General features: G+C 39.3%; 1 protein-coding gene, 1 long non-coding RNA gene and 1 pseudogene across 3 annotated transcripts; 2 read left to right on the forward strand and 1 right to left on the reverse strand.

Annotated features, from left to right (window-relative positions):
- Positions 1-11,889: 11,889 nt before the first annotated feature.
- On the reverse strand, positions 11,890-13,482 carry LOC129521146 (uncharacterized). Its single transcript, XR_008666772.1, has 3 exons — positions 13,420-13,482; positions 12,996-13,179; positions 11,890-12,340 (listed from the first exon to the last, which is right to left on the reverse strand). It is a non-coding gene; the product is annotated as an uncharacterized LOC129521146 (long non-coding RNA).
- A 256-nt stretch (positions 13,483-13,738) lies between these two features.
- On the forward strand, positions 13,739-112,628 carry PAPSS1 (3'-phosphoadenosine 5'-phosphosulfate synthase 1). 2 transcript variants are annotated; one of them, XM_055342534.1, is made up of 13 exons: positions 13,739-13,892; positions 21,350-21,460; positions 26,883-26,997; positions 32,972-33,207; positions 40,153-40,291; positions 45,444-45,562; positions 62,889-63,002; positions 65,518-65,629; positions 67,318-67,523; positions 70,497-70,632; positions 83,588-83,856; positions 98,476-98,705; positions 111,909-112,628. In XM_055342534.1, the coding sequence occupies exons 1-13, from the start codon at positions 13,830-13,832 to the stop codon at positions 112,045-112,047; spliced, it is 1,989 nt and encodes a 662-aa protein (XP_055198509.1). In that variant the 5' UTR covers positions 13,739-13,829; the 3' UTR covers positions 112,048-112,628. The 2 variants fall into 2 exon arrangements, with proteins under 2 accessions (XP_055198509.1, XP_055198510.1); XM_055342535.1 differs by lacking the exon at positions 21,350-21,460.
- Positions 32,298-32,625, forward strand: LOC129521245 (cytochrome b-c1 complex subunit 7-like; annotated as a pseudogene).
- Positions 112,629-144,179: the final 31,551 nt, after the last annotated feature.

Below are 144,179 nucleotides of genomic sequence, written 5' to 3' on the forward strand. Positions count from 1 at the left end.
AATTTGTCTGATATTTTCCTCATGAAAAGGGTTTTTGGAGGAAGATTATGGGTTTTTGGAGGAAGACCACAGGGGCAAAGTGTCATTTTCATCACATCATACCAACACTACATACCATCACCATGATTTATTACTTACAATGTTGATCTTGCTTATTTGGCTGAGATGGTATTTGTCAAGCTTCGTCACTGTGAAGTTACCCTTTGCTTTCTGTTTCCATAATGTAGAGGAAGTGAGCACAGCCCATATTTAAGGAGTAGAAATTTATGTTCCCTCTCCTTGAGATTTGAGTATCTATATAAATTATTTGGAATTATTCTGCATGGGATATTTGGGATATTTGTCTCATCTCCCCATTTATTTATTCAGTCATTTATTTGCCAAAATGGACTCAAAAATATTTTATACTTGTGATAACCCTATACTACTTTATTTATTTTATTCCTCAAATTTGTCTATCTTTGGCCACCTGGAAGCTCTTTCATTTGGCTCCTTTGACAGACCTACATGAATGTGGTGTTTCATTGTTTTGTTGTTTTTGTTTTTTATTTTTTGTACTTCAAAAACACTCTCACACTTCAAAGCGTTCCAGGCTCACCTTGTATATTTCTATACTAGTCCTAGAATTAGCCATTTCTTGAAAAAAGTTCTTCCATTGGAAATGGTATTAGAAACCAAGATCTGGACTCACTGCTACTGGGATGCTGTTTCTTTAGAGCCTTCTCAGCTGACAGAACAAAGAAACAGGTATATCACTTATGGGTACATACACACATCTATAAATATTTCTATATGTAATCATCTGTATCTGTATTAAATTAAACATGAGTTCTTACTAATCCACTAGCAAATTTATGGCTTCCTCCCATCCAACCCCCTTGCTTATGTGACTCTCACTCCAAAGGTAAGAAACTTGGCTCTTACCTTGTGCCATCCACTTACTTGTTTAACATATGTACAGTTGCATCAGAATTGTTAACCTGTCTCCTTATGGAGAATGACTTTATCAATTAGTACAGTGGTTATATGCAGTTCCTTTTCCTTTAGTTTCAGACTCCATGTATTTCCAAATTTACTGTGTACCCTACTCCCCTTTAGAGGCACTATAAGGAAATGAAAAGGATGGAGGAGTAAGTTTAGAGATTAAAATCATTTTAAAGAGATGTCTGGGTGGCTCAGCTGCTTAAACATCTACCTTTAGCTCAGGTCATGATCTCACAGTCCTGGGATTGAGCCTCATATTGGGTTTTTTGCTCAGCGGGGAATCTGCTTCTCTCTCTCCCTCTGCCCCTTCCCACTGCTCATTCTCTCAAATAAATAAATAAAATCTTTAAAAATAAAATCATTTTAAAGACATGACACACTTTTTAAATTGTTAAGACTAAATTACACTAAGCATATATGTTAAATAGTGAAGCTAAAAAAAAGGCAAAGAAGTTATTACTATAAAAGTAACCACATAAAAAAGCAACTTCTACTTCTAGGAAGATAAAGTATCAGTGATTGGATCTGATCTCCCACCAGAAACAGCTAACAAAACCCACTAAAATAATATTTGAAAAAATGACTTTCAGACATTGGATACCAGGCAGGGCAGGACAGTGATCCCTGAGAGATTGGGAAATAATGAGATTAATCCTTACAGCTGCCTCAGCTTAATATCTGAGACAGAGTTTCCTGGCCACAGTGCAGGCAGAGTAATCCAGGCAGAAATCTGTGGTCCTGCTGATTTAGGAAGTTGATGCTGGGAGTCAGGAAGACAGGATATAGTACTTAAGAAGACAGAACTACCACAGAGAAAGCTCCAGAGATGGCAGAAAGTGCACTGGGGCAAAGGCAAGTGAGAAAAACTATTATCGGGCAGAGAAAAATACCATCCAAAAGGAGCAAAGGGGAATATGCCCTGAGCTCACAACCAACAGAAAATAGGCTGTGTTCCCACTAGCCAGAGTGGAAATCCTTGGCTTTGGGCAAAGTACTCAAAATGGTATTCTGAGTGGTGGGGCACAATTAGTCATAGGCTAAGGCCTTGAAAGGACCAAACTATTTCTAAGTAACCTAACCATGACCCAGAATAAAGCTGAAAAAAATGTACAGGGCTACAAAAACATGCAGCATGCTACAAGGTAAAATTCACAACATCAGGAGTCTGGTAAGGAGCAGGAAAGGGGCAGGGAAAGAGGAGAATATGACCTAGACTGAGAAAAATGAGTCAATATGATGAGGTATAAACACAGAAAACAGAATTAGTAGATAAGGATGTTAAAATGGTTATTTTACATATATTCAAACAAGTAGGGGAAGGATTGCTCATGTGGAATGGAGGCATGGAAGATACATTTTTAAAAAGAGACCCATGTTGGGGTGCCTGGGTGGCTTAGTTGGTTAAATGCCGGCTCTCTCAATTTCTGCTCAGGTCATCATCTCCAGGTCGTGAAATTGAGCCCCAAGCTGGGCTCTGTGCTGGACATGGAGCCTGCTTGGGATTCTTTCTCTCTCTTTCCCTCTGCCTCTCCCACTCTCACTTTCTCAAAAGAAAAATATAAAATAAAATGAGACCCATGTTGAACTTCTTGATATGAAGAATAAAATGTTTGAGATGGAATATATAAAGAATTTCCAAAACTCAGTAATAAGAGAACAAACAGTTCATTTTTTTAATTTTTTTTAAATTTATTTATGATAGTCACAGAGAGAGAGAGAGAGAGAGAGAGAGAGAGAGAGAGAGAGAGGCAGAGACATAGGCAGAGGGAGAAGCAGGCTCCATGCACCGGGAGCCTCATGTGGGATTCGATCCCGGGTCTCCAGGATCGCGCCCTGGGCCAAAGGCAGGCGCCAAACCGCTGCGCCACCCAGGGATCCCAAGAACAAACAGTTCAATTAGAAAATGGGCAAAAAGATCTGATCAGATCCTTAACTAAAGAAAATATACAGATAGCAAATAAGCACATGAAAAGATGTTTAACATCATTAGTGATTAGGGAAGTGCAATTAAAAAAAATATATTTTATTTATTTATTAATGAGAGACACAGAGAGAGAATAGAGACATAGGCAGAGGGGGAAGCAGGCTCCCTGTGGGGAGCCCGATGCAGGACTCGATCCTGAAACTCTAGGATATGACCTGAGCCAAAGGCAGATGCTTAACCACTGAGCCACCCAGGCTCCCAGAGAAGTGAAAATTAAAACTATAATGATATACTATTGCATACTATTACAGCAACTAAAATTAAAAAGACCAACCATACCAATCTATTGGCAAGAATGTGGAGCAACTATGATTCTCATACACTGCTAGCAGGAATGTAAACTTGTACCACCATTTACCAATGGTTTTGACTGTTTTTCAAAAAATTATATTTATGCCTACCATATGGCGTAGTCATTCCTCTAGTATTGATATGCCTAGGTTTCTTTCCCTGGGTGGGGGGGTAGGGGGAGAAAGTATCTGCTCACACAAAGACTTGCATATGAGTGTTCATGGCAATTTTATTTGCAAGAGCCTCAAATTGAAGTTACCCAAATATCCTTCAACAGATAATAAACAAATCACGGCATATCCACATATCCTGAGTTTAACTAAACTACTCCATGATATTGCTGCCTTGGCATCTATTTTGGCTTACCAAGGGACCTGCAGGGACCTTAAACTGACACTAGCCCTTCATACAAGCACATACACCCTAGATAACAGCCCACAGAGTCACAAGCACATGTAATGTCCTGATAAGACCTCCCCAACTGCCCTTGTGATCAACAGTCTAACTGGCCTTCCAGGACTTTCCCCTATGTGCCCCTGAGACCCCCCACAGGGGCACCTGGGTGGCTCAGTCAGTTAAGTATCTGTCTTCCACTCAGGTCCTGATCCCAGGGTCCTGGGATTGAGCCAGCTTCTCCCTCTCCCTCTGCTCCTCCCCATGCTTGTTCTCTCTCTCTCTCTCTCTCTCTCTCTCTCTCTCTCTCATGAATAAATAAAACCTTTGAAAAAAAAGAAAAAAAGATGAGGGGCATCTGGTGGCTCAGTCGGTAAGCATCTGCCTTCAGCTCAGGTCACGATCTCAGGGTCCTGGGATCCAGCCCTGTGTTGTCAGGCTCCTTGCCCAGTGGGGAGTGTGTTTCTCCCTCTCCTTCTGGCCCTCCTCCCTGCTCATAGTTTCTCTCTCTCTCTCAAATAAATAAATAAATAAATAAATAAAATCTTAAAAAAAAAAAAAGATCAGACCCCTGTAGAGCTTACCAGAAACTCTGCTCTCTTTGATTTGAATTAATCAATCTGGCCTTAGCCTGGGAACCCCAGAGCATTCCACCTTGGGATCCCAATGAAGGCATTTGCCCCAGGTCCTGTCTCTTTCTCTGCCTGCACCTGGCCTTGTGTGGTCTCTCAAAGTGTGCCATGTACTTCCTCAAGGACCTATGAGTAATAAAGGTCCTTGAGGTTTATTATGAGTAATAATGGTTCTTATTTCTTTTGTGTTCTATTGTTAAGCCAAAATTCACCATCTAGCACCTGTGCTCTACTTAACAAATGTTAATTTAACAAAATCTTAACACTGTACAATGGAATACTAGTCATCAACAAAATGGAATAAACTGTCAACACACACAACAACATGGATGTATTTCATCATAATTATGCTGAAAGAATCCAGGGAAAAGAATATATGCTGTGTTCGGTGTTGCTTCCCATTACTTATTACTCAGCTACTTTAACATACAGAAATTATTAACACAATGTTTTACACAGTAAGGTTCTTACAGATAATTTGTGGGTTTGATTGAATTCTTGTTTTCAGGTACAAGTGACACCTAAATTAAGAACCTAGAATAAGGGGCACCTGGGTGGTCAGTCAGTTAAACATCTGCCTTCAGCTCAGGTCATGATTTCAGGGTCTTGGGACCAAGTCTGGTTCTCTGCTCAGCACAGAGTCTGCTTCTCTCTCCCTCTTCCTCTCAAATAAATAAAATAAATCTTACAAAAAAAGAATCGAGAATAATTTTAGAACTGGAAAAATTCCTTGAGATGAATTTATCCAACTGATCCCCTGCTTCACCCCAGAAGTTACATGACTTACCCAAGGTTCCTAAGTTAGTAGAAAACCTAGAACTCTAGCAAGTTGTCTCTATTCACTGTGAAAAAGATCTCTTTTGAATTATGAACCATAATTCTAAAATATGACAATTTTTAGTAACCCATCTTATGAAATTCACTATTTGGGGGCTTTTTTCTAAGGTAAAAAATAGCAATAACCACCAGAAAATGCTTCAGATGAAATTGGTGATGTTTCAAGGATTTTTCAGCCCTATTTCTCTTGTTCTTTATTCAGTCAAATCCCCTTGCTGAAGATATGTCTTTAGATATCTTCATATATTTTCTCCATATATGCAAAATGTGAAGAAATGGAATGGCCTTGACCACAGGGGTGATTTTCTCTACAAACTGGCCTCCTGCAAGCCTAGAGACTTGAAGTGACTGGATGAAAGGGAATTTTTCAGAATCTCCAGTGATTCCTTCCAAATGGAAATAAAATATCCCTGCCTGCCTTCCAATCATCCCTTCCATTTCTCAGTTGGTTTAACTAATAATAGAGAGGGTGGGGGGATGAATGGGATGCTCATGCACATTACCTCTGGTTTGTGCAGCAACTTTTAAGTTCTATTCATCTCAGACCACCTTCTGAGACTGATGCTCTGCTACCACCTAGGTGAGTGACTTACAATATGATATTACCAAGCTCTTACATTACCGTTACCCTCTTCTTGAGAATACCTGTGCTCCTGAAAGGGTTAAGATACACTTTGCTCTGGGGTTTCTAATTTTTATAGCTCCTTGGTTTAGCTTAAAATATTTAATGTGCTCTTTACAGTTTTAATGACTGTTGGAATATACAATATGTTATAAGGGTAACTATCTCAGGTATCTAAGAATGCCCATCCATTATTTAGAGCAGTAGTTCTCAGATGATCCTCTCTCACTAATGGCTTTACCTCACATTTACATGAGAAAATAAAAACCCTCAGTGCAAAGTCTCTCATCATCCCACCTCCTATACCAATGGGCTGGCATCTTTGCCTGTCTTCTCTTTTTACTTTATTTATTTTATTTTATTTTTTATTTTTTTTTATTTATGATAGTCACACACACACACACACACACACACAGAGAGAGAGAGAGAGAGAGGCAGAGACACAGGCAGAGGGATAAGCAGGCTCCATGCACCGGGAGCCCGACGTGGGATTCGATCCCGGGTCTCCAGGATCGCGCCCTGGGCCAAAGGCAGGCGCCAAACCACTGCGCCACCCAGGGATCCCCTCTTTTTACTTTATTTTGCAGGTATTACCTACTCCTCATCAAAGGCCCACCTTCACTTGTGCCCTGGATTCCAACCCTCAAGGATCTCTATCCATCAGTTAATTACCTTTGCTCTTTGTTGGGGTCATTCTCATCAGCATATAATTTGCTCTAGTTTATCCTTTCTTTTAAAAATATCCTACTTTGGGACGCCTGGGTGGCTCAGCAGATAAGCGTTTGCCTTCGGCTCAGGGTGTGATCCTGAAGTCCCAGGATCAAGTCCCGCATTGGGCTCTCTGCATGGAGCCTGCTTCTCCCTCTGCTTATGTCTCTGCCTCTCTCTGTCTGTCTCATGAATAAATAAATAAAATCTTAAAAAAAAAAATCCTACCTTGATTCTGTATTGGTCTTCAGCTCTCTTTCATTTCTCTATTCCTTTTTTTAAGCCAAACATCTTAAGGGTTGTCTCCACATGCTCACTTCGTTTGACCTTAATTCAATATTTTAAAAAAGTTTTTTTGTACATTTTTGTCAAAATGATATATCCAAATAGTTTAGACTGAAATGATTCTATAAGGAATTTTAAGACAAAGAACAAATCCCTCATCATCTTCATCTCCTCTCCCAATTTTCCTTCCCTAGAGGCAACGACTCTTAAGTCTTTCAGGTAAATCTTTTGGTACATATTTCCATATCTTAAAATAATAGGTGTATTGCTACTTTTGGTCTTTAAGCTTTAGGCAATATCTATGGGTTTCTCACCTTGGAAAATGAAGATTTATTTCTCTTTCTTCTTCTGTCACCATCACACATGTGTGTATATTACTATGACCAAGTATGTGTGATTTAGAGCTGAGCCATGCCAACAAGCACATGAGAAAATGCTCCGCATCACTTGCCATCAGGGAAATACAAATCAAAACCATAATGAGATACCACCTCACACCAGTGAGAATGGGGAAAATTAACAAGGCAGGAAACCACAAATGTTGGAGAGGATGTGGAGAAAGGGAACCCTCCTGCACTGTTGTGGGAATGTGAACTGGTGCAGCCACTCTGGAAAACTGTGTGGAGGTTCCTCAAAGAGTTAAAAATAGATCTGCCCTACGACCCAGCAATTGCACTGCTGGGGATTTACCCCAAAGATACAGATGCAATGAAACACCAGGACACCTGTACCCCGATGTTTCTAGCAGCAATGTCCACAAAAGCCAAACTGTGGAAGGAGCCTCGGTGTCCATCGAAAGATGAATGGATAAAGAAGATGTGGTTTATGTATACAATGGAATATTCCTCAGCCATTAGAAATGACAAATGCCCACCATTTGCTTCAACGTGGATGGAACTGGAGGGTATTATGCTGAGTGAAATGTCAATTGGAGAAGGACAAACATTATATGGTCTCATTCATTTGGGGAATATAAAAAATAGTGACAGGGAATAAAGGGGAAAGGAGAAAAAAATGAGTGGGAAATATCAGAAAGGGAGACAGAACATGAGAGACTCCTAACTCTGGGAAACGAACTAGGGGTGGGAGAAGGGGAGGTGGGCGGGGGGAGGGGGTGACTGGGTGATGGGCACTGAGTGGGGGCACTTGATGGAATGAACACTGGGTGTTATTCTATATGTTGGCAAATTGAACACCAATAAAAAATTTTTTTTTTTTAAAAAGACCTGAGCCATGTAGGAAAACATCCTTCCTTTCCACCATGATAGTTTTACTCTGAAGATAGTTTCTTTTTTTTTCTTTCCTTTGTGTGTGTGTGTGTGTGTGTGTGTGTGTTTGTGTGTGGTTCTCTTTGTGGAGTTCTTTATTGTTCTCTTCTTAAAAATAAGTAACCTCTTATGTAAAAAAGAAGAGAGACATATATCCTTGCTTTTTTTTTTTTTTAAATAATACTCATAAGAGGTTATAGCAAACACTTCTGGTGCTGCATGCATATCCTTTCAGCCCGTACTATTGTGGAACATATCATCCTTTCACTTGTGAATATACCTCTATTTCTTCGCATGAAGGCTTTCTTTGGGACCAGTGCCCTCTCTACTTGTATGAATTGCAATCCAAAATTACCAGGGAAAGAACACTCCACTCCCTAGGAATAGTCCTTGAATAATGACTGAAAGGAGCGGTATAAATATCCCAGCTCTCTCCTCTCAGATAATATGTTTTGAAGCATATATTCAACACTTTCTCAGAGTTACTCAGTGGGATTAAGCTCCAGTTACTTACAATGGCTGCTTTATTGACTTCCTTCATGTTCCTGTATCATGTTCCCACTTTACTAATGGTGTTTCCTGGGCTCACCTCCCAAATAAATGACTTGTAATCATATTCTTTCCATGCCCTACTTCTTGAACAACACAAATTAGGACAATTAGTGCTGAGGATTTCTCATTATATCACATTTAAGGTATATGATATCCGGTATACCAGTTTTAGAAGATGCTAAAATCGCTAAGTGGGTACAGGTGGTATCAGCCTCATCCCTCCATTGTAAAATTCTCTTTCCTACCTCTATTAGAGTTTTCCAGAGAAACAGAACCATATATAGATGGAGATTTATTATAAGGAACTGGCTCACGTGATCATGGAGGCTGAGAAGTCTCAAGATCCGCAGTCAGCAAGCTGGAGAAGGGCTGATGGTAGTTTCACTCCAAGTTCCAAAGCCTGAGAGTCAGAAGAGCTGATGGCATAAGTTCCAGTCTGAAAGATAGCAGGCTTGAGATCAAAGAGCCAATGTTTCAGTTCAAGTCTGAAGGCAGGAAAAGACCAATGTCTCAGCTCAAAAAAGTAAGGCAGGAGTCCCCTCTTACTTGCAGAAGAGTCATCTTTTTGTTCTAATCATGCCTTTGAATGATTGGATGAGGCGTACCCACTTTAGAGAGTAATTTACTTAGTCTATTGATTCAAATGTTAATCTCATCCAGCAAAACTCTCACAGACTCACCCAGTATAATGTTTAACCAAATATCTGGGCTCTCTGTGAGCCATTCAGGTTGATACATAAAATTAACCATCACACTATCTTTCACCTAATACTTTCAGCAGACATTAATGATTATTGCCTATATTAATTACCTCATCAGGTGTTTAAAATAGTGATTTTTATTTATTCATTTTTTTAAAAGATTTGTTTTATTTATTCATGAGACACACAGAGGCAGAGACATAGGCAGAGGGAGAAGCAGGCTCTCTATGGGGAGCCTGATGTGGGATTTGATCCCAGGACCCTGGGATCATGACCTGAGCCAAAGGCAGATGCTCAACCACTGAGCCACCCAGATGCCCCTAAAATGGTGATTTTTCTTTCCTTTCCTTTCCTTTCCTTTCCTTTTCCTTCCTTCTTTCCTTTCTCTTTAATTTAAATTTTAGGTTAACATACAGTGCAATATTGGTTTCTGGAGTAGAATTCATGATTCATCACTTACCTGCAATAGCCAGGGCTCATCAAAACAAGTGCCTTCCTTGCTACCCATCAAAAATGGTAATTTTTAAGTTCCAACAATCCTTCTGCATTTATTAGTTAAAATTTTATCAGTATGAACTATTCTTCATCAACTATTTGATTACCCGGAGATATAGTTTGTTTGGAAAGGGTGTGATAAATGTGTCCTTTTTGATGACTTACTTTTCTAAATAGTTATGACTAATATAACCTCAAACTCCGTTTCAGTTGCCTGAATCATTTTCAGTATGGTCATTTCTATCAGATGCTCTATTAATTTTGTCTTCCTAAACAAGGCTCTCCAAGGGCCTTCTGACTTCTTGGAGACCCTTCTGATTGAGTATCCTCCAGACCCAGTACATGGTAGTCATCCCTAGATCTTCCTTCACCATCAACCTGGGAATTCCTTTTCATCTGTCTCCTCTGTGGAAACTCCTGTTTTCTAAATGCCATGTCTTCCTTTTTCCATTTAAGTGGAGCATATCCTCCAATAATTTCTTGAGAAAGGGTGTATGTAACTCCAAATTTCAGGTTGGAAATTCTTTTGGAACTCTAAAGACATTGTTCTATTTCCCTTCTAGCTCTCAGTGTTTTTCTTGGTACCCTCAATTTATTTTCATTCCTGATTCTTTGCTTTTGAAATCTCCTCCTTGGAAGCTTGTAGGATTTCCAAACAACAGTGCTATGTTTTGTATGTTCAATTTTTATGTGCTGAGCTGGACATTTGGGGAGAGACTCAAGTCCTTCACTTCTAGGAAATTTTCTTGAATAATTTCCTTGGTTATTTCCTCCTGCGATTTTTCTCTTTTGGAATTCCTAATATTTGGATGTTGGGTTTCCTGGACTGTTTTTTCTTTAAAAATTCCACTTCTATTTTGGGGAATTTTTTGCTCTGCATTCTGGGAGATACCTTCACCTTTTCTTCCACTCCTGCTATCTTGCTTTTAATTTCCAAGAGCCTCATTTTAGTTCTGAATACTTATGGCATTGCCATTTCACTGACACATCTTTCAATATGTAGCTCTAATTTTAGAGCTATCTATGTTTAGAGCTATTATTACCAAAAAATTGTCAGCTTTTAATATCAAGAATCCAGGGACTCTTCAAAATCCTTGCTATATACATTAAAAATTCTCCATGTGAAAAAAAAATTCTCTATGCAAGTCAGTGGTTAAATTTCCATATATTTCAATTGTCGAATAGTTCTCTTAAGTTTTCTTTTAATCTTTAGTTCTTCATTAGTTTTTTTTCCCCCTTTAATTGAATTATTTAAGAATCAGTTCACTATGATGTAGGCTTTTCCACAATTTGAATTTGGCTACTTGCATATATGGTGATTTTACATCTTCCCCTTTTCTCTGCATTAACTATAAGCTGGCAATTAGACCTGAAAGCTTGGTTAGAATCAGGTGATTGTGAGGGGCATTAATACTACAGGAGGCAGAAAATCATGAGGAGGCAAAAAAGTTCTGATGTTCTTTATTTCCATGATGTTAGCAGCCATGAGCATCATTGTCTTTATCCATTATTTCATTAGAAGGTAAAGATGGCGATATTATAATCTTTCCTTCTTTATTTATTAACTATATTTCTACAAGGAAAGCTTCTCATCGATTTTTAAAAAGATTTTATTTATTTGAGAGAGAGAGAGAGAGAGAGAGAGCAGAGCAAGAGGGAGGAATAGAGGGAGAAGCAGGCTCCCCACTGAGCAGAGAGCCTAATGCGGGGCTCCATCCCAGGACTCCAGATCATAACCTGAGCTGAAAACAAATGTTTTAACGACTGAGCCACCCAGGCACTCCCTTCTTATCCATTTTTTAAAAAAGATTTATTTATTTATTTGAGAGAGAGAGAGAGAGAAAATGAGAGCACAAGCAGGAGGGGCAGAGGGAGAGGGAGAGAGAATTTCAAGTGACTGTGCTCAGCACAGAGCCGGACATGGGGCTTGATCTCAAAACCCTGAGATCATGACCTGAGCTGAAAACTGTGCCACCCAAGGGCCCCCTCATCAATTTTTTCATTATCTGACTTACAGATAATGCAGAGAAAGCGGGGTAAATGTTTAATTCTTTCCTTTTATTTATATTTTCAAAATGAGTTGGTTCCTTAGCATCCTCCAAGGATGACAATGAGTTCTCTTTTAATCATCATCAATATCAACATCTACATTTAAACATATTTTAATACCTTATAGTTATTATCCCTTTAGAGCTCTAATCTAATTGTGCCATCTTTGACACGAGAAAACTTCTTGAAGTTGGCTTCTGAGTTCTTTCGACATAATCCTGTGGTTTTTGTTGTTCTTGTTTGTTTAATTATAGTCTTTTTTGGTAATTTCCTTGTTTTTGGTTGCTGATGCCTGGAATCATGATTTTGAACTGAAAGTATCAATGCAAACTCATGATGTATTTTGACCCTAAAAATGTCTTTCATTGGAAAAGCTCAGAAATGTGGACTGAGAAGCAATGAACACAACTAGAAGCCCAGATTGTGATTTCTTTATATCATTTCCCTCTGAATACCATTTCTGAGGACTTCTTGGAGAGACAGCTGATTCCAAATGTGGTGCTGTGTTCTCATTTGAACTTCCAAGTTCATTCCTGTCACTGGCAAAATTGAGAAGTATACTGAAATTCAGTACTACATGCAGACTTCAACTTAAACATTCCCTAGGAAAAGCTATAGGGAACTACTGGCATTCTACATGGTCAAGTAAACAAGGTCAGATTTCTATTTTAGTAATGGAGTGTATGACAGAGGTGTGGGCAGCAGTTGCACAGGTGGGAGGATGCCTAGTTAAGGGGATTGGTTGTGATTCATCTTGGATATGGGGAAGGCCTAATAAAAGACACTAACAGTAGGGGAAATAAATAGTTATTTATTGATTTGGTGATTTGCTAGTTATTAAAGAAAGCAATGGCTTTTAGGTCTTAGTGATTGAAGATGGTGTGCGTGTGGTGTGAGGTGGAAAAAACTGGGTTAAGGAGGAGCAGAGATTCAATCACCTATTTCTGAGCCACGGGTAAGCTGTGGAAAACCCTTCGCGTAATGGGAGGGGGGCGAGAACTCGTGGAGGATGCTCCCCCCCACCCCAGCCCATTTTCCTATGAACTAGCCCTGTGATAATTAGGTGGATTTGAGAATGTTCTGCATAGGTGGGCATTCTACCGTGTGGTGACCAGCAGCCCTCCCTAAGCCTAGATTTCAGTCCCCTAAGAATTTACGGAAAAGCTAATAACACGGGGGATCCTTTGAGCCTACCTGAGAGAATTACTGGACAGAATACCTCCGGGTATGAAGAGAGGTCTCCAGGGTGCAAGGCTCCTTGCAGATAGATAACCAACTCATCCCAGTCGAGACATTAATTACTGATGACTAAGGATGGGTCATTGGCTGTTTTTTGAAGTTGGGCGCTGAGCAGAATTTTAAAGCCACCAAACGGAACCTGTGGAGAATGAATTGTCTGGTACAACAGTTCTTCCCGTTTTGAATGTGGCCAGGGCGCCAGGGATACAGACTGGGCAGACAGCAGCCTGGGGGCCAGGCTCAGGGAGGAGAAGCCAGAGGGGCAGGAGGCCACCTCAACGCCTTCTCCCAGCCGGCGTGAGCGGCGGGGAGCCAAGCCCGCTGGGACCGGGAGCCGGGAGCCGGGAGCCGGGAGCCGGGAGCCAGGTACGGCCCTTACCCTGAGAGGCCTGCGGCGCCCGCAGGGGAGAAGCCAGGAGACTTCCACGACGACCTCTCTCGGCCCCGCCCCTTCCTCAGAATCCAGGGGGAGGAGCGTCGCGCGCGCTCGCCCGGACGCGAGCGCCAAGGCCCCGCCCCCCCACCCCGCCCTAAGGTTCGCGCCCGCCGCTTCGCCCCTCCTCACACGTACCTCTCGGCTCCAGCCCCATTGCGGAGGCGCCCGCGACGCGCCACGCAGGAGGAGGCACGAGCGCGAGCGCGTGCGTGCGTACGTCAGCGCGCGCCGACCCGAGCGCGGGGGAGGCCCCGCCCTCCAGCCCGGCCCCGCCCCCGCCCCCGCCGGCCTCTCCGCGAGCTAACTAACCTGTGGGCGCGGAGGCTCCCGGCCCCCGAGCGCGCTCTGCGGCTATGGAGGTCCCCGGGAGCCTGTGCAAGAAAGTCAAGCTGAGCAATAATAATGCGCAGAACTGGGTGAGTCGGGGTAGAGGAGCAGGAGCGGAGGAGGCTCGTCCGGGGCCACTGCTTTCCTCCCGCCTCCTCTGCATCCTCCCTGGGGCTCGGGGATGGTACCCGAGGCCGCGGCGCCTCCCAGCTGGGTTTGGGGGGGGGGGCGGGGGTGCCAGACTGGCTGGCGCGGCGGGGGTCTCGGGCTGGGTGCAGTGTGCGGTCCGACCCACCGTCAGGGGGAAGAAGGCACCCTTCCCCAGCGCCTCGGCTCAGAAGAGACCGGGAGGGAAATCTGGGGAGTGAGCTGGCGGCTGCCGAGGCGTGCAGCCCGGCCGGGGGATGCTGCGCGCATCCCCTGGATCGGCCTGAAGGTCTGCGGAGGAGGCGAAGGCGGGCGCGTTCGGCGCGTTCGGCGCGTTCTGGTTTCTCTTGGCTCTGCCAGTGCGGTTAGCCCAGGGTTGGATCCATCGCCACGTCTTTCCATTTATTTCTGAGTTTCAGTGTGAAGGGAGAGTACCCAACAATGTGGCCATTCATGAATCGAGACTGCTCTGCACTGAGGTTCTTTGTGACTCGGTATTAAATAGGAATGTCTAACAAATAACATGGAGTTTTAAAGGACTTGATTTCTGGAGACAGCAAGGTATGGAAAGAGCAGTGGGTTATAACGTCTAGCAAGGACCGCCCGTTGGATTTGATGGTCAAGTGCTGTGTCCTCAGAAGGTTGCTTCCTTCCTTAATTCTTTGATGAGAAACAGCCTTAAGATTTTGTAAGTATAGAGTAGATGGCAGTGGGGGAGGGGGACGGGAAGGCGGTGTCGGACTTGGGAGTCAGGAAAGGCACTGGTTTAGATAGTTTTTTATTTCACAATACAGTACGATGATGAGGTTTAATTTTAAAGGCAGCCTTGCAGGTCATCATTGCGCTCGATGAGTCAAAGAAAAAAAAAAAAAGCCATCTCAGGCAGATAATTCATTTGAAGTCGTGAATTTACCGTATCTTGTTACCAAGGATTTTCATCTGATTCCTTTCTCCTTTTAGTTATTCGACCTTATGTGATAAGGAGAAAAAGGAGATAAAAGGTGAATTCCAACATTGGAAAGAGCACTGGACTACTGGCCTGGTCTGTGGTCCCAGCTTTGCCATTTAGTAGCTGAGGGCTCTTGAGAAAAAATATTTCTTTGAACCGTAGCCCACTTAACAAGGGTGTAATAGTGTGCACTGCACTGGGCTGTTTTGAGGAGCAAAGATAATGAATTTGAAGATGCGCTGAAACCATTACCATGTTACTTAGTGTTGCTCCTGTACCTTGAAGTATTTTTTTAGTTAGGGAAATAAAGTTGGCTAAATTTAAGAGCATTTACAGGTAATTTCAGTTACACCATCCCTAATTTATTTATTAACTATTTGCCAAATAGGTATGTGCATGTGTGCTCTGTAGAGACCTGTGCTGCTCATGGAGAAGGTAAAAAGTTAGGGATTCCGTCCTTACCTTCCAATTGCTCATGGCCTGGTTGCGCTTGTTAGTGCCATTTGCCGGGTACTGAGTATATCAGACCACAGTGAGTGGTATAAGGCGTGTTTTATCATAAATTAGAGGAGAGATTAGTTTATTCTGGGTGTTTGGGGAGGTTTATGGAGAAATGTGCTTAAATTTGTGAGGCAGAGAGGCAATGAATGATTAAGGGTTGAGGATAAGAATTAATATTTTTTACTCCAGGGACAATAAAAAAATCTATTTATCTAATCTGGAGAATTAAAAAAAAAAGATTTTTATTTATTTATTTGAGAGAGAGCTCTAGAGAGCATGCAGGAGAAGTTTGGGAGGAGGGGCAGAGGGAGAGAATCTTCCAGCAGACTTCCTGATGAGCATAGAGCCTGCTGCAGGGCTGGATCTCAAGACCCATAAGATCATGACCTATGCAGAATCCAAGAGCTGAATGCTTAATTGACCAGAGCCACCCAGGTGCCCCTACTCTGGAGAATTTTTATTGAGGAGTGGAGATACGTTTGGGTAGGGTGGGACTAGATTGGGCAGTTGTTAATGTTTGGCTGCTGAATTAAGACTTAATTCCATGGGAGATTTTTATTTTTTATTTTTATTTTTTAAAAGATTTTATTTATTTATTTGAGAGAGACAGAGAGATGCTGAGACGTAGGCAGAAGGAGAGCATCCCTGCGGGGAGCCCGATGTGGCACTCCATCCCAGGACCTGGGATCACGACCTGAGCTGAAGGCAGATGCTCAACCACTGAGCCACCCAGGTGTCCCTCCATGGGAGATTTTTGAAGAGACTAGAATTTTTAATTTTATGGGCCTTCTAAGTCTTTTTTTCCCCAATAGAGAACATTCATCGTATTTCTTTTTCACATACTTAAGTCAGCTGGTGTAAAGAACCCATACACCTTTAAATTTTCCATCACATGACAAAATTGGATTTCCATGAAGACTGGTCTACTGAGAACATTAGATCTTGCTAGAGCCCAGATGTGGAAATCCTGGAGAAAAGACAGGGTTATAGTGAGGTTTAAATGAATTAGTAGATTTGAAGCATACATGAGCACTATTTAAGTTATTTTTGGTATTCACCTAGTGTGAGAGTACAAGGTTAGGCTAAAGTGGTATAAAGTGGGAATAGTGGAATAGGTACATTAAAAACATTCAAAGAAGAGTAAGAAGTAGCTGACTAAAATTAGGGGATAAAAGAGGGAGGCGGGTTAAAAGTTGATTCTGAGGTTTTAACCTGGGAAATGGAGAGAAAGGTGGGGACATGCTGAGAAATGTGGAAAAGTACGTTGGGGACTGGGAACGTGGTGATAATAGTTAAACACTGAAGGAGTTTACTGTGTGTCAGGTACAGGTTGAAATGTTTCACCTAAATTAACTTGGTTTTTGTGATATTTCTGAAGTAGATGTTATGAGAGATAGTCATTTAATGCTGCCTGTGCTCAGATCTGGGCTCCACTATTTACTAACCTTGTAATCTTTGGCTAGTCATTTAATTTCTCTGTGCTTGTTTGTTCCTATGTAAAATGGAAGTGCTAGTCTTACTGGGGTATTGGGAAGATTTAAAGAAGCTAACATATGAAAAATACGTAGAACAGTGTCTGGCATATGGTAAGTATTGTGTGGTTCTTATTTATTTATTCATTTATTTATTTTTACAGTTAATCTCTTTATTCCAATTAGTATTTCCCCATTATAGATGAAGAAACCGAGGCATAGAGAGGTCATAGATTTTGTTAGTGATGGATCCAGTTTTAAGTTTGCTGTGTGTGAGGGGCAGCTTTAGTAGATATGCTATCCAGTAGAAATATAATGTGAGCCACATATATAGTTTAAAATTTTCTAGAGGGCCCATTAAAGTAAAAAGAAACAGGTTGAAATAAATTTTAATAATTATTTTATTTACCCCAATATATCTAAAACAGACTTCAATAAAAATGTAACTGCAATACTACCATAATCAGTATAAAATTACAAAGATATTTTACTTGTGTATTTTACGTATATACCTCTCAGTTCAGACTAGCCTCTTTTCAAATACTTGGTAGGGGCATGTGGACAACACAATGATAGGGATTGATTTAGGTTAAAGTTGGAAATAAAGATTTGATGGTTGAATCTGAGTTAGAGAATATAGAGACAAATGAGAGTAAGTTCTAAACTTTGAGTAGTATCTCCTGTGAGGGAGCAGGTAAAAGAAATGTATTCATGAGAGATAGGCAAAGACATGGGAAAATGTAATGTCATAGCATTGGGGAATGTTATTTAGTATTACAGGAAGATGGCTCCATTAATTACCTTCCTTCTTAGCTCAGTCTGACAAAGCGTTGGATGTAATGAATAGCATTCTCCATCTGATAGAATCTTTCTCCAATGGGATCAGCTTTTATCTGCTCTTGGGAGTGTGTGAGCTGGGCTGAGGGAAATGTGGGTCTTTCAGTTCAGGCTCAGGTGTTATTCACCAGTTTGGTAGAATCATGTTGGGTTGAATTCCTTGCTTAGACTTGCCTTACAGTAGAAGTGGAGCCTACTGCCCGCAGAGTGATCTGACATTCAGAAGCATATACAGTCTCACTCTGGTTTGCCATTCCAGTCCCCTCTCTCCCACCACTCCCCAAATTTGCATAGCTCTGCATCTCTAGCCCCAACTTTCTTTCTGTACCTTCCACCCTCATGGTTTTGCACAAGCCTTCTGCCTGGGGTGCCTGTTAACCTTTCTCACTTGCTAAAATCTTCAGAGCTGTGGGCTGCTTTACCATATGGTATGGCCTTTCTGTGTGCACATGCTCTTGTACATTGCTGAGTTGTTTGTGCACCCCTGTATTGTGTTGCATGCTGCTATTATGTATTATGTAGTGATATTTCATTACAGATGCTTTGTGTCTACACTGAGCTCATACAACAATAGGGATAAGGAGTATGGTACACAGTAAGCTTGGATGCTTCAGATATTAAAAGCCTTAGATAACATTAATATCTCAGCACAGCTTAAGTTACCGAATAAGCTCCATATGTGGTAGCATTCAAATTACAGTTTTGAAGGCATCTGGGTCGTGCAGTTGGTTAAGCATCTGCCTTTAGCTCAGGTCATGATCTCAGGGTTCTGGGATTGAGTCTTGCATCGGCTCCCTGTTCAGGGGGGAGCCTGCTTCTCCCTCTTGCCTGGTGCTCCCTCTGCTGTGCTCTCTCTGTCAAATAAATAAAATCTTAAAAAAAAAAAATTACAGTTTTGTCCCTTATCATCTGTGTGATCTTGGGCACATTACCTAACACCTCCGTGCCTCATTCCTAAGAGGTAATAAATAATTTGGGCAATAAAATGTAATGGAGATAATAGTACATACCTCCTAGAGTCATAGTAAAGTTTAAATAAGTCAGTATATTTGAAGCACTATGGTGGTGCCTGGCACATGAACACTCTTTAAGGTGGTGTTCTTATTATTTATTAATAAAATATTTAACACCTAACTTTGTACAACCCTTTGTTCTATGTGCTGGGGGATGCAGTGGTAAAAAGAGTCCTACCTACTCTCATGGATATTGTGTTCTATCTGGGAAAGAGAACTAAAAGGCAAACACATGAATAAGATAATTTTCCCTTTACCAGTTCTACCTTTCTGAGCAATATGTCCCTAGATGCTTTTCATAGAAGGCCAGTAGCTCATTCTAGGTTTTGGGAAAGATTGAAGTGGAACAAAAGAGAAGTTTGCAGAGAGCTGATGAAAAGTTGAGGAAGTGGCCAGTATATTCATTCTTCAGAGTATTGGCCTGACTGTGGTCAGGGTCAGGTATTGATCTTCCTACCCTGGAAGCCAGGGAGATGCTGCTGGAAAAATTGCCTAAAAAAGAGGGAAAGTTGGACCTCTGCTAAGAATGTACTCTTAATGTTGATTAACAACAATAACGAGAAGAATGATAGCAAGGTCTGGATCTCTGTTGTCTAATCTGATAGTTAATAGCCACCTGTCGCAGCTTGAATTTAGTTAACGTTAAGTAAAATCAAAAATTCTTTTCCTTAGTTGCACTAGCCACATTTCCCATGCTAACACTGCCATATGTAGCTAGTGTCAATGTAGTGGACAGTGCAGTATAGAACATTTTCATGGTCTCAGAAAGTTGAATTGGACAGGACAGGTCTAGATAGTAACTTTGGGATGGCTGCCAACATTTTTTACTCTATGCATATTTATGTATTCATTTTTACTTTCTTTCAGGGCAAGGAAATTTCAAGAGATAGTAGCTGTTTAGAATCATCGTTCTGGGCAGTTTTGCGTCCCTGGCTTCTGGCAGGATACCAGCAGTGTTAGCCTTCCCTTCTCATAGTTGTGTCTCTAAATGTGAATTATTAAATAAGCTTTGCTTTGCTCTCTTACATTGAATTTCAAAGGGCTAGTTCTCTACTCCAGTGGTTCGCAACCAAATAGAATTTTGCCACTCCTAGGGGGGCGTTTGGCAGTGTCTGGAGACAGTTTTGATTGCATAACTGAAATGAAAAATTAGTAGTTTAAAGTAAAATCCAGTTGATAGTAACATTTTCTCATCCACCAGTTTGGAAGTTACCATCTTTTGCTCTGAGACAGATCAATTATTAATAGTATACTGATGACAAAACACTGAAACTCCAAACTTGAATTATTATTTTTAAAGATTTTATTTATTTATTCATAGAGACACACACACACACAGAGAGGCAGAAACACAGGCAGAGGGAGAAGCAGGTTCCATCCAGGGAGCTCGACGTGGGACTTGATCCCAGGTCTCCAGGATCACGCCCTGGGCTGCAGGCGGTGCTAAACCGCTGCGCCACCGGGGCTGCCCCCCTAAATTATTTTGAAAGCAAGTTCCTAAATAATTTAAGTGAAGATAATAACTTTTCATTTTTTGGTATTTGCCTAAGTGGTAATTATTTCTGTGAAATATCGTTTTTTAAGGATATCATTTTTTAAGGATATAGTTCTTTACCAAATGAGTTTTAACTGAATAAAAATAGTGGGAATATTAGACATTATCCAAAAATCTAATTTCTAATTTTAGATGAATGTAGTCATTCTGTCTCTTCTCTTTCTTCGATGCTTGCATCCTTTCCTTGTGTCATTCTCTCTCATACATTTAAGTGCACAGTTCGTTGTTTCTTAGTGTATTCATAGAGTTGTACAACCATCACCCATATTTAATTCTAGAACATTTTCATTGCCCCGAAAAGAAATCCCATGCCCATGAGCAGTCATTCTCTTTCCTACCCCTTCCTCCTCTGAGGCTCCTTACAACCAATAATCTACTGTCTCTGGATTTCCCTATTCCAACTTTTCTGTAAATGAAATCATATATAACCTATGTATCTAGCTTCTTTAGCCTAGCATAATGTTTTCTTTAAAAAAAAAAATTATGAGAGAGCACATGCGAGAATGTGGGAGAGAGCGTGCATGAGTAGGGGAGGGGCAGAGGGAGAAGGAGACTCCTTGCTGAGCAGGGACCCAGATGTGGGATTCCATCCCAGTCTCCCAGTACTACAGGATCATGACCTGAGCCAAAGGCAGATGCTTAACTGACTGAGCCACCCAGGCACCCCTAGCATAATGTTTTCAAGGTTCCTCCATGTTGTAGCATGTTATCAGACTTCATTCCTTTAGATAGTTGGATAATAGTCCATTTTATGGATATAGATCACATTGTGTTTATCCATCAGTTGATAGACATTTGAGTTGTTTCTGTTCTTTGGCTGTTATGCGTAGTGTTGCTGTGAACATTTGTGTACATGCTTTCGTGTATACTCTCGTATGATTTTAGTAGTTAATTTCAACTTCTGAGGTAGATACTAGTCTTTGCCCAGCTTCTGAACTCCTTCATATGTGTAGGGAGTGCCCCACTGTCACCCTGGTGGGAGGTGCAGGGATCTGACATGGTGTAATGATTTCTTTATCTGTTTATAGTTTGTTTCCTTCTCTGAAATGTTTTTGTTTTATTTTATCCCCAGTATCTCGAAGGGATCAATCATCAAATAGTCTTAGATTCGTTTCTGACTTCTAGGAATCTCTTAGAGCTGGGCTTTCCACCTGGAGGTCATCCAGGGGCCCTTCCATTAAAGGTATGGATATTTTAAAATCTCCATTAAATAATTAAATATTACTTGATCTTTAAAACAGACTCATTGGAAAGCCGTCATGTATACACAGAGCACATGCATGATAGTTGATGGCAATCAAATAAGCCTGCTGGTAACTTAGTTTTGATTCAGGAGGTTGGGATAGAGCCTGAGATTTACTTCCTGTCAAAAAACATCATTCCAGTGTTGCTGTGCAATGTGTTTTGCAGTAGCAGGGTTTTAAGTAGAGCATTTCCCAAGTTTTCTCAGCCTCCAGGAACGTATGATCTTCACTTTTGCTGTCTTTGGCTTGTTAGTGTTTAAAAAACTAACTTCAATTATCAGTACCTGAACTAAGTTATCAGTAACCCTGTGAAGTAAAAGGCTTCTTCTCATCGTATGTACTTGACCATTTCTTCAGTTTATTCACATGATACCCTACCATCTCTCCATAATATGTCTTGAGACATAAAAGAAACATGCCTCTTATAATTTCAGAGATTCTCTTTGAAAGAAAGACACTATTTAGCAGTCAGTTCATGTGATGGTGTGGGTGATGGATGTTAAGTCCAGAATTACGCTTGATATTTGGTACATGCTCTGTGTTCTTACAAATTTCACTTAAAAAGTCAGAGTTGTTCATTAAATCATAATAAACTCACAAGGCATAGAATTTTTTTCTAAATGACATCATAGAAGAAGTTAATTTGTCCCGTAGGGAAGTAGATAAAATAATGAAACCGCCATGTGGAAAGTAAGGTAGGTCAAAAAAGGCACACAGGGCCAGTTGGTGTGTTATGACAGAAGTTGTAGAATGTAGGAAATGTGCACCACAAATATCAAATATCAGAGGCTTCATAATGTTAGCATAGTAACAGGACTGATAGTTGGTTAGCCCCAAAGGTAGAAAATGAGTAAATTCTCTTGAAATGAATTTTTCCACTTCTGCTAGACTTAAGATTTCTGAATGTCAGTGATCACTTCATTTGGAAGTTATGCAGAGAAAACAAATGACTTTAAAATAAATGCCTTCTATTTAACTTTTACTGAGCACAAGAAAAGAGGTTGGGCACTGAGGAAAATAGAAAGAACTGTGACCCATGGGCTTGATCTGCCCTCCCAAGGAAGTCAGAACACATGCACAAACACCTGGAAGTGTAAAAACGGTCCCTAAGTAACAAATCTTATAGGCAGCAAATACTACAGGGACTGCCTTGGCGTACATACCAAGCCACATAAATATTTCTATAAGTCACCCAGGTTCTTTCTTAGGAAAGAAACAGTAAACCTGATTACTCCTTTCTGTGGAGAGAAGCTAGGGCATTGAGGACTGAGAGTAGGAATGTAGAGTCCGAAGGAAATAACTCACACTTGGCCCTTAGTGAGTCACTAATGACCTTTCTTTTGGGTGGAATTATAGGAAGGATTTTGCTGGCGTGGGTGGAACAGAAAGGAAGGGGAACTGAAAGAAGATTGCCTGTGGAAGTGGCCTTTAGATTCTCAGAAAATGTAGCATAATCCCACTACATTGCCATTCCAGTACTAAAAAATGCTCTTTGATTTACTCTGAGAAACTGGGAGGTGGGGGATTGTGGCAAATCTTTTTTTTTAAGATTGTTTTTTAATATGAAAAATATCGAAAATATGTAAATGATAAGCCTCCTTAGGCTGCCTGCCACATCTGCTGCCAGAATTTTCTTAAGGGTAGGATGCAAGGAACCCCCCAGGTAGCATTCTTTTCTAATGACTAAAACAGATGACCTCTGCTTATCTTTTATTTTCTCCAAACCACGTCCTCAGCCGTTTATAGCTTCTCAGATAATTTTGTACATTCTACTCAGTTTAAAAAGAAAATCAGGAGATACTGTACAGGGCCAGAATAAATTAAAATTCATTAGATACATGTTTCTTCTTGCCCCAAAGAGAAATAACTTAGAATAAACCCCAAAGCAAAATGACCTGAGCCAAACAGGTTCTGCAAGTGTAGGCAGCTAACTTTCATAGCACTCTCTTCCAAACCACTCCCTCAACCGTCCTTCTTTCAGACTCTGCTCCCTTCTCCCTGGCAGCAGGGAGTTGAGTTGACATTAGTGACCTCTGGGAAGAGGTGTCCCCGATTCCCAAGAGATGAGGATATCTGTGTGTGGAACTTTGTTTTTGTTGAAGATCTCAGAAATGTAGAGCTGTAAAGTAATGTTTGCTTCATTATTAGTTCATTGAAAAGAAATAGGTTGGGAGACCCATATTATAATTTTTCGTGTTTATTGAACACGGAGAGCATAATTTCACTGGAAATGCAGTTGTTAATGAGATGATTAGTAGGGGAGGGGTGCAGCTTGTGTGGTGTTGCCTATTAAAAGAATTGTCAGATTGTCCCTTTGTCCCAGAGGATTTTCTGCAGTGAGTGATAGTAGAACTTAGAAGGGCAGAGATGCTTTGTCATGTACATTAGGAGGATCATGGAGAGGGAGTTGGGAAAAGAGATCGGACACTCAGGCAGACCCTTTTTTAGAAAGGAATACCATCCAGAAGCTGAAGATCTGGATACAAATACATTCCTTTACAAAGTTCATATTTCTAAAACAAAACAAAACAAACCCCCAAACAAAGTTCATCCTTCTATACCTGCAAGGCTCTTTGTTCCCCATTTTGCAGACCACTTGGGCCAGGGGTGCCTGGCTGGCTCAGCGGTTGAACGTCTGTCTGCCTTTGGCTCAGTTCATGATCCCTGGGTCCTGGGATCCAGTTCCTCATCAAGCTTCCCAGAGGGAGCCTGCTTCTCCCTCTATGTCTCTGTCTCTCTCACATAAATAAATAAAATCTTAAAAAAAAAAAAAAAAAAAGACCTCTGTGCCAAATCACAGCCCTGGTTGGATCCATCCCAGTTGTTTCATGCTCCATTGTGTGTCCCTTATGTGGCTGTAGAAAACATGATCCTGGTGACTAGTTTTGCTTTGGATTTGATTGTTGGTTTCACATGAGTTGTTTGGACTGCCCAGCAACTATTCTAGATTTCCGTAGTCACTTTTTCAGTTTTCCTTGTGCTCGCTGTGCTCTATTTGGAGGTGCTCTCCCCAGAACTCATCACAGTGTCCCCTTTTTGGTGAAGCCTTGCCTGGCCACCCTGTCTGAACATCACTTCTCTGATATTTCTTCACAATTTTGCTTTATTTACTTTTTTCTTTTTGATACTTATTCCTGCCTAAATTATATAATTATTTATTCTCCCCCATTTCTCCCATAAGCCCATGCTTTCAAACTCCAGCTTGCATCATTATCAGTTGGAGGGATTTAAAATACAGATTGTTGGGCCCTGCCCCAGAATTTCCCATTCAATTGGCCTGGATTTCTTTTTCTGCTGCTTCATTATTGGCATATAGAAATGCAACAGATTTCTGCACATTGATGAGACTTCACTTTTTTAAAAAAAGTTGAACTTTCCTTTCCACAAACATAGCCTATTTCTCCATTCATTTAGGTCTTCTGAGTGTCCTTTTATAGTATTTCATAGTTTCTTTTATATTTCATTTTTCATATTCTCTCTTCCTCTGCCCCTACCCACCCCCCCGTAAATTAAAAAAAAAAAAAAAAAAGAACCTAAATTATGTTTTGTTTCCTAGGAAGAGAAAATAGAGACTCTGTAATTCATTTTTTTGTTTTGTATAAAATAGCTTTATTGAGATAAAATTTGCATACCATTCAATTTATCTGCTTAAAGCATATGTTTAAAAGGTTTTTAGTATATTTACAGAGTTGTACAGCTGTCGTCACAATTTTAGAGCATTTTTATCGTCCCCAAAAAGATTCCTATACCCATTAGCGGCTACTCCCCATTCCCCCAACCTCCCAGCCTCAGGCAAACACTAATCTGATTTCTGTCTCTGTAGATTTTCCTGTTTTGGACTGTTCAAATAAATGGAATTAACACTGTATATGGTCTGTATGACTGGCTTCCTTCACTTAATGTTTTTGAGGTTCATCTAAGTTTAACATGTTTGAGTACTTCATTCCTTTTTATTACCAGATTTGGATAGATATATAAATTTTAAAATATTTTATCTAATTATCAATTGATGGACAATTGACTTATTTCTACGTTTTGGACTTGAATGCTGCTGTGAACTTGGTTATTATGTTTTGCATGGACATGTTTTCATGTCTTGAGTATATATCTAGGACTTTTAATTGTTTGATCATATGACTGTATATTTAATATTTTGCAGAAGTGCTGTTTTCCAAAGTGGCTGTATTATTATTTTACATTTTCACCAGCCAATGTGAGGATTCTAAATTCTCAGTATTCTCACTAGCACTTGTCACTGTCTTTTTGATTATAGCCATCCTAGTGGGTTGTAGAGATAACCTCCTTGGGGTTTTGATTTGATGTGCCTTTTTCTGATGGCTAATGATACTGAATTTTTTTTTTTTTTTGAGAGGGAGAGAGAGGGGCAGGGGTGCACAGGAAGTGGGGGAGAGCATCCCAGGCAGACTCCACACCCAGTGTGGAGCCCAATGTGCAGCTCCAGTCTCATGACTGGAATCCTGACCTGAGCTGAAATCAAAAGTCAGATGCTCAACTGACTGAGCCACCCAGGCATCCCTGGACATCTTTTAATCTGCTTATTTTGTCATTTGTAGTTTTCCTTGGAGAAATGTCCATTCAGATTCTTTGAGACCTGTGTAAATTTATGCTGTTTTTGTTTAAGAAGAGAATTTGGAAGAAAAATTGCATTCCACTTTTTTTTTTTTTTTTTTTTTGTGGAATAACCATGAATAAGCAATGCAGTCCACTTTTTTCCATCATGTATTTTATGATGCCTACAGACATTCCTTCCACACTTCGTTCAGGAGTCTGCCCAGATGCCACCTTCTCAGAGGCTTTTCTTGATTATCCTGTCTAAAGAGGCAGTCATCCTTGATCCCTCTTCTCAGTCTTACCCTGTATGTTTTCAAGAATGCACTTGTCACTCTTTGATATTACAGTAGAGTTTTATTTCTTTGTCTCCGTCAGTGGAATATAAGTTCAGTGAGGGTAGGGGACCCTGTTTAGTTCACTTGGTATACTAGTAGGGCCTCAGTAAATACTGGTTGAGTGAATGATTGAATGGAAGACTGGGCTATGGAGTCCATCACTCCCTTGTTATGGGAACTTGGGCAAGTTGTTTAACTTTTCTCAGGTTTAACATCTTCATTTGTAAAACCATGGTAGTAAGAGTCCTTGTGTTCATGAGTGGCTCTGAGGGTTAAATTAATTGGCGTATGTAAAGTACCAGAGGTCATGATAGGTACTATAAAGGAAAGAAAGCTATTAGTTTTAATCTTTTTGTTTGCTTTTGGCATGTTATATAGAATAGTTGACAGTAAGGAATATGTATTTACTTTTTAAAGACTTGGGTGAATCCGAATTTTTGTTTCTCTTTTCCAGGGGATGCAGAGAGCAACTAATGTCACCTATCAAGCTCATCATGTCAGCAGGAACAAGAGAGGTCAGGTCGTTGGAACCAGAGGTGGTTTTCGTGGTTGTACAGTTTGGCTAACAGGTAAGGTCAAGGAGATAAACCAGTTAATTTCAAAAGCCGTGTTTATACACAGCCTTGAACCAGGATGAAGCATATTTATTTAAATTTTGAGCTGTTCTTGTATCTGAAACATCACTATATGTAACTAACAACATTGCTTAATTATATTTCCTTTTTGTAATTCCTTTTAGTCGTTACAGAATTGCTGTTGAAATAAAGGAGAAAACCAGAATGCATCTTAAAACTACTTTCTAGGGGCACCTGGGTGGTTCAGTTGGTTAAGTGTCCAACTCTTGCTCTCGGCGCAGGTCCTGATCAGTGTTGTGAGATTGAGCCCTGCATAGAGCTCCCTGCTCAGCATGGAGTCCGCTGGAGATTCTCTCCCTCTTCCGTCCCCTCTGCTCCTCCCCTCATTTCATGTGTGTGTACTTTCTCTCTAAAATGAATAAATAAAATCTTTTAAAACACACACACACACACACACACACACACACACACACAAAGTTACTTTTACATGCAAACAAGACCTGGTTTCTTCTTCAAGAAGCTAATAATGTAAACCATATAAAGAGAAAAAATGAGTGATAAAGAATTTCACATCCATTTCTTTTGCTTTGGCCTCTGATTGGTTCTTGCATTGGTTTTCCCAGAGTCTCCTTTTGGGCTCAGTCATAGTAGGCTGGAGAGAGGGTCAGTTAATCCAGACTTTGGAGGTGGTTTTAAGAATGATGGATTCTTTTATTTTTTTTTAAATTTTTTTTGATTTTTTATTTATTTATGATAGAGAGAGAGAGAGAGAGAGAGAGAGAGAGAGAGGCAGAGACACAGGCAGAGGGAGAAGCAGGCTCCATGCACCGGGAGCCCGACGTGGGATTCGATCCCGGGTCTCCAGGATCGTGCCCTGGGCCAAAGGCAGGCGCCAAACCGCTGCGCCACCCAGGGATCCCATGGATTCTTTTAGTTCTAGGATTCATATTTAAAATTTTGATGTATCTTGTCAAATTAATCACCAAAATTTTATACCTATTACTCTCCTATCAACAGTGTGGGAGAGGTTCCATTTTGTAGTATCCTCATCAACATGGATATTATCAATCCTTAAAATTTTTGCTGATTGGTAAAAAGCGGCATTCTTATTTTTTGTGTGTATTTTTTTTTTAAAGATTTTATTTATTCATGAGAGACAGAGAGAGAGAGGCAGAGACACAGGCAGAGGGAGAAGCAGGCTCCATGCAGGGAGCCCGAGGTGGGACTCGATCCCAGGTCTCCAGGATCACGCCCTGGGCTGAAGGCAGGCGCTAAACCTCTGAGCCACCCAGGGATCCCCTCTGTGTGTATTTTTTAAATTACATGCTCCAATTATAGATAAGTCTATTTGTTTCTATGTGAAGGAAGACAGCATCATCATAGTCTACTCATTCTTGTCTAGATTGTTGTTAAATTGTTAATTTTCCATTGTCCAGGTTCATAACACATTCCTAAGTTTTCATAATTGCTTGTTTAAGTTCTATAAGTAAATTGATTCCATATCAATCAACTTACCATCAGTTTTTTTTTTATTTTTTATTTTTTTATTTTTTTATGGCATGTCCACTCATGAGTTCTTAGTCTAGGTTTAGATTTAAGTGTTTATAGTTCATTGTTGTTGTTGTAAGATAGTGTTCACTGGATTTTGAATTCCCTGGGTTTTTATGTTTGAGAATGTCTGCCCATTTTTTATAGTGATTTGGTTGGGTAAAATTTATATTTTAGTTCATACTTTCTTTGTCTTGGAATTCTTAAAACATTATTCCATTGTCTTAAAACATTAATTCCACTGTCTTCTGGTATTAAATGATGTGAAGAAATTTGATTTTTTTTTTCTTTTTAGGAGCATTCCTTTTTTTCTTGATCCCTTAAAAATTGTTTCTTTTCCTATATTTTAGAAGTTTTACCTTTCTCATTTAGTCCCTTTATCTACCTGCAGTTGATTTTTGTGTGTATTTGAGGGAGGAATCTATTTTTTTTTTCCATGTGGATAATCCTTTTTCTCAAGAGCATATATTGATGAGGGCATCCTGTTTTTTTTATGCAAAGTCAGCTGTTACATGTCAGTTTTCTACTTATGCGTGGATTTATTTCTGGGCTCTCTGATCTATTCTACTGGTCTAATACTCTATTATTACCACATTGTCTTTACTGTTGTGTATTTCTAAGTCTTGAAATACCGTGAAGTAAGTCATCTTATTCTTTCATCAGAGACATCTTGACTTTTTTTCCTTTGGCTCCTCCACATTAAGGTATAAATTTTATAATTGGTTTAACCAGTTCCTCCAAAATCTAGTAGGGATTTAGTTTGGGATTACATTTTATGTCAAGGTCAATTTTTGGGGAAATTGATCTTTAGAATATTGAGTTAATCCTTTTCTTAAACATAGTATATTCCATTGATCTTACCACTAGTGATGCTTATAAATATTTTGGTGATTGCTTTATGATATAGTATATATTCAGTCTTTATAAATATAAAAATATATATATTCTTTTGAAAATATTTTTATTTATTTATTAGTGACACACACACATAGAGAGGCAGAGGCACAGGCAGAGGGAAGAAGCAGGCTCCATGCAGGGAGCCTGATATGGGACTTGATCCCAGGACTCCAGGATCACGCCCTGGGCCAAAGGTGGCGCAAAACCGCTGAGCCACCCGGGCTGCCCTATAAATATATATTTGAAAAGAATATCTATTCCCTTAGTGTGCAGTGTTCCATATATGTTCATTAGACCAAGCTTGTTAATTATGTTTTTCAATCTTCTATAGCCTATGTTGATTTTTTTTTTGACAAAAAAAAAATCATTTCATTGTTGGAAATGAAAGTAAAGATTTTTTTTCTTGCAATTCAGTGGTTTAACCAGGATCCATCAAGCTATTGAGTGGTTTGCCATTTCTCTGGAGTGTAGTTTGCTTTTTCTCAGATTTTATTTCAGATAAACTTTGTTTTATATATATATTTTTTGTTTGTTTTGTACTTTTATATTGGTTGGTATACTAGTTTCCCAAGGCCGCTGGAATAGATTATTTCAAGCAACAGGGTGGCTAAACAGTAGGAATTAATTCTCTCACAGTTCTGGAGGCTGGGAGTCTGAATGAAGGTTCTGGGGTTAGTTCCTTCTGGGAGAATCTGCCCTGGCCTCTCTCCTAGCTTTTGGAGGTTGTTGGCAATCTTTGGTGTTCCTTGGTTTGCAGATGTAGAGCTCCAATCCCTGCTTTCATCCTCATGGGCCTGGTACAGTGACACTATTCGCTGGATTTAGTGCCCGTGCTAGTACTGTATGACCTCATTTTAATTAATTACATCCACAAAGACCCTGTTTCCAACTAAAGCCACGTTCTGAGCTTCCAGGTGTATATGAATGGGGGAGGGGGGGCTAATTATTCTAGTACATTTGGTTTCTTCAGGTATGCTACTTTTCCTTATCAAAGTTTTGTATTATCTCTCCAGTAATTAAGTCTTTTCTACCTGCTTTAATTTCTTTGCCTTTTTGTCTCTGTTCACTGTAATCATCTCAATGAAGCTTCCTATGTCAGTAATTAGGTTTTTAGCAATTTCTCTTCTTACTTTGTTTCAAATTAAATATATACATAAAATGAATATATATACACACATGTATGTATAAATAGGTACTCTTTTTTTTCTGTTAAAGATTTTATTTATTTACTCATGAGAGACAGAGAGAGAGAGAGAGAAATGGGAGAGGCAGAGACATACCAGAGAGAGAAGCAGGCTCCATGCAGGGAGCCTGATGTGGTATTTGATTCCAGGACTCCAGGATCATGCCGTGGGCCAAAGGGAGGTGCTCAACTGCTGAGCCACCCAGGCATCCGTAAATAGATATTTTTATTATCAGGTTGTCATGTATAAAAAGTCTAAGAGTTCAGGTTTCAGAGTTTTTCTTCCCCTCATACTTAATGCTCAGCTGCTGGTTAAAAACAACAAAAAACAGAAACTTCTGCCTCCATATTTTTGTTCAGTTATTGTTGCTGTGTAACAAATTACCCAAAACCTAGTGGAATAAAGCAACTTTTTAAATCTACTTACCATTTTGTGCTTGAGGAATTCAGGACGGCTCAGCTGGGTTGATTTCCCTGATGTCTAGAGGCTCACCTGGCTGGTGTCAGTGATCATTAACTCACTTGATGCTATTTGTCAGCTGGGAGCTTAGTTGGCTGAACCACCTGCTCTTGATTCTGCTAGCATGGTAGCCTCAGGATATTTAAGAGCAGGCTTCTCTCAAATGGAGGGTCCAAGAGAAACTGCATAATAGCTTTTCCTGATCCTGCCTTGGAAGTCACACATTGTCATTTTCACTACATCCTTTTGGCAGTAGATGAATCATAAGTCCAGCCCAGATTCAAGGGTAGGGAGTTAGACTCTACCTCTTGATGTGACAATGGCGATGTCACATTTTCAAAGAGATTGCAGATGGGAAAATCTGTTGGAGCCGTCTTTGGAAAATACCATCTGCTATTGCACGTTTTTTGTTTTGTTTTGTTTTTTAGATTTATTTATTTGAGAGAGAGAGAGCACGAAAGGGAGGGGCAGAGGGAGAGAGAATCTCAAGCAGACTCCACACTGAGTGCAGAGCCCAATAGAGCTCGATCTCACCCCCATGAGATCATGATCTGAGCTGACACCAAGAGTCTCTCACTTAACCTACTGTGCCTTCCAGGCACCCCAAATACAAGTTTTTAATATATAAAGCAACTAATACTATTGATCCTCCTAACATAACATATTTTTTTTAAGTTAGCCTTCTATGCTGTCATGACTTCTTTCAAGGGAATCAGTACATGAGACCTCACTTTTTATCTCTTACCTGATCACTGTCTTAGCTGTGAATTCTGTACTTATATACTCATCAAGGTTGCAAGTATTAGTGCATAAATGTATGCTTTCCTTTTCCTTCTTGTTGTTTAGGAAGTAAACATCATTGGTAGAGGAAGTATTGAAGTTGAAATGAGGATATTCTTTCAAAGTTAATTATATTATAAATTGCACATCCAGATACTTTTATCATGGTAGTCTATGGGATGTGTTGATCCTGGGATATAGAGATGACTTTATAATATTTAGTTTTACTTTTGTCCTTTTTCTTACCTCACAGAAAATAATTGGGGCACGTCACTCTTTTTACTTTGGCATGTAGCTTTGGAATAGTAACAGGAACAAAGTGAATATATACCCTCTGAAACCATAATTTCTAGGATACCTTAGGGCATAAACAGGAATTATTAAAAATATAAATGCTTAAGTAGTCAACGCTGTAGTCAGGTCAAAATGGCGAACAGACCTGCTCTCATAGCATCACGCTGGTGGCTAGAGGGCATTCAGAAGTGGTATCCAGTGCTGCACAGTTCAATAAACTGGAGTTAATGTGAGATGATGCAGTATATGAGAATGATGATGTGAGGAGGCCATAAAGCTTCCTGACAACCTTTATAACCACAGGGTGATTGAACATTCAGAGAGCACTGGATCTGACCAGGAGGAAGCAGATCTTGCCTAAAGAATGGTGGACAAAACATAAGGAGAGTAATTTCTACCTTGAAGCCTATCTGAAAGAAGTTACTCAGTAAAAAAGAGAGAGGAATGGACAAAGAAGTAATCATAGAGTTGAAATCTATGGTTGCAACTCTCTCCTCAAATATTTTTAAGAGTTTGGGTAAACCTGAAATGTGCAATTGAGGACTATTTGAGCTGCAAATGTATTACTTTAAATAAATGTCTATTGTGATTTAAAAAGACCACAAAACCACAAATGCTTATTTTATTTGAACTACAGATGTTTTTCTAGCTAAGATGTAAATCTTATAGAGAAATGTGGGATAAGTATTATTGAGAAATTGCTATGAATAATGAATGTCATTACAGCTGTGATTTAAATTCTTTATTACTAAGTAGTTATCCATTTAACGTTGCATCTGAAATGTGCTTGGACTGTTGAATTTTAGGCTTATCTGGAGCAGGAAAGACCACAGTGAGCATGGCTTTAGAGGAGTACTTGGTTTGTCATGGTATCCCATGCTACACTTTGGATGGTGACAACATTCGTCAAGGTCTCAATAAAAATCTTGGCTTTAGTCCTGAAGACAGAGAAGAGAATGTTCGACGTATTGCAGAAGTTGCTAAGCTGTTTGCAGATGCCGGCTTAGTATGCATCACAAGTTTTATATCACCTTATACTCAGGTATGTGGCTTTTGTACTATTGCTGTTCTCGTATCATTGACTGAGAATATGCTGTCAGGCAGAACAGTTTAAACACTGACATGTGCTTTGAAACTAAATTCTTCCTTGGATCCCTGGGTGGCGCAGCTGTTTGGCGCCTGCCTTTGGCCCAGGGCGCGATCCTGGAGACCCGGGATCGAATCCCACGTTGGGCTCCCAGTGCATGGAGCCTGCTTCTCCCTCTGCCTATGTCTCTGCCTCTCTCTCTCTCTCTCTCTCTCTGTGTGTGTGTGACTATCATAAATAAATAAATAAATTAAAAAAATAAAACTTAAAAAAAAAAGATTTTGTTTATTCATTTGACAGGGGGAGAGAGAGCATAAGCAGGGAGAGCAGAGGGAGAGGGAGAAGCAGGTTTCCAGTGGAGCAGGAAGCCCGATGCTGGACTCAATCCCAGGACCTTAGGATCATGACCTGAGCCAGAGGCAGACACTTAACTGACTGAGCCACCCAGGTTCCCCAAAGCTAAATTCAAATTGAAATAATTAGCTTACAACATTTCTGTGCTGTGACTTTCTAAGTAAATTCAGTTTTGATAAAACCTGCTATGACCCCCGCCCCCTCCAGAAGTATAACTGAACTTTTTGACCTCAAGCCAGTGGCCAAATTATTTCAGGCTTGACTATTCAATAGACATACAGTAAACACCCAACATGTGTTAGACACCAGGGAAAGCCTTAAGTTTCTTCACATATGCCTGACCATGGCTTCTTTACTCCCAGGTCTTCAGTCTCCTCTTTCATCACACTGTCGCGGCCGGTGCGAGAAGGTCCGGATTCAGGGACCGAGGGCAAGGGGATGAGAAAGAAACAAGAGACTAAAAGTTCATGGGATAGGAGGTTCCATGCAGCTGATGGCCGCAATGGACAAGCTTTATTTTTGCATGTAGAGTTTATATAGCCTCTGTAAGCAGGCGGCTTATTTCTTTAAGGAGAAGTACATCTCGCGCACAAACATACATTGTTTTTAAGACTGACACCTGTTATTTGTTTAAGCAATAGAGCAGGAAGGCCACATATAGACTAAACAGTGAAGTTTGTTTATTAAGTAATGTCTGCCAAGGCGGTCATGTGTCAGGCCACCTTCTTGCTTGCTTTATGGGAACTTGTCTCGATAACATTTTAAAGGAGAAGCAAATATGTACATTTACTTCCATAAGGGGGAAGAGCTAGGTGCAGCCCCAGCAGGTTGGCCAGGTATGACAAGGAGCCTTTGCTCAACCCAAAACCCTGCCTCGCGCCGCAGGACTGCGGGTTGGCCAGGGACAACAGGGAGCTTTGGCTCAACTTGGAACCCTGCCTCGCGCCACAGGACTGCGGGTTGGCTAGGGACGACAAGGAGCTTTGGCTCAACTTGGAACCTTGCCTCGCACTGCGGGACCGCTCCCAACATCACACCCTCCCTCTTATTTTAGTACCATTTCACTTTTTTGTATTCCTCTTTTAAAAAATCATTGTATTTCTCACTGTGAGATTTTTGTCCCTGCCCAGAAGGCACTCTTCTCCTTGTATGTTGACTCCTATTCATGCTTTGAGATTCAGGTTCGGTATCTCCTCCTGAGTACCTTCCCTTTGTCCCTTGGTCTTTGTGGGGTATCTGTCTTTGGTGCCCTTATTTTTGTACCTTAATGCATTATTTTATTATGAATACCAGTTCATTGGTTGGTGGTGCTAATAATAGCAGCAATAATAGTAATAATAAAAATCATAGCAGCTAACATTTATTGAACAGCAACTATGTATATAAATTAACTCACTTAGTTCTCATCACCCAATGAAGAAGGCAGAGGTGGAGCACCTGGGTGGCTCAGTCTGTTAAGTGTCTGACTCTTGGTTTCATCTTAGCATCTTAGGTCATGGTTTCAAGGTCTTGAGATCAAGCCCCACTTGGGGCTCTGCACTTAGTGTGGCGTCTGCTAAAGATTCTTTTCCTCTCCCTCCCCCTCTGCTTCTACTCCCATTCACTCACTATCTCACAAATAAATAAAGTCTTTAAAAAAGGCAGAGGTTGGGGCGACAGGTATAAATTACTAAGGGTCTTATACTGTACATGGTAGAGCAAAGATATATACCCAGTGTCACTGGAATCCATGCTCTCACCCATCATGCTTTGTTACCTCTAAACTCCACTGGCTCCTCAAAGGCTGAAACTATGTCTTGTTTATCTTTGTAACCAAGTCCAGCTCCTGGAACACAGTAGATATTTAGTGTTTTTTAAATCACAGCATAACTCAGATATGAAAGAACAGGTAAATTACTAGGTGGTTAAAGTCAGGGGCTTTGGGGCCAGAAATAATGGGTTGGAATCCCAACCCTGCCAGTTACTGTTATGACCTTGGCCAGTTGACTTAACCTTCAGAAGCTCAGGAAATGCCTACGTCATAGGGTTTCTCTGAGGAAAATCATGCATTCAGAGCTCTTAGCACAGTGCCTGGTGTGATAAGTATTCAGCGAATATAATAAAAGCATGGTTGTAGTACTGTATATGAATTTGGATTGTTAGACTTTTTTAAAAGCAGCATTAAAGTACGAGCTGTAGGAGTTATAGGTAAGTATCACATGGAGTGTTATTATAAAGATTCGCTTAATTGAACCATGGCAGGAGTCCTAAAAGGTCCTGTGAGGCCTACTTTTTATTTTCCTGAAATACTGGGAAGAGTGTCAATATATCAGTTTAAAGTATACTAGATAATGAAGTGTATAAGAGAATAATAGTTGTTTTGAGTTCTTGAATCCTTGGATATGAACAGTTTTCATAGTAATATTGTAATTGATATTCTTGCACTTTCTGGGAATTTGTGCAACTTTGGAAGAGGAGAGAGTAACATGGGATTTGGAGAGCTGTCACCTGGGTCTCTAAAAGTATATGCTGATCTGTTTTTTGGTCCCCTTATTTCCATAGTATCGAGCAAAATTTGTTGATCTCATCTCTAAAAGCACGAAGAATGAGGTTTGGATTATGCTTAGGACATGTCAAAATCTGTCATATTTGCGTCAAACCACATAATATGGGATATGTATATTCTATGTCATCCCTGAACTTGGCATCTTTGTTCTAAAATAAACCCGATAGTTCCTAGCTAGTCTGGTGGGAATAGAGATGTGAACAGTTACAATATGTTGCAGCAGGTGATTAGGTAAATGTATATGAAAGGTGCTGTGGAAGAATCACAGAAGAGATGCTGCTTGAAATGAGTCCTAGAGAATGAATCAGAGCATACCAGTGAGACCAGAGGAAGAAAGCTGTTTCAACAGAGGAAACAGTACAGTGTTTGCAGCAGCATGGAAATGTGAGGGAGTTTGGTCTTTTGGGGAAACTGTTGGTAGTTTGTTACAACTGCCGTGTAGAATGAATTTGAGGGGAGATGAAGCTAGAGTAGTTGGCAGAGGTCTGATGATGAACCTTGGTTGCTCAGAACTTTGCCCCATAGAGGACTTAACAGTTTGAGATTGTATTACGGAATGCTGTCTCTGGGTTTGCATTTTAGTGAGGTTCTCTTTAAAGTCTGGAATAAGGGATCCCTGGGTGGCGCAGCGGTTTAGCGCCTGCCTTTGGCTCAGGGCGCGATCCTGGAGACCCGGGATCAAATCCCACGTCGGGCTCCCGGTGCATGGAGCCTGCTTCTCCCTCTGCCTGTGTCTCTGCCTCTCTCTCTCTCTCTCTCTCTCTCTCTCTCTCTCTCTGTGTGTGTGTGTGTGACTATCATAAATAAATAAAAATTTAAAAAAATATATATTTAAAAAAAATAAAGTCTGGAATAAGAGTGGTCTGGAGATAGGAGACTAGTGAGACTTTTGAATTCAAGCAGTAACAATGGGAATGGAAAAGATGGGGTGTATTTGAGGGCTCTTGAGCCTGTAGGATCAGTAGGACATGGTGGCTGATTGCTGAATTTGGGGTGAACATAAAGGATGGTGCTTTCTGAATAGAAGATGGACTGATTTAGGTAGAAAATACAACATGGGCAGGGAGGAGATGACTCTTTCATTTTAGGTAGATTAGGTTTGAAATCCTGGTAGCTATCTAAGTGGGTCATTGAACTCAAGAAAGCTGTGTAGAATTGAGATGGATTTCAGAATCATTAACTTTGTTAATTGAATCCTGGTTGAAGTTGAGCTTCATTTAAAAAGAACAGTTGGGGGACGCCTGGGTGGCTCAGCGGTTGAGCACCTCCCTTTAGCCCAGGGCGTGATCCTGGAGACCCGGGATTGAGTCCCACATTGGGCTCCCTGCATGGAGCCTGCTTCTCCCTCTGCCTATGTCTCTGCCTTCCTCTCTGTGTTCCTCATGAATAAATAAATAAAATCTTAAAAAATAAATAAAAAGGACAGTCAGAATCCATTAAGGATTAATCCACAACTTAATCATTCTGCTACATGCTATGGTTGTAAAGCTAATGAAAAGATATCACTATATCAGAATAAGAACTATAACAAGTATACAGTGGGTTCTCTGGAAAGCCAGAGGAAGGAGGGCCCTCCATCAGCCTGGGCATGCAGGCTGAGCTTCCTGGAGGACTTCACAGAGTCGTGCTGTGAGCAGCACATTGCTTTAGAGTAGCCTCCGCCGCCGGCCCCCCAGGTGCCCGGGCTGCCAGGGGCCCAGCACATTGCTTTAGGCAGAAGAGAGAAGTGGAGGCTTTCTGGTGGGGAGGGATGGCTAAGGCATAAGGCCCAAACAGCCTTGTAAACCAGGCAGGTATTAATTATTAATAGAACATCAAGTGCAAGACTGAGAATGGTGTGGCCAGGTATAGAAGGCCTGATGCCTCACACCAAGAAGTTTGGATTTTTTTTTTTTTCTTTTAAGAAGTTTGGATTTTACCCGGATGGTAGTGGAGAATCTCTGAGATGTTAGTTACGTGGTTGAATTTGCATCCTCTGTCATCAGGGGACAGTGTTAACAGTATGACTTTGAGTAGATCAAAGCTAGAAGCCAACAAACTTTTAAAAGGGTATAGCAGTTGACCAGAGGAGGAATGAGGTTGAACTAGGGAGTAGGGAAGAAATGCAAACTGGGTTGATATAATATTGAAAGGCAAAATCCAAAGGACTTTGTGACAGAATGCACAGAGAGTGAGGGTGTGGGGCAAAGGGAAGGAACCAGAACAACTCTTGGGATTCTGGGTAAATAGCGTTATCATCCTTGATTTGGGCAGTATGGATGGGATGCTAGCTTGGGGGAAAAGAGAATGAACTTAGTTGTGGACATATTAAGTTTGAGGTACCTGTGGGATCTCCCAAGTGGGCATATTTTGGAGGAAGTTTGAAACGTGTGTGTAATTTCAGGAAAATGGGCAGGGATCAGGCTTAAGTGTTGGTGTGTATATTATAGTTGACATTGTGAAGGCTGCCAAGAAAAGTGCTCAAGGACTTAATGTGGGACTTCTTCAGTGGACTCCTAAAGAAGTGTGGGTGACACCAGTGTTGAAGGGATGTGAAAGTAGGAAGAGCCCAGGGGAGCCTGCATTAGGAATGACCAAGGAGTAGCGTCGTCGGGATACGTTGGGTTCATAGTATGAGATGCAGTAGAAAGTCCTGTGATTTGAAGGCTGAAGAGTACCCACAATTAAGGGATTTTGGGTGATTTGTTAATTCACTTGTTTTTTGTGGATGAGTGACTTGTAGTTTGTTGCAGGGGATAAAGCAGGTGGAGAGGGCAGAGGCTGAAGATTTCAGATGGAGTAGGGCTAATGGATTGAGCAAGGCCGGTCCATTAGAAGGGACTCTGGAATTGGAAGGGAGAAGTGGCAGGTGTGAGAGAGACAAAGGTTATTGGGCATATAGATACATTTATGTGGCAGAGAGGAGGTGGAGAGCATTCGTGCCTAGAGATTTTCTTTTTGAAATAGGAAAGATGAGAGTAGTGACAGTGGAAGTAGGCATGGTTTGTCAGAGGGGCCAAAAGGAATGTGAATGCTAAAATGAACTAAGTGAGGATAGAATGGTGGGAGTTGCAGGGGCTGGCTTTGGAGACATTGGCACTGCTTGTGTACAGAGTATGAATGTGGAGCTTATACTTGGGAATGGAAGGATGAGTGGATCTCAAGGGGGTACTTGGTTTTAGCTAAGACCAGAAAGAAGAGGTTGACTCAGATAGGAAACCGTGCCAGAGGATGGGGTGGAGTGATGAAGGTGATGACCAGAGAGAGAGTGGTGGGGGGGTTAGGGGCAGGGCAGAAAAGTAAAGTTTTGGGAATGCTCGAGATGAGAAGTGGCCACAGGAGTTTGTATTTGGCAAGTGGATAAACCATCCTCAGAGATCTGAATGAACTTCTTGGGAAGTGAAGTTGCTTTCAAACCAGCTCAGGCTGAAGTTGAACATGTTATGAGAGAGAGGCTTGGTGACATCTCTGCTTTTTGGCTAGGCTTTGGCTTTGGCTCCTCATAAAATTTAGGTGAACGTTTTTTGTGGGATATCTATTGTTTTCCCTCCTGGAATTCCCCAGTATTTTGGAATAGTATACCTTTTAAAATTGTTATAAAGAATGGGTATGTTAACGTAATGATTTCCTGGATTTAATTTTTTAATTTTTTTCAGTTTCTAGATACATATATATTTTTAGAATTTTTTTTATTTGAGACAGCAAGTGCATGCGCACGAGAGGAGGGAGGAGCAGAAGGAGAGAGAAATAATCCTCAAGCAGACTCCCTGCTGAGCATGGAGCATGACACTGGGCTAGATCCCAGGACTCTGAGATCATGACCTGAGTTGAAGTCTGAGGCTTAGCTGACTGGGTCCCAGGCAATACCTCAGTTTATATTTTAAAATATAAATTAAGTTTTGTGTAGTATTTATTTTCCATTGACTCAGCTGAAAAAGCACTTTTATTCATCCCTGATATTTCTAGTGCCTTTGATTCATATGAGCGCTTTTTATGATGTTTCTGTATGTCTTTTTTCCAAGGATCGCAACAACGCAAGGCAAATTCATGAAGGTGCAAGTTTACCTTTTTTTGAAGTATTTGTTGATGCTCCTCTGCATGTTTGTGAACAGAGAGATGTCAAAGGACTCTACAAAAAAGCACGGGCTGGAGAAATTAAAGGTAAATATTATTATTTTTCCTAATTTCTCTTTGCTTGAATTTTTTAAAAAAATATTTTACTTTTAAGTAATTTCTACACCCAGTGTGGGGATCGAACTCAACCTGAAATCAAGAGCTCTGTGCTCTCCTGACTAAACCAGCCAGCCAGCATATTTAATCTTACCATATCTGAGACTGATGGTTTTTACTAAGAGGTTAGGTGTATTCAAACAAGTTGGAACTCCTTAAGAAGAGAGGATGGGTCTTACTATACTCTTGTGTCTCTGAGGTCTACCAGTGCTACCTGGCACTGTGTATAAGTTGCGATTGTTGATCAGATTGGAATCCTACTCACAAGACAGAGTTTTAGAAGGTTGGGTCCTTAAGGACTGCTGGAAACCTATTTGGTGTAATTAGGTACCTATCATTACACTGGGTATCAATTGCTAGCTGCTGTCACTTCTGCTTTTTGTTCCCATGAAAATGAAGAAAATTCCATAGCTAATGGGAAAAATGCCCGAATTACAAACATATTGAGAGCAAAGAGTGTCTTGTTCTTGTTTATATCATGGTGTTTGGAATGGTCCCTTAATCATTCTCTGTACAATTATTGAATTAGGTTGAATTAATATATTTCCGATCCCATCAAAATAGAGATACCTTGCTTTTTAGGTTTTATGGTTTGCTCCTAGAGTTTCAGCTGTGGAGAAGAACATTTGGGTGCAAGAGACATCATTCAGAACCTGTCTGCTGTGGCCTTTGATACCAATAATATTTTAGACATCCTGGGATATTAGTTCTGTTCTATTATTGTTAACAGAAGACATGCCAGCGTTAAAAAAAAAAAAAATAAGGATCGGTTACTTGGTCAGCACTGTGTAGGGATCAGTGATTTATACAGGTAACTTTGATGTCTTCCCAATAGGGAGTATGATAGTCTGGGACTATTACAGAAGCTCCTGGGGGCTCTGAGAATTCAAGATTTTATCATTCAGCTTCTGGCCCTGTGTAGGAAAAGGTGGAACACGAAGGACAATGCTTATTATTTTGGGCTTCTCTATATTTGGACCTGACGACACGTTAGCAGTTGGGGCAAGTTCTACCTGCCATGGTGAAATCTAGTTACTTAGGCCAGGCTGACATCCAGTTGTGCCAGCATGGAGACTCAGTTTCAGCCATGAAGCCTGCACTTTCTTGACTCAACAGGTTGCCTGACTTGAATAATTGATGACATTGGGAGGGAAACCAGTTTAGCTCTGTATTATCTGTATCACCCTCTGTCTGTTGATGACCAGTTTTCACTTCAGTTTTTCATAATAGAGATTTGGCAAAGAGAAGCAAAGTGGTGTGTCTAGGATCCTGAAGTCTAAATCTTATTTTAATGTAGCTGGTTTTGTTGTTTTTGCAAGGATGGATTGATGAGGGAGGTAATTTTGTCTCTGGCTCTGGAGTAAGCTACTTATGAGTATCATTAGAGTTTGGCACAGCGTGAGGCCCAAAGCCTGATACCTGACACACACATGCTTGTTGGATAGTTTAGAAGAGGTAGTGGAAATGGATGTCAACATACATTGATCAGTGGCTTCTCTTTCCAAGGTATGTATTTGGTGCTGGGATGCAAAGATGCAAAGATGAATAAGAACACATGCAGAATACCTGGAATCATGTATAATTTACATTATGTATTTGTATTTAGTGTGTTTGTATTAGCTTAGTTTTCTCTGTTATTTTCGTGAGTATTTTAAAATTCCTCTGAGTAAGGGCATGTGAGTGGCTCAGTTGGTTGTCTGACTCTTGGTTTAGGCTCAGGTCATGATCTCAGAGTCCTGGCATTGAGCCTCATGGTGGGCTCCCTCCTCAGCAAGAATGGATGAGGGGATTCTTTCCCTCTCCCTCTGCCCCTCCTCTTGCTTGTGTGCACGTGTGCTTGAATTCTCTCTTTCTCCACCAAATAAATAGATAAATATTTTTTAAAAATTCCTCTGAGTTGATGTTGATAAAATGTTCCTTAGTTTAATATATATATGTGTGTCTGTGTAAAAACATTTATTTGTGTTTGCCATGGTGTTAGAGTTCCTGATTGTAGAGTTGTTTGTTTTAAAAAAATCATTTACTCATTGTCAGAATGGGGCTTGAAAGTTCCCTATCAATGCTGTTTCAGAGGCATGGTGGTAAGCATTTGAGGGCAGAAGAGATTGCGTACATTCAGCAGACCTCAGGCTTTTATAGGCCTTTATGTGACATTTACTAAACTGTAAATGCACCCCTGTGTCAGCCATTCTAATGCTAGATTATTTTCATGATTACTACTGTAATAGTTATTATCTACCTAAATATAAATTTTTTTTTAAGATTTTACTTATTTATTCATGAGAGAGACAGAGAGAGGCAGAGACAGGCAGAGGGAGGAGAAGCAGGCTCCATGCAGAAGCCCGATGTGGGACTTGATCCCGGAACCCCAGGATCACATCCCGAGCCAAAGGCAGATGCTTAACTTTTGAGCCACCAGGCATCCCATTAATGTTGTTCTTAAGTATATGTTTATTATAATCACTTATAGGATAAATTAGCTAGGAAGATAATTCCAGGCCTAAATGCTAAAATGCTAATAAGCCAGGTCTTCTAACAGTGGTTTTCAAGCTTTGCTATGCATTAGCATTACGTGGGGGAACTTTTAAAAATCTGATGACATAGCTGTACCAGTGAAATCAGAATCTCATGGGATGGGACCTGGTGATTCCATTGTATAGCTCCATTTGAGAATTGGAGCTTAAAAACTAGTGTTTTAGAGGCACCTGAGTGGCTTGGTTAAATGTCCAACTCTTGATTTTGGCTCAGGTCATGATCTCAGGGTTGTAAGATCAAACCTTGCATCAGGCTCTGCATTGGACATGGAGCCTGTTTAAGATTGTCTCTTTCTTGGGGATCCCTGGGTGGCTCAGCAGTTGGGCACCTGCCTTTGGCCCAGGGCATGATTCTGGAGTCCCGGGATTGAGTCCCACTTTGGGCTCCCTGCATGGAGCCTGCTTCTCCCTCTGCCTGTGTCTTCTGCCTCTCTCTCTCTGTCTCTCTGTCTCTGTCTCTCATGAATGAATAAATAAAATCTTTAAAAAAAAAAGAAAAAAAAAGATTGTCTCCTCTCTCTCCCTCTTCCTTTCCTCACACCAGGCACATGCTTTCTCTAAAAAACAACAACAACAACAACAACAAAAACCCGAAATTAGTGTTTTGACCAGAATTATTTTTCCACAGCTATTTTATTGTGACTATTAAGAATATTGGTAATACAGAAATCTCCTTCTTGGACTCAGAACTTCATGTGATACTAAGAAATATGAAATAGAAAAAAATCAGTGGGCTGTAGACTATAGTATATATTTTATTTTATTTTTTAAAGATTTATTTGTTTATTCATGAGAATACACAGAGAGGAGAGAGAGAGGCAGAGACACAGGCAGAGGGAGAAGCAGGCTCCATGTAGGGAGCCTGACATGGGACTCGATCCCGGGTCCCCAGGATCAGGTCCTGGGCTGAAGGCAGTGCTAAACCGCTGAGCCACCCGAGATGCCCTATAGTATATATTTTAGAACTCTTTTGGTGACTGTTCCTCTTAATAGTAATGATTTTAAATTAATGTTTACCATTCTACCTCGAGGTTGACCTGAGCACTCCTAGGCAGATAGGCCCTAAGTGACTTATGTATGGGTAATACCAAGGGTGTGGGGTAGGAACAGGATATCTTCAGCTCAGCCTGTTCTTAGGAAACATCAAGCATTCTTTCTCTTCTTGGCAATTCCATGTTTAAAGGAAAAATCTAAATAGTGATTAATATCTAAACTAATTTTGTTTGGTTGTGAGTATATTTATATTTTGTGATATCATAGGATTACCTTCCTTATTATGTTTTGCTAAGACTAACAGTTAATTTATCTTGCCTGAACGCTTAATTCTGGTGGCAGAAGCAGCCTGCAGAGCTTCAATTTGCCTACAGATAATCCCTGTGATTATAATTTGGTGTCAGTTTTTGCATTGAGAGGAAGAGAACCTTGTTGAGTTTGGCTTATACCCAGGGTTTAGGTACCATATCCTATAATCCTATGGAGAAATTAAGATGCTCTGGATCCCTTGATATTAATTCCTATTTCTCCATAGGCAGTTTAGGCATTTCCTTAGAAAAGATGAAAGAATAGACAGCTCTCATTATTTGGAGAGTCCATACTTGCAAGTTTTTCTACTCACTAAGTTTTTTTATTTTTATTTTTTAAGATTTTATTTATTTATTCATGAGAGACAGAGAGAGAGAGAGAGAGAGAGAGAGAGAGAGAGAGAGAGAGAGGCAGAGACACAGGCAGAGGGAGAAGCAGGCTCCATGCAGGGAGCCTGACGTGGGACTCGATCCCGGGACTCCAGGATCACGCCCTGGACCGAAGGCTGTGCTAAACCGCTGAGCCACCCGGGCTGCCCAGTTTTTTAACCCCCGTATCAATACAGTGCTTTGGCAGTCACTTGTAGACACATTCAGAGTGGCGAAAATTTTAGTCACTCCAAGTATGTTTTCCCAGCTGAGGTTGAACAAAGTGGCACTTAGCCTTTGTGTTTTAGCTTTCATACCACAAAGAATGATCAAAATATTTTGTGGTGACTGAGGCAGAAACCTAACCCCACGTTTCCCCTAGGAGCCAGCGATTTGGTGTTCATGCAATTCAATTGAAATGTGAATGAGAGTTGACAGTACATGTTTAAGGGAGAAATGAAAGTTTAATCAGAAATCCTCTCCCCCCCCCCCAAAAAAAAATGAAAGCTTCTCTCAAGGAACACCAGGGTGGCTCAGCGGTTGAGCGTCTGCCTTCAGCCCAGGGCCTGATCCTGGAGTCCTGGGATCAAGTCCCGTATCGGGCTCCCTGCATGGAACCTGCTTCTCTCTCCACCTGTGTCTCTGTCTCTGTCTCTCTCTCTCTCTCTCTCTCTCTCTCTCTCTGTGTCTCTCATGAATAAATAAAATCTTTAAAAAAATAAAAAAATCTTCTCCCAAGAAAGAAGTTTCAGTACTATAACCCTGTAACTCAGAAGGGGCAGTGTAAATACGAACTTCATTCTATTTAGCAGAGACTCACACTGAAGAGATAAACCCATTTTAATTTACACCTCCTCTACCATCTGGTACCTTTTGTAGGCTTCACTGGTATCGATTCTGAGTATGAAAAACCAGAGGCTCCTGAACTGGTGCTGAAGACAGACTCCTGTGATGTGAATGACTGTGTCCAGCAGGTGGTAGAACTTCTACAGGAACGGGTAAGAGAAGGTCCAAGAGGGAATCATCAGATTAAGTATATCCGTCTTATACGCTTCCCCTGCCAAAAAAACAGGTGGTGGTAATATGGAGTACTGTTTTTATTTCAAAGTCTTTATGGTGCTGACAGTTTTCTAAGCATGTATGTCCCTGTGTTAGGTGTTGTGGGGGCGCCAGTGTATACAACATAAGAAATATCCTGGTCAACGTAAACCATAGGAAGTTTGAAAGCCAGATATTCTTTTATTTATTTACCAGTAATTTTACCGCACAAACATCTAATATATTTAATTTTGATTATTCAGCTCTTCAACTTGATATTATTATTTTTTTTTAATTTGAGGTACATAATGTAGTAATGTAGTTAACTTTTCCTAGACTTTTAGAGAGTGCCCAGATGTGTAACATGTGCAGCATGATGATATCCTTATGGTTGAGTTTTAGGGAGGCAAGGTTTGAAGACCTAAAGATCTTTCTCTGGTTCCTGAGCATTTGGAAGTGTAAAGAGGCTTCTCAAGCACACAGGCCTTCTAGGAGGTACATGATTCTCAGAGTTTAGTCCAGTTCAGTTTTTAGAAATTCTTCTTCTTTCCTTCCCTGCTTCTATCTTCATACTCTCCTGGTCCCAACAGAGGGTCATGTAGTTTACTTAGTTGGGAAGGATCAGGCCTTTGTATGGGTGTCAGTAGTTACTCCTTCTTCTCCTAGTCAGGATGTCCTTACCTTTGCTGCCTAGTGCTGTGCAGGGACTCCTGACATAGTGGTATACAGACAGCAATGCCTCACTGTGCCCCATTCTGTCCTGTGACCAATGGCATCTGAACATTCTCTTGATTTTCAAAATTGTATTAGCATAAACCTCTTTCATCTAGTATCTCTTACTGGATATATTAGACCTATAACTTAAAAAAATTACCTATGTCTGAATATATTTTAAGTGGTTAGCCTTAGAAATTTTTCATATTGTAAATGTGATAATTAACGTGGGACCCGCCTTCCTAATATATTTCCCTTATCTAAACATTTTAGTTGAATACATGAAATAATGCATAATGGTACTGCTCTGATGTTTTTCTTTATACACACCGCTGTACTGTTTGCAGGTTCATGAGACCCCATCCTGTAAGGTTTTATGCTTTGTCTCTCTGCTGTCTGGGTTTCCTGTTAACTAGCTTCTGAGCTCTGGTGCTGGTTCTGCTGCTGTGTCTTTGGCTTCCCTCTCTTCAGTATCCATTCTTACAGCATCAGCAATCAGACGTCTATCAAAAGCCCACTATTATAGTTTGTCACAGTCCGAGGTACTAGCAATACAAAGATTAACCAGCTGTGTCTCTGTCCTTGAGGGATTTATATACCAGGTGATGAAAATTGGAATGAACGTTCAACTGCTAGAAGGTACATTAGAAACATGATTTCAGCATGTGCATAGTACTCTGGAATGCACAGTGGAGTGAGTTGAGAAAGATTTGATATAAAACCTTTCTAATCAGTTTCCTTATTTTTTTTTTTTTAAGATTTAATTTATTTGAGAGAGAAGAACAGAGGGAGAGGGTCAAACAGACTCATAGAGCGCAGAGCCTGATGCAGGGCCTGAGGTCACAACTCAAGGTGAAATCAAGAGTCATGTGTCCGACTGAGTGAGCCACCGAGGGGCCCCTTGTTTGATTTTTGCTGTGCATAGTATTTTGGGTAGACAGGTTCTTTTTTTTTTTTTTTCCTCCCTTTTAATACTTGAAAGATGATGCTCCATGGTCCTCTGTTTTGCAGTATTTCTGATGAGAAGTCTGATGCAGTTCTTTTCTTGGCTCCTCTCCTTGTAATGTTTCTTTTTGTTTCTGCCTCAATTCAAGATTTTCTCTTATTCCTTAGATTTTAGCAGTTTTATTTTTATTTTTTAAAGCTGAGGTGTTTTTGGGTTTTGGGTTTTGTTTTTTGTTTTTTAACTTTTTTTTTTTTTAAGATTTTATTTATGCATGAGAGACAGAGAGCGAGAGAGAGAGAGCAGCAGAGACACAGGCAGAGGGAGAAGCAAGCTCCATGCAGGGAGCCCGATGTGGGACTTGATCCCTGGTCTCCAGGATCCCACCCTGGGCTGAAGGCGGCGCTAAACCACTGAGCCACCAGGGCTGCCCAATTTTAGCAGTTTTAGTATGTTGTGTCTAGGTCTTGCAGTATTTTTAGTTTTTTTTCTTTCAGTTTAGAGTTCCTTGGCTTTCTTGTTCTTTTATTTGTTTTTGAAACTCTTAACTATTATCTATTCAGATATTTCTTTGGCCCTATTCTTTTTCCTCCTGGGATTCTAGTTACACATACGTTAGGCTATGTAATACTATCCCACAGCTTTTAGGTGCTCTGTTCTGTCACTGTTTCCCACCGCCCCCCAAAGATTTATTTCTTTACCTTAGAGAGAGAGGGAAGGAGGGTGTGTGGGAGGGATGCAAAAGGAGAGGGAGAGGGAAACCCAAGCAGAACCTGTGCCCAGTGTGGGATTCAGTCTCACTATCCTGATGTCAGACCTGAGCCAAAACGAAAAGTTGGATGCTGTGCCACCCAGGCGCCCTTATTTCACTCTTTTTATGTTAATTTTGTAGTGTTAATAATTTCTGCTGATTTTCAAGTTTAGTCATTCCTCAGTTATATCCAGTATATTGATTTGCTCTTAGCATTATTAAACTCTGATAATCGTTACAAAAATTGTATCATTTGGCTTTTTTAAAAAAGATTATAGTGTACATCTCTCTGTTGAAATGTCTGTTCATGTTGTCCACTTTTGCACTATGTTTTTTAATATAGTAATCATAGCTAAAGGCCTACCTGATAGTTCCAAGCAATAGGCCATTTTTGGTTCTTGCTGTATCTCTTATTGCTGGCTTTTCTTTTTCTTTTTGGTGTATTGTAAATTTTAATTGAATGGTAGACGTGTGTGGAAGTATAGTAGAGATTGAGGTAAATACTATGTATGCTCTGGGAATTTTTTTTTTTTCCTGTCACACTGTAAGTGTAGTATGTTGAGTTAATTTAGTTAGTAGCTCAGTTGGATTTGGGTTTCCTTATTCTGTAGCTACTCTTAATGCACCAGCAGCTTCAAATTCCTCTAGGGGTAGGCTGTCCTACCTTGCACCTAATGTGGGATCTGGCCTGCTAGCGGGTTTTTCTTAGTGTTTCTACTCCACTCTGAGCTTCCCTGGATGCCTGCACCACAGATGGAGTCCCTCTACATGCTGTCACTCTTTTCTCAGTGGAAAGAGTCCTGCTGTTGCTTAGGACTTGGTTTTAGGCTCATGACGGGGAAGCAGTGGTGGTTCTTAATTCTGCTGATCCAGCCCCAGTCTTAGGCAGGACCTATACTCTGGGGTCTTAGAGTGGGTCTTTGTCAGTGTCCTTTCACCTCCCTGCATGGTAGCCAATCTCTGCTTTGAACCTGGATGGTCTTGGTCACATGCATATGGAGATTTCTGGTTTGTATCGGTTCAGGATATCCTGGGCCAAGAGAGTTTCCTCCATGTCCCTTCAGCAGATTATTTTTACTTCTACCCTTCCTCTAGAAACAGTGGGCCCTGGGAGAGTTTCCTGCCCTGGCCCATCAGCTGAAGACCCTGTGTGTTGTATGAGACAGTGGTCCAGGGACTGGGCAGAGTTTTGTACCTGTGCGCCACTCGGGGGAGCGCTCTAGTCTCCAGACCTGCTCCCGATCTTTCGTCCAAGCACCCTGGTAGACTTGCTTGTGAGTGAGTGTAGAGAACTGCTGGTGTTTGGGGTTCCCAGGTTTGTGAACCTGACACACAAGTCCTCACTCAGCCTTGAAGAGTGCTAAAACATTTAGCTGCTGTTCTTCTTTCCTGCTTTTATTGCAGCCACCTCTTCCTCCTGTATACTCCTAAAGGGCATGGTCATGAGTCTTGTCTTTTCTTGGTGGAACTTGTCACTCTTTGGAAGCTGTTCTTGGTACTGCTTTAGGACCTCAGCTCTGTGGTGGGCACAGGAATGTTTATGATTTTGTAGATTGGCTGGCTTTTCCTCTTGTTACATGAAGTTCTATCCTGGAATCTCTGTTTAATTTTCAGCAGACTGCTTATTCTTGCTCTGCTTTTACTCTTCTGGAGTAGTTGTCTGTGTTTCCAGTATTTTTTTTTTTTATTTTGATTATAATTTTGTTGGCGTTTTTTTGTACATGGAGCTTACCTTTTTTTAACTTGAGATTTGTCTTATCAATGTTAGAAAACTATACAGATTTTTATTTTCTGCTAGTTTGGGTTATCTAGTTTTCATGTCTAATCAGTGATTTGTAAGTGTTTTATAGAACATCAGGAAAATACACATAGATACTTTATACCATGTCTTCTTTATCCATTCATCTATCATTGGACATCTGGGCTCTTTCTATAGTTTGGCTATTGTGAACATTGCTGCTATAAACATTGGGGTACACGTGCCCCTTTGGATCACCTCATTTGTGTCTTTGCGGTACATACCCAGTAGTCCAATTGCTAGGTCATAGGGTAGCTCTATTTTCAACTTTTTAAGATTGTTTTTTTTTTTTTTTTTTTGAGAGAGAGCAAGAGCAAGAGAGAGGGTGTGGGTTTTTTTTTTGTTTGTTTGTTTGTTTTTTTAAGGATTTTACTGATTTATTCACGAGTGGGGGTAGGAACAGAGGGAAAGGGAGAAGCAGGCTCCCTGCTAAGGAGGGAACCTGATATGGTGCTTGATCCCAGGACCCCAAGATCAGGACCTGAGCCAAAGGCAGATGCCCAACAGTCTTAGCCACCCAATTGCCCCTATTTTAAACTTTTTGAGGAGCCTCCATTCCGTTCTCCAGAGTGGCTACACCAGTTTACATTCCCACCCATAGTGTATGAGGGTTCCCCTTCCTCTGCATCCTTGCCAACATCTCTTGTTTGTTGACATGTTAATTTTTGCCAATCTGACAGCTGTGAAGTGGTATCTCATTCTGGTTTTGATTTGTATTTCCCTGCTGATGAATGACATGGAGCATCTTTTCACTGTCATAGTATGTATGTATGTATGTAGTATGTATTTATTTATGTTTTGGTGCCGTTGCCTTCATCTCTGTGACTTTAATTAAAGCTTTGCTTCTAATATCCCCTAATTACTGATTTATGAATTGCTTTTTAAAAGAGATGTTATGCTATATTATGCCTGCTAGATAATCTGATAATTGGACTGTTTCATTCAAGGTTTGAAAAAGGGATAGATAAAAAAAAATTAACATTTACTGAATACTTACTCTAAGGGTCCTATATGTAGGGCACTGTCTTTTAAAATATTTGTTTTGATTGTTAGAATCTGAGGGCCAGTGGCCTTTCTCCTAGTTTAGCTTCTAACCACTTCTCACTTGAATTGCTGTGACAGCTTCCAAGTGGTCTTTGTGCTGAGTACTTTTATATATGTTTTCTATCATTCCCAAAATATTAAATAACTTGCTCATGGATGTTCTGGATTCTACACCTACTATTCCAGTATATGATTTCCTAAGATTGATTTCCATATGCCTCTGGCTTTTACTTTCAACAGCCTTGTCATTGTACCTAAAGTACAATGTAATTAAATCTACAACCGGAGAGGTGTTCTGCTTATATTAAAGATGGAGAAATTTTCTTTTGAAAAATTATTTATTTTTATTCTAAAGCTTGGTGGTAACAGAAGAAATGCAAATGGCTCCTTAATGCAATTGCCTTTTTAAAATTTTTTATTTTTTTGAGAGAGATAGAAAAGAGGGGCAGAGATGGAGAGAGGGAATCTCAAGCAGACTCCATGCCCAGCATGTAGCCTGACATGGAGCTTGATCACATAACCCTGAGATCATGACCTGAGCCCAAATCAAGTCAGATGTTTAACCAACTGAACCACCCAGGTGTCCCTTGTTTCTCTCCTCTCCCCTCCCCTCCCCTCCCCTCCCCTCCCCTCCCCTCCCCTCCCCTCCCCTCCCCTCCCCTCCCCTCTCTCCTCCTGCTCCTCTACCACTTCCTCCTCCTTTTCTTTTTGTTTAGAGAGAAAAGAGGAGCAGAATGCAGTTGCTTTCTTTTGGTGCCACTATCCTTTGGGGAAAAGATATGGCTTCACATTGAAAGTATGTATTTCTGTGTTTTACTTGGTTGATTCTGTTAATTTAGTGCCTACATGCTAGGTACTGTTGTAAAACACTGAGGACATGGCAGTGAATTAAACAGTAAAAATTCCTGCCTCATGGACCTTAATTTTTGGTCCTTATCACCTTTATTTACAGTTATAGACTAGACTGACAGTGTAAATATCTTCATTTTTTTTCTTTGATAGCATGGTATGGAATTTAAGAATACAGTCGAAGGAAGAAATACATACACAAGTGACTATTTCTGTTCTGGCATTGATTCTCCTTCGATCATTTTGTTTTTGTTTTTGTTTTTTTCTTTCTTTTTTTTTTTAATTTTTATTTATTTATGATAGTCACAGAGGGAGAGAGAGAGAGGCAGAGACACAGGCAGAGGGAGAAGCAGGCTCCATGCACCGGGAGCCCGACGTGGGATTCGATCCCGGGTCTCCAGGATCGCGCCCTGGGCCAAAGGCAGGCGCCAAACCGCTGCGCCACCCAGGGATCCCATGTTTTTGTTTTTTTCAAAGATTTTATTTATTCATGAGAGACAGAGAGAGAGACACACAAGCAGAGGGAGAAGCAGGCTCCTTGAGGGGAGTCTGATGTAGGACTCGATCCTGGATTCCATGATCACACCCTGAGCCAAAGGCAGATCCTCAAATGCTGAGCCACCCAGGCGTCCCCTCCTTCAGTCATTTTTCTTACAAAGTCAAATCTCAAATGAGCATTAGGGCATGTCGGTAAGCCAGTGAATACCTGACATTCAGTTCGGAGTTGATGGTTAGTTGGCAATACAAGGAGTCCATTTGCCTGCTGCAACCTGATCGCAAGGGAACTCAGTGCGGTGTGTACCTTCCAAAGCAAACTATCCCTGGTGATGCAGGGGTGGCACATGCAGTGCAACTTTGTTGTTATCACAGAGGCATCTGTAAAGTTTTCTAAAAATGGGTTATGTGAAGTCACAAAGTAGAGCTAATTTCATAAATCTAGATTGTGAGGTGAAGGGGCTGACATTCCTAGGGCAGGGGTCAAAGTGAGGAGTGAGGATATAAAGATTAGAGGTTCTGCACTAATCATCATTATGTCTAAGAATATAATTGTGTGCACTAGAGGGGAATGTTTTGTGCAGAGATGGAAACTAGCAAGAATTCCTGCAGAGGCAAGGCCTTTTATTAGTTACATTGGTAGCACAGTAATGTGTTAAAACTCAGAGTAGTAGTTATAATTATCCTTCTTTTACCAATGGGAGACGATTCAGAGAGGTGAAGTTGTCTGTCCCAGGACAGTGCTGTTGAGGGGGCAGAGTGGGATTTGAACATGGTCTGCTAGATGCTGTAACCCACACTTTTCTACACTGCCTTTCCTTATACCTGGATTCTTTCCATTTCCAGTTTGTTTCTGAAATACGCCTTTCCTGTGGCTCTCTTTCACATTCCTTGACCATTTTTTCCTAAATGACATTGGGTTGAGAACTTGAGAGTATTGGGTCTTAGAAGGAACTGATGTTTTTAGAATATTTTTCTTTCTTTCTTTCTTTCTTTCTTTCTTTCTTTCTTTCTTTCTTTCTTTCTTTCTTTCTTTCTTTCTTTCTCTCTCTCTCTCTCTCTCTTTCTCTCTCTCTCTTTTTCTTTCTTTCTTTCATTTTATTTATTCATGGGATGCACACACACAGTGAAAGACAGACATAGGCAGAGGGAGAAGCAGGCTCCCTGCGGAGAGCCTGATGGAGGACTTGATCCCAGGTCCCCGGGATCACAACCTGACCCAGAGGCAGATGTTAATCCCTGAGCTACCCAGGCATCCCTAGAATATTTTCAAAGTACTTCAGAGCCGTTCAGAGGCGGCACTGTGTGGATTGGAAGGAATACTGACTTATAAAGTTGTAAACTGCCCATGCCTGTCACCAGTTAGTGTGAAAGGTTCGTTCTAGGTAGTGTGAAGTAGGAAGTGATTGTCAGTTACCTAATTTACCTTGTAAAGCTGGGGTACCTCGTGCCATCTGAATTAATTTACTTAGGTCCTGAAACCTAAATCTAAATGGTAAATGAGGGACACCTGGGTGACTCAGCCATTGAGCATCTGCCTTTGCCTCAGGGCATGATCCCGGGGTCCTGGAATCGAGTCTCACCTCAGGCCTCCCCCTAGGGAGCCTGCTTCTCCCTCTGCCTATGTCTCTGCCTCTTTCTGTGTGTCTCTCATGAATAAATAAATACAAAAAAAAAAAAAAAGAAATGGCAAAGGTATTAAAAAAATAAATGGTAAATGAGTGCCTTGGGTTATTAAACCATATAAAACAAAATCTTATTTCTAGAATAATAAAGGTAAGTACGTTTTATTTCCTCTTACAGGCTCCATTTGTTAGACTTTTGAGGGTTGTTTTTTTTTCCCTCCTCATACTTGACACTAACTGGGTGTTCAACAATTTGATTCTGTTCTGACAGTAACTGTCCACAGTTAGCTCAGAAACTGCAGGTTAAAAAAAAAAAAAGAAAGAAACTGCAGGTTAAGGGTTCAGTCTCCTAAGAGTGCTGCTACTTCAGATGTCAGCTATAAATCGGGTGCCCAGATACCCAATGGCTGACTGCACATTCGGGGGTTACCCAGACCCCCCCACTCCCCCGGTTCAATAATTTGACTCACAGAAGTCACAAAAGCACTTTACTTACCATTACCAGTTTATTATAAAGGATGTGACTCTGGAACAGCCAAATGGAAGAGGCATATGGGACAAGGTATGGGGCAGGGAGAGAGCCATGGTGCTTCTACACACTCTGTGGGCATGCTGTCACTAACTCAGTGTGTCTCTGAATCTGTCTTTTAGGGGTTTTTATGGAGGTTCCATCAGCCTCTACCCCAGCTCAGTTCTGGGGATGGAGTTGAAAGTTCCAGCCTTCTAATCTAAGTATGGCATGGTCTTTCTTGAGGACCACCTTAGCCTGGAGCCATCACATTTTCGTACCAAACACACTTAACCAATCACGAGGTTCCAAGGGTTTTAAGAGCTCTGTGCCTGGAACTAGAGACAAAGACTAAATATATATTTCCCATTGTAATATGTGGAAAATTTTTTATTGGAGCAGAGAGGGCAGCATGTTTTGGGGCTTTCTAGAGAATGCAGATGTTTGAGAAGGGCTGTCCATAAAAGCAAAGGATTTTTTCTATCTGATGCTTGGTATTACTTAGGAGAGACCCTCCTAAAATGAATTATACCAGGTATTGATTCTTTACTCTGAGATAATGGCCCTGGCTTCATTGTCCAAGAAAAACATGTTTTTAATGTTCTGTACAAAGGATATTTTAGGATGATAGGTATTTTGGTTAGTGTAATATTATGTATCCTCAGTCATCTCTGGATTGTTTTATTTCTCTTTTGATCTGGCCTGTGTAATGTAATTGGGGCAAAGAAATATGTTCATTTATATAAATACTTAATTTCTCAGTGCTTGGTCAGAGCATCTTTATTTTCTTAATGTGCTTCAGTTGGGCATATTTTATTCAAGAAAATAGAAGACACTGAAAAATACAGAGGATTTTTGGATTCAAGTTTTTCCCCTAACCCTTGGATAGTCACTAGATGGCCTGCTAGTATTGCATTTTAACTTGGTGTGTTATGACATAAAGACGTAGGCTTCTTGCTGCTGGTTTTAATCTAAAGTGATATTTTAAATACTGTTTTTAAGTCTACTAGATTTACTAGTGCTATAAATTATTTAAAGGTTTGTCTTTTTATGAAATGGTGGTTTAGTGCTCTAAATGGATTTTATACTGCACATAAAAACCTGACTTCGCAGCTCAGTTTTAAAGTGTTGCCAGAATGTCGTTTGGTGTTCATGCTTTGGATGCATGTAGTTTAGATAATAGAAATTTAATAGTTACATAAAATATGAATGAGCTCTAGCCTTCAAATCTGTTGAGCAGATTTGGCTCAAGGAAAAATACAGAAAATACTTAATGGCAAAACTTAGAATGTGGAATCACTATGTTTATTAACATGTTCACAGTTCTTTAGGAAGATTTGAAAGAGAAGACAAGAATAGTACTATTTTCAGGTAGTGAATGTTCTGTCTCTTGGTCCAGATAAAAACCTAACAACTGTCCTTTTGAACAAAGATTACAGATACAGTATATGTTAGCTCTTAGATTGTGTTGAGTCAAGCAAAAAAAGTTTTAAGAACCCGTGTAACATTTAGAATTAATTTACTATTTATACATTCATAATAAATATTTCTAGGCCTATGTGATTTATAGCATGTGAAATGTTTACTGACCCCCCCCCCGCTCCGACCCAGGAGCCCCCTTTGTATTCTCTTTACCCATAAATGCTAGGTGATTGTAGTGCTCCCAACATTGGTGGGTGAGGGGTTTAGGTATATAAACACTTGCTTTTGGCCTGGCTTGTGGTCTGTTTTTGTTTTAAAGAAAATGCTATGAAATAAAAGGTCTTATTTTTTTTTTTAATTTTTATTTATTTATGATAGTCACAGAGAGAGAGAGAGAGGCAGAGACACAGGCAGAGGGAGAAGCAGGCTCCATGCATCGGAAGCCCGACGTGGGATTCGATCCTGGGTCTCCAGGATCGCGCCCTGGGCCAAAGGCAGGCGCCAAACCACTGCGCCACCCAGGGATCCCAATAAAAGGTCTTATATGTACAAGTTGAAGAAGAACACTTTGTTTTCTAATAGCTGACTGTGTCTCTGGAAATCTTAATGAATCCCAAATAAAATGGACAGCTCATGTGGCAGGGACTTCACATTATGTTGTCCACATATCTTGTCTTACTTTGAGGTGGTTTTGCTCCTTTTAGATGTTTAATAGTGGTTTTGGAAACTGAGAAGATTTGTCAGTAGAATGTGCTAGAAATTGGGTGTGTCTATGTTTAAAAATTATGTATTCCTGATAGAGAGTTCTCTTCTCTCTACACATAGAATCTATATAGAACTCGCTTCCTTTGAGCAAATACTCCATGTTCCTTTCAATTCATGCTGTTAGGTTTGTGCTAATCAAAAAATATTCACTTGATGTAATTTTTTTTAGACGAGAAAAACAGTAGCAACCTCTTGAACTTTTGTTTTACTTCAGTTAGGCATCAGAAGAATTTATATTTAAGTTGTGAAGCTAAGATTCATTTAAAAATCTTGCTAGATGTGAATTTTGAAAAGGGAACAGTTGTGTGTAATGTTTAATAATGAAAAAATTATTTTGACTCAAAAAAATAATTCCCCCTTTCTTGAAAGGAAAATGATTATAGCTTCTATGTTCATGCGTATAAAGCAGCACATTAACTAAATATGTATTTATCCCAAATGTATTCATGGACATACGAGTGCACAAAACATTGAAAAAATGATTTAGTTGAGCTGATAGTATAGATATTACTCTTTCATGTTCCAACTAGTTCTCTTGGAGACACATAGATTTGCTCACAAGTAATTTGTATATTTTCTTAGGATATGGTTGGAGAGAAAAGATGTATAGAAATATTGTTAGTTCTCAGTTCTTACTTTGAACATCTTTTCAGAGGGAGTAGATTGACATGCGTAGGTGTACCCTCCAGTGTGGTTGTGGAGAGGAGAGATTCCAGGGTGGAGATGAGGAGCACGAACCCAGCCACATGCCTAGAGCATCACAGTGGGCAGTGGGCACTGCTGCTGTTAGTATTTGTAAGCTGAATCTAGTGATGCTGGCTTAGGAAACCAGCTAAAAAATGCCCTGTTGCATCCAACAAAGATCAGGAGACTCGTCTGTTGGATGCTCTCCTCTGGCCCTCCAAAACTTTTGACAGTTATCAGCAGTAAATGAAGTGGAAGAGAATAGTCAACCCCTACAACATAAAAAAGATCTCCTATCCTTAAAATAATGTAGGCTTCAGAGATGGCAAAGAAAACTTTATATAGAATGGTTGGTGTCAGTGAAATTCTTTTCCTTGGAGTCCCTATGTCATTTGTTGCATTACTGGATTCTGGGTTTTTGAAGTTCTAAGGGGTCCAATGTGGTGGAAATGGAGGTTTTCAATTTATTCATTGTAATGTGGTTTGGAAAAGTTTGAGAATTGCTCACTTAATCTTCTTAGAAATGTTAAGGCCTAATTGAAATGTTGAGTATCTTTTACTTTTTGTCCAGAACTTTATCAACACATAAAGATCACCTACCAACAACCTTGGGAATTGTGAATGTTTAATAAAATCATGAAGATTAACTAAGGACAGTTTGTGTGACAATGTTTCATAGCTTAGTTTTCATGAGAGAAGCAGTAACAGTTATTTTTTATTTTTTTGGAGGAGAATAATATTGGAACCTCAGTTGGAATCCCAGTTCTAACATTTATCAATTAACTGGGTGACCTTGGAAAAAATACCTAATTTCTCTGGCTTCAGTTCTTTTGTTTGTACAAGAAGTAATAGTGCCTGTCTTAGAATTGTACTGAGGATTCTCTGAGTTAACATGCATAGAGTGTTCAGAACAGCTCCTGGAATATAGCAACCACACTATATTATTTATTGTGTGTTAAGTGTATTGGAAGACAGAATAGCAGAGATTCAGGGCCAGTTATTACTCTTCTGAGCCTCAATTTCCAAATCTGTTCAAGGATAAGATTTCTATCTTCCTAGGTAGGATTGTATAAAGATTAGGGGATCCCTGGGTGGCTCAGCAGTGTAGTGCCTGCCTTTGGCCCAGGGCGTGATCCTGGAGTCCTGGGATGGAGTCCCACATCGGACTCCCTGCATGGAGCCTGTTTCTCCCTCTGCCTGTGTCTCTGCCTCTCTCTCTCTCTCTCTCTCTCTCTCTCTCTCTCTCTGTGTGTGTGTGTGTCTCTCATGAATAAATAAAAAAAAAATCTTAAAAAAAAAACCCAACAGGATTGTATAAAGATTAAATGAATTCATTCCTATGAAGCCCTTGGGACAGTGCTGATATTGTAGTAAGCGTCCAGCTAACATTAGTCCCTGCAGTTCAGGTATTTTGAGTTACCAAATTTCACAACAGACCTGTAACATACGTGCATATATGTCTCTTTGGGACACCTGAGAAGGAGATCAGTTCAGAGGTCTTTGGTAACCTGCTTAGGAGTGCAGTGGTAGAATTTGAACTCAGATCTTAGGTATAAACGTCAGAAATAACTAACCTGTAGACCCTTGTTAATTTCTCTTGCCTCCTTTTGGCTTTGAAGATGTGTCTCTAATGTTTTGTGATTAACGTATTTAATTTTAAGTCTGTTTTGTGAAACTATATTATACTCTTCCTCATCAAAGTCCTAACAAATGCCCGACTTCTTGTGTAATTTAAAATTAATCGTTGATTCCTAGTGTGGAGGATTTTCATTCTTTATTTTGCAGCTGGAAAAATGGGTATGTCTCAAGACATCTTTGAGAGCTTTACATATCCAAGAAGCTAATTGAACAGATAGAGTGCGTGCAGTTCTCTTAATGCATGTCATATTGTTCTTGTAGGAAAAGTTGATTCTGAATTTTTATTTTCTAGTTGGTGAAATAATAGGTTTTGTACAGATTCCTGAAATGACCAATGCCCTGTAATGGGAAGGGAATATATAAAAATGACAATGATAACCATATGTGCGATGATTTGTTTTTCTCAATCCCAAATTCTCTTTACTGCTATTTTATAATTTAAATCTATTAATAATTCCTGGAATTATTGCTTGTTATTGCACAGAATGGAATAGATTAAGCTATTTCTTTTGCTAGATTATAAGAAGAGTATTTTTTTTCCTTCCAATTTGATTGAGATAAAGTTGACATACAGAGAAAACTAGGGACTTTTCTATATGTGATTTCCTCTTCAGGTACACTGTGAAATCAAGTATCATGTATAAATTGTTGATGTATATTTACCACTTCTTTGACCCCACTGGTAAAATTTGAGACATGCCCTCTTTAGCTTGGCTTTTTTTTTTTTTAATGTTTTTTTTTTTTTTTTTTTTTTTATTTACGATAGTCACAGAGAGAGAGAGAGAGAGGCAGAGACACAGGCAGATGGAGAAGCAGGTTCCATGCACTGGGAGCCCGACGTGGGATTCGATCCTGGGTCTCCAGGATCGCGCCCTGGGCCAAAGGCAGGCGCTAAACTGCTGTGCCACCCAGGGATCCCTAGCTTGGCATTATTAGAAATATGCTTTAGGGTGCCTGGGTGGCTCAGTTGGTTAAGTATCTGACTCTTGCTTTCAGCTCATCTGGGATCGAGCCCTCCTTGGGCTCCATGCTGAACGGGGAGTCTGCTTGGGATTCTCTCTTTCCCTCTTCCACCACCTCCTACTCCCATGTTCACGCTCTTGCTCTCAAAAAAAAAAAATCTGCCTCATTAATACAAGGTTGTATAGTATTTATATCTACAGAGAAAAGAGGCAGCTGGTAGAAGGTGTCTTTCTTTCCTTCATCCTTGTCTTCAGTGCCCTCATGTAGTATTTGCCCTGTGAATACAACAAATAGCCTTCAGCTGTGGGTGCCTGCTGGACGCTTCATTGGCAGAAGGCCTGGAAGGTATATGAAGTGCCCTGTGTGGTGCATGGTTTGTTTTAGGCACTCATTTTTCCACTTTCCTCCTCCTGTGAGCAGTGGGATGCTCAAGGGACAGAGGGGCCCTCAGAAAGTACCCTTCGTATCTGCATACCAGGAACAATGAGTTAAACTTGGTACTGTAGCAAGCTGTCTGCCCACTTGCCTTTCTTTTCTTTTCTTTTCTTTTCTTTTCTTTTCTTTTCTTTTCTTTTCTTTTCTTTTCTTTTCTTTTCTTTTCTTTTCTTTTCTTTTCTTTTCTTTTCTCTTTTCTTTTTTCTTTTCTTTTCTTTTCTTTTCTTTTCTTTTCTTTTCTTTTCTTTTCTTTTCTTTTCTTTCTCTTCCTTCCTTTCTTCTTCCCTCCCTCCCTGTATTTAAATTTTATTAGTTTTCTCCTTTCCTTCATGTTTACTCTCTATTCTTGCGTTATCATGAGAAAGATCAGAGGCCTTGAATTTACCTGTATGAGCAGACTGATTCTGACACACGATTTAGCTGATACTGAACTGCGTCTCTTTTGTCCAATTTTGGAAGGAGAAATGTGAGAGAATAAATCTTTCTAGATTTTTCAGGACCCTCAGGGGCTGCTTGAGTAGTGGCATCAGGCCTTTCATGAGATCATCTAGGTTTGATACACATACCTGACTGCTTTTTTTCCCTACTGAAGATATTAATGTAAGCCCAGATATAAGTTGGAAGTTTCTTCCCACAGTTAATGGTCAGGAAAGTAGCAGGGTATGTCTTCAAAAATCTGATTCTTCCATTGATATTTACTTTGAATTACTTTGTTGTTTGCATTTTTTTTTTAATGGACTATTTTTTAGAGCAGTTTTAGTTTTGCGCAAAACTGAGTGGAAGGTAGCGTGAGTTCCCATTTACCCCTGTTCCCCTCCCTCACAGGCATAGCCTATCCTATCAACACCCCTCACCAGAGTGGTACAGTTGTTACGGTTGATGCACCTACTCTGATACATTGTCACAAATTCATAGTTTCCAGTTGTACTTCTCTAGGTTTTGACAGATGTGTAATAACACTTTTGTTACAGTATCATAATTTCACTGCTCTAAAAATTCCCTCTTTTTTGGTGTTCACCTCCCCTCTGCATCCCTCTGGCCTGTAACTCCTGGCAACACTGATGTTTTCACCGTCTCCATAGTTTTTCCTTTTCCAGAATGTCATATAGTTGGGATCACACAGTATGGAGCCTTTTCAGCTAGGCTTCTGGTACTTAGTAATATGCATTTAAGGTTCTTCCGTGTCTTTTCATTGTCTGGATGTACCAGTTTATCCATTCACCTACTGAAGGACATCTTCACCCACATTTGGTGTTTCCAAGTCTTGGCAATTATGAATAAGGCTGCTATAAATGTCTGTGCAGGTTTTTGCATGGATATAGGTTTCAGCTGATTTGGATAAATACCAAGGAGCACAATTGCTGAATCGTATGGTAAAGGCATGATTAGTTTTGTAAGAAACTGCCAAATTGATTTCCAAAATGTTTATACTATTTGCATTCCCATCAGCAGTCAGTGAAAGTTCCTGTTGCTCCGGAGTCTCACCCACATTTGGTGTTGTCAGTATTTTGCATTTTGGCTAGTCTAATAGGTATGTCATGTCCTGGTATCTTGTTTTAATTTGCATTCCCCTGATGACGTGATGTATTATTTTATATGCTTATTGGTCATTTGTATATCTTATTTGGTAAGATTTCTGTTCAGGTCTTTGGCCCCTTTAAAAAAAAAATCAGGCTGTTTGTTTTCATATCGCTGAGTTTTAAGTTCTTTGTGTGTTTTAGAAAATAGTCCTTTTTCAGATAAGCCTTTTGTAAGTATTTTTTCCCAGCCTATGGCTTATCTACTCATTCTCTTGAGAATTTATTTTGAATAATAAATATTGCTTGGATGAGATACATGTATGAAAAACCCTTAATCATTTTGCATGCTTATAAAGGTGACCCTAATAGATTTGGCTTAAAAAAAAAAAGTTGAAGTAATTAAACACATTTAGTAATTATTCCTCAGGGTCTGACAAAGTATTGTGAGCAAGCTTGTAAAGATCACCTAAGGAGCTGTGTTGTGGTAGTCACAAATACATTTCTGTACATTCTTAGAGATAAGCACTGTCCCAATGTTGTGTAAATGAGTACTTGGAGTTCAAACTTCTAGGCTGCATTTCATGTGGGATCAGAAAGTAGTATTTCTCCAACCTCAACAGTGGGAGTTAAGCTGACATACTCAGAGTACCATGTGTCATGACTGAGAAGGTAAGGTGGCTGTAGTGACACTAGGAGTAAAGATGCAAAAGAATAAAATGGCTTTGTGACCTGTTAAAGATGATAGAGATTATATTTAGAGTGATTTTGTTTCCAAATTCTTTTTATTGTTATCTTTTACTTGAGGTCATCTGTTGTTTGCAACTGCCTGATTTTGACATATGTGGCACATTCTCAGAATGTATTGTTTTTCACTAGGTAATGGGACCTGATACTTAAGGACTTCTTGTATGTGGGATATGTGTATGTGCTGAGAGTGGATCCCTGACATTATGAAAGTTGACTGGGGAGACACAATACATTCAGAGCCCTCTTTTATACTTCATTTTTAAAGTCTCATTTTGAAATGCTATTGTTCATTAAGACACCCTTTGGAGAACTTAATTTTTTTTTTCCTTTAGAGAACTTTAAATTGTTGAATCAAACATTTAATTGTACTTTTGTTGTTATATAGGATATTGTACCTGTGGATGCTTCTTACGAAGTAAAAGAATTGTATGTGCCTGAAAATAAACTCCATCTGGCAAAAACAGATGCAGAAACATTACCAGCATTGAAAATTAATAAAGTAAGTGCTTTGTTGCTTTTCATACCAAGTGATTTAACCTTATATATAGTTTTTATCTGTAAAATTAGTTTTATAGCTATGTTTGAGGGCATGGGTGATGGTGGTAGGGGGCATAGTTGTGGCTTATGTCACAATTTCCTGGCATGGGAAATGTATTTAATTTGTGAAACCATATTCCCCAAATATCATGGCTTTGATTTGGTTTTAGTCATAATATTGACCTTTTTTTTTTTTTTTCTTAAGTGCAGGGGAGAGGGAGAGAAAAATCTTAAGCAGGCTCCATACCCATCATGTAGCCCAAAGTGGGACTTAATTTCATGACCCTGAGATCATGACCTAAGCTGAAATCGAGTCAGAAGGTTATCTGAGCCACCCCCAGTTTTTACCTATTTTGAAATAGCAAAGGCTAAAGATTGTGTAAAAGTTTTAGGCTTATCAGAAAGAATGGTTTCTTAAAGCTTCAAAATATTATAAATATAATTAAAATGAACATTTTTCCCTCCAAACATGTTTTATAATCCTGTCAAAACCCTGAATTTCTTTTTTAAGGCTAATTCTGTATATATTTTAGTTCCAATGTCATTGATTGCCCCCCCCCAGCTTCCCCACCCAAAAAGAACTATTGAGTTAAACTAGATATGAAGACAAGGGAAACTGTAATTTACCATTTTCAAATATTAGAGAATTTTAAGCTTTATCATTTAGACGTACTTTAAAAAGGGGGAAATTAAGGACTAAGATTCTGGATCAGAAGTTGAATTTTCCAGACTTTCTTTTAGTTAGTAAAAATCCACCAAATCTTAAAAGGAGGAGGAAAAGAAAAAAATGCCCACCAACAAACTTCTAGGCTTAGAGAAAGCCACTGTTAAGTGGCTTTTTAAGTGGCTTTTCAAATCCCTGATTAGAAGTAGATTACTTGATGTACTTTGTGTCATTGGGTCTCTGACAAGAAGCTAAGACATGCTGGGGGAGCAGAGAGGGTGAGTTGGACAGCAGAGCCATTCAGGAACATGATTGTTGCAAAGGAACAGATGTTGTCACTGACATACTTTGCATGGAATGAACACACATACATGGACAAAGAGAGAGAGAATATGAGAATGAATGAATATGAATCCGGATCAAACTCTGCAACCCAGAAACGTAGTAGCTCTGGTATAATATAGTGGTTTGTTTTTTTGCATGGCAGTATGAGAAGTAATTAATGAAGAAAATCATCTTAAAGTCAAATAGTGTATTAGTGTGGGATGCCATAACAAATACTATACACTAGGTGGCTTAAACAACAAAAATTACTCTTCTCACAGTTACAGAGGTTGAAAGTCTAAGATCAAGGTGCTGGCTGATGCAGTTCCTGGTGAGACTGTCTTCCTGGCTTGCTGACAACCGCTTACTCTCTGTGTTGTCACAGAGTGAGAGAGCGAGATCTGGTGTCTCTTCCTCTTCCTATGATGGCACTAGACCTGTTGGATTAGAGCCCCACCCTTAGGACTTCATTTAATCTTGTTGCATCCTCATAGGCCACATCTTCAAATATAGTCACATTGGGGATTAGGTTTTCAACATATGAATTTGAGGGAGACACACACATTTAATTCATAACATATACCGTCTAAAATTGGATTCCAGTGGAGACAAATAATGGCCATTGTCTAAGGCTTAGGCATAATTGACAAGAGGAAAGCTTGAAAGTAAGTGAAACAGTTTGGTCTTTGTATACGATTTTTCCTGTGACTTGAAGGAGGGGAATACCTGTTATTTGAATGTGAAGTGGAATACCCTGGACAATATACTTTGGGAATACAGAGTAAGCTACATTTTACTGCACACTACTTGGCCAGCTGCTTCCTCTTTTCTCATTTGAGAGCCACTGATGCATACTTGTGTGCACGTGTGCACACACACAATATATGCACACACATATTCAGTTAAAAAATGAGCATATCCAGCTTATGTTAATGATACATAGTCCATCAATTCCTTAATGTTCTGGTAGGAGATGCTAGATACCTTAAAGATAAGAAATGATAGAATTTTTGTGAGATGAGGGGTACTCTTGCCATTGGTGAAGCACTTGTTTTGGTAAATATTTTTATGTAAAGTTTGTTTTAAGGCAGTAGTTATCAAAGTCTAATTTCCAGACCATCTTTGTTAGCATTTTCTGGGGACCTATTAAGAATACAAATTCTTGGGCCCGGAGCAAAGTGATTGAAATAGAATCTGTGAAGATGGAACAATCTTTATATTAATAAAGGCCTTCTCAGGATTTCTTATAACATATTAAAGCTTGAGAACCACTAGTGTAAGAGATGCTATTCTTATTAGAAATGCTTTGAAGCCTAATGTTATTTAATGCACATTTTCCTAGTGCCCTTAATCTTTATTAGGATTTGATAATCTGTAATCATTCTTGTGGTATTTGTTTCTATTGCTTTGAAAATTAAACTCCTAGAGGTTATTACTGCTTTTGTTCGTAAGTATATGAAGTAGAAAACTTTACGGTCTCGTTTACTAGGTGGATATGCAGTGGGTGCAGGTTTTGGCAGAAGGTTGGGCAACCCCACTGAATGGCTTTATGAGAGAGAGAGAATACTTGCAGTGCCTTCACTTTGATTGTCTTCTGGATGGTAAGACCATTTACATTATATAGTACATCGAGCACAGAAGAGAAATTACACAGATAAATCACTTTATAAAAAGTAGTGGTGATGTCTTTAATGGAAGTAGCATTTTAAGACTAAGTTATAGTAGTACTGAATACTTTAAGTGAACTGTGAGATCTCTTTTTTTCCCCCCCTGTTTCTTTTCCTGATTGTGATTTATTGTAGAGAGAAAAAGAAAACCTGGGGGTAGGGGTGAAAATGGGTTTAAAAAGCAAATCTAGTTTCCTTATGACGTATCCACCGATCACTGTGAGAAGCCTATCTTGAAAAGTGCACATCTATTCTGAATTTTGCTCTACTGAGAGATCCATGCTTGAGTGTTCTAATAAGGAATCAGGGAATCCCAGTTAAGGAGTCCTGAAATAGATGGTTAAAGGGATGGTTCTTTTTCCTCTCTTAAAAACCCTAAAAAAAAAAAACTTGCCAAAGAAATTGATGTTTTGTATATTGTAATGACAGTTCAGTTACCTGAAACTTTTGTATACTGTTGGTAAGATTAGTTTATTACATTAAAGAAAATGTTTTTACATGTCACAGAGCCCTACTAAATTGCTACCATGTTCTTCTGTTATGACTTCTGATATTCTGAAATCAATTTTAGAAATTGTAATTCCTAATCATTCTTCTCAAGAAACTTTATCACAAGAACATTAGTGTTAAATATTGCTTTTTAATTTTTCTTCCTTGGAACCAATGGTTAAGTTTTTGTAGACTGCCTCCTTAGTCATGATTTAGTCTGGGTTTGATGCAAATCTCCCTATTAATTTTCCCTTTTCAACACTACCTTGTGGTGGTAACTTTAAAGCAGCCACGCAGTTATCATTGGTTTTGTTGACATCTTCAGTCCAAAGAAGGCATGCCGTGACTTCCAAAAAAGTGTGCTTTTATTCAGTATATAAATAAGATCCACATATGAATTTGAGAGTGTATTTTATTTTTCTAAGCTGGGCAGAACAAGTAGAAAAAAAAACAACTTTCAGAGCTTGAAAGGTTGGAAACTGAGAATGTGCTTTTTGTCTCACTGACCATACATTTTGGTTCAAATAGAGGCACTGATTACTTCCTTTGTTTCTTGGCCAGTAATTGCCAACATTCATTCAATTCTGATTAAAAAACAAGGAAATAAAAAAGACTTATGTTTTTGTCCTCCTATCACAAGGAAACCCAAGTATCCCAGGTATACTCAAGTATACTTACCTTGCCACTCAAAATATAAGTATCAGAAAGGATTTACATTTTCCTGGCAAGTCTCTTAGACATAGTTCTTTGTCTTACTCATATATTGGAGGTGCTCAGTATATTTTTGGTGATATTAGGGTTAACCAGCTGATTTTTCCTTGTTAAACCGTTTCTTTTACTGCTGTGATTTTATGCCAATTTTTTCTTTCTGAAGACTGTTTTCATGAAATGTTGTGAAAAGTACATTGCTACACAGTGTTGATGCTCTTAATTTTCACTGTTTTTTTTTTTTTTTTTTTTTTTTTTAACCTATGGAGTTGTTTGTTCTCTCCTGATTTTCTGTGCCAGGTGCTGTCGCCGGACCCATAAATCTTTCATTATTTGAAAAGTGTCCACTGAAGTGAAGGGTGAACATAAGTAAGGCCTGTTGAGTAATCCAGGCTGTGTGCTTTATATTCTTTTGTGCCCTGCAGGGGGTGTCATTAACTTGTCAGTGCCTATAGTTCTGCCGGCTACTCATGAAGATAAAGAGAGGCTGGACGGCTGTACAGCATTTGCTCTGATGTATGAGGGCCGTCGTGTGGCTATTCTTCGCAACCCAGAGTTTTTTGAGCACAGGAAGGAGGAACGCTGTGCCAGACAGTGGGGAACAACATGCAAGAACCACCCTTACATCAAGGTCCTGAGCAAACTTTACCACATTTTAAGCTCAATTTGCCAGTAATGTTTGTGTTGAAGTGTGGACATTACCTGTATGTTGAGTATCCTGTTGGAATTGTTAGTATTTTGCAGAATGGATATTGGATCTTTGATTAGTGTGTTGAACACATGATCTTGTCATTTTGGCCCAGATAAATATTTGTTCAGTAAATCTTTTTTGTTTGTTTTAAGAGGGAAAAAAGGGAATGGCTGAGGGAGAGGGAAAGAAAATCCTAAGCTGGCTCCATGCCCATTGCAGAGGCTGATGTGGGACTTGATCTGATTCTTGAGATCATGATCTGAGCTGAAATCAAGAGTCAGATGCTTAACCAACTGAGCCACTCACGCACCTCTAGTAAATCTTTTTTAAACATCTTCTGTACATTAGGTACTGAGTTAGGTGCTACTTCTGGGAATATAGGGCTGATGTACACAGTGGGCACAGTCTTTACATGTTTGGAGCTTACTGTTTGGTGGGGAGCAGACATGATGTACTGTAGGCTTTGAGGGCAGGGTGCTTTGGGAGCCAGCGGCAGGGTGATTTTATCTAGCCTGGGCTTCTAACTGAATGTTGTGTGTCTGGTATGAAAGCATTGAAATCCAAATAATCTTTTCAAAGGGCCTCATATTTTATGTGTTGTATTTGAAATGCCATCACTGAAGTAAAATTTTTGTTGTTTTAAAGTACACTCTGACCTTTGAAAGAAATTAAGTGAAATTTTAGTAGCTTTATCTAGAAAATTTTTATGACATCTGTTTAGATATGAGTGTGCTAAATCTTGTGAAGGATAAAAAATGATAAACTTCTTAAAATAGGGAGATATACTGCTTTAGAAAAAAGGAGTTTGAGTTAGTCATGGTGTCAGTCCTTCAATGTTAAAATTCTATTATTAAATAACAAATAGCATATAGTTTACAAAACATGATGAGTTATGTAAATTTTTTGAACCACATAGCAAGCCTATATAGTGGGTGTCATTTTCATCCTATGCATAGAGACATTGAGACTTACTTGTGATCAATGTCTTGACTGAAATTATGCAGCTAATAGATGGGATGAGGGTCTGATTTGAATTTAGAACTTTGGCCTTCAAAGCCATCTCCCATAATCTGTAGTAGAGAGCAATTATTGGTGTATGTGCCACTTTTATTTAGAGTAATCTGCGAGGCTTCTTAAGATAGTTAGTCCCTAGTGTGCAACTTTGAGGAGCCAGCAGAATTTTGATAGGAGGAAACTGTCCAGTTGGAGGGAGTTGGAGGAACAAAGACTCCATGCATTTGAGAGATGGCTGGTTGTTGAGTGGGAGAGAGGACTTTGGGAAGACAGAGGGTTTAGCATTCTACCCCTAGATCTTAAAATTTTGTTCAGTTACAATAATGTTTTACATGTATTTATGCTTCATGTGTTTCAAACCACATTTCTACTGTTTGGTCCTTCCAATGATCCTTGGAGGTAGAATCCTGAGGAGTCTTTAGGCTGGGTTCAATTTGCCCAGAACTGTAGAGGTGCCAGTTAGGAATCAGGATTAGAGTCTATACTAGGTCTTTTGTGCTGCTCTGCCTTGCTAGGAGTGGAGAGGTCATAGGCAGCCTTGGTGAGCGTGAGTGAGTCACAAACAACGTGTGGTGCTTTAGGAAGCTTGGCCTGGGGGTTCTTGTGCAGGGTTTCCCCAGCTCACTCCACTTGCACCAATACTGTCTAAGCTCTCGAGGTCTTCAGCCTAGATGGACACAGTCATGTCCCAGCTGTAATCCTACTTCCTCATGCCCACTGTAGTCTGTTTTCCTTGGAGCAACCAGAGTGAGCCTTTAAAATATATATATATCTGAGCATATCACTCCACCTTTTCAAACTCTCCAGTGGTTGCTCATTGTAATTAGAATAAAATCTAAGTGCCTTACTATGGCCTGCAAGGCCCAGTGGGGCCAGCCCTGGCCTGCTTATTCATGGTCTCTCTCACTCTATCTCTGCTCCTCTTTCCACTCAAGGACAAAAGCTCCAGGACTTTGTTTCTGCTTCAGGACTTTTTACTTGCTGCCCCTCTGCCTGAAATATTTTATCTCCATTGCTGGATCTTTTTAGTCATTTTAGGTTCAAAGCCACCCTCCTCAGAGAGATCTTTGTTGACTCCTTTTTCCTAAATGGCATTCAGGCTGCTCCCTGGGTGCTGTGCTCCACTGCGCTGGTTGTTTCCTCTGTAACACTCATCACTAGCTGACACTTGTCTGATTTCTATTCGGTCTGTCCCACTAGAATGCAAGCTCTGTTAGAGGAAGATCTTTCTCCTATTTGCTGCTGCATTCCCCAGTGCCTAGCGCAGACCCTGGCATGTACCAGTTACTTGATACTTATTGAATGAATGGTTTGATGGACAGGGAAGGACTTTCTAGCTAGCAAGACCAGATAGGGAGGGACTACAGCAACCTAGGTATGTTATTAGCATATAAACTGAAGCAGGGGAGTGGGGGGCAGGGGAAGAGTGAGCTTGAGCTGTGCTACATAGAAATGAACAGGTCCCAGAGGTAACATCCATCCTCTCAAATGCAGGGAAAGAACATCAGTGAAGCTGTGGGAAATTTGAGGTGGTGTGAGATCAGAAGGTATGAACTTGTGTCCATTAGCATACAACAACAATGAAGAGAATGTGTTTGTTACTTAACGATCATGATTATTCATGTTGGTTTTGTTTGCCTTTCATATATAAATATCATAGTTGAATCACAAAGCCCTCTGAGACTTATAAAACACATTCTAATTTTAAAGCATCTCTAATCCCAATTCAGTTGATAAACCAAAGTGAGTTGATAAACCAAGTTGATAAACTAAGATTTACCATTGGTCTTAAGATAGTAGTAATTTACAACTAACTATAAATAGCTTGTATGAGAGATGTTTTTACTTATTTTGATCTTGGTTTCTGTTTAAAAAATTTCTTTCTTATTCCTCCATTAGATGGTTATGGAACAAGGAGATTGGCTGATTGGAGGAGATCTTCAGGTCTTGGACAGAATTTACTGGAATGATGGTCTTGATCAATATCGTTTCACTCCTACTGAGCTAAAGCAAAAGTTTAAAGATATGAATGCTGGTAAGACATGGATCTAATTATCTAACATGGGATTACTTGGAATCTTTTCTTGATGGGGATGTTCTAGAAGAATTTTTCTATTTGCTTAAAAGAGAATATTGAATAAAGATAAATGTAGCTGTGGAGTATGTTGGAGAGGTAGTTGATCTAGACCTGCCTGGCCAGTTTTATTATATTGGTGTAATTTGATCTAATGTGATTTTGTATACTGTGTGGGAGATGGTTGCCAATAACAAACTGACGTTTTATTTGTGTATTAACTCATATGCTAAAACTGAATAGAACTATGGAAGAGAAATTATTGGAGTAATTCACTAGTGTGCTATGTATTTCAGAACATCTTATGAGTTTATGTATCACTGCAGAAAATAATAGAATAATAATATCATGTTTGCTATTCACTCAACAAATGTTTGGTGTGCATCTTTATGCCAGGATGCCGAGTCCTGGGGATCCATAAATAAATAAGACAGGAGGTTATGGTGTAGAAGAGAAAGACATTAAACAGATAACAGGAAAAATTGTTGAAGAGTAGGTTAATAATGTTTTCAGATTTCTGGATTAGGATAAAATGGAGTTGTACAAGTAGAGTCTATATAGATGCTGTTCTTAATATTGTTTAATAAAATACTCCAGGATGGGATTTTTATTAATCCGACAGTTTGCGATTACCAGATCTTTCACCCAGAGGTAGGTAAATGATGTATTTACACTGCTGCACCCACACTAAGAAATCCAAGTTTCTGTGTCAGGGACCTAGCATTTACTATAGAGTTTGGGAGGCTTTTTTAAGGTGGGAAGAATTTGAAAGATCCTGCAATCATGCAACCAGTTAATTCTCACCTACTACAGAAATGGTTAAGCCCTAAGCATTGGTGCTGCTTTTAAAAAATATTTTCTGTGTAGAAATGGAGTGGGCATGGCCAAGAAAAGTCTGTTAATGTGGTTGCTTTTTAAGGAACTAGCTGGCTACCCAGCCATATTTGTTAACCAGAAACCCCCTTCCCAGGTGACTACAGAACCTGGTCAAGAACACTCGATCCTGATAGTCATTTAGTGTGCACACTGTCCCCTGCTTCACGACCTAGAAATCATGTGGTTGTGGAGAAATTACTTCCTTTGTAAGGCTCATTTATTCCAGTTGTAAAAATGAGGACAGTAGTAGTACTTAAAGAATAATGTTTTATTTTAAAAAGCGAAGTGAAGGGGGTGCCTGGGTGGCTCAATTGGTTAAGTATCTGACTCTTAATTTTGGCTCCTGTCATGATCTCCAGGTTGTGGGATTGAGCCCCACATCAGGCTCTGCACTAAGTGTGGAGCCTGCTTAGGATTCTTTCTCTCCCTCTCTCTACCCCCCACCCCCACCCCTGCCACATGCTTACAAGTAAGCAAGTAGTGCATGCTCTCTTTCTCTCTCAGAAAAACAAACAAACAAAAAAACGAAATGAAGTAAGTTGTGTAAGGTGCTGTAAATGGCACCTGGTCCATAGTAAGAGGTTAACATGTCGTAATTTCTGAGTCTGAAGCTAGTCTCACCTGTATTTGTGTAAAGGTTAGAGTACTTTGCTGATATTTGAAATAAGAGCTTAAAATAGGTCAGGAACTCGCAGCCACACACTGTTCAGAGCTGTGCAGTTCCCACCCAGCTTGCCTCATTTATTCAGTTTCTGCTTCGCCCGTGAACAGTATCTGAATGTAGGACTCCTGTCCCTCCGTCCCTCCTTAATGTCGCTCATCTCTGGATTTGAAGCATAGCTTAAACTATTTGTGCAGGAGTTTCTCTGAATGCTACATGTGGTGCCTGCCTATTTATAGTACAGTGTGTTTTCTTTTTTGCTAAGATGTTTCGGACCCAGTCAGAGGGGAGTATATCATGATTGCTGTAAGTTGGTGAGAACACCTCATTCTCTTTTGCCAGCAGTTTACGGGTCCTAGTGTAAGTTTTGCCCATTGAATTGTAAGAGAGAGGGGCTTCTAGAAGAGGGTCTTCTTCTTGAGAAGAAACTGGCTTAGGACAAAAAGTTGTCTTTTCTTATAATTTTTCTTCCTGCTTTGGATGCTGTCATGGAAGGCTACAGTGTTTGGAGCTCTGGTAACTATCTATGAGAATCTTACCCTGTCTGAATTTCTGATCCAGTTCTAGAATTCCCTATATCCAGATTTCTTACTCAACGACTTAATGTATGTTTGAATTGTTTAAGACACTTCTAGTTGTATCTTATTTCATTTGCAACCAGAGTAATCTGATGGTTTAATACATAGAGGCTTTTGCCTTTTTTTTTTTTTTCTGGTGAACAAGAACATGTTTGATGGAAGATGTGCTGAGACCACCTCATTTACTTTAATTTTTTGCCAAAATTTAAATTCATAACTGTAATTCATGTTAGTAAATTAATTGTTGGCACTGGTGAGGAGTCTTATCAAGGAATTATGCATAATTGGAATCTTTAATATTACATCTGTTTTTGACTCTTCTTTGGGAGCCAAACATTTTAAATCATTTAGAGAATTTGTTGCATAATGAGTGATTGCAACTTTGTTTAAAGTAGCTGAGAGCCAGTTATCCTTACATCAGACAACAAAGATTGTGGAATATTATTTTGTTTACTTTTCCATTTTAGACTAAGGCAAATAAGCAACAGACCCAGAAGTTTCCTTTGTAGTTCTTGTTCCCTTTTTTAGGAGGGCCATTAGTAAGTCCTCTACTTGGAGTCTTCTGCTTTCTGGTACATAGTTCAAGGAGAGAAAACAGACTATTTTTTCTTTTACCTGGGGTTTCTTTTCCTACCTCTTCCTCTTTTTCCTCCCCTCCCCTTTTCTTTTTTTAAGATTTTATTTATTTTAGAGAGAGAGAGAGAGAGAGAGAGAGAGAGAGAGCGCACGCATGGGCGCGCAAGCATGAGCAGCAGGAGGCAGGGACAGAGGGAGAAGCAGACTCCCCACCGAGTAGGGAGCCCAATGTCGGCCTCCATCCCAGGATGCTAGTAGGATCATGACCTGAACTGAAAGGCAGATACTTAAGTGATTGAGCCACCACCTTGTCATTGAACAAGAATTTTGATTACTTGATGTGAGCTATTGTCTTATGCTCATTAGTATGATCACTTTTGCTATTCTGAGACTGTTCTGTAGCTGGAAGGATTCGGCAGTCTTTAATAGCCACCTCAGTGATTGCAAGGTGACACTGTTCCAGAGGGCAGGTTCTTTGAATCACTGATGGTTGGCTACTATCCTGGAGAAAGATAGGTTTCACTTAAGCCAAGTAAGAGCCAGTTAGTATTTATTACACACAGAATAATTAAGAGCCAGTTAGTATTTATTACACACAGAATACTGCTATTTTGCTGGACTACCAAGGAGAAAGTTGACATAACTTCTTTCAGGCTAATACTAGTATCAGATTTGAAGAAATCTGAGAAAGCTTTGTAGAGTTAACTACAAACTACATTTTATTCTTTTACTTTTTTTTTTTAAGATTTTATTTACTCATGAGAGATACAGAGAGAGGCAGAGACACAGGCAGAGGGAGAAGCAGGCTCCATGCAGGGAGCCTGATGTGGGACTCGATCCCGGGACTCCAGGTTCATGCTCACTCCCTGGACCGAAGGCAGGCGCTAAACCTCTGAGCTACCCAGGGATCCCCCTATTTTTCTTTTAAAAAGATTTATTTATTGATTTTAGAGAGAAGGAGAGAAAGAGAGTATGTGGGGGTTGGGAGAAGAGAGAGAGAACCTTAAGCAGACTCCCTGCTGAGTGTGGAGCCTGACATGGAACTCGATTTCATGATCCTGAGATCATGTCTGAGCCGAAGTCAGAGTCAGATGCTTAACCAACTGAGCCACCCAGACGCCTCTACCTACAAATTACATCTTAATGAATGGATGGAGACATTAGAATGATGTTTTAGGCAGAGTTGAGAACGATACATGAGAAGGCTGAAGCAGAAGCAGATAGTCTCTGTAGGTACTAAACTTTCTTGAGCACAAATAACAGAGAGCTGAAGATACTGTAATCCAAAGTGTGGGCAACTTCTGTCAGTCTGATCAAGGCTCTCAACAGAATTTAACAAAGCGAGTCTTTGAAGAAGGGTGGCAGGGTTAAGGGAACCTGAAAGGAATGTTGAGACCATGTTGTGTTACCACTCCTGAGGGCTCTAGAAGGAGAAAATATTTCTGAAGCTGGATCAGAGATGCTGGAGCTGTGAGGAGGGGCAGTGACTGGAAGCTGGCTGTAGGGGGTTGGAAGTATGGCCAGAATCACAGTGCTAAAGAAGGATGATGCTACTGGGGCAAGAACTCCCCCCAACTTTCTCTATTCTTTGGTTGCCTGCTAATGTTTCCCACATGCTGGAGGCAGGAGCACAGCTCCTCTCCACTATTTCCCCCCAAACCCTGACACACACAGACACAAGACAGAATAGACAGGAGGGGGGATGCCTGGGTGGCTCAGTGGTTGATTGTTTGCCTTTGGCTCAGGGCCTGATGCCAGGGTCTGGGATCGAGTCCCATGTCGGGCTCCTTGCAGGAAGCCTGCTTGTCCTTTGCCCATGTATCTGCCTCTCTCTCTGTGTGTGTCTCATGAATAAATAAATAAAATCTTAAAAAAATAAAAAAAAAAGAATAGACAGGAGGAAAATAGAGAACAAGCAGCACAGAGCCCAGTTGACAAAAAGCTTCATATTCAGCATTATTTTTTTAACCACAATTTGAAAGCATTTCTAGGCTTAAGAATGGAAATCAATTTATTGCTCCCATACTTTGGGGTTGTAAGAGTACCAGTTTGTGAAAAATGCCAATTAATATGTTCATATTTACTCAAGTGACCTGTCTTATTGATTTCTTTTCCCCCCTCATAAGCAGCTTAAGTAAAAGAAAGACCAGTAATTTATGACCGTCCAGAGGAAGGAGAGGAAATCAAACTCTTGTTACTTCCAGCTCTCTTTAAAAAAAACAAAAAAAACTCCCACTAAAGACAAACATTAAACACACCACCTTTCCTAATAGCTCTAGAACTGTTGTACTCTAGTACTCTTATTCAGCTACTATGTTGACTTAGAGAAGATCAGAAATGCCAGGTACTAGAGCTTTGGGTTGGATAAAGTGGCAGATAATAAAGTTTGGGTGGGACTGGGAGACGAGACTTATTAATTACTACTGTACGTAGAACAGTTTTACAGAGAAGAAGTTGAAACGGGGGGAACAGGGAAATGTAACTCTGATTTAGTGGTTGGAATGCATGCCAGGGCTCTGACTGTGGGCAGCACAGCAGAGCATAGTTCTGAGAGATCTCGGGGAAGGGTGACTAAGAGTCAGGAGCACTTTCCTGCTCCTCACCTTATTGTTGATTGCAACAGCCCTTCCTTGAGAGCTGAAGTTGTCTAGGGGCACTCGGCTGAGAAGCTGCAGAGCAGGGTCCGAGCCAGGTTCTTTGCGCCATGGCACAGCAATGTTTGCTGGCAGTGATGTGTGCTTAGGCAACCCACGTCCTGCATGAATCCAGGGAACTCAGTGCTCATCCTTTTCCCACCACTGGAAGAGCTAATGGTTGCCATTTCCTTCCCCTGTCACAAAATCAGCACATGCTCAGGAGAACTTTTCTCCTTTTCTTCTTCCTCTCCCATCTTCTGGAAGGAAAGATACTAGACCATACTTGTTTCCATAGTGTGTTGGCTGTTGGACTAGAGGGAAAGGAACAGAACCTGCATTATTGGGCTTTTTACTTAGACATGAAATATAGAAGGAGTAGGTTTTAGGGGTTAGACCTGCATTTGGCTTGAGTAATAGTGAAGGTGGAAGGATTGAGGGAATGAGGACAGTAATGAGCAATATATATTGCAATGCTTTCAGTCATAAGTCACTATAACTGATGAATTGGACGGTAAGGATTAGAGATGCAGCTAACAGAAGCCATCTGTATGTGCGTAGTAATTGAATCCAGGTGAACGAATGAGTTTCCTGAATGAATCCATGAGGAACTTCCTAGGACTCAGAAATGAACCTATTGCTCCAAGAGGACCACAAGATGTCAGAAACAGGTGATTGACCCAAAATGGCCAAGCAGAGTATAAAATGTCATACACATATGATTACAAGTGTGTAAAAACATATGTATGAGGAGAAAACCAGGAGATTGTGCAAAACAACCCAAACCAGCTATGTTAGGATAGTGCATTGTGGGTAATCTCATCCCCTCTCCCAAATTTCTTCAGCATTTCATGGTTTTTACTTAAAAGGGTAAAGAGGAAGATAAAATAGAAAAGACTAGTGCCAGGGTTAGCAGGCCCTGAAGCTATGAAGACTGTGGGTTGGTGTTTGTTGTCAGGGGCAGTGGAGAGGACAGGAAGGTACCTGCTGGATTTGTCAGGGGTCTCATACTCATGAAGTAATGTGGGAAGGAATTGGTTGAGGGATTGAATAGAGTCCCATTCTTCTATCACTTGATCCTTCCACTGTTACTAGACTTACCTTCTGAAAACAAAGATGCAGTCCTGTTGGCATGAAGGACATATATTCCTTTGATCACACATTTATCCTCTGATTAGTGAATGCTTATTTCTCCTCCTCTGACTATAGATTGTAAGCTCCTGGGGGCAGGACCATTTTTACTGTTGTCACCTCAGGGCAGCATATCTAAAACAGCATTTCCATTCTGTCCCAAATTGGTTTCTTCCCTGCTTCATCCTGCTCTGGGGGGGCTGCATGGAGTCTGGATGGAAGAGGGGGCCGGTTAATAGCAAAGACTAGTGAAGAAGTGATAAAGGTTGATGTGTGCACCAGTAGTGGAGCAAGTGGAGCTGAGATGTAGGGACAGGGTGATTCACTGCACATGGAGGATGAGGGAGGGAACTGAGTCCAAGGCCCTGAGGTGGATAATGGCGCTGTGCACTCAGAGGGGGCTGGAGGAGGCCCAGAGACCAGCAGGGAGGCTGGCAAGAGTAGAGACGCAGATGCCCATGCAGTGCTAGAAGGCAGCTGGGGAGTCTGTCTGGAACTTAGGGGAGAGCTTTGGTCAGAGGACACAGATTTAGGAGACACTAACATACAGCCGTGCTTGGTGACCTCAGACATGGAGGTATGGGATGAGGAGAGGTCTGAGGGAGGGTGTATGCCTGTCTTCACTGTTGCCATGGTGTGGATCTTATTCACCAGCCTATAGATTGTGGTCTGTCAGAGGAGCCTGTCCATATCTGGGGTGGGGGGGGGTGGAGAGATAAATTATGTGGAATGGATGGTAGAATTGGTGGAAGTTTTATTTTGTGTGGAAATGGGGGAACATGTTCCTCTGCAGCAGGCTTTGGTTTTGCCTTCTCCACTTGCTGTGCTCTGCCCCACCTCAATCCTGCACAGTCCTGTGGAGACTGATTTTCTGTAAAACATGACTGCATGACTGATTCACTTACAGCCTCTGTTTTGTACACAGTGTCCTTCCTAACCTGGCACTCAAAATTCTACATAATAATCTCGTGCCAGGTTTTGGATCCATCTTTGACAAAATGGATGATTCTCTGTTCCCCGGATACATCTCTGCTTTCCTGCCTTCACACTTTTTCTCACACCAACCCACTTGGTTGCAGTGCTCTTTTGACTTCTGTCAGCCACATTTCATTTGTCTTTCAGAGGTTAGTAAACAACAGCCTGTTTTTATAAATAAAGTTTTATTGAGGAACAGCCTTACTCACTGGTTATCCATTGTCTGTGGCTGTTTTACACCACTACATCAGGATTGGCATAGTTGTAGCAGAAACCCCTGTGGCCTGCAAAGCTTAAAATATTCACTCTGGCTCTTTATGGAAAAAGTTTGCTTTTTATGCATGGTGTCAGCAGCTTCACAGTATACCCTGTAGAAGTCAAGATTATAGAATTCCTGGAGCACCTTGATGGCTCAGTGGTTGAGCATCTGCCTTTGGCTCAGATCATGATCATGGGGTCCTAGGATCGAGTCCTGCATCAGGCTCCCTGGGGGGAGCCTGCTTCTCCCTCTGCCTGTGTCTCTGCTTCTCTCTGTGTGTCTCTCATGAATAAATAAAATCTTAAAAAAAAAAAAAGATTCTAGAATTCCTGGTCTTTTCCCAGGAATATGGGGACAGAGAGCTAGAAAGAGATGGAAATCATAAATGTTAATATTAAATTTCAGTAATTTTGTAGATCATTTCCCATTTTCAAGCATAGTTGAAACCAAGGACTTAGGTAAAACAGTCTTAGACTAAGCTATAAGGAATTGTAAGTGGAAAGACAAATATTTGACACTGATAGTGGTGTGACAAAGGGGAAATCACTGTCCTTTAGAAAGAGGATGAGGGTGTGAGGCTGTGTAAGTATTAGTGGCCCCAGGTCCATAGTGGCCCATAATTTTTAAAACCATCCTTGCCAGAAAATTAATGGACAAAAATCTAATAGTGATGCATATTAGGTTGTGTTAGCTGGGACAGCACCCTGGGACTGTAAGCTTCCAGTGGATCAGGTACTCTTATTACATTGTTCATCCATGTAAGTTCTCTAGTGGAGAAACCAGATGGTAGGGATGAAAATACAGCCTGGAACTAACAGTTAAAGCCATTTGTGTAGTTCATTGATAAATAGTTAAGAGGGATTAAGTAGAAGTTTAGGAAAGACTTGGTAATATTGGCAAGAAAAAAATGGGCAGACTGATCAAATGGTCATTGGATTTCTGAGTAGAACTAATAAGGAAATATTTCTACTTGGAAGAAATTTTGGCAGTGAAATCCTCTATATGCTGCTAATGTGAACTTTTACTAAGTCATCCATCTTCACTTTATCTGTTAAATGTCCAGTGTGGAGCTAGATTAATTCTTTTTGGAAAGAAAGCCTACATAGATAAATTATTAGGATCTGTGAAATATGTGTATTTTAGACCATTTATTTTACATGTTTCCTTTTGCACATCCTGTCATATAAATAATCCTGCCAAATGGTGATTTTACAAAATCAGATTTGACCTGATTGAAGTCTAGGCATGTAGTCATCATATACTTGAGATGTATCACCCAGGAGTCCTATTCAAAGCTAGACGCCTGTTCCTGATTAAGGGGGACAAAAGCTAATGAGCACAGAGCTAGCACGTTCTCATTTTGGAGATACTAGCTAAGTGTCAGTTTGTACCAGAGTGGACTTTGAGCCACCAGTAGAACAGTGGGTTCAGTTTCTTGCCAAGAATATTTAGATGTCTTATCTTTTTTTTTTCTTTTCCTTTCTTTTCTCTATTTCTTTTTTTTCTTTTTTAAGAATTAAGGAACTTATAGAAGTGACTACAGTATGCATTTCACTATGCTGGGTATTTTATATTATCTTCATAACAATAACCTTAGTATCACCCCCATTTAAAAAATGTAGAAGGTGAAATTCAGTCCTTAAGGGCCAGAGTCCATGACTGGAAATTGGTGTACTTATGATTTGAACCCATAAATAATCCTGTTCCAAAGCAATGCTTCTTTTGGTACCCTGCATGTGTCTTCTCTTTTAGAATTTGTTATCATGGAAAATTTCAAATTTACATTACTTGTAAGTAGAGATCATAGTATAATGAAGCCCTGTGTGCCTGTAGCCCAGCTCCAGTAGTTACTAACTCTTGGCTAATCTTGTTGCATCTGTACCCCACTCCCAACCTCACTCCTGCATATGATTCTGACACAGAGCTCAAATCCTCTTTTTTTCATCTAAATATTTCAGTACTTATCTCTTAAACATAGGGACTTAAAAAAGGACAGCCATGGTACCACTATTGCCCCTAAGTAACAATAATAATAATAATAGTCTTTTAATATAATCAGATATCCATTCAGTGTTCAAATTTCTAATAATTTCATAGTAGTCACAGTTTTTTAATAGTTTGTTTGAATCAGGATCTAAATAAGGTTCACATATTGTATTTGCTTCATATATCTTTTGTCATAATTTTTCACTTTGCTTTTTAACTTTTTATTTTGAAATAGTTTTTAAATTTACAGAGAAATTACAAGGATAGGACCAAGAACTCCCATATAGTCATCCAGAATCTGTAGTTCCTAACGTTATATGTTATTTGCTTTCTCGTGCTCACTCTCTTTGAAAGCTGTAGACATGATGGGATACCTCATTACCCCTTCGTATGTCCACATGCATTTCCTAAAAGTAACAGTCTCCTACCTAACCATAGTGTCCTCATCCAAGTCTGGAAAATAACATTGATATAACAGTCTCACCTGTATATGCCATTCAGATCATGCTATTGTCCTAATAAGGTCCCTAATAGCACAACCAACAGCAGCAATCAGGTTTTTTCTTTGCTACCTTTCCTTTCTGGTTCAGGACTCAGTCATGTCTTGTCTTGTCTTGTCTTGTCTTGTCTTGTCTTGTCTTGTCTTGTCTTTTCTTTTCTTTTCTTTTCTTTTCTTTTCTTTTCTTTTCTCTTTCTTTTCCTTTTCTTTCCTCTCTCCCTCCTCTCCCTCTCTCCCTCTCTCCCTCTCTCCCTCCTCTCCCTCCCTCCCTCCCTCCCTCCCTCCCTCTCTCCCTCCCTCTCTCCCTCTCCTCTCTCTCTTTCAAGATTTTATTTATTTATTCATGAGAGACACACAGAGAGGCAGAGACACAGGCAGAGGGAGAAGCAGGCTCCATGCAGGGATCCTGACGCGGGACTCCATCCTGGGTCTCCAGGATTATGCCCTAGGCTGAAGGGAGTGCTAAACCGCTAAACCTCTGAGCCACCCGGGCTGCCCTCAGTCATGTCTTTTCATAGTCTACTTCAGTCTGGAAGGGTCATTTAGTCTTTATTATGTCGTTTATGATCTTGACATTTTTAAAGAGTCATTCTATCATTTACGTTGTTGAATGTCTGTCAGTTTGGATTTATCTGCTGTTTCCTCATGATTAGCTTCAGGCTACACATTTTTGTCAGAGGTACTACTGGAAGCAGTTGTCATATTTGGTCTTTTACAATTTTGATTCATCCTGAACTTTTGTTTTAAGGTTAACTTTCTAAAAAAGTTTGCTATTGTCTCTTGTTTAAGATTGTGTTTGCCAGGATTTTCTGCTATAAAGTTAACAAATTACTTTGTACTTACTAAAAAGTATTTTGGGGAAGAGATTTTGAAACTATAAATATCCTGTTGTTATCAAACTTATACCCACTAGTTTTAGCACATTGACGCCAGATGGTGATTTTTCTAATGTCATTCTTCCTTTGTTTATTGTTGACCTTCTACCTACCAAAAGGTTGGTTTTCCCCCTTCTTTCCTTTGCTTTATTAATTTATTTTATTCTTTATCGACTCACAGATTCCTATTTTACTCAGTAGGTTACAGTTCATTACTATGATTATTTATGTTAGTGTTTAACTTGTCCTGGGTTGACCGTTGGGGCCAATCATAAGGTCAGACACTGGTTGCTATGTACTTTTGACATTTCCATCATTTTTTGAGCCCTTCCGTTCTTGATGGTACACATTCTTTATGTTCTAGCACATGTTGTACTTCTCTTGCTCTAGCCTTAGAATCAGCCATTTTGCCAGTGGTATTTAGAATGTAAAATTTGTGCTTTTGTTTTGCTCATTGTCATGGGTAGTGGTTACTTGTAGGATCTTTCAGTGGACAGAACTAAGAAATGTGTATACTCATACACACACTTAATGTACCAACACACACACATTTATGTTTGTTCTTGTATCCTCTACATAGCTGAAAACTGTGAGCTCATGCTGATCCTTTCAGTCTTTTTTTTTTTTTTAAGATTTTGTTTATTTATTTACGAGAGACATAGAGAGGCAGAGACACAGGCAGAAGGATAATCAGGCTCCATGCAGGGGAGCCCAATGTGGGACTTGATTCCAGGACCCCAGGATCATGACCTAAGCCGAAGGTAGATGCTCAACCACTGAGCCAGCCAGGTGTCCCTGATCCTTTCAGTCTTAATCCAGTACCACATAGTCTATTCTGACCTTTCTCCTTTCTGTAGTTATGCCTTCCATCTCCTACAGTTGAGAATCTTAGCTCCCAAAAAACCCTGAATCCCTGGTCAAGTAGACTGCCACAAATTTCCTCCTGTGGCCTTTAGTCATCATGATAGAAGAGGATCAGAATTGAGAACAGATTGGGGAAGATGTTTGTACTATTTGGCTTAAAATTGTTAGAAGAGTATCTTCCTTTCTCCTGAGTCAGGCTTGGATGACTATGGCATGATTCTATACCAGTTGTTAGCAGGGCAATAAAATACAGAACTCTTCTAACTGGGTTGTGACACTATACTGTGAAATTTCTCTGTGACCTTAAAGACCCATGCTTTCTAAAAATGTCTCCCGATTAAACCCTGTGCAGGAGTAAAACCAGGGTGGTTAAGCAGAAGATACAGAGTTAACCAGTTTAATTAATCTTTGTTTGGGCAATAGCAATGGCTTTTGTAAGGGATAGTGTTGTTGCTAATCTGTAATCCAAAATCCAGACCTGGCATCACAAAACAACATGGAGTTCCAGTCAGACAAAGTAATCAGTATAAATGAGCATATTTGGAGAGTACGTAAATTTTTTAAAATATGGACTTCTTTACCTTTCTGTCTCTCTTTAATAAAGTAGTGTTTTAGGTCCTGTGGAGGGTTTGGCCTGGTGTGTAATTAAGGCACAGGCCAAGAAATTATATTCATTGTAGGCACTTGGACCAGGATGTTCAGACCAGAAAGTCTGGTGGATATTCTTGTTCGCCATGAATGCAGAAAGCAGTTGTTGCAAATCCGTGACCATTCTATTACACATCCACAGACATGTAAGATTTGTAAAGTAAAAACATAGCAGAAGGATAGGATAAGTTGGCCTTGGAGTAAATGGTCAAAGCAGGGCATGTTTTTTACCAGTGTCTATGGACACGTATGTTTGCTTAATCCTAGGCATCAAACTTTAAGAAGAATTACTTGTCCTTTGGAAGGTAAGCTGTTAGAAATGTACTATTCTTGACTCTGGAAATTCTCTTTTCAGATGCTGTCTTTGCATTTCAATTACGCAATCCAGTGCACAATGGACATGCTCTGTTAATGCAGGATACCCATAAGCAACTTTTAGAGAGGGGCTATCGGCGCCCTGTCCTTCTCCTTCACCCTCTTGGTGGCTGGACAAAAGATGATGATGTTCCATTGATGTGGCGAATGAAGCAGCATGCTGCAGTGCTGGAGGAAGGAATCCTGAATCCTGAAACAACAGTGGTGGCCATCTTCCCATCTCCCATGATGTATGCTGGGCCAACTGAGGTAGACTGCTTTTAAGATTTTCACTGTAGCAGAGTTGAAACTATATTACTGACACAGCTAGTGTTGATTTTCCTCTGATCTGTTGATCTGTTCCAGACATTTAGCATGCCCAGAGTACTCTCATGCTCTACTAGAATGTTCTTTAGAGGTGACCCCCCAAAACTAGTCTTCTTGGGAATGGGAAGACAGGGAGAGGCTTCTCTTGCTGTTATTGTGGTTCTTAGTCCCAGTTTTGTGAGGGAGGGAACATTCCCTGCAGACAGAGGGGAAGGTATAGCAGAAGGACCTCTTAAAACCGTTGGCCCAGTTACAGACAGAGCTCTGATAGTACCCTCTTAGCCCTTTAACAAAGTACTGTCATTCTTCCTGAGACAGACTTGGTCTGATTTTTGCTGCTTCTGAATTTTGGAAGGGCCAAAGGTATTTCAGTGGGAAAGTAAGCTTAGTACCCTTTAAAAAACATTCAGAAGACATTTTTCATCTGTTCTTTTGTGAAAGACTGGAGCATAATTAGAGTCAGGAAGTAAAATTACTTTTTGATATTGGGTGTGGAGAGGGTTCCGGAGTTGTATTTAGTGGTCAAAAAATGTTTTGAGATCTTCTTATGACCATATATATATCGAAGAGGACTTACTCAGGTTTTTGCTTCAAGACAGAATAGGTATTCAAGACATATTTGCTGAATAGATGAGTAAATCAATAAGTGACCTAAAAAAGTGTATGGGAAATTCCTAGCCAGCTTCTTGTTGAATTTTCAAGATGAAGAATGGAATGTACATTATTCATTCTTTTTCAGCCCTTGAAGGGAAATGAATTTATTTAAGTTTATTTGGGAGCAAACCCTCTTAAAAAGGATCTAAATAATTTCTATGTATTCTGTGATGTCTTCCTCCAAAGAAGTTAGGGAAATCCAAGTGTGTTTGGCTATTCTTCAGGCTCAAGCCTAAACATTTTTATTGGGGCTTAGTTGTTGGTTTGTAGACTCTTAGTTCTCTTTATCCAAGAAAAACAGGGAAAGAAAAAACAATAATTAAAAAAAAAACTGAAAGATTAAAATTATTTGACTCTTCTCTTAGATCCAGCCTAAATAATGCATTGGAACTTCAGTGGGTAAAATTCCTCCTACTCTTCTTTGGTGGTATCACAGGTTCATGAGAATTAGGCAGGAGATCACCCTTTAGGTTTCCTAGAGACTACCACAACTTCTGTGTCAAAGAGGTGCTACATTGTTTTGGAGATAAAGTGACAAATTTTGTTTTAGTAGTTGCTCAAACTTTCTTTTGGTGCTGTCTTCATCATCATCATTTTAAAGGAATCATTTGGTCCAAAATCCCCCAGATAAAATTATAGGATGAATGGTTTTTAAAGTAGGAGTGACCCAGGTGAGTTCAGGGTTAGGAATAGGCCACCTAGAAAAGTAAAGAGATTTACCTTCCCAATTCAAGATATATCTTGTCATCTTTGTGTTTCATTTCTTACTTCCTATCTAAAAGGGGAAGAGAGATGATGTTCTAAGTAAACTAAAAATTGCTTTTAAAAAGGTAAGGATGAAAAAAATAAATTAAAAAAAAGGTAAGGATGAGAGGATAGATAAATAATAAAAATAGATGGCTCTGGTAAAACAGATTATGCTTTCTTGAGAGAGCACCACAAAGGATTAAAGCATGCTGTTTTGTCTACATTGGAAAGATTCTTATATTTTCTAATTTCAGAACCAGGTATGTTTCTTAAGAAAGATTCAAAGGTGGGGATGCCTGGGTGGTTCAGTCGGTTAAGCATCTACCTTCAGCTCAGGGCATGATCTTAAGTCCTGGGACCGAACATGAGCGCCCTGTCTGAGCCCGATGTGGGGCTCCCTGCTCAGTGGGGAGTCTTTCTCTCTCCCTATGCCCCTCCCCCTGCTTATGTGCATGCTCTCTCTCGCTTGCTCTCTCTCAAATAAATAAAATCTTTTAAAAAAATTCAAAGGTGAAGATACGTAATGGTGCCTTTGGAGTGCATTTTGGCTTCCTGGAAAGCTGTGTTCTTTGCAAGCATAGCTGACTAGTTGGTGAGCAGGCCATAGCAAGCCCTTCCTTGGTGTGAGATTTGATGCCTGTTGCTGCCCCCCCAGGACATGGTCTGGTGAACACAATACAAGTCTGCTGTCAAGGAGTCAAAGCGTGGTTCCAGTTTGCCCCTCCCGCTGGTTTGTGATCTCAGATTCGGCTTCTTTAAATTTTTTTTGAGTTATGTTTAAGTGCACGATAAATGGTTATTTAACTGGTGCACAAGGAGACTGAACTAAATATTCCTGAAAGGTCTGTTTCAGGGCATTTTCTAATCAGTCTTACTTTCTTTTAACTTCATTTTTAAGTATAGTATATGTGGGGAACAGTACGTATTTCATAGATGAATGGCTAAGTGGATTTCTCCCACTTGAACAATCATATAACCAGCATCCAGTCTTTAAAAAAAAAAAACAAAAAAACAAACTTCATCCTAGAAGCTGTCCTTCCTGTCCTATTTCCTCCCTATTCTCCCCCAGTGGTCACCAGTATGCTCACTTCTCATATCATGGATCCAGTTTGCTTGTGCCAAAGTTTGGGTACTCTGCAGCAGACACTGAGAGCAAGATTAGAGTTCAGAAAATTTATTAGAGCCTTTGGGATCAATGCTTGTGGAAAAAGAGAGGAAGGGAGTGGGACTGGGCAGAGGGAAAAGTTAAGCTGTGATTCAGTCTTGGAGAAGCCTTAGTTGACCCTTCATGGAGTTCTGGAAAGGCCCTCAGAAATGTTACATGTTACACAAGAAATAGGCATTTTTTGCCCCCGTGTTGACCAGTGATTGGCTGCCCAGGGAAGGGGCATGACCTTGGGCATTGCTGCTCTTTTCCACGGAGGCAGTTTCTGAAGAGGGCTGACAGCTGCTGGCTGTGTGCTGGCAGCAATCCTAGAGACTGGGGAATAGTCCTTTTTCCCTGGGGGGACCTGAGTGTTGTATCAGTGTCCAGCCCAGCCTTTTTATAACTGAAATCATACAGTATATGCTTTTTTTTGTGTCTGGCTTCTTCTTTCACTTTACATTGTTTCTGGAACTCAGCCTCTTGTGTATAGCTATCGTAGTTGGTCATACTCAGTACTGCCGTGTGTTCATCATGTGACTATACCAAATACTGTTGGTGAGTGTGTGGCAGTTTCCAGTGCTTTGCTAGTAAGGAAAGTGCTGGTATGATTTTAGTGCATATCTTTTCGTGGACATTTGTGTTGGTGTTTACTTAGGGGTAGCATTGCTGGGTTATGAGGTATGCATTTGTTGAGTTTTGGTTAAGTGCTGTCATTGGATTTTCTAATGTGGTTTTACCATTTTACTCTTCCAAGTGAGAAAATAAGTATTTTCTCACTTATACTTGATTATCTATCTATGTGTCTGTCTATCTATCTATCTATCATCTTTTTATTTATTTATTAAGAGAGAGTGCATGTGCTTATGAGTTACGGAGGGGTGGAGGGTGAGGGAGAGTCTCAAGCCAATTCCACATTAGGTGTGGAGCCCAACACAAGACTTGATCTCACCACTCTGAGATTGTGACTTGAGTGGAAACCAAGAGTCCAACACTTAATGAGCTGTGCCACCTGGGTACCCCTTTATTATCTTTTTCAATTCAGCCAGTTTGGTCCTTGAGCCTGACTATTTAGCCATGCATTTTATAATAATTTACTATTTCTTAACCAACCTCAAAAATGTTGTTACTGAACCAGTTTCACTGAAGAGGAAGTGGAGAAGCAGTAAATGAGTTGTATTTATATGTAGTGATTGAGAAATAGAATATGATAATAGCTCATTTTCATTGAGTTTTTACTGTATCTGCCCAGCAATATTTCAAGGGTTTTTACATACATTAGCCAACTTCATCCTTACGATAACACTAAGAGAGGGTAGGTATGATTATGATTCTCAGTTTACAGATGAGGAAACAGAAGTAGATCTGTTAAAAACTTGTTTTGGATCACAGAGTAGTCTAGATAGTTTGGCTCTGGGTCCATGTACTATATCTTCCACAGAATATTTTTTCTATCTTGCGGTATATTATATAAATAGGTTTTAAAATAAGTGGCGACATGTTTTGAAAATAGACTGGAAATAAATTCTTAAAATATCCTATAGGAGTTCCAAAATAGTGAGGTAGGATGGCCCTGGCTGGCATTCATTAGAGGAGGAACCTCTGTACAGTGGCTTTCAAACTTGTATTTTATTACAGCCTAGAATTGTGCATTGTGATACTCTTTGTTCATCTGTATTCTTGGTCTTTGTATTCTTATGATACCTGCCTCATGGTATTAGTAATACCTGCCAGTGTTTTTGTTGTTGTTATGAGGGGTGGATAGGATGATGTAAATCATTTAACACATTGCCTAGTTGGTAGCAGAACATAGTGATGAATATCAACTGCCTGTACTAAAAAACAATAACAAACCACTTTGCTACAAGTTCTCAACACCCTTGGGGTTCTGTCCCCACATCAGGAGAGCTGCCTACACCTTAGGACTCTTGTTGTCTGTGTGAAGTTTTAGAATTTCAGTTTTGGCAGAGAGTCTGTGATGACCTCCTGAACAGACTTCATGTCAGAGCATGCATCCTTTGATTTGGAATGTCCTTAGGTGTTTGAGATAATATATAAAGAACATGAGAATAACCACCTTTTGAGTACTTGGGTATGTGTCTGTCACACACTGAGTAGATTCTTTGCCTACATTGTATAACTTCATCCCCACGACATCTCAGTGAGACAGCTGTAATCCCTTTTTATAGAGGTTACTGAAGCTCAGAGAGGCCAGGTCACAATGGTGGTTCATCAGAGAACATCAGAGCTGGGCAGTAAAGTGGTAAAAGCAGATTTTATTCAGGAACTGTCGCAGTGGGGGAAAAGAGACCTCAAGGTAAAACTGGGCTCAGTTCTGAATAGGATGTAGACAAGTGGGGATTGATAGCCAGTGGGCAGAGTGGGTGGTGGTGAGTTCTCAGTGGATAGAAAATCAACAGGCAGAAAACATCAGAAATTACAGGCAAAAGATGGTTGTGGTTAAACAGACCTCATAAAGGGACACCTGGGTGGTTCAGTGGTTGAGCCTCTGCCTTCGGCTCAGGTGGTGATCCTGGGGTCCTGGGATCGAGTCCTGCATCAGGCCCCCCACAGGGATCCTGCTTCTCCCCCTGCCTATGTCTCTGCCTCTGTGACTCTCATGAATAAATAAATAAAATCTTAAAAAACAAAAGACCTCGCAGAATTCTTGCTGAAAGCAAGCCAGCTGATCAGATATCACTTTGGGGTGGTGGGTGGTGAAGAATTTGATCACATGTTGTGAAGATTGGGAGTTTCTGTGAACCTGACTTAGCAAGAGTTTTGCTAAAACTGGCTAACACAGGGCCTACATGGATGGACACTGAAGGTCGAGACTTCGAGAGCTTGGAGGAGTTCTCACTAGAAGTCGAGCTTCACCAGTATGACTGCAGAGCTGGGACTGAAACTCAGGCCAGTCTGACTCCATGGCCTGCTCTTCTTTTCTCCAGAGCTCCTTGCTGCCTGGAAATCTCTAAGGGGCCTGTGCTTTGGCAGTGCATGGGAGGGCAAGGAAGTCAGGGGCCTGCACAGAGCGCTCAGGTTTTGTGAAAAGGTATGAAAACGCCATGAAGTTGTATCGGCCTCTAGGTGTATATCTGGAGTCTCAGATAGGAGCTGAGAGGTGTGTTTCTTTTCAGAAAGCACTGGATCTGGTACCTGAACAAAAGGCACTTTTTAACTTCTGAACTTTTAAAGAACAAACTAGAATTTCTTATAAACATCTCCACATTTTAAACCCTTAAAAATGTTTTACTGATTTATGATCTGGCAGGATGTAAACTGTTAGATTGAATGGCTTGTGAAAACTATCCATTTCTTCTTCTCAAGTGCCCCCCTTGAGTGTTTGACTTATTTGGCTTATTCACAGCTTTAAGTGAAGAAATTTTTTGTAATTAAAAAAACATTCATTTTTGTAGCTTTTCCAGTGACATCAGGAAAAAGTCTGCCAGTGATACTTGTTTGCCAACTAATAATAATAAAATAAAAAACAATGACTATCCTTTAATCATTTTCTGTAGGTCATTTAGAAGGCATTGGTACCAGATTTGTTTCCCTAGCACAAATACTTTTCAGAGCAATGAGCAGCTGTTAAGCCTGTCTGGTTATCAACAGGATGTCCCTGATTTTCCAGTCTGTATAAATTTAATAGCTTGATTCCTAAATTCCATTTTAGGAATTGGGTGGGTGGGAGACGGGACGCATGTGGAGGGAGAGTTACTTTTTAATGCCAAAAAGGTGTTATATGTGTATATTTTCATTTTTGTGAAATATTCAGCGACTATAGGAAATTGTGGTTGTCCCTTCTCACAAAATACTAAATCTGTTTTTGTAAAGTATAAATAATGCGTGAAAGTGCTGAAAGTACGAGGTATTTTGGAATGTGAGTATGTGCAACTAACAGCTTTATCTGTTGGTTAAGACATGTGAGTAAGGATAACCAGCTGAATTTTGGAGGAAACATATAGTTGGAGGTAAGGATTTCTCTTTATCCTGAAAGTTATCCATGCATTAGTAAATGACTCCTTAATAGAAACTGTTTCTGTGCAAATGAGCAGGTGCCCTACACTGGGACAGTAGGAATATATTGCCTCGTGGATGCCAGTGCATTTAATTAGTTTGTGTTTTGTACCAGTATCTGCAGCTTAAATAGGATGTCTGTTAGGATTTAAATCTGTTCTTCCCTGTAAGCACTTCTAAGAATTCCAACCAACCTACAGAGACATTTCTTCTGGAGATTTAAGCCTAATTATTAGGAGCCATAGACTCCCCAGTTTTAATTGTAAACTTTGATCTTTGCAGTCTGATGATTTTGTCTTCTCATTTATATTATCCATGTTTCTGGAGTAGTGCGACATAGGCTCTTATCCAGGATCTTTAGGTTACATATTACCTAATTCTCCTGGGATATAAAGCACGTTAATATTTCTGTGGCACAGTGAATGATTTTTCACACCAAGTGGGATCAGTAGAGCCCATAACTAACTCTGTGTCACTTTTGATCAGGTTTTGTTACTAAATTACTTTTAAAAACTAGATAGATGGAGGCTTTTCAATTTCAGATGCGTGCATTACCTAATTGTGTAATTTCACAAAATGTACATATATCGTATTGTATACATTAAACTCACACAATGTCATATGTCAATTATATCTCAAAGCTGGAAAAATTCAGATTTCAGGTTTTTTGATAAGCAGTTGTGGGTCTGTATACGGAAACATTTAGAATCTGTTGGTGTATTTTGAAAATAATTGTGGGGATCTGAGTAGTCTGGTATTTTATATATTTTTAGCTTATATATAGTTTCTTGATAACCGAAATTATTAATTTAATTCAGAGACATTAGATTTTGCAGATGTTTTAGGATGCTTTTTATGGGGGAAAATGCCCTTTTTTTCCTCCTGGTTTCTTTATAGAAAATCCCCCTTTTTTCCTCCTGGTTTCTTTCTACTCCACATCTGTTTTTATTTCTTAGTGAGGGAGCATCATGGTCTAGTATGGTCTGTTAGTACAGTTTTTGTGCAGTTAGGTAGTTTATACTCTTTCTTCCCTAAGTGTGGTGCTAACCAGAATTTGTCCTCCTGACATCCTGTCTTTCTGGTAGGGCCTGACACAGTGTAAGGGACTCAGTAAGACTAGGTATGCATGGATTCGAGGGTTGATGATACCCAGGAATAATGTTTTCTCAGTTCGTCATTTTGCATCTTCGACATGTTACTGAAACTCCAAGTCTCCATTTTCTTTTCTTATTTTGAAAAAGGAATAGTAACTGATCAATTTGCTGTAAACATTAAATGAGAAAATATTTATAAAACATTTTGTACAATGACTAGCATATTAGGAGGAGCTCAGTAATTGGTATCTATTTTGATCTTCTCTCACCTTGGTAAAGGACTTCATGAAATGTTTTCCACTGCCATACCACCTTTGATTCCTTAAAATAATAACAGGTAAGAGGGTGGAGAGGCAGAAGAAAATCAAGTACTTCTGTCCTTTATCAAAAGCAAGTTTGGGGGCCCCTGGGCTTGAGAGGCAGGAGTGAGATGGGCCATGGTGGATTTATCCTCTTTTCCCCTGATTGTCTCGCTCTGCAAAGCTGGGCTCAGCCAGAGGATCATAATTTATAAGAATAAAATAAGTTTGGTTGCTGATGGCTCTGAACAAATACATCTCCTGCATTTCAGTTGTGTTATTTCAAAGACTTAAACAGTTGAGGTTCCTTGGAAATAAAGGGAATCTTTGGGAGAACTTGTAATTTGAATGTCACATCTCAGTTTCTTGATTTGCAGAATGAAGGCTTTGGATTCCACGGTCCAAACTCTTAGGATTGTGTGATGAGAGTAATTGTAAATTGTAAATCTCTTCTACAAGCTGCAGAATGAAACTTCTAAGTCAAATTTGTAATTTTTGGATTGCACATTGGAAATGTGACTCTTGTGAGGACTAGATACTATTCAGTACCCATATAGAGTAATAGAAATTGGTAGAAGCATTCAGAGTACTAGTTGCACAATTAAGATCAAAAGCTATAAGAACCCAGAATCTAATAATGGGAAAGATGAACCTCCTTTTTCATTTGCCTCTCTAGATTTTCCCAGTCACTTAAAGAGTTTAAAATGACTCCTACTGCTAGAGTTAGGAGGCAGGCCATTATGATTTGGGAATTTCAAGAAAATAGATTAATATTAGAAGGATGTAATAATGTACAAAGAAGAGAGAAGGTTATTTTGACATGGAATTCGTGAGATGAATGAATGTAAAGAGTTTTTACCCAACAAAAATAGGTCATGGATTTTACTTTATAAAGAATTTCTGTACTATTAAAATAAGTACACTTTTGATAGTTTGGAAAGGAAAATTTGCACATTTATGTAAGAAAATGGTTTCTGTGCCTAACATTCTTTTATAAACCAGTTGAGTATTTGAGTTTTGCCATATGGAATGTTGACTTTAATAAAATTTATTACACTTATAAAAAAGCAAATTTCAGAGTGAATATATAAAGAAATAGGTTACCTAAGTTGGACTTAAATTGTTTCATTTGTTATCCTCAGTTTTGTTTTTTTTTTTTTTTTAAGCAAGAGTGTACAAGCGGGAGTTGGGTGAAGAGGAAGAAGGAGCAGAAGGAGAGAGAGGATCCCAAGCAGGCTTTAAGCATGGAGTCCAACATGAGACTTGATCTCATGACCCTGAGATCATGACCCAAGCCAAAATCAAGAGTTTTGGCTCTTAATTAAATATCAGTATTTTCAATTAAGAAAAATTGAAGATATATACTTAATCTGCCAGGCTTCTAGGATAGTGGAATTTCTCAGTTGGGGCAGGAGAGGATGGTGTAATAGTCACGGTATTATATGTAAATAATACAGTGCAGTTACATATTTTTATAATGTAGTTTTAAATTTGGAAAGTGTGTTTATTTTTTTGTTTCAGAAACTGCTAAAAATAAAATTTACCAAAATCTTTGCCAGGTTCAGGAGTAGGGGGATAGATGATGAATATCATTTTTTTAATGGAGTCAGGGAGCAAATGAGACTTTGTTTATCAAAAGAGATGTCAATTAAAGATAGGTAAGAGAAAAAATAAGATACTCTTCTAGGTAAGATGGCTATATTGCGACAAATCAAGAGCAATTCTAATTTTAAGGAACTAAACAAATACCTATTTTAACTACAGTAATTGATTCTGAGTATACCATATTCTGTGTAACATTTTGATTAGACAATTCTCAAACCTGATTTGAAAGTGAAGTGAGATAATTGTTGAACCTTAATGTTAGAATTTGAACAGGGGAAGTTTAAAGAATTACTAAACTTCAATAGAGAGTAATCATAAAAATGTGAAGTGAACTCAAAGGGTACCCTAGGTTTGAGGGAGATTACTGAAGGAAAGATAAACTTGGAGAAGGGATCCCCCGCACTAAGACTGGGCTATAGATGCCATTGAAAAATGCATGGTTTCATCCCAACCAGATGGTGGATAAATTCAGTGGACTGTCTGGGCTCATAGAAACCAGAAAGTAGGAAACACCTCTCTGGTGAACAGGCTAGCTGAGGCTGACAGACTAGTGCTCAGGGTGGGTCAGGGTATCGGGAGGGAGCCCGCTTGCTGCCAGAGCAGTGCAGAGTGTGATCCCTGTATTGAGGTGAATGCAGGAAACAGCCCCCTAGAACACAGGTAAGCACAGGCTGGTGGGTGTATCAGTATCTACACTAGGAAGGTAGCAGTGGGTGGTCATTGGGCTCAGGCTAGGTCTTTGGAGTCATTGAAGGCTTGTGCACTTTGGGCTTGTCCATGGACCAGAGTGCCACTCAGTATCCCCATACACAGTGATGCCCCCTTCCTCCTATAATGTCCCTATGATGCATGCCCTCTACTGATAAAACTTAACATTGTGGGGGATCCCTGGGTGGCGCAGCGGTTTGGCGCCTGCCTTTGGCCCAGGGTGCGATCCTGGAGACCGGGGATCGAATCCCACGTTGGGCTCCCGGTGCATGGAGCCTGCTTCTCTCTCTGCCTCTCTCTCTCTCTCTCTCTCTCTCTCTCTCTCTCTCTCTGTGTGTGTGACTATCATAAATTTAAAAAAATAAAAATTAAAAAAAAAAACAACAAAAACTTAACATTGTGCTCACTATAAGGGAGAAATGCTTAAAGAGTTCAGTCCATTATCTCAGATCAAGTACTGAAGGGTGAATTTAAGATTGAGAGACAGTAGATTGATAATTGGCACACAAAGCTATAGAGTGGTGGATCACTTGGGTTGCTCTGTCAGTCAACTGTTGGACTCTTGGCTTGGGTTGTGATTTCAGGGTCATCGGATTGAGCCCCACATGGGGCTCAGGGCTCAGTAGGGAGTCTGCTTGGGATCTTCTACTCTGCTCCCCATCCCCATGTACTCTCTTATGCTCTCTCTTCTTCTCAAATAAATAAAAATAAATCTTACCAAAGGAGAAAAAGAAAAAAAAAAAAAGCTATAAAGTGACATGCCCAAAAAGGAAAAAAGTAAATCTCAAAAAAATGAGAGGTGCCAGTAAATTACCTGCCATCTAGAATGAAGCCATTGATACTCTAAAGAAAAACAATACAATTCATACTCCTTGGAAGAAAACATGCACAGATCTACCATACAATAACAAATAATTAAAATATAAAGAAGCAGAAAAGTGTGACCTATAATCCAGAATAAAAGTGCTAGAAACATACCTTGAGATAATGCAGATGTAGGAATTAGCAATTCAGAGCATAAAAGCTTCTTAAAAGCGAATATGGTTATAGATGAAGAATCTCAAAAAAAATGGAAACTATATAAAGAAGAATCAAATAGAAATTCAAGGACTAAGGTGGATCTGAAATGAAAACATCTATTGGATGGACATAAATACAGACTGGAGTTGGCAGAAGGAAAGGTCAGTGAGCAAGAAGTCAAAACAAAATTATTTGAAATTATTGGCAAAAAAAAAAAATTGTAGGGGGAAAAATGAGCAGACCCTCAGTGACCTGTGGGTAATATCAAGCCATCTAACATATGTATAATTGGAGTTCTGAAAGAAGGAGAGAGAGAGAAAAAATGTGGCAGAAGAGGTTTTTTGAAAAAAAAAATGTTGGTTAAAAGTTTTCCAAACTTGGTGGAAAATGTCCACCTACAAATTGAAGAAGCCTAATAAATCTTAGAATAAATCCAAAGAAAACCACACTTAAGCACAAGCAGTCTGTCTGCTGAAATTTCATAATATAAAGAGGACCCTTAAAAGCAAAGCAATAGGGACCCTGGGTGGCTCAGTTGGTTAAGTGATTAAGTGTCTGACTCTTGGTTTCAGCTCAGGTCATGATCTTAGTTTAGGGTTATGAGATGAGCACCCCTTTTGAGCTCTGTGCTCAGTGTGGAGTCTGCTTGCCCCCCACCACCACCTGCTTGCACACTTTCTCTCTCTCTCTAAAATAAATAATCTTAAAAAATTATCTCTCTAATATAAATAAAGTGATGATGGAGAGAAGGAAGAAGAGGGAACAGTAGGGAAATAGTAGGAATGATGGCTGTTTTCTTAGGAACAATATGAACCAGAAACAATGGACTGACACCTATAAGAGAAAAACAAAAATGTCTGTTAATCTAGAATTCTATATTCAAGGAAAAATGAAGGTGAAGTCAAGACATTTTCAGATAAATGAGAGTTGAGAATTTTATTAGGAAAATGTTTTTCAGAAATCCTTCAGCCGACTTCCTCAGAGGTCCTATTATTTGCTCAGATGCCCATACTGTATGGCTATATGACTGTATGGCAAGGAAGGCTGCAAAAACAAGGCGCTGGCATTTTCATTCTCTAGACTGAGGTTTCTGTCATCAAGAAATTGATCAGGGCAAAGAAAAATCAGTTGCTGTAAAGACATCTAGCTCTATTTGCCACATAGGAGTTAAATTACTTTTGTAATTAGAAAAAAAAGCCAATCTGTTATTTGGCAGACAGATTCAAGTAAAGCAGAAAATAAGTCTCTTGTTAGGTTGGCTACTTACGGATTCTTGACTCTATAGGAAACCTGTAGACATCACCTAATATTCCTTCTTCATATGCATTCAGTATTCCAAACATGCTTGACACTGGGCATAACAAGATAATACATCTTGGCCTTTGTGCGAGGGATAAACAGGCAGCTTTCAGGGTTTTACTGACCATGTTCTGAGCAGCATGTCATGTTTTTCATAGAGCAACTGAATTTTCTTTAGAAACACTGGCTAGGAAGCAATTAAATGCAACTGGAACTGTCTGGACTTTCTCATAGAGTAATAGTAACAGTGGCAATATTTGTGACTGTCCTTTGTTGAGCGCCATGTGCTATCTTGAGTGTTTTCAAATCTCCTGTCGATCTTATGGGTTAAACATTATCTTTGTCATTTTTACAAATTTGGAAACTGAGGCTTCTATTAGGAAAGTGACTAAGGGCATTCTATCATTAAGGGGCAAAACCAGGATTTAAATCTAGAACAGTCTGTTTCTAAAGCCTGAGTTCCTAAACCAGATACAGGATGGCTATGGGCTGACTTGCATTCATTCTCTTGAAAGCACATTACCTTTTCGTCGGTTTTAAGTTGATTCACACCAGGTGTTCTTGGAAGAGTTACTACATGTGATTTGCTTATTCTAGTTTCTAGTTTTAAAAGTATTGTCAGAGGGAAACCACTCAGTAACATGTAAATTGAAATTATTCGGTCACTTGTAGGAGAATGTTGACTCATCCATGTTTGTTGTGTTTAATTCCTCATTGAACCTCTAGAATAAATCAAGGAGGCAATTAAATTTTCGGGTTATTTTACAAGTCAAAATTAGAACTGGCCACTGCTAGTTACTTTGTGATCCTGTAAGGTACTAATTTTTCTGGCTTCGGTTTTTTCTCCTTTTAAAAGGGAGGAGGGGGTTGGATTAAATGATCTGATCTTCCTTACATATTAAAATTAAGCCATACATCCCTGGCCCAGTGGCCATTTGGTACTTGAATGATTTTAAGTATCTAAACATAAATAATGAGCAAAGTAATAAGTTCACCTAAATTCAGAGAACTTAGATTGCCCTTTTTAAATCTAACTCTGTAAGCAGTAGCTAATTTGTATGAGGCCGAAATGATATTCCACTTAAGTTGCAGAATTGTTGGTTGACTCTTGATAAAAATCTGAGTCTGGGGTCAGCCCGTGTGGCTCAGCGGTTTAGCGTTTGCCTTCCACCCAGGGCATGATCCTGGAGACCTGGGATCAAGACCCACGTCAGGCTCCCTGCATGGAGCCTGCTTCTCTCTCTGCCTGTGTCTCTGCCTCTCTCTCTCTCTCTCTCTCTCTCTCTCTCTCTCTCAATCCCTCCCCCCCCCCGTGTCTCTCATGAATAAATAAATAAAATCTTAAAAAAAATCTGAGTCTGATCTAGCAAAGGTCTTATGTATCTACAGTGAAGGGGCAGAGTGGATGAGAAGAATTTTCATGAAGTGCTGAATCTCAGAGTGATTAGAGGAAGAGGTGGCATGTATGAGGCATAAAAGTATTTTATCATTGTGTTTTGCCATCTAACCTACTGAACATGATAAGTTAGCCTAGCCTACCTTAAATGTGCAGAGCACTCATGTTAGCACAGTTGGGCGAAATCATCTAACACAACCTCTTTTATAATGAAGTATTGAATAATATCATTGAATGCTGTACTGAATGTGAAAAACAAAGTGGTTGTACGGGTGCAGAATGGTAGTAAATGTGTGGATTGTTTACCCTCGTGATTGCATGACTGATTAGGAAGTGTGGCTCACTGCACCTGCCCAGCATCATGAGAGAGGATTCTACTGCATATTGCATGCCTGGGAAAATACCAGAATTCAAAATTAGAGAAATAGTTTCTACTGAGTGTGTATACTTTTGCACCATCATAAAGTTGGGGACTATAAATTTGGGGGCTACCTGTATACATGCATTTATTATCTGTTTATTACTTCTAGATACTGGCATAAAAGCATAGTTATTGGATATGAAAATTTTCCATTTTAGGTCCAGTGGCATTGCAGAGCACGGATGGTTGCCGGAGCCAATTTTTACATTGTTGGACGAGACCCTGCTGGTATGCCTCATCCAGAAACAGGGAAGGATCTTTATGAGCCAACTCATGGTGCTAAAGTGCTGACAATGGCCCCTGGCCTAATTACCTTGGAAATAGTTCCCTTTCGAGTTGCAGCTTACAACAAGAAAAAGAAGCGTATGGACTACTATGACTCTGAACAGTAAGTTTTATATTCACAAATCTATGAAACACCTTGTGATCTAAGCTGCTCCTGGGATATCACCATGTTGTCCCAGCTTTGCAATAACTTTCTGATGGCAGGCTTTGTTGTACCCATTTCAGAGAAAGACCCAACCTAGGGACTAACTTCTCAATATTCCAGCAGTTAGAAGCAGAAATAAAAAGTGAATCTGATTTCGTGGTTCATGATTTCAGGAATTTTGTTGCAGAGTTCTTAAGGGCAGTATTGACATTTCTGTGTCTGTCATTTACTGTGCGTTATAGAGCACTAAGTCCAGAGACTTAGTGATGATTACTCTGGTAAGCCCAGAAAATTTATGTAATGACAGAGAATTTAATATTTGTGAAATCACTATGTGATAGGCATTCTCCTACTTGCTTTATAGGTATTAATTATTCCTCACACTAATCCTATGGTATTGCTATTAGCCTCATTTTATAGATTAGTGGTAAGCTGAGACATACACAGTTCAGTAACTTGTATAAAGCCACAGAGCAGTAAATGGCAGCCCAGCAGTTGAAGCCAAGCAGTATAGCTCCAGAGCCTGTGCTGTTGACTACTAAGAGTGCAACTTCTGGGCACCTGGGTGGCTCAGTCAGTTGAGCATCTGCCTTTGGCTCAGGTCGTGATCTCAGAGTCCTGGGATGGAGCTCTGCTAAGTGGAGAGTCTGCTGCTCGCTCTCCCTCTGCCCCTGCCCCCGCAGCTCATTCTCTCTCAACACACACACACACACACACACACACACACACACACACACACAGTCTCTCTCTCTCTCTCTCTCTCTCTCAAATAAATAAATAAAATATTTTAAAATAAAAGTACTTCTTCAAAAATTTTAGGAGGAGCAAAAAATGAACAAACTTTTAGTACAGATTATTGGTAGTATGAACATGTATCTGTTGTATTGATTTTTATCTATCAATAATATCAATCTAAATTTAGAGTGGCAGTGTAAAGCTCTAGAATAGGAAGTTATGGGTTCTAGGCCTGTCCTTGCTTTGTGACTAGAGAGCCCTGTGCCTCTGGCCTTGTTTCTTTTCTAAAATGATGGCAGAGTTTGGCTCAGGTCATGATCCCAGAATTCTGGGATCGAGTTCTGCATTGGGCTCCCTGCTCAGTGGGGAGCTTGCTTCTCCCTCTCCCTCTCTCTTGTCAAATAAATAAAATCTTAAAATAATAATAATAATAATAATGGCAGTGGAAGACTTGATTCCATCCTAACTTAAAATCTGTAGTTCCTTCCATGATCCTGTAGCATCGTTATTTTTATATGTTAGCAGATACTTGTTTTGTTGATTGATGCTTTTTTTAGTACAATGTACATCTCCTTATTTAGTACATCTATTTCTTTTGTACAAGTCACAGTTCATGTTCAGCAAGTAAAACGGGTATTTTTTGTGTTTTCTTACCTCTACTGACACGTGCTAACTGAAAATCAGCCATGGTCTAATAACCTTTAATCTGAGAGCCTCATCCATTCTTCTTTGATACTTTACAGTTAATTCTGTGTTCAGGAATAATGCAGATTCTGACCCTGTGTCCTCATTTGGTGTGGCCCATTTTGTAATGGTGAGGACAAGAAAGAAAAAGAAACATTGTAAAGATCAAAATAATTTCTTGTTTCTAAAAGCGACATAAAGTTCTGTGTTATTTGATTTCTTTCTTTGTGATAAATGATAAGCTGGGTAAAGAAATACTATTTTTATATTGGCTTCCCATTTAATGATCTGAATAATTCTGGAGAAAAACAAATGCATAATTTTCGGCAATAGCAGGCTTTTCAGAGTGACGACCAATAGCTAAAATACAGGAAAATCTTACGAGTCAATGAACAGAAGAGGCTTATATAACTGATGCAGGCAACTCCTACCTATACTCTGTGGCCTAGGTGTGGAATTCAAGACAGGAGCTGTTCTAAACTTATTTTCTGAAGATCTGAAATGTGACTCAGATTCCAGTATACTTCTGAACTACACCAAGAGAAGAATTTGCAATAATCCAGACCATTTTTACTTTTATAAAAGACCAGTGTTTGCCAACACATAGAAATAGTTTTAAATCATGGCATGTTTTGTTTTGGCCTAAAAATATATATGTCTGTGTATGTTGTTTGTATGTTTAATATATATATATATGTATGCATGTGTACATATACTTACATGTGTACACACAGTGCAATTTCACTGTCTTACAAACAGTGCAGCTGTGAGAGGGGTGTGCTGAGAATTGCACATGGGCCTTTTCTTCCAAAGGGATACCTCGGGAGCTTTAACAAGAGAGTTTTAAGAAAAATAAAAGCAATTTGAGTAAACTTTGAACTAAATCACCACAAAAAGTAATTGAAACTAAAGATATAAATTAAATATTAAGGAAAGTAAAAAAAAAAAAAAAGGTTTCTAATACAGTCCTATCCTTTTGTGGTTAAGATTATGTAGGCCCACCCTCAGAGAATCTAATTTACGTATTACTGTGAGGACAGGCCTACACACCAGTAGTTCTTTGAAAGCTCCCCAGCCGAGAACCCTTGTTGGAGGGTAGCATAGCTTTCTACAAATTTATAAAACATGGAGTGTCAGAGATGGAATGCTGTGCTGGGCAACGTTTTACTTCTCATCCAGCATGCAGCTGTCTTGTTTAGTTGGTGTACAAGATGCTATGAACGTAATCTTGTTCTGAAAGTAATGATTAGTTACAGAGTAAGGAGAGAGAAATAGAATCATTCTGCTAGTGGCCAGATAGTTAAAACTTAGGTGAGTTTGCATGTTGGTGAATTAAGGAAACAAAACTAAATAGAGCTGAGCTTTTCTTTTACACTTCTCCTTGTTCTGATGTCTCATTACTGTGGTTTCTTTGCATGCATTATCAGGTGATTCAGTCACCCGCAGGACCCAGAACCCATCTGTATGTGGTTGACTGATGTGCTGGGAAGCACTTGATAACTTTCATGTTTTGTTAAATCTGTGTAGTATTGCTTTAAGTCTCTCTTTTAATCATTCAAAAAGCTAAATAATTACATCAGTTCTCATAAGATTTTCCAATGATGAATTCTATATTAGTTGCATGAGTGGCTCATTTTCTTGGAATTTTTTGAGTTACCAAATCTTAATAAATTGTAACTTGGGAAGCCTTAAAACTGCCTTAGTTTTCTAATTTTTTATATTTGTGTTCAAATATAATTAAGTTGATGGGAATATGTTGGAAAGTGATTAAAATTTTGTGGAAAGGCGATAGTCTTTGATGTAGTGAGAAAACACAGTTATTAATTATGCACATATGAGGTTGTCTTATGTTTGATTAATGGACGTTATTCAATGCCAGCTTTTATGTAATTAATGATTTTGTAGCTTTTGATTTAATTAAATATCAGTGTAAGACAAGGCTTAGGGAGAAAAAAACATGAAGATTTCAAGCAAGATATTGATAGGAATTATGATAAAAATCATCTGTTTTTACTTAGGAAGTTAAGTATGTTCATATTTGCTGTAATAGTGACCCAAGGAAATTTAGTTTTAGTACTACAAGATTAAAAACCCCATTCTTTCAGATATTACAAACAAACTTAGAATTCAGTTATTTGTAATGTCTCCTTTATGCAGTAAATCTTTGTATTTGGGTAGAAAAATGCAAAATTATGGTTCAGAATCCTGAAGTAGCAACTCAACAAAAAGCACACATGAGTAAGAGTTCCTTATGGCAGTGGGTGAATGAAGAGACAGGTAGATGAAAATGTTTGCGGTCTGGTTATTTCCACATTATCAGTAGAGTATTTTCATAGTTTCAATGCTGGAAGTAAATCTTAATTCATGTACCATTAGTGTCTTTAAAAAAAATACTCTAATGTAGGCATCTCTCAGCACTTTTTCATTTAGCCTTCCTTTCTTTTATATACTTTCCACAGGAAAGCTCATCTTTTCTAGTGGTTTCTGTGTGAAGACTCTTAAAGCTATACTTCAGCATTTCCAAGTTGCTAATTTTGTTAGCTTTCTAATGCAACAATAGTATGTATTATCTCACAGTTCTTTAGGTCAGAAATCTGGGTGGACTACATTGGATTCTCTGGCCAGGCTGGGCTCTTATCTTAAAGTTCTGGAAAGAATCCAGTTCCAAGATGACCCTTGTTGGCAGGATTCAGTTTCTTGCACTTGTGGGGCTGAAGTCCCATCTTCTTACTGGATGTTGGCTAAGGATTGCTCTCTGCTCCTAGAAGCCATTTTAGGTCCTTTCTTGTGGACACCTCCATCCCAGCAATAAATCCTCCTTCATGGTAAATCCGTCTCATACTTCACATCTCCCTGACTTTTCCTTCTGCTGTCAGCTGAGAAAAGTCTTTGTTTTTAAAGGGCCCCAGTAATTAGGTTGGACCCACTCAGATAATTTCGCTATTTTAGATCATTTGATTAGTAACTCATTGCACAAATCCCCTTTGCCATACAAATGACCTAGTGGTAGTAATGTTATTTGTCTTCATCCTTTCATAGACCCGTCTGTTCTAGAGCCGCGAGAAGCTTTTGTTTTCTAGGAATAAAATAAAAGTAAAAATTTTCTCTGATGGTTAATATTAGGAAAAATAGATAGGACATCCTAAGGAGATGTTGTGATGTTTTCTTTTCTTTTTAAGATGTTATTTATTTATTCATGAGAGACACAGAGAGGGAGAGAGACAGAGACATAGGCAGAGGGAGGAGCAGGCTCCATGCAGGGAGCCTGATGTGGGTCTCCATTCCGGGTCTCCAGGATCACGCCCTGGGCCAAAAGCAGGCGCTAAATCGCTGAGCCACTCAGGCTGCCCCGATGTTGTAATATTTTCATTATAAAATCCAATAGTACTCGTGTCCTGCAGTTAATCATCTTGTAACATCAGAAAGTGAGAAGTGGTGGGGACAAGAGAGAGGGCCATACATTGAAAGGTAACCAACAATGTAAGAGTCCCAATTAGAATTCTGCTGTGCTGGAAGACTAGATGAAGATTTATCTCTTTACTACCAGGAACATCAAAGTAGCCTTGAACCAAACAAGGCCGAAGATCTCTCTCCCCCAAAGCCCTGGCCAGTTTTAAGTACCCTTATGAGGTAAATGGACATAATCATAAAAGTACTAGAGAAAAAGTAGAGCAAATGGGACAGTTCTCAGGAAAATATTTCCCTTAGAGCTTAGGATAGAGTAATCTGGGTATTCCAGTACAGCAATACTCCAGCCTGGTGGAAGAAAAATAGGTCACAGTCATGTGCTCTTGCTCTTTAAAACCTTTGTTCGTAAAAAGTTGCTTCTTTCTGGGTGGATGGGATACCCTGATTTTTATGCATTTTTGGGTGAGTAATGAATAGGACGAGTTCCCTCAGTGGCCAGCCAATAAAGAAAATAACCTATATTTAAAAAAAATTATAAAAGCATTTAAAAGGAGAAAAAGATATTAGCAATTAAAAAAAAAACTCATGCCATCACCCATTTTTTTTCTGTTTTGATTTTATTATTTATATTCATTTAACGTAGTTGAATTTATAACATAGTAGAATTTTTTTTTGAAGATTTATTTATTTGAGATAGTGTGAGAGAACAAAAGCAGGAAGAGGGGCAGAGGGAGAGGGAGACACAGACTCCCTGCTGATCAGGGAGCCTGACACAGGGCTTGATCCCAGGACCCTGGGATCATGACCTAAGCTGAAGGCAGACACTTAACCGATGGAGCCACCCAGTCGCTCCAGACATAGTAGAATTTTTTATCCTGCTTTTAATTATTTACTTTTCATGAGCATCTTTCCACATTATTAGAAGCTATGTGTACACATTCCAATGGCTCCTTTTGTTCTGGTACCATTCTGTGCCACAAGTCCCAGTGGTTGTGTGGGCATCACAGATTGGAGCGAGGAAGGTATGCAGGCCCCTCCGTGCTACAGAACCTGACTGGCCCAGAGGCTTCCTCACAGCTCACTTGGGTCCTTGGGTATCACCGAGGGCAGGTAGCATCTGCTGATGGTAGCTAGTCCCATCTCTTCTACCCGTTGTCCAGCACACATGGAGTATAGTTTTTCTATATATGTACCTTCAAATGGTGCACTGCTGGGACCTGGCTATGCTCTCCCCTCGGACTATAGAGCTGTGCCATGTCATCACTGATCTTGCTTACTGCAGGGTTCCAGGAGGAAAGAGCTGCAGTGTTGTGTTTTGTGTCTTGACTGTTTTTTCTGCTTTTCTTTTTTCCTGTGACTTTGGGATCTTCTCACTTTTCTTATGTTTTCTGCCATTTTGGGGGTAGGATTGGGGTTTTCCTTATTATAACAATATCAAATCAGTTTCTTTCTCAATAACATGTCATTAAGGAGCGCTAGGTGGCATCTGCCTTTGGCTCAGTTCATGATCTCAGGGCCCTGGGATTGAATCCTCTGTTGGACTCCCTGCTCAGTGGGGAGCCTGCTTCTCCCTCTGCCTGCTGCTCCCCCTGCTTTCACTTGCTCGCTTTCTGTGTCAAATAAATAAATAAATAAAAATTAAAAAAAAAACAACAAACATGCCAATTAGGAGGCTTTCTTAACCTTGGCATTATTGACTTTTGGGGCCAGATAATTTGTTGGTTGGGTGGGGGGGTCTGGTGCATTCTAGAATATTTACCCTGAGGTGGGGGAGATGAGGTTGCAAAATCACTTCTGTTGAGAATCAGAGGTCTGTAACAATATTGGCATATTTGGGTACTTATATTCTTTTTAATTATTAATCATTAGTCACATGTTCAAATGTGTGTTTTTTTTTTAATTACTTCAGACTTCTTTTTACTTTCATAGTTGGAGCTGATCTAGATGTTCTGAGAGTAATAGAAGTCCTGGTTTCTAAATAAATGAGGATAGTCACATGTGTCTCAAAGAAATCCTGATGACAAACATAAAGGAAATTATTTACTGTGGTCATTATCTAGCCATGTCCTGGGTTTACCTAATTTTCTGGTTAACTCATGGATACGTAAGCTGTTTGGGTTCCTAATTTTGAAAAACCCTTTGAAAATTTATTATTTCTGTGTCTATAACTTTCTGAAACTAAGCAGGCTGTATATAGGAAGCAGGACCCAGAGACATCAGAATAAGTCTTGGCAGGAGGCTGAGAGGAAGTCTTTCAATAACCAGAGTTCAGCCATGGACCCCATGCCATCCAATTTTATTTTTGATGATGGGCATCCAAGAGCATCTGAGTTTAGCTTTCTGAAAATTGGGATCCACTCTTGAGTAACCAGAGACTTCTTTCAGAAGCAGGTGGAAATTGACATGCTCTTTCCTTGGTTTGCAAGCACAGAATCCCCATTTTGCCTGTTAAGATATTTTGGAATCCTTTTGAAACCTGTTCACTGGCACCCAGTTAAAAACCTCCATTCTTCTACACTGTGGTAGAGTATAGGTTTCATGACCCTATTTAGTAAAGAAGATTGAGTTGACTTCAGTACATTTTAGGACAATCCTGGGAATTCATTGACTGAATATCTGATAGGCGCTATTCTCTAGCTTTTACTTATAACATTGGAATGCTGGGAGGAAAACATGATGAATTAAGGATTTTGGCTAAGTAGGTTCCAGCTAAGTTTTTGTGTATTTCAGTTGGTCTTTGGTTTGAAACTTAAAAATTGTTAAATTTATGTTGTATGATGTTAGCCAGTGTTTTTTGTTCCTGGGAAAAAAGCCATAAATAACTATCTGGTTTTGGGATGTCTGGGTGACTCAGCGGTTAAGTGTCTACCTTCGGCTCAGGGCGTGATCCTGGAGTCTCAGAATCGAGTCCCACATTGGGCTCTCTGCATGGAGCCTGCTTCTCCCTCTGCCTGTGTCTCTGCCTCTCTCATGAATAAGTAAACAAAATCTTAAAAAAAAAAATCTGGTTTTGAAGAGATGACTTTTGACCTCACACATAAGAATTAAGTGTTTTGAGCTACACGGTATCATATATGAGCTTCTTTTAAGTTGGATGAAAAGTTATTTAGACCAAAAATAGTTCATTAGATTGACTTATAAGTTACCACTATTATTTTTAGTTCTATCAGAGAAGAAATTCCTCTTTGCTCCTCTGATTGCTTATCGTCTAGTTAACATTTTTTAAAAAGCCAATCTAATTGAGTGTGAACCTTCAAAAGATGCACTTGATGGGCCATCTGCTGACCCCAGCTCTTGTCCATTTGTATAACTCGTGCTGGTGGCTCTGATGGCCACATATGTGGACTAAGAGACAGCAGATGGTTGTAAAGATTTAAAATCTTCAACAAGTGGCCAAGAGTCATTGTACTTTGGAGTTTGTCAAGATGCTGGCCACATGTAGTTATTATATCCCACGTGGGACAAGACGCTGGTCCATTCCACAGGGTCCCACATAGCTTGCTAGATGCTTTTTCTCCTCCCTGCCATTCTAACCCCTTTAAGAGCTGTGGATTATGAGAACCTAAGACCAAGTGGTTTTGAGAAGGAAGAAATATCAAACATATTTGTGTTTTCTTTTTTCAGGTGCCATGGGAGATTGGTTAACTAGTGTAATTAGATGGCTTATAAGAATTGCTTTGTAGTAAAAGCCTCTTGGTCATTTACTTAGTGGCCTTTTCTGCTTCTGGCAGATTCTTGATTATTCACAGGTAAAGTTGGGAGCTAATTTTAGATTATTCTCCAACTGCCTGAGTTTTTACTAGATTTAATTATTTTTGTAAGATATCTAATTTAAGACGAACTGTGAAAAATATGATTTGATGATGGATAATGTGACTCTTGTGCCAAGTCCTTGCACCTGACTTCGGATAAAAAGTAAAACCCTTATGTGACAGAACAAGTATGAGGCAGAGGAAATAAATGTGTTTTCTGTATCCAGGGTGGAGTGGAACTACCACCATGTGGGAATAGAAACTCCCATTTCATGTGATGAAGAAATGTTTGTGGCATGCAGGGCAGATGGAGTGTGAAATAGCATCAGGAAAAGAGGTACCCAGGGACCTTGGTTTTAAAATGCAATTTCAGAAGGAATGCAAGCAAACTTCTGGGTTCCAGATCGTTTGGCATTGTGGGGAAAAGAAAGAGCTATAATTGGTCTGGCTTTTTCCCCTTCATCAAATAGTCAGGACAGAGTCATCTTGCAAGCTATGCTCTCACTTCTTTTTCATTGCCATCAAGAACAGGCACTTGATGCATGGGACACAAGGTTTCCTTTGTTGAAATCAAACTTTAAAGTTTACGTGGCCATAAAGCTCTAGGGTTATAATTTTCCTTAGTGAAGCTTATTTAGGGAGTCAATCAGTGAACCTCCTGAGCTAAACTCACTGATTTTACATCAGGTTGGAGCGAGGATGTTTAGATACAGTCAGATGGCTATCTGGACCCTTCTATCCTCTTGGTTTCCCCTCTGACCTGGGCTTTGCTAAGCCCTGCCTCCAGGGGTAACCTGGCTGGTCTGGAGTCAGCAGTGTTGATGCTGTTATTAATCCATTCCTGCACAGCTTCTTGTTACCCTTTAAGGCAGTCTTCACATCTTTATTGAGAAGGTTGAGACCCTCCTGCATTAACTACCGTGTCTTCTAACTCCAGATCATCACTCTTTCTTCTTTCCTTCGATCATTTTTCTCAGCTTCTGTGTGGCTTTAACACTTGAGAATTTCTCTTCTTCTATAACCTCCATGTCATCTTGGTTTTCTTCCTACTCCTTTGACAAATGCTTTTCCTTTTGCTGAGTCGTCTTTCTTTGGAGAGTTTACCCATTTTCTCCAACTCTGCTTTCATTTTAGTGTTGATAAATTTACAAATTGGTTCTAACCCAACCTTACTGAATGTTTTGACATCTCCTTTTACAGTCTTGCTTCTTTTCTAAACCCATCTCACATGCAGTCAATTTATTTGTCTTTCTTTAGATCGTCATTTGTATAAGAGAAAGATATTGGCTTACTTTCCGTGTCAGCTGTGGTAACCAGCCATCTGCATGGGCCCGTATGTTTTAGAAGATCTGACTTGTCTTGCATATTGAAGAGATGATAGAAGTGAGAGATAGCCTTTAGATTGAAGCTCTCTGAATCCGTCTTTTAAGCAGTATCTGTTAACCTTTCATTTTTATTGATCATCAGTGAAAATTTACGTAGACATTTAAAAGGTATTTTACCTAAGCAGATGAGAGCTGTTGAAATGTCGAGGTGAATGCATATGTATATCGTCCCATCTTTTTCAAAGTTGAGGGAATAAGAAAAGCCTGCAGGGTAAATAACTAGGGGAAGGTGTTGTGTACCTAAATTAGTGTTGGGCAGCCCGGGTGGCTCAGCAGTTTAGCGCCGCCTTCAGCCCAGGGTCTGATCCTGGAGACCTGGGATCGAGTCCTACGTTGGGTTCCCTGTATGGAACCTGCTTCCTCCTCTGCCTGTGTCTCTGCCTGCCCCCCCCCCCCCCCGTGTGTGCCTCTCATGAATAAGTAAATAAAATATTTAAAAAAAAATAAAGTAGTGCCTTTCTGCTTAATGATAAGAGATGATTTTCTTGTGAAATGAGTCACACTGTTTTGTATTGATATCCTACAAGTGTGGTATTCCAGAATAAAACTTAAGTTTGGGGGATTGGGGGATTCACTAAAATCTGGGTATCCCACTGGGGAGTTGGAAAGGCCAGAAATGGGGCCAGCAGTGAATTGAAGAGGTAGTGATCTGAGGAACTAACAAATTTGGTGATGCATAGTGCCTGGCCTCATGAAAGAAGTACACACAGAGCCTCTTCGTTGCAAGCTTTAGAAGTCAAGTGAGCAGTGGGGTCATTGAACACACAGACGAAAGCAGAAAGAGAGACGAGAAACCAGTACACAATTTGGATCGGGAGTACTTGGTCTTTCTTAGCCTGGAGCCCACAGTCTGAGAGCTCATAGATAGATTTAAGTGGACCAATTAGGAAGGTGGTATGTGCATTGCCCTGCGTAAAGTGGAGTTGAGCAAGATCAGAGAGAAGGCAGATCAGAAAATGATTATGGAAGAGATCATTATGAAGGTCATGTAGAAATCTCTAGTGGGAGTAATCTAGATTTAGGTAAAAGGGAACATAAAAGTAGCTCAGATTAACTCCAGCAATCAGAGACCCTGTAGTCCCCTTTTTTTGTCAGAAGATGAAGAGTAGTGACTCATTTAAGACTATACATGGTTCTATATTGAACCAGTAGAATTTTTCTATACATACACCATTTCATTCTTTTCTGTTTCACTGAATATTTATTGAGTTCCTAATCTGAAAGCTAATAAGTACCCAATCACTAGTTAGTAAACATTTTTGTGTCTCTAGCACCATTCATATACTTTTTACTGTTCGAACACTCTTTACTGTTAAGTAATGCCTGCTCTGTAAATATAAATTAAAAGCCATTATAACTACTGTGAGACTAGAATAGGAAGCATAATGCTCTTGCAGCACCTTATGTATCTGCTTTCCTCAGGGGCAGTATTCTAAGTGATTGAGGTTTCAGGTAAATTTAAGGTTAATTTTTAGGAAATTATTTAAAATCACTTTGGGTAGACATTTTTTAAAACAAGCTCTTACTCATAAAAATTATTACTGATATTTGTATTTTTATTTGATTTTGATATTGATAAAAATCATTGTAGAAAACTACAGAAAACATGAGCAAAATTAAAAGCACTTTTCATAATACTGTATGGAAATGACCACTATTAATATTTGGGTATATTTCTTTATAGCTGCATCTCCACATGCTCTATATTTTAACAAAATTGCATTTGTATTGCATATAAAGTTTTGTGTCCTGATTATTTTACTCAGGGCTGTACCATAATTTATTTAGAACCTTCAGTTCACTTACAATATTTTACATCCTGGGACGCCTGGGTGGCTCAGTGGTTGAGTGTCTGCCTTTGGCTTAGGGCATGATCCCAGAGTCCTAGGATCGAGTCCTGCATCGGGCTCTCTGCATGGAGCCTGCTTCTCCTCTCTCTTCCTGTGTTTCTGCCTCTCTCTGTGTGTCTCTCATGAATAAATAAATAAAATCTTTAAAAACAACAACATTTTACATCCTAAACAACTTTCAGATAGCTTTCTTTATGTGTAACATTTGTGTGCATCTGATTATTTCCTAAATGTAGATTCCTGGAAGTGTGATTCTTAGTTAAAAAACATACTTGGCATCCTTCTAGAAGCATGTGGCAGTTTATGATTTATGATCCCCAGGCTAACTCCACAAATAATGAAGTGAAAAGGAAACCTACAGCTCCTAACAAGGAGTAAAAACAGCGTGTGATCTAAGTGATGCAGAGCTTTTGATGGATCCTGGTTTGCTATGTAGATTGGCTCTTCTTGTTTGAGGGAAGAGGATGAAATTACTAGTAGACAGTATGTGGCATAGCGTAGGTGCTCAGAGCTTAATGGTTTTAAGGACCTCTGTGTGTTTTTGAATATGAGAAGAGGAGAAAAACTATTTTTATGGTATCTTACCAGTGGGATGGTATCAATTATTGATACTTGTTTTTGCTATGAAAATAAATGATAGTTTTTCTCTTAATGTTCCATAATGCATTTAACCTTACAGATTCAAATTTTCTAAGTTTTCATTCTGTGCTAGGTAAATTGGATTTAATACTTTTTTGGGTTTTTTAAGCATCTCTAGTTCTAAATTAGTAGTTAGCATGGGCTACGGAGGAGGAAGTGAGGAGAGATGGGTATGGCTGTTTTTCAGCCATAGTTTTGGAACTGTTGATGCATCTCGACTGTGGTGGATACATCAACCTACATATGTGATAAAATTGAATAGAACTAAATACATAGAGAATTGAGTACAGGTAGAACTGGGGAAATCTGATTCAGATTGGTAGATTGTGTCCATGCTGATAACCTGATTGTGATATTATGCTATAGTTTTACAAGATACTATCATTGGGGAAACTGGGTAAAAAGTACATGACCTCTCACTGTATTATTTCTTACAATTGTATGTGAATATATAATGATCTAATAAACATTTCAATTAAAAATTCATTTCCTAGTTCTAAAAATGTGTCATTTTTGATAGCATGGTGTTTTTTATTCAATGACAAATTTGAAATCAGATTGATCATTCATTTATAAGTATTATGTTTTACCCAGATTTTTTTTCCCATTAAGCTTATCTACCACGAATAGGAAAACAACTGCTTTTTAAAATTTCACTATCATTAAGATTCTAAAAATGGGAAAACATTTTCTTTTTTTCTCTTTCAGCCATGAAGACTTTGAATTTATTTCAGGAACACGAATGCGAAAACTTGCCCGAGAAGGCCAGAAACCTCCAGAAGGTTTCATGGCTCCCAAAGCCTGGACCGTGCTGATGGAATACTACAAATCCTTGGAGAAAGCTTAAGCTATTGACCCAGTCACTCCACCTTTGACACTTCACTGAGTAACAAGAGGGGACCACATAGTTACTGTTGGCATTTCTTTGTGGTGGTGTCTGTCTGGACACACTTCCTAAAAACAGACCACTTTTCCTTAACTAGCATTGGTTTTGGTCTGCCTTATGAGTTTTGTTTTGAACTAGTGTAACACAAGGCTGGTTTTAATGTATCTTTTCCACTTATTATAGTTAATATTCCTACAGTACAATTTTAAAATCTTGTCTTTTTATATTATATTTATGCTTCTGTCTTATGATTTTTTCAAGCTGTTATATTAGTTGTAACCAATAGTATACACATTGAATCTCATTTTTCATCCCTTGGAAAAAAAAACCTACTAGACAATAAACTTGGCTAGACTTTGTTTTGGGAATTTTACAAGACATCTGTAGCAATTAGATTTTCTTTTTCTACATTGAAAATATAAACTGCTTTCTTCCTTCCAATAAGCTATTGATCTCTTAGCTGTTATAATCTATTCTTATGATCTGTATAAGCCCTGAATGAACTTTCTTTATTCAATAACATTAAACTTTTTGGCTTCTTATTTCTGTGATGTTTTGTTTATATATAACCTTTCCTTTTTGTGAAACATATCTGATGGAGGAGGGTAAGTACAGGCATCTTTCATTACTGGAATCTAATAATTAGTTCCTACGCTGTGTTTCTTAGTGAATTTTTAAGTAGGAAGATGATAATGTATTCTCTGTCTATCCAAAATCTCAACCAGTTTCTCCAAATATCTCTTGTATTATTGAACACCTAAGGTGGTGGTACCAGTAACAGAGATCTGATAGAGGGAGTGGGGGATAACAATTAGTCCATTTGGGGAGGGGGAAGTGTATCAAGTTTATTTTTGTAGAATACCCTCAAGTAGATTATTCAAGTGGAGATGTTTATTTAGGAGCTAGATATACAGTTTTGGTTGGGACACCAGCATTTTTTTTTTTTTAAGTGGGCTCCATGCTTGGTGTGGAGCGCAATGCAAAGCTTGAACACATGACCCTAAGATCAGGACCTGGGCTGGGATAAAAGATTTATCATTCATGCATTCATTCATGAGAGACAGACACACAGAAAGGCAGAGACACAGGCAGAGGGAGAAGCAGGCTCTCCACAGGGAGCCTGATGCGGGACTTGATCCTGGATCCCAGTATCATGCCCTGAGCCAAAGGCAGATGCTCAACCACTGAGCCACCCAGGTGTCCCTTATTTTTAGCTTTTAAGTAGGCTTGCCACACCCAGGGTGGAGTCCAACTTAGAACTTGAACTCACAACGCTGAGATTGGAGTTGGACATTTAACCGACTGAGCCACCCAGGCACCCCAGGGATGCCAGCAATTTTTATTTGCGATCACAATTTGTATGAAATAATCATGATCTGGTCTTAAAAATTCACCATTAAAAAGAGATGTCAGAGTATATATAGAGATAATGTATAGTCATTAAGGTAAATGGGAATAAAATACCATTAGGCAGAGAAATAGAAAAATGAAAAAAAATATGAATGGATTACAGAGGGATTCAGTGAGAAAGTTGGTAAATAGTATGGAGACTATGAGTAGATATTTTCTAGTGGATACATTAATTCACTAGTGGATATTGAATAAAAATCATTAGGTGATGATGTAGAGCATATATGGATGGATATGTTTATGGGAACAACTAGAGGTGACAGTTGATATGTTTTTGGAGCCCATTATCTAGAGCTGTTTAAGGAGAACTCTATATAAGTCTACAAAGGTTGGAGGGCACCACAGATTTTCATTCTCCAACCACAAACAGCTAAGGTATAACATAACACCTAGGTAATTTACAAACTCCTACCTAAAATGTTGAATGGGAAGTGATACAAAGATAATAGAGACCAAATGAATTATGGTTTCATGTGGCAGTGGTAGAGAGATTCTGGGGGCTATTAGTGTCAAGTGGGAGGGAAGTGCATGGGGATAGGGTCTCCTGTGCAGACATAGTATCTGATCTGCAGTATTCCAGTGGTGTGACCATGGATCAGTCCTCCATACCAGCACCCTTTTGTTCCTGATCATTTCCTATGCCTCATTCTCTTGCATTTTCTATAGATTCTATAAGATACTCAATAGCCTTTCTATAAATTCCTTTGCTACCAAAATTATCTGGAATTTCTATTTTTTGCCACCAAGAATCCTGATTATGATATAAGCATGTGAGAAAAATGTATTTCACATAAAAATCTTGATACTGTTAAATTTCAGCAGCAAATTTTAAGAGTTAAAAATATGGGAGAAAACATTTTTAAAAACTTGGCACTTAGGGAAACATCCTTTCAAAACTACAAAATTGTACTCATGAAATCAAGATGAAAACATGAAGAGAAGTTAACAGCATTAAAGTGAGATGTGGTCTAAAAAGGAACTTTCTGTTCTATCATATATAGAATATAAAACTAGATTCTTTTGTGAATCTAGTCTCCTCTGTGCCTCCTGGCCTCCAGCCACCAAAGGAGGGACATGATGACAATGTGATCCTAGGTCCTTGGGATTGGCCACCCGCTTGTGTGTTCTAGAGAAAGGAGGAAGAAAATAAAAGCACCCAATGATTTCTGCCTGTCCACAGGTTGGTATGTGTGTCTTTAATCTACAACTCTGATACACATAGAAATTTAATTTTTCCTCTTCCCACTTCATAAAAAAAGTCCAAACCAATCTTTAAAACATTCAACCCTTTTACCAAACCTCTCCTTGCCAAGTGGTCTTGGAAATCTCAGTGCCATTTTTATCTATTCATCAACTGGAAAAGGGAATGGAAAAAGACTTTTTAAAGAAAGGAGGAAAAGAAACTGCAATCATCTTGGCAGAAATATAATGTTTTAAATCTGTCAATTCTCTGTTCTACTCTGGTAATCAAGACCACATATTTGAGTTTCATTTTTATTCAAGAGGGGAGCAATTATGTCTATCTCTTGGAAGTCAGCATTCAAATACTTTATCAAGAAAAATTCGGAAGTCATGCTCCCCACATATGGTCTATTTTTATTAGCACATATGTGTCCAGGGGTGGGTTGGCTCACAAAGTAAGGAAGTATTTGGCCACTGGGCCTCTCTTATGCGTGTGGTATATTTCTTAGAGGGCTTATAATCCTCTTTGGTTATATTTCTGCTGGATTCCATTCCCTGCTCCACATATTCTTGTTTTGAATATAGCTATATATAAATTGCACAAAGGACATCCTGCCCACCTAAATTCCAGGCAGTCTTCTCTGGACTGAGCTAAAAGCCAGGCTTCCTAAATTTATGTACTTGAGAGCCGATTAAGCAGGGGTTTGTTAAGATTAAAGTCACCTCCTTGTCTTGCTGCTTCCCCAGATTCCCAGGGAATTTAGGGCCTAGGTTTGAGGGAATGAAATAGGAAACATGGAAAATTTCATTACAGACCTTTATCTTCCAGAACAACAACCCTGAGCATCTATAATGATCGGCCTTTGTCAGGAAAAGAAAAACATCGCTGAAATGAATTAGAACATGGGCTCCCTCTCTGCCTTTCTCACAACAGCTCCAGCCTATCCTTTTCAAAAAGTGTTTGTTTTCCCCCAAGAACACAACCAATCCACTTGCCCAAAAGAACATTAGCATCTGTTAAAAGTAAACATACTGAGGCCTTGCTCACAATTACCTCCCCAAGAAAAACCACCTGAGTTTGAGGAATTCAAAAGAAAGATGAATTCTATCTGACACACCTGGATTCACCTGCCTGGCTTCCCAGAACTTGTCCCAAAAGATTTTGAACTTCAGTGTGGCTAGTGCTATTTTGTGTAGTCTAGGGGCCCGTATATGTGTATTACAATAGGCACAGTTGTAGGAATTTGGCTTTTATTAATGTTGTGGTCTAATTCCAATGGGCTAGTCACATGTACCCGTTAAAGAATTTTGAATGAGAAGAAAGTTAAAAGCTTAGATATCTAGATGTTTGGCTATAGCTGAAGAACAAGCTTAAAGGAGGGTATAGTTTTGTTATTAAGAATTTAGGCTTGGAAATCAAATTTGACCAATTCCTTGTTGGTTTTGTGACCTGCAGCTTCATGAGGACTCAGTTTCCTTATCCATGGAGTGAAGGTTATAGTCAGAAATTATATGAGACAATGTGTGTAAAACACTGCTTTTTTATTATTTTTATATGTAAAGATGCAGTCTTGTGGAGAAACAGTGATAGCAGTATCTTTGAGAGGAGACCTTGTAATAATCTTTGCTTCATAATACTGTTCTCTAGCCCACTGAACAAAGTGACTAAATGCGCATATATGTTACATGCAAATCTAAGGCAATCAAAACTCCCGATTCAGCCATACTTTTTTCTCTCACTTTTTCCTTGTGTCCAGCTTCTCCTGTGTTTCTATATTAAGAAAACAAGTGCATTTTTGCCAAGAGAAAAAGCAGAAAAACACACATTTGTCTAAAAGCATAGACTAATCAAATGCAAAAAACAAAATTATTGAAAAAATAGCACTTTGGGAAACAGAATCAATGAAAGATAAGTCAAAATGATGAGGAATGGAAGATCAGGATTAGGAGGAGTTCTCAACATTAAGTTTCATGAGGAAGGTCTGCTTTAATTAATGTGGTCATTAGTTATATTAATGCTACATTTTGCAAGTGTTACACTTTTCATTTAAAAGTTGAGTTCAGCTTGTTTGATACCCTGATCAAAGCATAAAATCTTAAATATATTTGACTTTTAGAATTGCACTACAAATGGTGCGGCATGTATTAGCTAATTATTTTCGTCTTCTGGGGATATAATGTATTAGGGTATTAGGAATATGAAATACGAAATTTTATACTGTTCCCCAGAGTTTTCTACCTAGGGATTCTTTTCCTGCTCATATTGTCAAAAGATCTCATAGCTAAGAGTAGGATGATGAATAAAAAATAGTGTAAAATTTAAATTTATCTTGAATAAACATCATCAAAATCTTAATAGCTAATGTTTACTGAATGCTTAATTTTATTTGCCAGACACTGTGTTAAGTGCTTTACATGTATTATTTTGTTTAGGGCTTATAATAATAACTGGCATAGTAAAGAATATGAAGAAAGGAGAAGGGAAAAGCAAATGTTTAAAAATGAGTATTGAAATAAAAATTGAGTATAACATTTTGCTAGAAGAGAAAAGATAACTCTGTTAAAGAGGTTGGATATAAGATAAATGTGCAAAACCAAAAATCTCTATTAATTATAATTGACTACAAATGAAAATATCTGTTGGAGGAAGTCATAGGGAGACCATGACTGCTGATTGACCCAGTGGTCAATGACCCCAGTCAACTGAGGGCTCATCCTACCTGCCTCCTGTGCTTTGAAATGTGCTTTTGTGACCCCCCCTCCCCCACTGCCAGAGTGGGAGCCCTTTTCAAGGATGCAGACTTGAGAGAGCAATGTTTTGGGGACTCTGGAAAGTACAAGTGAGTAAATCCTGTTAAGCCCTGTATATAATCTTTTAAGATTTTGGTAGGCTGGTGTGGATATCTATCCATCTTCACGCTGCCTAGACAAGCCTCCTAGATAGGTTCCCCTGCTCCTTAAACTTGCCACTTCCCCTCTGCAGTAGCCTGCCTCTTCCCCTCTCCTTGCCCTCTCTGTGTGGGGGCTGGTTTCAGATTTCTCCAGGAATTTCCTATGTTTAGGAACCAAAATGTCCCAATGATGATAGCCACACAACCTGTAAAATACTTAACAAAAAATTAAGAACAGTATCTAGTTGAGAAAAACTATAAAATGTTATGAAAAGATATAAAACATCTAAAATAACTGGAGCAGTATACTGTTGTACTAGATGAAAAGACTTAATACCATAGGAATACCAGTCTTCCTAAGGTTAATAAGTGTTTGAGGCACTTAAAACCTCAATTTTTTAGGGGGTGTGTGTGAATTAGATGAAATAATTTTATTAGTTCATTTGGAATAATAACTACCAAGAATAAGCAAGAAAATTATGAGAAGTGAGGGGGAGACTTGGCTCACCCAAAGATTTATGAAAAATAATAAGTAGTTGTTTTAAGCCACTTTGTTTTATGGCAATCACTAATTAATATGGGTATTAAAGCTCATGTATCCTGACTCAGTTGTACCCCCCAGCAGATGAAGGCTGGGGAAATTGAGATTGTGGTTGAAGGTAAAGAAAAATAAAAGGATCTGGAGTACAAGGGCTAGAAGCTTTATAATTAGAAGGATAAATTATAGAATCAGAGTAGTGTTGACAAGATACAGAATAGAATTAGGCAACAGTGTATATTTAAAAAAAAAAAAAAAACCAGTGCTGAGTTACTGAGCTATAAAATAGACCATATTCCTGATAAAATACGAAAAAGATAAGCAGAGTTCCCCTGATCAGGAGTTGGCAAACCTGGCGTGCTTCCTGTCTTTGTAAACAAAGTTGTGTTGGCACATGGCTATACACATTTGTTTAAGCATGGTCTATGGCTACTTTTGTGCTCTGAGAGCAGAGTTGAATAGTGGAGTCAGAGACCTTTTGGCTTGGAAAGCAGACTGACCAACACTTCTACAGCATGGAGTTTCTACCAGAGGAAGAGACAGGCTTGGGGCATGAAACAATACACACCATAGTTAGTCTGTGTCTCTCACTCTTTCATTCCCTTCTCTGATTGGAGGGGAGTGGGTGGGTAGGAGGCGATGGCTAAAGGCGGGAGACCCAGACCCTTCAGCAGATTTAACCTTACAAAGTCAAAGAAACCAGGGTGATGTTGCTCAGTTGCCTCCTATGATGGAAGTGAGATTGGTTGTTTATGAAACTAAAACGTCTAAATAATCCAACTGTCAGACATTCAGCCTGACTCAGTTCAGGGCTATGTTAACTGAACTGTTCACCGAATAGACCAGTTTGTTTTTTAAGACTTTGTTTATTTGAGAGTGTGCCTGAGTTGGGGAGGTGGGGCAGAGGAAGATTGTGAAGCAGACTCCTCACTGAGCAGGGAGCCAGACTTAGGGGTCCATCCCAGGATCCTGAGATCATGACCTGAAGGCAGACACTTAACTGACTGGGCCACCCTGGCACCACTAGACCAGTTTTTAGCAACATATTGATTCAGTAACATTTCTTCTGGTCATAGGAACTAAAAAATCATGAATACAAATAATTATATTTTTTTAAGTAGATAAAATGCAGATAGTAAAAATAAGAATTATTTATTTATTTATTTATTTATTTATTTATTTTATTTATGATAGAGAGAGAGAGAGAGAGAGAGAGAGAGAGAGGCAGAGACACAGGCAGAGGGAGAAGCAGGCTCCATGCACCGGGAGCCCGACGTGGGATTCGATCCCGGGTCTCCAGGATCGCAGCCTGGGCCAAAGGCTAAACCGCTGCGCCACCCAGGGATCCCAAAAATAAGAATTTTAAAAAGCAATAATTCCAATAGTAGTTTTTCACTTCTGCACTTATAATGACTGTCCAGGCAATTACAAATTCACAAAGGTTGGTGGTCAGAACATCAGATTTATCAGCAGAAATGCCAAGTATGTAGTGCTGATAGATCATCATGCATGTGGTCAGTGTACACGAGCTAAGGTTCCTATGAGATCATTCACCTTTGCATTTCCTGACTTCCATGTTTTAATTTGTATCATGTGCATTGTATTAACATTTTTCTTTGCATTTAGTTTCCTTTTAAAACATGAGAACAAAAGAAAAATCTTAATGTTGCAATCTCTCAAGGTGATCCTGATATAGCGAATAATAGCTGTACTGGGAGTCTTAAGTTCTTTATATTTTTTAATCTTTGGAACAATAGGGAAGGGATTTGGTTCCTTTTATTCATATATCTAATGGATTAAAAGTATTGTGCTCAAGATTTTCATAAAAAGTTTTTCTTACTGCCAGAAATAAAAGATAACAAAAAACCTTAATAAAGGAAAAGAAAGTATAGCATAGCTTAGAGATAAACTTGAAAGCTCAGTTTTGAGTGATTAAATTTACATTAAGTGGAAACTTTTAAAAGACAGTCTTTTTAGAAAGGTGTCTAGAATGAGGATTTATACTGTGATAACTCTGAAAGAGAGCAGAGACAATATGGTAAAAGCAAAGAGCTCTGTTTACAGGGGAGTTTGGGGTATTATGTTAAATGAGATTTTAAAAAATGTTTCAGTACTTGTTCCAGAACTTTCCATATAGTAGGTGTTGAACATATGTTTGCTTCCTTCCCTTTCAAGGTGGACACTATGAGTTGTCTTCATTCCACCTTCTTTACAGACAGGGTCCTAATTGTGTTGAGATTGGCAATGTGCCAAGCCCTAAAGGAAGGTTCATGAAGCACTTAGGCTGATCTTGATCATTTTGTTACCAGTTTTCCCAGCCCCCCTTGTAGCTATCATCAGCCATGAGGACCAATTTGGGCCACGGAGACCTAAGAGGAATTCTGTTTGGAGTGGGGGCTTTGCTTTCCTCACAAGAGAGAGAGGATACAGCTAGCCACACAAAATTTCCTTGATTGGAATTTCAGGGTGTATGAGTATGAGCCCTGAGGAAATAATGCTAACAGGCAGTATTTGCTGTGGATTACAATGTGCCAGGCATTGGGTAAAGGGCTTTTTGTACATTAATTTTTCTAATCTTCATAGCCCTGTGGTATAAGGTAATGCCTTTGTCTCTGTTTCACAGATGCAAAAACTGACATTTGGGTTAAGTCTTAAGGTCACATGCTAATAGGTGTGGAGTTTGGAATAGGAACCAGGGTGTGATTGATCCCAGAGCCTCACTTTGTGTGAGATAGTTTCTGTTGAGCGGTTTAGAGGTGTCCAGAATCACAAATTAACCCTTTGAGAGGAGTAGGTACTTTAAGGTAACAATATATGAATGAGACAAGAATAATAAATAGTTGAACATCTACTGTGCACGAGGTTCTATGTTGAGTGCTTATTTCATTCTTGCAATAACCTTGGAGCTAAATAAAATTTCCATTTTATAAATAGGAAAACTGAAGTTTAGAGAGGTTAGGGAAATTATTCAAGATCAGGGAGCTAATAAAATGCAAAGTCAGGACTAGATCCAAACTCAGGAATTTTGCAAAGACGGCACACGTTTTAGTCTATGAGTGAACACTAATTCATATGTACTTTCTGATTCTTATAATATGCTTAGAGTTGAGGCTGTTCTGTAATCAAGACTCACCGGTTTTTCTGAAGTGTTATCTGAAGCCCTCCTGATCAGAATGGCTTCTGATGCTTGATAAAAATGTGCATCCCTAGACCCACTGAAGCAGAATCTCTAGAGGGAAGGGGTGGAGAGATTTGCATTTCTAAGAAGCCCCTACTTGATCACAGTGGGGGTGGGTGGGGGTGGGAGGGGTGGGAGGACAGAGTTCCAGGAACAAGAGCGGAAGCATTCAGTGTCTAGTGGCCCAGATTTGAAACATGCACCCTGGCGCTCCTGCCATATTCCTTTTTTTTTTTTTTCCTGCCATATTCCATTGGCCAAAACAAGTCACAAAGCTGCCCAGATTTAAAGGGAGGGGAACTACAGTTGATCCTTGAACAACATGGGTTTAAACTGTGCAGGTTTTGTTTTGTTTTTGATAAATACAGCACAGTACCATAAATGTATTTTCTCTTCCTTATGATTTATTGATTTTTATTTATTTATTTTTAAAAATTGTATTTATTTATTCATGAGAGATACAGAGAGAGAGTCAGAGACACAGGCAGAGCGAGGAGAAGCAGGCTCCATGCAGGAGCCCAATGCAGGACTCCATCCCGGAACTCTGGAATTACGCCCTGAGCCAAAGGCAGATGCCCAACTGCTGAGCCACCCAGTCGTCCCTTCCTTATGATTTTTTAAAATAACATTTTCTTTAGTTTACTTTGTTGTAAGAATATAGTATATAATATGCATGACATACAAAATATATGGTTTTTTAAAGATGTATTCATTTATTTTTGAGAGAGAGAGCATGCAACTGGGGGGGAAGGCAGAAGAAGAGGGAGAAGGAGAATCTCAAGGACCCCCTGCTGAGTGTGGAGTCCAGTGGGTGGACTCGATCTCAGGACCCTGAGATCATGATCTGAGCCAAAATGAACAGTTGCTTGCTTAACCAAATGAGCCATACAGGTACCTCCCCAAAATATATGTTAATCAGTGACTTCTGTTATCAATAAGGCTTCCAGTTAAAAGTAGGCTATTACTAGTTAAGTTCTGGGGAAGTCCAAAGTTGTAGGTGGATTTTTGGCTATGCAAGGGTGGGTACCACTAACCTCCATGTTGTTCAAGGGTGCACTTAACCTCCATGTTGTTCAAGGGTGCGCTGTAGTCTCTATCTCTTGATGGAGGAAGCTGCAAAGACAAATTGCAAGGTCACATTGCAAAGGCTAGGAGGGAGATATGTTGTGGTTATTTCTGCCATTTATTAAAGCAGGAGTCCCACCAGGCAGTGGGCTTGATGTTGCTTCCTCTCTCTTTCATGTACTACAATCCTGTCCTGAAGTATTATTGCATTTTCCATGATACAGAATGCTGGTACACTTAGTTTTACAAAAAGAAAATAAAACAATGGATTTTGTAAAGAGATGGAAAGAGACTGTGGAAATCCTTTTGTACCTTAACAGTTACACTCACTATATGTCTCCTGGCAAAATACTAAAAAGTTGTTCAACTTAAAGATGCATTTTGCATTTTTTTAAACAAAAAAGACAAGTGTTCCAAATTTGCTGTCCTCTTCTGTGCTGACAAGTTGTTGTCAATAGTTTGCTACCCAGCCGACATTTCTTGAAAATATAAACACACTTAATCTGTCCTTCAAGTTTAAAGTGATGTTTTAACAATGAAAAAGTAATTGCTTTTCAAAAGAAACTCCTGCTATGAACAAAGCATTTTGAAATTGGTTGTTTGGAAACGCTCCCGCTGTTATGTGATTTTATTGTCAAAAACAATGTGAATGCGTCACATACAAATTTTCCTCTCTCAAACCTAAAAAATCGGAATCTAAATTTTCTGTTTAAAAACATCCTTCAAATAGAGATGTTAGTGAGTTTTGAAATGATTTGGTAATAAGAAAATAAGATTCATTTACAAAGAAACAGACTGATATCAGAAAGATGAAAATTTGCTAGTAGTGTTTTAACAAGAACATTGAAAATTAAGTCCTGCTTTTACAACCAATTATATAGTTCTTCCGTGTGGATCTAAATATCTGCATAAGGAACACTTTTCAGATGATAGCCACTAAAACTCAGTGACATCACAGAATGTTTAACTGAGGTTTAAAAACATAACAAATAATATTTAATTTTGTGTGTTCATTAAAATCATTAATATTAGTGTTAAAAATTAAGTATAAAACTGTTCTGAGAAGCATTAATATATACAATTTAGATTTATTTAAAAACAGGTTATATTTATCTTTTTCAAGTTTAAAATTCAGATTTTTCAGGATCCCTGGGTGGCTCAGCCATTTAGCGCCTGCCTTTGGTCCAGGGCATGATCCTGGAGTCCCAGGATCAATTCCCGCATCAGGCTCCCTGCCTTGAGCCTGCTTCTCCTCCCTCTGCCTGTGCCTCTGCCTCTCTCTCTGTGTCTCTCATGAATGAATAAATAAAATCTTTAAAAAAATAAAATAAAATTCAGATTCTTCTATTTTTACATTCCATAATTAACAACGTGTTATGGTACAATTAATACATGTATTAAAAAATAAACTGATCACACCTATTAAGTTAGCTCTTATCAAAAGGTCACAAACTACTTTTGGTCATCCCTGGCTTATTTCTAATAGTAATTTAACAGTAAAAACCATTAGGACAAAAGAGCCCATAAGAATTTCTTTAGAAGAAGGTCGGGATCCCTGGGTGGCTCAGCGGTTTAGTGCCTGCCTTTGGCCCAGGGCCGGATCCTGGAGTCCTGGGATCGAGTCCCACGTCGGGCTCTGGGCATGGAGCCTGCCTCTCCCTCCTCCTGTGTCTCTGCCTCTCTCTCTCTCTCTCTCTCTCTCTGTCTATCATAAATAAATAAAATCTTTAAAAAAAAAAAGAATTTCTTTAGAAGAAGGTCAAGGGCAACCAGGGATGCTGCATTATACTCTCCGTTCACATTATAGGAAGGTGAACTCTGTTGTATTAGTTTCCTAAGGCTGCTATAATAAATTACCATAAACTCAGTAGTTTGTTTTTTTTTTTTAATTAAGATTTTATTTATTTATTTAACACACAGAGCACAAGGAGGGGGAGCGCAGGCAGAGGCGGAGGGAGAAGCAGATCCCTCACTGAGCAGGGAACCCAATGTGGGGGCTCAATCCCAGAATCCTGGAATCATGACCTGAAGACAGATGCTTAACTGACTGAGCCACCCAGACACCCCCAAGCTTGGTTAAGACAACAAAATATTATCCTTTCACAATTCTGGAGGCCAGAAGTCTGAAATCAAGGTGTTGTCAGAGCCATGTTCCCATTGGAAGGTCTAGGGCAGAATCCTTCTCAGCCCCCCTCCAGCCTCTGCTGGCTCCAGGTGTTCCTTAATTTACAGGTGCCTAACTCTAATCTCTGCCTCCCTCTTCACATGAACTCCTCCTCTATGTCTGTGTTTCCTTTTACATCTCTTATGAGGATACTTGTCATCAGATTTAGTATCCACTTGGGTAAGCCAGGAAGATCCTATCTCAAGATCATGAATTTAATGACATCTGCAAAGACTCCTTTTCCAAGTATGGTCATATTCATGGGTTCTGGGAAATTGGATTGTGAACATACCTTTTTTGGAGGTTGGGGTGGGCAATAGGTACCATTCAACCTACTAAAGATCTCAAGATATTAAAAAGATGTTGGTGGCTTGTCAAAAGAAAAAGCCAAATGTATGGAACCAGAAAGGAGTAACAGAGAATCATATTAGGAATTCTTCCAGAACCTGAAATATGCCCTGGCACTTTATGAGCTATAAATTTGTATAATTCTTTGTTAAGGTTTCAAAATGATTTTTTTGTGTGTGTGTTTTGTTTTGCCAGTAGTAAAAGGTGGAACAATCAGAACTTTCTTACCACATAATCATGATAAGCAATACTAACTGCTATAATAATCTCAAAATGTTAGTGGCTTAATACAAAAACAGTTTATTTCTTGCACTTACCACAGTCTGCAGGTTCATGTAGATCATTCTATTTTTTTTTTTTTTTGGTGGGGGGTTGTTAAATATTTTATTTATTTATTTGAGAGAGATACAGCACATGAGCAGGGGGAAGGGACAGAGAAGGAGGGAAGAGATTCCCCACTGAGCAGGGAGTCTGATGTAGGTCTGGATCCCAGGATCCTGGGATCATAACCTGAGCTGAAGGCAGACACTTTATTTTTTTTTTATTTTTTTATTTTTTAAAGATTTTATTTATTTATTCATAAGACACAGAGAGAGACAGAGAGAGACAGAGAGAGAGAGAGAGGCAAAGACACAGGCAGAGGGAGAAGTAGGCTCCATGTAGGGAGCCTGATGTGGGACTTGATCCTGGTACTCCAGAATCATGCCCCGGGCCGAAGGCAGGCGCTAAACCATTGAGCCACTCAGGGATCCCCTGAAGGCAGACACTTAACTGACTGAACCACCCAGGTGCCCCTAGATCATTCTATTTTTTGACATTATTATTTTCAACCTAGGATTTCCTTGATCTCTGTAGAAGAGAAGACAGAGCAAAGATGATCATACAAAGGTTTTTAGGACCAAGCCTGAAAGTGGCCTTAAGGGCCTCTTTTCTGCATTTTGTTGGCCAGGATTGGTTACATGGCTCAAATTTAACTTCATAGAAGGTAGTTTCCCTGAATTTCTAGGAATAATTAAAGATATTACTGAGCATTTAGCTAGTATCTGTCACAACTTTAAAAAAGATTCTTTATAAGTATAGTTGACACACAATGCTACATTAGCTTTCAAGTGTGCAACATAGTGATTTGGCAAGTCTATATTTTATGTTATGTTCACCCTAAGGGTAGCTAGCATCTGTCACTATATAACATTATTACAATACCATTGACTATATTTTGAATTCTGTGCTTTTTTTTTCCTGTGATTTATTCATTCCATAGCTGGAAGCCTAGTTGATTGAGCATCTGACTCTTGATTTTGGCTTAGTTTGTGATCTCAAGTCATGAGATTGAGCCCCACCTTGGGCTCTATGCTCAGCATGGAGTCTGCTTGCCCATTTTTCTCCCTATTCTCTCTCTCTCTCTCTCTCTCTCTCAAATAAATGAATAAATAAAACATTTTTAAGAAATGGGCAAAGGACTTAGACATTCTCCCAAAGAAGACATACAAATGACCAAACAGACACATGATACAGGCTTCCAGTTAAAAAAGATATGCACCCCCCTCTTTATTATAGCATTATTTACAATAGCTACAATATAGAAACAACCCAAATGCCCATCAATAGATAAGTGGAAAAAGAAGATGTGAGATATATATGTAAATATATATATATCATGGAATATTACTCAGCCATAAAAATAATAAGATCTTGCCATTTGCAAAAATGGATGGACCTAGAGGGTATTATGTTAAGTGAAATGAATCAGAGAAAGACAAATACCATATGATGTCACTTATATATAGAATCTAAAAAAAAAAAAAAAAACCTCAAATGAACAGAAGGCAAGACAAATGAATAAAAAGCAGAATCAGACACAAGTATACAGAGAACAAACTGATGGTTGCCGAAGGGAAGGGGCCAGGGAATAGCCACAATGGGTGAAGAGGAGTGGGTGTTACAGGCTATCTCATCTGCCTACTTTTTAATCAAATTATTTGGTGGGTTTTTTTTTTGGAGTTTTTTTGGTGTTGAGTTGTATAAGTTATATAAGTTATATATTTTGGATGTCAACCCCTTATCAGATATATATCATTTGCAAAGATCTTCTCCCATTCTGTAGGTTGTCTTTTCATTTTGTTGGTGGCTTTTTGTCTTGTTTTGTTTTGTGTTATGCTGTGCAAAAGCTTTTTATTTTGATGTAATCCCAATAGTTCATTTTTGCTTTTGTTTCTCTTGCCTTAGGAGTCCTATCTAGAAAAATGTTGCTACAGCCAATGTCAAATTATTGCCTATATTTTCTTCTAGGAGTTTTATGGTTTCAGGTCTCACATGTAGATCTTTAATTCATTTTAAGTTTATATTTGTGTATAGTATAAGAAAGTGGTCCATTGTCATTCTTTTGTGTGTAGCTGTCTTGTTTTTCTAGCACTATTTGTTGAAGAAACTGTTTTTCCCCCATTATATGTTCTTGCCTCCCCTGTCATAGATTAACTACCACATAAATGTGAGTTTGTTTCTGGGCTTTCTATTCTGTTCCATTCATCAATGTGTCTGTTTTTGTGCCAGTACCATACTAGTTTTGATTACTACAGCTTTGTAAAATATCTTGAAATCTGGGATTGTGATACCTCCAGATTTGTTCTTCTTTTTCAATATTGCTTCGGCTATTTTGGGGTCTTTTGTGATTCCATACAAATTTTAGTATTATTTGTTCTAGTTCTGTGAAAAATGCCATTGATATTTCGATAGGGATTGCATTGAAGCTGTAGGTTGCTTTGAGTAGTATAGTCAGCTGAGTGTTCAACTCTAGTATCTTATACTAGGCATTTATATTCTATGAGCTTGGTCCTTATTTATCATAGGACCAAAGTTGCTGTTCTTTTCCTCATTATACCTACTCAGAACTCATACTCCAAATCAATGTCTCTGTGCCTGAGTCAAATAAGGCATCAAAGAGGAAATTCTGTTTAATTAGCCTCACCCACAAAACTTACTTTTGCTCTTTGCCTAGAAAGTAGGAAAGAGTCTGCTTTGGAAACTGGCCCATTTATTATAAAATGGAAGCATAGAAACCTTAGGTAACTTTGTCATGCAAGGAACTGTCACAATATTCAAGTTCCCAAGACAGATTGAGGGTAACTCTAGGAGGGATCCCTTAGCCGAGTGCTGTTGAGGGATATTAATTTTAAACTCATAAACTGGCAGTGTCCTTGATTGCAGCCCATGGTTGGTTATGGTTAAAAGGTTATTTCAATAGGACTCTGAGCCAAATGTTTTATTTCCCTGACAAGAGTCAAAGCCAAGTATGTCTTTGGGGAAGTTACTTCACTTCCCTGAGCCTTAGTTTTCTCACCTATAAAATGAGGGTCTCACCAGGGATTTGGGTTTTGATAAGCTAAAATATTTGCAAGTGGCTAACTCAAAGTTCCTGGCACATAGTAAGGGATTCATAAATGTTTATTTGGAATTTTGTTCTGGTCTTCCCATATTTTCTAGCCAGAGCCTGCATTCAGGGTACAGATCATGGCTACAGAGGAAAGAAACACGAGTTTAAGGGCTACAACCTGGTTCCCCAAATCTATGATACAGCATATGGTAGTCAGCTTGTTCTGTAACATGTGGGATTCCAGATATTCATATTTATAACCTTAAACATCATCAAGTTTTAAGTGAGTTTTTCAGTTCTATGAGGGAAAAACAGAGTGGAGGGTTAGAGGGCAGCATAAATAGGCTTATAGTCATAACACAATGAGTATATTTTGGGATAATGAGCTAAGATGAGACAATATGGCCATGCATCCACGAATGAGGATCTGACCCAGTGTGATGTGCTGGGGGCTTCTTGGCAAGCACAGCATGGACCATGTCAGGGCTCTGAGGGTCTCCTTTGTTCTCTTTCTCCTTCAAGTATCTCAGATCCATTTGCCAGGGAAGATCTGAGCAAGAGAGGTTGGTCCTATGCCTGGAGCTGTCTCATCGACTTTGTTTTACTACATTTCTATTTTTATCCATCTGGGTCCAGGACTATGCACAGGGAAGAAGTAATTGCAAAGAAAGTTTTCAGCTTCTCTTATATACAATATAGAGGGGGAAGTAGGGATTGTACATTGGTCTTGAGGAGTTCTTCCTAAGACTACCATTTTTCTGGATATGGGAAAGAAAGAATAAGAGCCACCATCCTCAAAATTTCACAGTGGACTACCAATGGTACAATTCATACTATCTTCATTGTTGGGTTTTATTGAAGCTTGTGGAGAAAAAAAAAAAAAAGCTCCTAGGAGCTCCTAGCTCCTTTCTGTGTAATTTAGCTATATTTTTTTCCCTGCCAGTCAGATACGGAGTCTATTGCCCTCTGCAATTCAGGCTCAAGTAGGCAGGGGTTTAAAACTAGTTCATAGATTTCATGAACCCCCTGAAACTTACGTTGTTATTGCTCCAGAGATGCCTAACCTTCCCCTTCCAGTTGTTATTTCTCCATTCTCCACAGAGGAAACCAGACTCTTCTTTGGGGAGGTCATGACCTTCCTTTAATTTATAGTTTTATCATTGAAACATCATGCATCCCTAAATACCAGAGTTTGGTTTTGCTTGCTGTTAAAATTTTTAATATATGTCGTCATACAGTATGCATTCTTTTGTCTGGATTCTAATGTTTGGTTTTATGTTCGTGAGATTCATTCTTCTTGTTACCTGTAGCTGGTAAGGTGTGTATTTTCATTGCCAGAAAGTCTCCCAGTCTGGGTAAGAATTATGAGCTGTGGTCTGCCCTCATTATGTTATACCTGAAGGGATTTTATTTTCTATTTTTATATTTCTTTATCAGTAAAGAAAAGAAACAAAAGTTCGAGTATCTAGGTTAGACACCGTAAATTTGAATGTTTTTGGAAGAAAAAAGTGAATGTTATGCTGTGTGCTTTGGTTTTTATTTGTGGAGTGGTCAATGAGGGAAATAATTAATAAACAACATATGGAAGATAATCTCAAATCTAAATGCTTGCTCCTTAGTTTGGAAATACAAAGTCATATTGCTATGTGTGTGCATTTGCTTGGGTATCTGTGAAACCTCTATTTTGTGCATGGAGAGGGAAAAAAATGCTTCAGGCAGTAGATTATCAGCCCCTTTTGAAAATGTGATGTTTCTGTATTTAGATACCTTAATGTGCTGATGGCATTAATAGAAATGTACTTTGCTTTGTTACAAACTTAGACCATCAGTTATGATCTTTCCTCCCCAAGAACAGAGATAATGGAAGATAAGATTATTGATAAAATCCATCCAATTCTATATATGTGTTTCAAAAACAGAGGCACACAAAACCTTTACATTTATAAAGTACAGAGATTACAAAGTACATGCCTGTCTTATTTTCTACATGCCTTAAGCAGATCCATCTTTATGTACTGATTTATTTATTTATTTATTTTTAAATCTTTTTTTTTAATTTTTTATTTATTTATGATAGTCACAGAGAGAGAGAGAGGCAGAGACATAGGCAGAGGGAGAAGCAGCTCCATGCACTGGCAGCCCGACGTGGGATTCGATCCTGGGTCTCCAGGATCGTGCCCTGGGCCAAAGGCAGGCGCTAAACCGCTGCGCCACCCAGGGATCCCTGTATTGATTCATTTAAAAAAAGACCTTCAGCTCATACCTCTGCCAGTGAGGAACGACATGATGGATTTGAAGAAATAGAAGCACCTCTACTATTATTCTCTCTTTGTTTATCAAGAATGATTTTTTTTATCTTTGACAGCATCAAAGTCTAAATCAGAAGCATCATGAAATGAGGTCCCAGCAACTTTGAGCACATTTCCATGCTCATAGTTCACAAAAGTGAACTTACCCATTCACAGGGTGGTAAATATGCCCTTTGGGTGATCTTCTTTGGAAGATCATGTGGGCTTGACATCGGGTACTTTATCCACTTGTGAAATGCTGCTTTAGCATGTTAATGTGTCCATTTTTGACTCTAAGAGAAGAGGAATCAGGACTTTCTGTTTATTACCTGTGTTTAAACCATTAAACAACTAATTAATAATCTCGGTTCATGGGAAACACTCAGTAAAATATTTGGAAGTTGTTACTCTAGGCTACTGAGTTCTGGCAACCAGCATCTGTGCAAACAATATTTATTATGGCATCCACAACCTTTGATAGGAGTTTTGGCAACATTACAAAGGTCTTTCTGCCACCAAGAGGCCTTCTTGCCACCATGGTGTTTGCTGACATGGAGGAAAAGCAAGCAATCTTTTGACCTTGTTTATCTAATAACAGGTACCACAATGGAGAAGCAATTAAAGCTTGCTCATTTCCAGAGTATAACAATAGACATGGGTGCTATATGTTCCCCTTAAGACAGGGTGATCAGTAAATCCTACTTGCTACCTGAGTTACTGAAGTAAATTACATGTAACTTTCTTAACATCAGAAAATCATTTCTGAAATTCTGACATTCTGTACAACAAATGCTGACCTGGTGCTCATTTAAATAGGAAATATAGGGATGCCTGGGTGGCTCAGCGGTTGAGTGCCTGCCTTCAACCCAGGGCATGATCCTGGAGTCCCGGGATGGAGTCCCACATCAGGCTCCCTGCATGGAGCCTGCTTCACTCTCTGCCTATGTCTCTGCCTTTCTCTCTGTCTCTCATGAATAAATAAATAAAATCTTTTAAAAAAATAGGAAATATAGGTATCATATACCATTTGCTTCCCACCTATTTCCTTAAATGGAACTAAACCAGTAATTATGTATATTACTTAAGTAATAGAGTATAAAATGCTTACGATACTGCATCACAATCACCAAACAATAAAAATAGTCATTGATTAGAGTTGTTTTGGATGTAGTAGCACATTGAATTTCTCTTGTGTTAGCATTCTTCAGCTTTCAAAAAGTCTGTATAGAGTCTGACACTTAACAATTGTACTTGGAATTGCAGAATTTTCCTATACATCATTTTGTTTAATATGTTGTAATGAATGTGATGGTTAATTTTATGTGTCAACTTGACTGGGCTAAGGGACGGCCAGATAGCTGGTAAAACATTATTTCTGGGTGTGTCTGTGGGCTCATTTCTGGAAGAAATTAGTATTTGAATTGGTGGACTGAGTAAAGATCGATCTCACCAATGTAACGGGGGATCGTCCAATCCCTTGAGGGCCTGAATAGAACAAAAGGGCAGAGGAAGGACAAATTTCCTGTTTGAGCTGAGACATCCATCTTCTGCCCTCTGACAGCAGTGGTCTTGGTTCTCTGACCTTGGTTCTCTTGAGTAAGATTTACACCATCAGCTTTCTGATCTTTCTGATTCTTGAGTCTTTGGACTGGGACTGACACCACCAGTTCCCCTGGTTCTTGGGAGTTCAGACTCAGACTGAACACCACCAACTTTCCTGGGTCTCCAACAGGCAGACAGCTGATCAGGAGATTTCTGGACTGCTATCGTCGCCTGAGCCAATTCCTAGGGTAAATTTTCTATTATGTAACATATCTGCATATATTCTGTTAGTTCTATCTATGGAGAAATCTGATAGAATGAATTTTAGAGATATAAATGTAAGTCTTTATTATATAAACATCAGCCAAAATAAGTTGTGCTGAAAGATACATAAGAAGTTAGGTATTTAAAACCAAAAGATGTTCTGCCATCATACATTACCTAGGGAGATATTCTGTAGTATATGACTGTATAAGACTCTATTTTAATTGTAGAGTCATTAATCAACTAAATTCTGATATTTGAGTGTTTACTATCATTGAGTGGTTTGTAGGAATAGCCATTTTACATTGCAGATGTGCAGGTGTCATTTCATAATGGTGTTAGTTCCATTTCTATTTCTGTTTTCCCTAATCTCCAGAGGCCTCTAGCCTATCCCAAAATAGGAGTAGTGCATCTTGAGATTTTGTTACTTGTATCCACCTATGGGTATATGGGGGAGAACTGAGCAGTAACTCTAAGGAGGGAGGATGGAATGCAGACCTGGCCCAGAACAGCGTTTCTTATGGGTTTTCAGGAGTAAATCTCTATGTGACTGATATTAGCACAGCAGATGCCAAGTGACATTTACCAGTGTGGGCAAACTAGAAAAAAGCATTGTCTTTGAGGGCAAACAGACCTGATTTCAAATCCTGGTTTCCCCACTTACTAGCTGTGTGACCTTTAGCAAGTTTCTGAACCCCTAATGTTCTTTTCTTCATCAGTTAAAAGAGGATGATTAGTGTAAGTACTTCAGAGTGTTATAATAAGGACTAAAATGACACAAAAGTGTATAAAAACCTATCACAGACTGTGATGGTTAATTTTATGACAGTTTGGAAGTGTTTTGGATGAGATTAATATTTACATCAGTGAATTTGGAGGAAGCAGATTGTTCTCCCTGATGCAGATGGGTCTTATCCAATCAGTTGAAGGCTTGAAGAGAACAAAAAGACCAGTCTACCTAAGCAGGAGAGAATTCTCTAGCGAACTGTTTTTGGACCTCGGCTATATCATTGGCTTTTCTGGGTCTCTAGTCTGCTGAACTACACTGAGGATTTAGACTTGCCAGTCTCCATAATTGCACGAGCCATTCCTTACAATGAATCTCTTTATGTGTATCCTATTGTTTCTGTTTTTCTAGGAAACTCTGACTAAAACAGAGACTCATAATAAACTAAGGACTCAAAATATGGGACTTATCTGAGTTTAGTATCTGCGTGTCTGACATAAAACCACCAACCAAATGAGCAAACACTTACTAGTTTAAGAGTGTAAAATACCCTTGAACAGGAATAAATTGCCAAAATTCATGCACCACTAAATTAACACCGAGGTGACTTAAAAGACTTTCTCTTTCACTTACTGCAATTTTTCTTTAGATTACAGCAAACAATATGTTTTCTGCAAAGTCAGAGATCTGAGTGACTCTGTACATTTCTAAGAGTGGATACTTTTGATGTTGAGACTTAGCCTTTCTTTCTTTCTTTCTTTCTTTCTTTCTTTCTTTCTTCTTTCTTTCTTTCTTTGTGTGTCTGTGGGCTTATTTCTGGAAGAAATTAGTATTTGAATTGGTGGACTGAGTAAAGATCCATCTTACCAATGCAATGGGGCATCGTCCAATTCCTTGAGGGCTTGAATAGTACAAAAAGGCAGAGAAAGGGTAAATTTCCTGTTTGAGCTGAGACATCCATCTTCTCCTGCCCTCTGACAGCAGTGGTCTTGGCCCTTCCTTCTTCCTTCCTTCCTTCCTTCCTTCCTTCCTTCCTTCCTTCCTTCCTTCTTTCCTTCTTTTCTTTTTAAAATTTCTTAATAGACTCCACTAAACAACTTGGGGCTGAAGACTATTATACCATCTTTGCAACTTCAGAGGTTGATGACAATGTCTGATGCATAGAATCTATCTCCTAAATCTTTAAAATATTAATAAAAGAAGATCTAGGGGGAGTGGAGGTTACTGGGCCAATGATGTTTGCTAGATCTTGAATTTCATTTTATCTACAATAGATGGAACTACCTACCCAGTGAAAGGCTGGATCTTAGAGTCAAAGATGTGCTTCCTAAGAATGGGGTTGCTATAATAAAATTTTGCATATTTGGGAGTAGCAGGATGGGGGTTCTCAATTGCAGAACGTTGGCATTACAGAATTAAAAGAGAAATGACTTTCTTACATTCACAAATAACTTGGGTTAGTAAGCATCCCTAATCCTTGTTTCTGTCTCATAAGATGATTCCTGCTAATAAGTGGTGGTAGGGAATTTAACTCAGGAGATTTTATGTTTCTGTGGTTTCTTTGTTGCTGCTGGTCACCAGCGGAAACTCTTCAATGGCCCTTTCCTCCAACAATGGTCCCTAAACTCAGAGCCCTCCCAGAGTGAGCCCATTATGCTCCATTTTCCCAATAGTTTTAACTTGCTTGTCTTCCCCATGTCAAACATTCCAATGGACTATATGGAAGATATGAAAAGTGATTTTACTAAAGGGTCACCTGTACCTCAAAAACAGTGGTTCAGTGAAGAGTGCATCAAACACATAACTTACTGAGTACCCCTGTGCCACACAAGGCCTTATAGATTTAGGTGTCAATAGAAGAATAACCCTTCTGAGCACCCCTCTCTCTCGTGCTCTCTGTCTCTCTGATCCCTGCTCCTCTTTCTGCAGACTTCTAGTTTCAGACCTCAAATCCTGATACGGTTTTTCTTTGTTCTGGGAAACCTCTCCCATTTTACAGAGTTTTGCAAACTCCAATGGCTTTGGTTTTGTCTTACTGATACTCTCCTCTGGCCAAACTTGGTTGATGTTGAAAGAGAAGAGGGAGATATAGGGGATGTGAGCAAAAGGGGACCCTGGACTAAACCTCATGCTCTGGAAGACCCTGTTTATCATAAATATACACACACAAAGTAGATTTATTTATTTTAAGAGTGGATGGGCACCTCTGCCCCTTGAGTTCTGGAACTTAGTGCAATTACAGCACAATCCAGGGCCTGTGGCTTTCTTCATCTCTTGCCCTCTGTCCTTGAAACAAAAGGTGATCATATCCGTATGCCACATGGATTGTGCTGCTTTGATTATTAGAGATATAAACTACTTCAACATGCAGGAAAAATTTGAATGGCAAAGATGCCCAGTAAGAGAAAAGATGAATTAATTAACTCACCAGGGATGCCAGGGTGGCTCAGTGGTTGAGCATCTGCCTTTAGCTCAGGTCGTGATCCCAGGGTCCTGGGATGGAGTTCTGCATCAGGCTCCCCGCTGGGAGCCTGCTTCTCTCTTTGCCTATGTCTCTACCTCTTTCTCTATATCCCTCATGAATAAATAAATAAAAGCTTAAAGAAATAAAGTCTAAAAAATAATAATTCACCAAACGCTTCTTCCTCAAAATCAGCTTTTCAGGTAGCATAAATGCAATAGCTTCTTTGCATAGTGAAATATCATTTCCCAGTAATGCTGAGAGTCCATTTTCTTCTCTTTATGTTTGAATTTGTGGATCCAGAGATGCTTATGAAATCAGCAAGATATTTCCAACAGTTTGTACCTGGTTGCTGAAGATCACTTTCCAACATCACAATTGCTATCACATTTTGTACATGTAGGTATAGATGTAATATTGGTGAAGAGTGATAGCAGTTCTTTACATTGGCAATTGGATGGACATTGAGTGCTAGAATCACAAATGATTTGATTTGTATAAATATATTTAATAAGATTTACTTATAGCTTTAAAGTACTAAAATTTATATTACTTTATATAATTTTATTTGATATTTTGATATTCCACAATAATAATTTTTACTTTGCTTTTTTATTTCTGCAATAATTTTGACTATATTGGAAGAAAATCATTGTTTTTGAAATAATATACAGATCTTTAAAATCTTTCTTATTTTTGATGATGGTATAGACAAGTTTTATATGTTTTAAATATTACATTTTAAATTTGTTAGATTATTATTGTTGGTAGAACACACATTATGTAAAAGTCTTCATATAAACAATATAATGATTTTCTGAAATGTAGGTAAGAAAATTTTATGAAGTAAATACATAATAACTTATAAAAAAAAGAGTTAATCATACAGACATCACTGATTCATCAATGGAACATTGAGATATGCAGTGTAGTGATTCAATTCTTTCAAAATATTTTGTCAACTTTAAGTCATATAAAAACCATAGCTTTACACAATCTTTTCACTTTTATTTTTATTAATGTATTTGTCAAAGTAGGAGGAGAAAACATACTTCATTCAACAGTTAGGTTGAGTTTTAACTTTTAAATACTTAGATAAATATTATGTGGCCTGCATTTTTCCCTAGAAAGGGAAAAGCAGCCTCAGACATCTGAGAGCTGGCTTCAGGTGGCTATGAACCAAACTTGTTACAACCAGGTTATGACATTATCCATGGGAGAGACAATTTCACAGAGCGCTGACATCAGGCCAAGTCACTCTGTGCCTGGGATGGAGCAAGACAGAAACAGGACCACTCTGGAATTATGTTCTGTGTACAAAAATATTTTTCAGTGTCAACTACACTTCAATTAAATAAAAAGAATATTTTCCAAGCTGAAAAATGACCAAACATCCCCTTCTCCTAGTTATTATGAGAGGTTACTACTTTTTTTTTTTTAAGATTTTATTTATTTATTAATGAGAGACACAGAGAGAAAGAGAGAGAGGCAGAGACACAGGCAGAGGGAGAAGCAGGCTCCATGTAGGGAGCCTGACCTGGGACTTGATCCCTGGTCCCCAGGATCAGGCCCTGGGATCAAGGTGGCGCTAAACTGCTGAGCCACCTGGGCTGCCCGAAACTACTACTTTTTTACCAAGAGAATTCAGTTTTCACCCTTTTCTTATTTGCTAGATAAGAATATTAAGATTCTCAAACATACAATTACTCCTGTGTCCTGGCAGTCTGTATTCCTGAGCAAAGTCTCACTGCCTTAAATTCTCCTTAGAGTAACCTAATACAAGCCCAAATCCTGTAGATTCCTTCTAGTAGCCTCTTAATAAGAAAGCTTACCTTCTCCAGGATGAACATTCTCCCTTGTTGCAATGAGTCAAAATTCGCATCACAATACCAAGGCCTTCATGGTGGTCTTTGGTTAGAGGGCTTGCTCTGGGTCCTGCACATATTCAAGGGAGGTCCTGTCTGGAATGTGGATTCCAGTTCCAGTTCAGTGTCCCCACCAGCTGGAGTTGTTGGTGCTTCCTCACTAGTTCCCAAGGACAAAACACATTTCTAAGGTCATGATTAATTCTACCCTAGACAGCATAAGAGCAAAGGAAATTCTTTTGTTAAAATAACTTCAATCCTGTTTCTTGTGAAATGAAAAAGCTGGTGTCATTTAGTTATTCATGGAAGAATTCAATAAATATTTATCAAGCACCAGTTATGTGCTAGTCACTATTGTAGTTGATGAGAACATGGCAGTGAATAAACAGACAAAAGTTCCTGCGTGCATGGTCCTTAAATACTATGGTGCATTGTGACTTCTTAATTTGTTTGGTGTATATTAACAGGGTCTCTATATCAGAGGCAAATAGCTTTTTTTTAGTCATTCAGGATGGATAATACCAATGGAATGAGGCTTTCTGATGAGCAGCCTGACTCTTCTCATCCCATCTTTCCTCCCCTCTGTGCCCCATTCCCATATTAAATTGGAGGAGGGGAGTTTAAGTTTCAAATCACACAAAATTGAGGGCTAAATTCTCTGAAAGTTGGTCTGTTTTGGTAGTTTGAAGTTATTTGCTATCAGTAACATGTATTTGCACACATAACTTATTTAATTTAAAAAATTGGCTTCAAATTAAATATGTCCACTTTCATCTCTAGCATCTTGCTGGCACTATTTAAGGAAATCAGAGCTTTTCTTTGTGTTACAAAAAAGATAACCCTAATTCTAGTACTGATGAAGTTATCACAAAATCAAAAATAATGAAATCCAAACTTAATTCAATGCCACAAATTTGTATTGAATACTTTTTATGGGAAAGGATAGTATCTTTCTTGTATGAAGTTATAGTCTTTGCAAACATTAGTGGACATTTTTAAGATAACGCCTAGATCTGATCTCAATAAATTTGTAGCATACAGTGAGTACACACACACACACACACACACACACACACACACAGCTTATTGTATATATGAAGCAACATTTTTAGTAATGACTCATATATAATAGTGTCTGCAATATGGTTTCCATTATAGCTTTAGTCCTCATCTGCTAGTAACTTTCTCCAAATTTAATCTTTTGGGTTGAAATTTTCCATGCCTGGTTTAAGCTCAAAGGTATTTAAAAAATTATTTTTTTAAAGTTGCAAGGCTATTCCTTTGGCTATCATATATACCTCTTCTAATTTCAATGTAGGCAAGAGGGGGGAAAAGGGAAAGATTTTAGTATATGGTATGGTATTTGTGTATTCAGCTAGAACCATTAAAAGGCCTTTATGACCTAGACCTAAGATCATTTCATTCAGCTCATTTCCTGAAGTAACTGGAGCAGCTCACTGTTATCTGGTATGCTTTGCTGTTGCAGGAATGATTCCTCTACACGGAAACAATGGATAAAGAGACCCTTAGAGGTTCGATTACCGTGACATTTAAATATGTAGGGTTAGCCGATTACTGTGATGACTTGCAACACTAAGCTTGTCTCTGAGGCTCTTGGGTTGGGAGTTCAAACCTCCATCAAACTCTTTCCCCTCATTCCCTGCTCCATGTAGCAAATATGGAATTTAGGACATTAAAACTGACTTTTCATAGAAAATATGGATGATTAGATATTTATATTGAAAAAGATGGGGATGCCTGGGTAGCTCAGCAGTTTTAGCACTTGCCTTTGGCCCAGGGTGTGATCTGGAAGTCCCAGGATAGAGTCCCACATCAGGCTCTCTGTACGGAGCCTGCTTTTCCCTCTGCCTCTCTCTCTTTCTCGCTGTGTCTCTCATGAATAAATAAATAAAATATTTTTTAAAAAGATGTCTCTTTAGTTTTAGTTTTGGTAGTCAAATTGCCATACTTGGAACTGTTCTGCAGACATTATTTTTGTCCTAGGTGTCTATAAATAAGCTCTAAGTACACCCTCATGCCTCATCCACAAATAAAGAATAAGCATGTGGCCCTCAAGAGAGGGTGGTGGTTGAGGCTTATTGGTGTATGAAGATAAACAGCATTCTTGAGGACATAAAAAGGAAGAGGAGCACAGGCAGGAATTCCTTCTGGGCCCACACAAGATAAAATGAAATACCCCATATCTTGCATTCTCATGTGTCTTGAATCTTCACCTCACACTGGATTTAAACTTTATTCTCATCTTAAATGTCATTAGAAAGTCATCACTTTTGAAACTGTATAGCTTGATCTTTACCTACAAAAACCATCAGATTGCTCCAAGAGCATTTAAAAAGATGACATCTTAAGTATCCTCTTTCTAGAAACATACCCGTGCATGTATATATGCATAATGGGTCTGCATGCCTAACTGTCTATTCTCTTTCTGTAGCTCTCCCATGTAGACATATACATATACATCCGTGTAGATTCAGAATTTTCCACAAGGAACAAAGGGAATCTCATAATGAAAAGCAACATTTTTTATGGATCCTTGCCAAGGTACCGGATCCTTGTTCTTTTCCAGTTGATTTATCTTAATGATTCTCTGTCAGGCAAAAGCCTTTATGAATTCTGCATAACGTCCTATTCAATTACAGCAGCATGCTTGCCTTGGCTTTGCAAGGGTAAGCTTGAGATGATTTTTTCCTCTAAGAATGTCTCTCATATTCAGTGACAAAATGAGACTAGTTACTGCTGGAGAAATGCCATTAACAAACAGGTTTTTTTGTTGTTGTTTTGTGTTGTGTTGTTTTGTTTTGTTGTAGGATTTAGGCTTTGAAAAATTAAACTTGGTCAAATTTTATCAACCTTACTCTACATTTGAATCTAGCTTTTCATTTCTTTCCTCAGTTCAGTTAGATCTAGGTCTTAGAACTATGCTTTGAATTAGTTTTATGTATAAGTTGACAGAAATGCATTGTCAAAGTGTTCCCTCTCAGCCTCGTCCTTCTACAGAGGAGTATGAGTGTAGCTTTGGGTTGTTCTGTAATAGTGCTGTCTGATAAAACTTCCTGTAATAATGGAAATGTTCTATAATCCACTCTATGCAATAAGATAACCACCAGCCACTTGTGCCTATTGAGCATTGGAAGTATGGCTATTGTGACTGAGAAAATGAATTTTAAATCTTATTTAAATCTAATTAATTAAAATTTAAATAGCTCCCTATGGCTAAGGGCTACTCTCTCGAGACCAGTCTGTAGAATTTAACTCTTGAAATTTGCACCAAGATTTTGACAAAAGTCTATTCCTGTAATGAACCATGCCAAACTTAGTACCTTAAACAATGATTTAAGTTTTTTGCTCATGATTTAGTGGGTTGAGTATTCAGCTGAATAATTCTCACATGGGGTTTCTCAGGTGGTTACTATCAGATGTCACATGGGGCTGGAGTTTTCTGAAGGCTGAACTGGACTAATGTCCAACATGGTCACCCATTCCATGCCTGGGCACCTGGATTGGTTTTTCTAGAACAGGTGGGGACTGGCTAGGCATCTGTCTCTTCATGAATTTTCCCCAAGTGACAAGCTTGGGTTTTCTCACAGCATGACAGTCTCACGTCTTTAAATTTTTGCATTGTATATGGTTCTCCTGGGGTGAGTGTTTGAGGAGACAGAAATAGGAGCTGCCATGTTCTTCTGGCATGGAAACTGGCTCAGCATTCCTCATTCTGTGATCTATTGATCAGAGTAATCACAGAGATTGTCTAGATTTAAGTAAAGCTGTTTTAGATCCTCCCTCTGGATGGGAAGGAGCTAAAAAAATTTGTATCCAATTTTAGTTCTCCAGAGTTATTCTGTAGAGTGGCAAATTCTTCTAAGTTCAACTGGTAGAAAAATGTGAAGGCAAATGCTTTTCCTTTCCTTCTTTACTTGACCAATAAAGTAAAATACCTGGGTGGCACAGTCATTAAGTGTCTGATTTCAGCTCAGGTCATGATCTGGGTCCAGGATCCAGCCCTGCATCAGGCTCCTACTCAGCTGGGAAATTTCTTCTTCCTCTGCCCCTCCCCCCACTCGTGTATGTGCTCTCTTTCAAATAAATAAAATCTTTAAAAAAAAAAAGTGATTTTAGTTGTTCATCTTAAGACCCCCAAAATGACAAAAGCAAAAAATTTTGTGCTTTTGTGGGGCTTTTGATGATGTCCAAACTGAATTGGGAACCTCAGATATGAGGAGAAACTTAGTGTTTTTATTTTAACTCAATATTCAGCTTCATGAGAGGAGCTAAGACCATTCCATTAGCTGAGGTCATCTTCTTGGTTCTAAAATGACTGAGAACACCAGATTCTGGTCAAAAGTCCTCTTCACACTGCATTATATAAATGCTGTTTTTTGTTTTTAATTTGTGCAAAAAAATGTAATGATTGTTTAAATTTTTTGTTTTTTTGATGCAGCTTTAGTGGCTGTGTTGTCTTTTTATAAAACTTTTTTTGGGGGATCCCTGGGTGGCTCAGCGGTTTGGCGCCTGCCTTTGGCCCAGGGTGTGATCCTGGAGTCCCAGGATCAAGTCCCACATCGGGCTCCCAGCGTGGAGCCTGCTTTTCCCTCCTCCTGTGTCTCTGTCTCTCTCTCTATGTCTATCATAAATAAATAAATAAATCTTTAAAAAAAATAAAACTTTTTTTCTGCCACACTCAGCACCAAGTTGATCGTTTTTTAAAATTAATATTCTGAGTTTAGCAAAAACTCATCAGTTTCTATCAGTACATAAGCTTGGTGTATCTTTGGATATCTCATGTTGCTCTACAGATACATTTGCTCAGTTGATTTGTATTTCATTATACATTCAAAACATTTCTTCAGTTTAGCATCAACTTTCTTTGATTACAAAACATCTGCCTGGATATACTGTTGTCAGCCAGCTTCCACCTGTCTTGTTCAAGAAAATTATGTTCAGGTGAACATTTCTTCTCCCCTTGAAGACTGACTGCATTCCAAGATTGCTGTTAATAATTTTGTCTTGCCAATCGGCATTAATCAATAATGTTCACATTATACCATATGATCGTCTGGGTCTGGGTCTCCGAGTCATAACGGAGGGTAAACCATCCCACTAAATGGAAAGCCTTCAGTTTAGTCTTGGGATATCATTTATATCCTGCTGCCTCAGTGTAAAATGGCTTCCAAAAGCATCTTCTGATAATTATTTTTATTTGGTTTTCTGCTCTTTGTTTCTTAGATCTTCATGGCAGAGAGTATTTTTAGGTAATTGAATTCAGCAAGGCTTTATCTATCTGACAGAAGGAAATCTGGTTTCCTTGGTGAACATACACCCCACACTTACCAAAGAAGTGCTTTTCTCATCATTGTTTGGAGGACAGATAAAGGAGTGACTGGCGATTCCTTTCTTAACCACTCTTTTTTTCTTCCCTGCCATCACCTCCATTTTGATCCCATAGTAAATCTCATAACCCTGTCCCCATAGGCCCTGCCTTGGTGTGCTTTAGTTCTATTTGTCTGGCAGCTCTCGCTGAAGTTTTTTTATCAACAGCCATGGCTTCTGATACCTGGCAGGGCCTTCTTAGCATAGAGAGAATGGATAAATAATGTGTGGATTTTGGGGTTGGAGATGTTTGGCAGAATGGGGAAACCAGTGCCTGGGGCCTGAAAAACAATCTGTCCCTCCCATACCTCAGGAGATTGCAACTCTTTCCACCCTTACAACTATCATCTAGTCCAGATCATCAGCAACTCATCCACTTCCTCCTCTTCCCAGCAACTGCCAGAATGATCATTTGAAACTATGTGTCTGATCATGTTTTTCCCCTCGGCTCTCATTACTTCCTGATGCCCTTGGCATAATGTCGAAATTCCTTACCATGATTGGAACAGGATCCATACGTCCTGACTTATCTTCACCATCTCTCATTCACTCCTTTAGCTCAGGTCATACCAAACATTTGCAAGTAACTTGAATTCACATCCTCTTTGCTACTCATGGCTTTTATCCATGTGCCTGTGCCCTCTTCCAGTAAAATCTTTCTCTTGACTGTTTAGCTAACTCCAACATTTCTGTGCCCAATAAGTCTTAGTTGAAATATCACAATCGGGATCCCTGGGTGGCGCAGCAGTTTGGTGCCTGCCTTTGGCCCAGGGCGCGATCCTGGAGACCCGGGATCGAATCCCACGTCGGGCTCCCGGTGCATGGAGCCTGCTTCTGTCTCTGCCTCTCTCTCTCTCTCTCTGTGTGTGTGTGTGTGACTATCATTAAAAAAAAAAAAAAAGAAATATCACAATCTCCAGGACAGCATTTTCTTTGGCTCCACAGACTAGACTTGGCCCACCTGTTACACCCTCTTCTCTACCTGGTCATGCTCATTGCACTCACATCACTGGGACTGTGTTAGTTTTCTCTTAGAGAGTTAGTTTTATGCAGGTAAGGACCATGTCTAACTTACTCACATTGTGTCCTCACACATACTATGTATGCCTGGACCAGGATAGGCACTTAGTTACTGAAAAGCTGAATAAGTTCCAGATAATAGAAACATCTCTGATAAAACATCATTGTTGAGCATGACTCTCAAATAAGAAATTATAATGCAAATAACTGTCAACCTGAGACAGCTTTGTGACGAGAGATTTCTTTATTCTCAAAAGAGTGATCATACTTCCTGCCTTTAGTAATGCTTGCAGTCAAGGAGTACTCTTTGGAACATGGTGTATACAGTCACAGCAGTGAGATATTTTTAGACAGTCTTAGTACCAGGGTACCAAGAAAGTCGTAAGTCAAGA

Source organism: Nyctereutes procyonoides, unplaced genomic scaffold, assembly GCF_905146905.1.
Source record: "Nyctereutes procyonoides isolate TBG_1078 unplaced genomic scaffold, NYPRO_anot_genome, whole genome shotgun sequence".
Classification (NCBI taxonomy): domain Eukaryota; kingdom Metazoa; phylum Chordata; class Mammalia; order Carnivora; family Canidae; genus Nyctereutes; species Nyctereutes procyonoides.

Excerpts from the sequence above, each read along its gene's own strand:
- PAPSS1 (XM_055342534.1), top strand. The coding sequence starts at position 13,830 with ATGGAGGTCCCCGGGAGCCTGTGCAAGAAAGTCAAGCTGAGCAATAAT. Across the intron at positions 21,461-26,882 it reads CAGGGGCCCTTCCATTAAAG|GGGATGCAGAGAGCAACTAA; the intron begins GTATGGATATTT and ends TCTCTTTTCCAG. Across the intron at positions 67,524-70,496 it reads AGAACCACCCTTACATCAAG|ATGGTTATGGAACAAGGAGA; the intron begins GTCCTGAGCAAA and ends TTCCTCCATTAG.